Below are 137,195 nucleotides of genomic sequence, written 5' to 3' on the forward strand. Positions count from 1 at the left end.
CTATCTGCTGTTGCAAATCTTTTCTAATGCGTTCTACTTCTGTTACTTCACATTTTAGTCTTCTTACCAGTGCTCCTACTTCCTTACTCTGCTTCTTTAATGTAAACATTATGCAGCCTAGGAGTATTCAAATGTGTGTATTAAATGTGCATGCTTGTCATCACCTGAATCAAAGTCAACTCACCCTCTGTGCTGTATGGCGTGTGGCCGCTGACTCCAAAACTGGGATCCGCTCAACCACGCACCTTGACTGAAACAAACACAGAACTGCCAAAAGTTCAGCAGTAAATGTTAGCATACGTCTGTAGTGTAAGAGAGGTCAACGATCTCTCAAATATGTTGCGCCGTCCGTGTCAAAATTGATTCTTAGGAACTGTGTAAATTAGTAAATGTACCAAAATTAGTCAATACTGGATATGTGAAGGAATCTCGAATCCAAAATTGAAGCTGGAATTCCGAAATCAAACTCAACATCTAAATCAGAATCACAATCACAATCCAGTTCCAAATCAGAATTCGAAAGGTTTAAAATTGGAAGTAAAATGAAATTAAAAAACAATGAATAATTAATCAATTAAATATTAAATTCAACTTTAAAATCAATAACTGTGTTCAAGATATTCAATCAGAAATACCAAGGCAAGTCAAACTGTTGAACTGCACTTACACTCTGGTCTGCACAAGAATGAATCACAATTAAGTTCAAGAATTGAAGAACAACTGAAACCATTAATCTTTGTTAAAATGCTGAATTAAAACCAAAGTCAACAACTAAAGTTATAATGCTTAATTAAAACTAAAGTCAGGATGTAAGCACAAAGGTCATAGACAATGAATTTCTAAGACTGTTTTGTGTAATTTATCTAGGAAGCCACTGGGTGGCATAAAACTATGCTGTGATTGTCTCTCTAAGTCACCAGATGTCAGTCTCTTTTAGTACTAATGTAATGACAGATTCAAAACACTAGGTTTAATATTATTATTATCATTAACTAGCAGTTACTCCTTCTTCTGTTTAATTGTTTTTAAATCTCCTTTTCTTTTGCCTTATGTTTTGATGCTTTTAATGGTTTTATGTGAAGCACTTTGAGCTGTGCTATACAAATAAACTTGCCTTGCCGTCTGCGCCGGACCGGAAGTTGTTCTGCGCCAAACCGGAAGTTGTCATGAAACCGGCTTTTTTACAGATATGCTATCCGCAATGCTAACGAAAAAACGGAGCTTCTGATAAAGCGTACGCACACACAAGTATCACCAAAATCCCACACTTTAATTCCACTCATACGCCTTCTGTCTCCTCTCTCAATCCAGCCGTTATTTTATTTTATAAGCACTTATTTTACATACATCGTACCGCAACGCCGGAGCTACACGTAGCTAGCGTTAGCTCCCCACAGCGCGGTCATGCAATATCAATCATTTTAAACGTATTTCCACGCTGCTAAAACACAGACTAGTCACACGTATTATTGGACTTATTTAGTCATCATTTTAAACGTATTTCCACGCTGCTAAAACACAGACTAGTCACACGTATTATTGTTATTATTAACCCTTAAACCTCCGGTTAACGGGCTTTAGCGCCGCCGGACCTGAGCTCACTGTTACGTATATGAAACGCGAGTTATTCACTTCCAACGCCACAAACCACTCACCCAGTCTGTCTAGTTTCACCAAAGCCCTTATTCTACGCCCTCTGAATCACCACATGATCCACTAATTATATTCACAGCCAAAGCTAGCAAGAGTGTCTTTCCTGAAGCCTGCGGCCTCAGAAGCTAACTCCCGCTAGCCTAGCTCACTAAGCAACTTATGCGACGTGACCCGACATTTGTGGACTAAGCCCACAAAGGTTTGCACACCTAAGCCCCTCAAAGCCCACAACATCTCAGTTCGCCTCGCTACATAACTGCTTTAAACTAGCTATCTGCAGGCCTAACAATACTTATGTTGGGCCGAAGGAGGCTCCCAGCATGAGCAAAGCAGTATCGCCCGTACCACAGCTTGCTTGATTCCAATGTGGTGATTTACTTACTTACACAGCGCTGTCCGTCTTTAATTAATTCTTAGGATCCTTATACTCTTGACTAATCCCTTAAGTTCATCATACTTCAGACAGTAAATCGTACTTACCTCAGTGGACATGGCCTCCCTCTGTTGGAACGTACCCACCGGCAACGGAGCTAGCCGTTAGCAGCGCTTAGCCAAGCAGAGATTCCCCTAAGATCCTAATAGCTAACTCACAGATTTCATGAAACGGCTCTGCCGACCGATATTGTGGGCCCAGGATTGTCTGCTTGACTACCGCCGCCGTCAGCACACACAGCGAGGCCGGCAAGACCGTCCCATCTGGGGTTCGCCAAATTTGTTACGGTAGTATTTTTACCTCATAACAAAGGGGAGGCCGGAGCCAGCCATGTGGCCGGCTTTGTGCCGTCGACACGCTGCATCAATAACGCTACCCAAACTGGTTTACAATTATAAGGAATTTAATTCCACTGATGTAAGCACGATTACAGTTATACATTGGAGTGTACACTCCTATGACATATTAAAACAATAAAACCCCATTTGCAAAAAACCTCAACTCAGCTTCTCAGGTGAAAAACACGTCCGTCCTCCGAGAGCCATGACACGAGAGAGGAAAAAGGCTTAAATTAAACCTCCCACATCTGTTCGATAACACCTCCTCTCCATTTATCTCGATTCCTATTGGCTAACTTCCAGGAGTGTATTCGGCTGTCTGCCCCTGAGTCTAACACATTCAATGACTGTCAGTTACGTTTTAAACCCTTCTATAATAATCCTTCAAAATAAAAGTTATACTTCTGCACTTGGCAGAAGTTTCATGCTTATGTTTATCTTAATTATGCATTCTCAAAACCCTTATGATTATGACTAACTATGAATTATTAATTATGAATTATTAAACACTTTTATTATATCTACTAACTACAGTTTTTTACTCAAATTTCTTACACACGTCCACAGAGCGTCCCCAGCCCCCCAGGAAGTTGGCTGCTCCTCAGGACGGAGTTGAATCTCGCCATCTCCGCCTCCGCTGGGTGACGGGTGGCTCAGGTTCCTCTCCGCTGAGGTACTTCACGCTGCAGGCCAAAGAGCTGCCCGACGGGGACTGGACCACACACATCGCTGACGTCCCGCACAATGTGACCACCTGGACCGTTGACAGGTACTGATGTGCACATATGTGCAGGCACATACCGCACACACACACACATAGTAGTATTTGTCTAATCATTGCGGAGCTACTAACAACTCGTGGCAAGCCTGTCAAGCTTTGTATACTCCATAGATAAAGTGTTTGGAGGGTTGTGTCTTTTTTTGTTTATTTAGCAAAAATCAGGATTCCCACACATCCAAGAAAACCTGCAAAACTGTTGAACAATGTTCCAGTCAAAGTCAAATGTCCCAGAAACTGTTGTGTTGTCCTCTATATACACGTTATATTCAAGATCATATTCATGTGTTACGCGAATCTGGCCCAGATTCGCGTAACACATGTTAACATTTTATGAACAAGAGTGTTTTGAATAGGCTGTTATTGTTGTGAACAAACCCCCACGTCATGTCACATGGTGGCAATCAGGTTACAACTTAAGTGGCCGAAACTCTGATTCATTTAAGTTACATTGTCCTCAAAATGTAAACATCAGTCACTGCTGATTGGTAATTTAAATGATTATATGTATCTATGATCAAAGTATCATAATGTGTGTGTGTGCCCCCCCGTCCCCCCCCCGCCACATGCTGGACTTGAATTAGTTACAGCAGTTGATAAAAAGTCGCGTCATGTTTATGCATCCTTGGGGAGAAGAAGAGTGGCCAGAGGGAGGGATGCTGTGAATACTCGAAGCAAACAACAGATAATTACATCACAGATTGAGAAGTTCCATTTATTTAGCACATGAAGTAGCAAAAAGGTTTGTTGAGCAAAAAAAACAACACAGACCACTAAAGAACACCAGGGAGAGCAATCATAATCACTGCAGAGACGTGGAGGATCTCTGTCACCTCATCACACAGGCACAGCAGAAGGTGCTCTTAGTCTTTCTCTCTTAATACCCCTTTCTTCCCCACTCTGTCTTAATGCTTTCAAGTGTGTGTGTGTGTGTGTGCTGTTTGTCCATAGTTTCTCTCCACAACCGTTTCATCCACCCATCAATAGCTAATGTTTTCAGAAAACCACAAGGCATGTTTTTTTTCTCCCTTCGTTCACATGCAATCATCCCCTGGAAGAAGGCTCCATGTCTTCCTTCCCCACCCTTATCTCTTTATCCCTCCATCCTCTTCTCCCTGGTGAGTCATTATGGCAGCAGGTGACGGTGGTCCGACTCGATGGCTGCTCCCAACTTCCCTGAGAGCCTCAGCAGCAGAATTACGATGAGGCTTTACTTGTGTACCGTGTGTGCTCCCCCCGCATGTTTGTGTGCGCTTTCACGGAGCTATTTGAGATGCTGAAGAGCGTTCTCTCAGTGTGCCTGCATCAGCCTGTCTCAACCGGCCTCCGGGAGGATCTATGTGCCGTGATGATGATGATGATGATGGTGGTGGTGGTGTTTTGATGCCATTTTCGAGCTCATTCCACCACTGAATGCTCTAATTGCAGCGCCGGATGGAGGATTTAGTTTACATCTCCACACGCACACACTGGCTTGGAATCTGAATTGTTGTTTTCCACGGAGACATCTTTAGAGCCAAACCATCGAAGTCCCCCGGCTGCTGCAAACATAGACACACAGTAGAGTACACACACACACACACACTTTCAAACCCTGTCCTCAACGTAGTCCCAGTGCTGTTGGTTCCCCACCCTCATTGAGCTTGTTGCCTTTGATGTCTCATTCCTACGATACCCACAACCCCTTAGGGCCTTTTCTTGCCGCTTATTGGGCCTGGTTGCTCATTATTATACAAGAGGACATTTGATCAGTCCTCCTGTCGCCTGCTGCACGTCTAACTGGTCCTCTGTCGTGCCCGAGGCACTGTGTGAATAAAGTGGACCTTGGATGTGTGAGCAGATACTTCTTGTTACAAACGATGAAATTGCTCCTGTTAACTCTTGTTGATAATTAGGTTCGACGACTAGAAATGACTGTTTTGCCACCGAATGTCCATATTAAATTTGAATCAATTTCCCACGGTGTGCAGGAGCGGGTACATTTAAACTCTTAGCATGCTACAAGGCTCCGTAGACTTGTGCAGCTCGTCCCTAACACTTGGTGCCTGATCCTTCAGCTGATTGTAAGTGGCTCCAGAGTACAGTGTTTTCACAATGACTGATGTAAATTGTTATTCTATACTTAGTAATGCATTCACCTTGCACAGAGGAGAAAGGCAGATAAGATGTTATGTTAATATGGCAGCAGAAATACTTTGGCTGGGGAGACAATTGGGAAAGGTGTAAAATGATTATTATTCCAGACCTTGTCTGCTCTTCAAAGGCCACTGAAAGAGCAAGAACAGGTCTGTGAGGAGGAGGTTGATGAAGAAGATGGCGTTTTAGAGATATTCAGTGGAGGTTTTTGAGGTGTTAAGGTCTTACAGATGCTCGATGCTCTTTGGTGAAAAAACCTTGAGTGAAACCAAAAATCTGTTTGTTTACAATAAGAAGAAAAGGTTACTTTGAGGCTTCAGCGTTGCTGTCATTTCATTGTGATAAATGACCTGCTACATGAACTAATCGCACTGTTTAATCAGTATACAGCCATCTCAATGTCACTCTCACCGTACTGTACGACTTTACCAAGCAAATCAAACTTTATTTGTCTTTTCTGTCCGAAAAATGATTTGACATAAAATGGAAACATCATTTGTTTTTAAATAAATGAATGCAACTTTTCAACTGGTCAAAGAAAAAGAGAGAGGGAGGAGTAAGGCTGAAATCAATAACGTGAATGAATATCATTTCTTTGTGAGCAACTGTACATCTGTGTGCGTTTGTGTCTGCAGGCTGAAGCCCTTTACGTCGTACAAGTTTCGGATGCTGGCCACCAACGATGTAGGAGACAGTGTCCTCAGCAAGGAGACGGAGGCTGTCACCACTCTACAGGATGGTGAGAGGACTGGGAACACTGGGAATGGAAGAAGGAGGAAGACATGGAAATATGTAGATTTAAAAACATGATAGAGTGTAACAGTGTGAAGATTCTGTCTTTTTCCTTTGCTCACTCTCGTTCTCTGTGTTTTCTTTCCAGTGCCTGACGAGCCCCCACTGATCCTCGCAGTGAAACCAACAACCACTACCTCGGTCCTGGTGCAGTGGAAGGTATTTGAAGACAGACACACACGCAGTACATTCGCACAGACCTGCACAACACAACTTTGATTGCAGGTAAATCACCTATCACCTAATCGCAGATACTGTGAATACTTTTAAGAACCAGCTCAAAACCCACCTTTTTAGGCTGGCGTTTGAGTAAAAACCCATGTCCTAGACCTGCTCTTAAAATATGTTTTACTTTTCATCATTTTTTATTTTATTTTTATTTTTATTTTTATTTATTTTTCTCTGTGTATGTCATTTATTGACCCTAGGGTCACATTGTGTTTTTTATGCTTTTAAATGTCTGCTCTGTTCAGCACTTTGTGATGTTATGTCTGTGAAAAGCGCTCTGTAAATAAATTTCATTCATTCATATTTGGAGAATGAGACCCAGACGCAGTGTGTGTGTGTGTGTGTGTGTGTGTGTGTGTGTGTGTGTGTGTGTGTGTGTGTGTGTGTGTGTGTGTGTGTGTGTGTGTGTGTGTGAGTGTGAGTGTGTGTGTGTACGTGTTGTGTGGATGCAATTATCATCATCTTTTGAGCCAGGAACGGTCAGAGCACAGACAGATTGGAGGGACGGACAGGCGTAGGGACAGACCGTCCTGGCTGGGGGAGAGAAATGTTCAAACTCTTAATGAGGATATACCAGCAGGAGAGACGTTTGAGGGCGAGAGAAGCAAACTTCTTCATTGGCCAACAACAAAGGGAAACAGAGACCCTCTTCTGTTTGGAAGTGTCTTCTCTCACTCCTTCTAGCCTCATGTCAAAGCATGAGGAGGCAATGAAAAACAAAGCCACCAGCAATTCCATCATCCTTTACAAGAGGGCCAAAGCCACTGAAGCATCACTTTGTCTGTACGGGTTACAGCCAGTCCAATCCACCAGCCCCTTAAAGTGAACTCTGATCAAACGTTGCTCTCCTGTCAGTCACCTCGCTTCACCAAGAAAATGAAAACGAGCACAGTGCAGAAGTCCTTCTTTTTTGAGATCTGAAGTACTAATACTTCACTCCGTGTGTACTTGTTTGCAATTTTTTTCAGCGTCCTAATGACGACAGTATTAACGGGGTGTTGACCGGATACCGGCTGTATTATAGAGAGCTCCCGGTAAACACCTCCGCTTTAGCTGAAGCAGAAGTCCAGGCAACCAAGAACAACACCACAAGTGCCCTCATTACAAGTGAGTAGTACTGACACTAACGTTAACTCTTCATTAATCCCCACTCCCACTTAGTTACGGTTGCTATGCCTGTCAGACTTTCCTTCTGCAGCACATGAGCAGGGGCGTAAGACAATTAAGCTATTTACTTAATTAGTTTACCGAAAGAATCCTGCAAGCACTTATATCTCAGTCGTTTACTGACATAGGCAAATGTTATTTCCTTTCCTCAGATGACACGAAATGTCATTTGTGATATTGGATGTTAGAGGGAGTGTGATCAATGCAAATGCAGATCCCACGGTCCCGATTGCTTAAAAAGTCAACTTTTTTTCATCTTTGTCTCACTCTTCCAAAGCCAAGAGCACATTCAAGACAGTGAGCAGCGCCTCGCTAACAGAGTTTGAGTTGACACGTAAGTCATTTAAGAAGTAAAGCGCCTGGGATCTTTATCTTTTACAAGTGATAACAATAACTGACATATTGGCTTTGCATGCATGTTGTAAAAAAAAGGTAAATGTAAGTATGTTCATGTCTTTGTAGAACTGAAGAAGTTCAAACGCTACCAGATTGTAATGACCAGCTACAATATCGTCGGAGAGAGCCCGCCCTCCTCCCCAGCTGAGGTGTCTGTCGGAGAAGCAGGTAGGTGGAAACAGAAGGAAGCTGTTAGACTGGTCATCACTACAATGTGTGATCTACACATTTTGTTTACAAAAAAAGCTGTTGAATGTGGAGCTTCTTCTCTCCTCTGTGTTCAACATTTCGTGCGTTGTTAGAAGGTTGCATTTTGGGTACAAAAGTAACATTTGGTTTGCGGGTGATTCTTTTAGATTGTTGCTCTTCTTACAGTGGGATAGATCCTTCATCTTTTACTTACTTCCATCTTTCAAGCATAAAAAGCAGATTCTTGGAACCTTGGATAGCTGTTGAACAGATCAATCCCATCTCAAGGTCCACTTCCTGTGCTTCACAACGTGTTCTATGGAATGAATCAGCAGATGGAGTGCACTCAGTTGTAATGGAGACGGATCTGCAATCATAGAAGCACAGTAGCTGCCATGAGTTCATCCATAGCACACAAGCAGCCTTTCATCTCTGGACGCAGCTGGTCAGAGAACCTTGAGTTTGGATTGTTTTGTCAAATTGTTATTTTTTTTGTCTCCGTCTTGTCTGCTCTCCGTCTCTTGTCTGTTCCTTCGCTCTGTCCTTCTCTTCTCCTTTCTCGCTTTGTCCTGTCCACGCCTCCTGTCCTGCTCTTATAGCCCATCGAGTGCCATTGCCTTTGTGTGTGTGTGTGTGTGTGTGTGTGTGTGTGTGTGTGTGTGTGTGTGTGTGTGTGTGTGTGTGTCTGTGTGTCTGTGAGGACGTGCGTGCGCATACATGTGGACACATCTGAAATTCGTGTAGATCTTCACACAGTCATCTATTTTGTAGTAATGGCCCAACTCCTGTTTAACTTTCACCACAGAGTCAAACCATAGATCCATTACACAGACAGCAGTGCAAATATATTCTCTCACACACACACACGCACACAAACAAACGTTTGTGTGCGCGTGAAGAGATTTGCAGGTTATGCTAGTAACACCCACACGTTATTGCAATTTCCCTCACAATCTCACACTCCCTCCATCTGACAAACATTGCATCGCTATTCAATAGGCGTGTGCAGTGTGTGTATAGTGTGTGCGTGTAGGCCATACGTATCACATGCAGATGAGCGAGCGTTGAGGATAAGCAGGGGGAGGCAGAAAAGGGCTGGGGGGGGGTGATGAAATGGGGCGATATGGTCTTTTCTCTAGCCTCAGGTGCACGCTGAGTGTTCATGCGTATGTGAGGTACGGTGGAGTAACAAGATGCTGCCTTAGGCCCATTCTAATTGCAAGGGTAAAACATATCTTCCCTACTTCCCATTCTTACACCCAGCTGCACACACACACACACACACACTCGGTAGCTGTCTAACCAGGCACCTTTTCATCCTGCAGCTCCCTCGGTGGCCCCTCAGTCTATCAGAGTGTCAGCTGTGTCTCCCTCCATCCTGGAGGTGACCTGGGACACACCCCCCCTCGAGACCCAGAATGGACTCATCCAAGGATACAAGGTGACAAAGCTTCCCTTGTGGCAGAGACACACACAGGACTGACAAAGGCCACACAAAGGAGTACTGCTATGAGCGTCCATGTGATAGAAAGGCTGTTTGGCTCTGCACTTTAAATGTCTCTCCACTTGTCTTGGAGGGGTTTTGCTCTGCTGCACATGCAAGTGTCTTATAGAGAAAGAGGGAGTGCTAAGTTGGAGGAAGAATCTGAATATCCTTTAATGGTTTCAATATCACTCCTCGGCCTATCTCTCCCCCTCGACTCCCCTGTCACACCCCCCCCCCCCGCTCTTCCTACTTCAAACACAAGGTTATCTGTTCTGCTTTAGACACATTGATTTCTGCTGGAGAAGAGGGGGGAAATGGAGAGAGAGAGAAAGAAAGACGGGAATGTAATATTTGCAGAGTGAAGAAATGAGATGAGCAGGTTATCCCTGTAGAATCCTGATTAGAGGGAATACGTTCAAACCACCAGAGGCGGCTGGACACGGCGAGGCAAAGGGGGTTAACGAGATTAAGACCAGAGGAATAGAGCAAAGAAAGAATGTTTAATGAATTTATAGGTTCTGACTTATGTTAACACTCGTACTGTGTTCGGTGACCAGCACAGACGCCAGGTAGGACTGACGGTAAACTCCATTGCCGGTGTATTTATCGACGGTTGAGGTTCACTGAGGGCTCGTTAAACACACTGAGCATGATGGGTAACAGGTAATACAAACGTAAAGGGTTGCGCAACATCAAATGTGTCGGCAGATTTGTACAAATGAGTCACTACTACTTTGAGTGACACATTCTAAAACCGCAGCTTTTCATTGCAGTATCAACTTTTAAGATTTGTAATTCTTTTTACTTCATCGGCATAATCCTGTCATGCTGTTCCTGTCAAAATGGGTCAGTCATTTCTCATAGAGGTTCTACAGACCTGAAACCAGAAAGATACCGCTCCTTTGCAGAGCAAACATCCTGTTTTTCATCAAGACTTAATATCCAACTCTTTCCCGAAAGAGATGGTTTGATAATCCATTTAAGGTTCTTGATCAAATCACATCTTCATTCAGGACAGCTTCAAATCGGCTTTTTGGACTAATCCGAATGGTCTCGCACTCTTACCAAACACTAAAATAGATCCACGACACATTAGAGTGGATTACAAAATGTTCTGGACTCTCTCCTACACCATTAGAATGATGGATCACAAAGAATGGTGCCTCAAAAGGAAGTACCCTATTCATGCAGAAGGTAATACATTTTGATTTTAAATTGAGTATATGGATGAGTTATTCAGTGTCTCATTATTGTAAGAGCTTGTGGAAAGACAGAGATGGTATAATGCTGCCATCAAGTGCTACTCATACGCTGCTGCTTCCAAGTTTGGAAGGTGTAAATATAGCGTATGGTGCTTTGTAGTGCCTTCTGTTAAGAATAATAACAAAATGAACTGAAAGCAGCGCTTGTCTTTTGTTTTACTTTATAAAGAAAACTACACAGAGATGGTTTTTGAACATGTGAAACTGTTGAATATAAGTAGCAGCTAAGATAATACAGTGAACTCCCAGTAAACCAAAAATCCAGTCCGTGTGCAATTACAACAGCAACAATTTCATGATGTGATTGCAGTTTGAATGAGCTGAGGAGCCATGCGCGGTATGATTAGGGACCTGGGTGGCTGATTGTCCTTGAATGCTTGTCATGGAAACGTTCAAAGCAAGTACAAACTCTGGCACACGTGTTTATTTGTTCCTCGTTGTTCAGCTCACAGGCTGCAACAAAAATGGGAGACCAGACGAATAAAAAGAAAGTAATGAACAAGCACATTTATTTACAAGTTAATAATAAATAACAAAAGAAAATCAGTAGTCAGTAATGTAACGTGTGAAAATGTCTCAAGCAAAGAAAACCAAAATGACAGCCGTGTTGTCAGCGGAGGAAGAGAGAGGACTCCCCACAATGTGTTACAGCCCGGCTCAAAGGCTGCAACAATTTGCATGTAAAGCTAAAAAAAAATAAAGCCCAAAATAAGTTAACCGTCAATGGAGCTGAGATGGATCAAGTGAACCGGTTGAGGTTCCTGGGAATCAGCATCACAAACAACCTGTCATCATGAGCATCATTCAACTCCATCCTGTTGAAAAAGTATCTTTAACGGCTAAAGTTAAGAAGACAAAAGTCCCGTGCCAAGACCTTGTTGACTTTTACAGAGGAGCAATAGAAAGCATCCTGACTGGAAACATCACAAACCGGCATGGGATGAGAGGAGGGCTCTACGGCAGGTCATTAACACTGCCCAGATCATTGAGACCCATCGACCGAGCATCATCAGTGAAATTGGTGACAAGAGGTGCCTGCAAAGAGCTCAAGGGATATTAAAAGGAAATACCCGCCACAGCCTGTTCACCCTTCTGCCGTCTGGCAAGCGATACAGAAGCATCGGCTGCCGTACTATAGACCTCAGAGCAGCTCCTTTCTTTCCTCTTTGAGAACCTGATCCTCCACACTCCAACTGTAACTGTAACTAGCAAAACTGTTGTACAATGACAATAAGTTAACCTTGAATCATGGATGAGAATAAGCGCTGTTCCAGCTGCTGTGGTTATTTGCTCACCTTAAAGGCTCTTGTGCATCCAAGATACTTTTTCCTGGTTCATCTCTAATGCATGAGGCTCAACCACCTCTGTAACCTTGCTGTTAGTTGTTTGTGTGGGCAAAGTCAAGGCAGTTTCCATGTTCAACTTAAGCCTTTTTTGCGGGACTCTCAGCTGTTCTGTACAACATTTAAAATATGAACATTTATCCTCAACATTCATCTGAGATTAAACAACAAGCAGTGATTTGTGAAAGCACACATTTAAGGCAAGTACACGCCCTGAAGAATATTAGAGTGGATATTCACCAGTCCGGTGGCGTTATGAGCAGGAGGCAAGCTGCTTTAAAGCATCAAACGGATTCTGCTACTGGATATGCATTTATATCGGCTGTTTACTGGCAGTAACATATCAAATATAGTGCTTGTTTTTTTTTTCTCCTGCTCATTATACACAACCTGTTTCATTAAAAGTATGTGACGATAGAGAATATGTAAAAGTCAAACGTGTTTATTGGTGCCACATGAGCATGGACAGTGACAAATGGACGACATTTTTTTAATTGCCTGATCGCTTGAATCGGTTCAAATGGGCAAATCTCATGTTGTATGATTGCAGAGTTGGTTGTGTGAGGTTTAGAAATATTGTGAACTACATACACTAAAATCAGGTTTAAGACTATGGCTGATGTCAGACATACATGTTGGTTTGGTAATCAGGTACCAAGATCACTTGTTTATGGTCCTTTTATACGTTCATCTTGACGAAACCAGTGGTATCGGTATCTGCAACAGGACATGACAACAACTTGAACCTTCTCTTAAACTGTCAATGCCAGAACGACAAATCTCGCCATAACCATCTTCTCCTCCTTGTAAAACCGCACATGAGCACTTGTTTCTATGGATCGATCAGGAAACCTCAGGAGCAACGGACAGAAAGTAAATAAGATATATAGTTGGCAGAAATGAAGTGGGGGAGAGGAGAAAACAGGATGTGGGGGGGGGATGTGTTATTGACAGTGGTTTTGCTGTGTTGCAGATCCACTACTGGGAGAGGGACAGGCAGAACCAGAGTGAGACGGTCAAGGTGATTTTTGTCCCGGACACCCGTGTGCACCTCACCAACCTGACCAGCTACACACCTTACCTGGTCACTCTGACTGCCTTCAACACGGCTGGAGACGGCCCACCCAGTGACCCCCGCGGGGCCCGCACCCTGCAGTCTGGTAGGGAGCGGTGACAGTTCGGCTCGCGAAAACCAAATCATCTTTCTGCTTTATGGCTTCCTTTATTTCACTTGTCATCCTGCATGCGTCCCGCAGCTCCCAGCCAGCCCAGCTACCTGTCCTTCTCAGAGGTGACAGGAGGAAGTGTCAACGTGTCCTGGGGAGCTCCACTCACTCCTAATGGACAGCTGGAGGGCTACAGGGTCATCTACCAGCCCACTGCTCCTGTACAAGGTATGCACACACACACACACACACACACACACACATGCATGACAAGGAGGACACTGGCATTTATTTGTAATTGTGTGTGTGAGAGCAGGAGTGAGTAAAGTGGTGACAGTGGACGTGAGGGGCAGCTGGCAGAGATGGCTGAAGGTTCGAGACCTCGTCAAAGGAGCGACGTACGCGTTCAGTGCTCAGGCTCTCACCGTCAGCTATGGACCGCCGATACAAGCAAACATCAGTGCTCAGCCTGTACAAGGTAGGCATGGCTCTGTGTGTGTGTGTGGGTGTTGGTGTCGTGGAGACAAACATCTGTTAATACAGTCCCACACAGTTATGGGGACTCTAGTAGGACTAGGTCAACTAGGACTGCAACGAACGGTTCATTTATTACAGTATTCTTCCGATTGTGTTTGAACGAATTCATTGTTAAATCTATGAAATGTCAAAAAATAGTGAAACATTCAGCTGTCTTGCCAACCAACAGCCCAAAACCCAAAGATATTCAGATTACGACGATAGAAAACGTACATTTCAGTGGAAATGAGTGCACTGTGATCCATGTATACTTGAGCATAACTCGAATACTTCAGTCAATGAAGTCTTGGTTGAATTCCATGCTTGGTGAAAAATGAGCGTATTGTCATTTTATTTATGTGCTGATAAAACTATGTTGTACTTTCATGTATAAACTGTATTTATTCTTTTTTTTTTTGATAGTTTCAAGTCATTTTAGAAGTTTATTTTGTTACATTTTTGCCAACACACCAACAACAAACTCACCAGTGATTATAGTGAAGGTTGAAGGAAACGCTTTCAGAAGATGAGGTGTGTGTGTGTGTGTGTAATGTGCATGTGTGTCCCTCTCTGACACCGCAGGCTCCCCTGGGTCCCCGATGGACATGTCCATCACCAAGACGTCCTCTGCGCTCACTGTCCACTGGTCGGAGGGAGAAAAGGGTGCAGCGCCTCTCACTGGATACGTTATTGAGGCGCGTCCATCGGGTAAGCCAACGCACCTCTTCATCATGCGCACCAATTATTTCCATTGATTAAGAGGGAGGTTAAGCACTACACTAAAGCTCACTTAGCGCGGCTGTCTCCAGATTCATTTACGCCTGCTGTGCAAATCATGTCAGCGGCAATTTTTCTAATAACTATTACCGGAGGTATAAAATACAGAAAGGGGTCGTCTGTGGCAAACAGTTTGAACACTCTGCCGGAGAGAGAGACTCTGGTGTTATTCTACCACAGACAGCAACGCTAACACCCCTTTCATGAACAGTAATAACAGTGATCATCACCATCATTTTAAACCGGACTGACAATTTAAGATATTCTGTATTCACAATCTGACATTCTCTCTCTCTCTCTCTCTCTCTCTCTCCCTCTCTCTTCCTCCATCTCTTTCTTTCTCTCCCTCGCTCTCTCTCTCTCTCTCTCTCTCTCTCTCTCTCTTCCTCCATCTCTTTCTTTCTTTCTCTCTCTCTCTCTCTCCCTCTCTCTTCCTCCATCTCTTTCTTTCTTTCTCTCCCTCGCTCTCTCTTTCTCCCGCTCTCCCCCTTTCACCCTCCCTCTCTTTTTCTGTCTCCCTCTACCCCGACTCTCTTTTTCACCCTCCTCTCCCCTCCCCCCCCCCCCCCCCCCTGCCTCCCCCTCGCTCTGCAGATGAAGGAGTGTGGGACTCCTTCATCAGACTCCTCCCTCCCAGCAGCAGGTCTGTTTTAGTCCCACTGGAGCGCCTGAGGTCTGGGATCAGCTACGAGTTCAGAGTCATCGCTGTTAATCGCTATGGCTACGGACAGCCGAGCGCACCCTCTGCTGCTCTCGCTGGTAAACACACACACACACACTCACACTGGTGGAGCTCAGGCTAATGAACATATCCAGGGTGATCCAACTTGTTTAACTGGGGTTGGACTGAATTTCTAGCCAGTTGGAAACAATGGAGGACGCTGCTGTGATTGTGTGTTTGTCTGCTGCCATCAAGAGGCAGAGCCGTGGAACTACAACTGCGCTTCTTGCGCAAAGGGAAAGTTTGTCTGCTACCTTCTACACTGATCTGAGAAAAGAGACACGACAATCAACTTTTCTCATCAGGTTGTTTCAAGAATCCGCAGGATGAGTTTGATGACACGAGGAGGAGACAAACCATAACTTTAATTTGGAGTGAAGCAAAAGAAAAGTCGATACCTTCCTCATGTGTGCTCCTCTCCTCCTCCCTGTCTGCAGCGCTGTCGGAGCGCCCCTTCTACGAGGAGTGGTGGTTCCTGCTGGTCATGGCTCTGGTGGGACTCATCCTCATTCTGGTCCTGGTCTTCACACTGCTGCTGCATGGACACAGCAGCAAGTACAAGGCCTGTGGCACAGGTTTGTGGCTGACACGGACACGCTCTAATGTCATGCTTTATGAGGTGACAAAGTGGTGGTATTCAAGGTGGGGGTTTTTTTTGGCAAAAGAGGCATTTTCCTCTCCTCAATGACACTCGCATCGATCCACTCACCGTCAAGAGACTCACCACATCTACCCTCCCCTGTTTTATTACAATGAACTCAATTTGTTGTGATTCTGAAAAGCTGAGACGTGCTTCAGAGGAGAGGAAACCAAGGCCAGGTCCTTCAGGGCCTTAACGTTATCTCCCTGAAGATGTCATTCCTGTAGGTTTTTGAAAATGGCTTTCGATTAATGCTGAAATGAAGTCTTTTCATTAACACAAGTTTGAGTATTAAGCCTGGCTAATTTACTTAAATAAGACTGGATTGGCCAATCCAAAGTGAGATGTCTCTTAACTAGAGAGAGACTGTTTTATGGCTGGAACATGTTAGAACAGACTTGTTTGAGTTTCATTTGCAAGACTTATATTATCCATTTATCAGGAACTTTCTGTATTACGGACACAGTTCTCATTTCAGGTGTTTCATCTAAAGCCCTGTCCGGATCAGATTCACTCCTCTATTGAGAGATCCCACTGGGAAAAGAAGCCAGTTTTTCATCCTTAAATTTGGACTGCTCTATTATATTGTAGCTCGCACCACCTCCACAGGGTCAGTCAGGGAGCGCAGCAGCCTGGAGCTGCAGGGACCAGAGTCTCACTCACGGATGCTTATTGACGTGGATTGAGGGGACAAGCTTGTTCCTCGCTTTGTCAAAAAAAAAGTGTCAGTTTGTTTGATGTGTTGCCCGGTTACCCCTCCAAAGCTTCAGTTCTTCCTGTTTTCATGCGAGTTTCTTCTCCTCTCGGGCTTCCTGTGATGTTCTCAGATGTGAGCTTTCACAGTCACGTTGTGTGTTGGTGGGTGTGTGTGTGTGTGTGTGCGTGCATGCCAACATCTGCAATTCAAAGTTGTCCTTGACAAGCACGGGTTACATCAGGACAGCTGCTAATGTGAGTTGCCACGGAAACCTTGGCACAACCTCTGGGGCAGTGGAGCGATGAGACGGAGCGAGGGAGGAGAGAGAGTGCACAAACAAGAATCAATGGCTGTCAATTCACTTCAATTTCATTTCATTCATACAGCACCAAATAATAACAGGCGTTATCTCATATGGAGAAAGTCTAGACCGTACTTTTTATAATGGGTCGTGTCGGTGGGCAACAGCAAATTCAATTTCTGTTCCGATGACCATAAATCATCGAGAGCACATTGTCGTGTTTCAAACAGCATCATATTTCTCCCAATTCAAAACGTGACATTGTTTCCGTTATTGTTCCATTCGTTATGGTTATTGGTGAATAAATTAAGAAGCTATTCGGTGTGGTTACTGCCTGAGTGACAAATTATGCATGCCAGTTTAATTATTCCTCAGCCGCTGTCACATACGAGTGACTGAACGTCCGTATATTTACCTGAACCTTTTCCAATCCTTTCATTTTTCCTCCAGGGAAGCACGCGTCCACGGCGGAGGAGTCGGTAACGCTGGACAACGGAGGTTTCACTGCTTTGGAGCTCAACAGTCGAACGCTCAACACCAAGAACGCCTTCCTGAAAAAGAACGGCACCAGGTGTGCACTCACTCACACACTCACACACACACATTTTGAACAGGATTTGTTCAAGTGATTTGATTTTTTGACTGAATTATTGTTCATGTGTTTGTGCATCCAGGTCTCCCCCCAGGCCGAGTCCAGGTGGTCTTCACTACTCCGACGAGGACATCTGTAACAACTATAACGGAGCCGTGCTCACTGAGAGCACCACGCTCACAGAGAAACCCACTGAGGTGTCTGAGTCAGAGGTATCTCTCTCCATCTGACGCTCTCTCTCTCAAATTCAAAGGCTTTTATAGAGTGTTGCAGGATTGAGTCCTAAAACCCTGAAATTAGTTTCAACACTTCCTCGTCTCGAAGTTAATGGCTTTCTTGAATGGGTTTTTGGTTAGACGCCTGAAATGAGGTTCGCGGTTAACACAAGCTTAAGAGATTCCAACGTTTTGTCAGTTAGCGGCTGCTAACAAGCGGCTGAATGAGACGACTAAATGTCATCACCAGTGCCATCTCAGGAGAACTATCCCATGTTGTCTCAGCGTCTTCAACTCCAACCTTTCCCTAAGTTCTGTCTCCTGTCAGATAAAGGCAAAACTGACAACAACAGATCTCTCAGGGATGATCAGCCACAGACGTGCAGCCGCCTTACACCTCCATGTCGACTCTGAAGTTCCTTCCCCTGATGTGTGTCTCTCTCTCTCTCTGATGACGTTTAACCCACCCCCTGCTGTGTGTTTGTGTTTGTACGTAGTTAACAGACAGCGACTACGAGGACGAGCAGCCCAAGCACTCCTTCGTCAACCACTACATGAGCGACCCGACCTACTATAACTCCTGGAAGCGGCAGCCCAAAAGCCTTAAACCGATCAGCGCTCCCTTCGGCTACGAGGAGTGCGCCACTGCAGACACGGAGCCCTACTACCAGACCGTGGTCACCCAGCACAGCACAGGCGGCGCCTACACGCCCACGGGGCAGCCGGCGCACACGCACGTCAACCCCAACACCAACCCTCCTCCGGGGTCACGCACCCCTGTGACGGGATTCTCCTCATTCGTTTGACTCTAGAGACAAAATCTGCACAAAATGATACACACACATGTACACAAAATGAAGGTGGGGGTGGGGGGGGGGGGCTGTGTGTTTGGACTAAAGGAGACAGAGCCGGAGGAGAGAGAGAGAGAGAGAGAGAGAGGGGAGGATGAGCTGAGGAGGTGTGGGACGGACTGGTGACTAAAACAGCCCCTCATGCCCCAAAGAACTAAACCCACCACTTCTCACTCGCCTTCTCCCCTCGTTCACAAAGATCCTCACCGCGTCGCCGAGTGTGTGTGTGTTGCCCTCCTATTCTTTTACGCCTCCGTGTCACTGCTCACACACACACACAGTTCTCGTTTCCACACACACACACACACACATTCACAGCGGCGTATGCCACCAGATATCCATGGCTATCTCCAACGAGAGCTGCGAGCGACTATGTGAGTCCGTCCGGGCTCATTTCGAGGAGAGAAGTGGACGTTCAAACCGGTGGAACGTGGAATTTCTGCACAACGCTTGGTCTCTGTTTTCTGTATTTACACTGAAGTGCACAAATCCACACGCATGCACTCCCTGATGCGCCATTTCAGCTGAGAGAGAAGAACTTTAAGGTTGAGGTGAATCGTGAAAAGACGGCACAGACGGGAGCGGCTTTTGTTGACAGACTTGTTCATGTACACAAACACGGAGCTGTCGGCTTTAAAATACCACCACACGCAGGAAAAGAAGAAGAAAAAAATAAAACAATCGATAATCACCTTTTTTGAACTTGCCGGAGGACGGAGAGCGAGCGGGGGCTTCTTCACATCTCCAGGCATTCTCAGTGAGAGTGTTGTGTGGTTCCTGAGAGCGCTGTGTGATGTTTGGGGTTTGGTTCGGAATATATGAAAACCATGTTTTTTGACCGTCTACTGCCTGTTGTCAGCGCTCCTTATACCACAGCCTCCCAAGCCATAATGCTTGCACTGAGCCGGGCCCCACACATTTCGTCTTTCTTCTGTTGAAGTTGCATTTTTTTTACAAGTCTGGGTGTGTTTGAGTGGGACACGTGTGCGTAGAAGCATGCCGTGTATAAATGGCCCCGTGTTCAGTTAGGAAGCCCGTTCACCCGTCTCTGTTGTTCACTGCTCAGCAAAGCGTGCCATTGTGTGTATGTTTGTGTTTTTCAGATGGATTTTGTACAGGGAAACCCGTTTTACTAGTGTGCTGTTGTATGTAGTTTCGGCCACGTTTGTGTGATTCAAAGCAAATAGTGAAACGGCACCGGAGCGAGTCCTCAGCTACACCGACAGACGGGAGGGAGAAGGAGGAGGTCGTTCAACAAGAATCATGAAAAATAGATCAGCCGGGTGAGTGTGGAACACGTTTACAGGATATTTGAGAGAAGCGTTCTTGTTCAAACTGAGTGCGATTGAACTTTGACTCATCATGCATAAGGCCCCACTATCTGTACCCTGGCCTCACCTCCAGCAGCCAGGCTGCCACGCATCGACTTTGTACCAAACAAAAAAATCATCTGTAAGTTTTCGCTCATGTATAATTTAAAAGATTTCTCCTCCGTCCCAGCCAGCCAGCAGCCTCCCTCACTCTGTCACGCTTGTTTTGAGTCCCACTACAGTGTGTGAATAAATGGTCATTGTTTAACAGCGCGTCTTTGTGGTCTGTTGTAGTACTGAGACAGTGAACGCGTCTCTTTTGGAGCGTCCTCCACACATTACACTTACTGAATTAAAGATGTGCCTTAACATTCTGTAACTGCCTCAGTCTCACTGAACTCTCTCAACCAGGCCTGTCAGCATTGTTTGTGTCTTGTATTTAAGTAGTACAAGGAGCATAGACTGTATACAAGAAGGATCACAGCTTCATCAGTCAATAATTATTATCTATCAGTGTTTCAGTGTTCTGCTCAGTGTGTGGTCTTTTCTCTGAATAAAGTTGTGCATTAGCTGACACTGCCGGCAGCAGGTAGTTGAATTATTAAACCGTTATGTAAGAGATCATTCAGCAGAAGCAAAGTGCATTCACTACAATCACCAGTTCACCTTGCAAACTATCAGTTTTTCTAATAGAATGTAAAGAAGTTACATTCTAATACAATGTAACTTCTTTACATTCTAATACAATGTAACTTCTTTACATTCTAATACAATGTAACTTCTTTACATTCTAATATAATGTAACTTATTTACATTCTAATACAATGGAACTTCTTTACATTCTAATAGAATGTAAAGAAGTTACATTCTAATAGAATGTAACTTCTTCACATTATATTAGAATGTAAAGAAGTTACATTCTAATACAATGGAACTTCTTTACATTCTAATACAATGTAACTTCTTTACATTGTAATAGAATGTAAAGAAGTTACATTCTAATACAATGGAACTTCTTTACATTCTAATAGAATGTAAAGAAGTTACATTCTAATACAATGGAACTTATTTACAAAATAGAATTGTCTTTTGAAGATGAACAGGACATTTTTCAGTTTCAAGTAATGACTGGGTTGTTACTTTCGGTGCTGCTTTAGCATTGATCATGTTTTGATATCTGAGTCATGTTGTGGATGATCAGATGGAGTTATGATGGTAGCAGTCGCCCAATTGCAGATTCAGCTTGAGCAAAACCTTTATTTATATTGATGTCCACTGTCATGCGCCATGCGGCTCCGGGCCAGCAGGGGGCGCTGTGGGCGGTGAAACAGCCCCCCGGGGAACTGTTGTGGTGTCCGGAAGAAGGACTCAGCATGGCGGATATTTTTACCACTTCATCCTTTGCTTTACAGTGTTAATATAAATATCGTAAAATGAATCCCAAATGTAAAACCGTGGCGCTGCGGTGAGCTGTATCTTCAGACACCAACGGCTGTTTTGCACACTGCGCAGGTCTGAGCTGGAGCAGCTGTTTACACCGCTGTCTGTCTTCTCTGCACACGTCCTGACTTGTGACCCACATTGGTTCGGTGAGTTTTCGTCTCTTCCTCCATTATTGCTCAGTACTCATCACAATGCCCTTTATTTCTGCGGTGGCGGTGTGCTGCACCCAAACACCTCCAGGCACCGTCCGTGTGACATGGTGAAGCGTGCAGGGGTGTGTGCAGCTTGTAACGTCAGTCAGGGGAGTTTACCGTGATCGCACTGCAGTTTATGTTCGCTTTTATTTGTTTTAGTTGGTAAACACAGGACACCCGCTGTGAAATAAACATCTGTACTCCCCGAGTAGCCCCGGGGCCTCCTGAAGCCCCCACAAACCCCTTGAAAGGGTCCAGCCTCACCAGTTGAAAATGAGTAGTGACGTCTGTTCAGTGTTTCTCCTCAGTGACACTGTGGCTTCATGGAGTGAGCTCCTAATCTCTGACAAACACTAAACGTTAACTTTCCAAAAGTCTGTCAGGTCAGTGAATGCAGCTGTTGCCAGTTCGATGTTTAATGCAGGTTTGGATGCTGTGATATAGACAGTAATTATTCATTTAATTTACAATACCACAGTAAACAAATATGCCATGACATAAAAAAGCCCTGCATGCAAAAGTAAAAGTACAGAAGTATTAGCAGCAAAATGTACTTTAAAGATCAAAGGTAAAAGTACTTGATACTCCCAGTGTTATATTATTGTATTACTGGATCATAATCATTGATGTGTTCATATGTGGTGCTTCAATGTTGCCGTTGTTCAAGATGAAGCCAATTTTAACTGCTTTATATACTTTGGTCGTTTAGTCTGCCAGATCTGTAACAATGGATCATATTTTATATTCTGTTGTTTATATGCTTTGTGTGCAAAATCTTAATTTGGAAGGTAATACAATTCTTAAGATATGTGTGAGTGAGGTATAATATTTCTCTGTAGTGGTGTAGAGGTATAAAGTCGTATAATATTCATATTCAATTCATATAATTCAATGTAGTTTTCCCAGTCAGAAGACTGTCCCATCGTGTACTTTACGTGTCACTTTGCTTTCTAAATAAATCGCACAAACTACAATCTGGACAATTTTTTAGCTGAGAGCTGCGGCCGGTAGCTCCCGTGAAGCTTTGCTACTTTTTTGAGAGCCGAGATGGAAGCTAAGCTAACCCAGCTATAGGACCTAAAGCTACTCCACTACCCAGCCTACTGCTGGCTGTCTTATGCCAAAATAACAGACAAAATAAGACGGATGAAAGCAACAGGTCGGTGACTGACACATCGGTACACAGACCTGGTTCCAGCACTCATCCTGGATCAAGCTGCACTCTGTGTTTACATCATGACGCTTGTTGCTCACACACAGTCAAAGTTGATGGACAATATTTTCCTCATGTTGAATTTGTAACGAAATAGTATCTGCCAAGATAATTGTTAATATGTAAATTGAGAAACTCCACTACAGGAACGTACTACTGTGTTTGTTGTGTTAACAATAGGCTACAACTGAATTTCATTGTGCCTCCCTGTGTTGCATAATGACAACAAAAGATCCATGAAACCTTAAACACTTGAATTTGTGTCTCAGCCTCATGGAATATTAGACTGTTTACCATTTATTAACCCAAATGAAAGAAACTAAGGAGGAATTCCCATATTTCAATATGAATGGAGTGGACAAATTAATAGAAACGCCATAACCTTCATGAATGTGGATCTACAGACGCACCGGTGTGTTAGACTGCATTGGTTTTAGCGAACCTGAACCGAACCTGAAACTAACTTGTTTGTTTCTTTCACAGGTCTCCTGGGTGGGATGAAACATCAGGAGCCTGAACACAGAACAAAGAGGGTTTCATCTTAATTCAAAGAAGAACTGACCTCAGTGAAAACAAACCCAACACTAACAATGGGTGAAGTGACTGTCGAGGTCGATGCGGAGGTGACAAAACAGGACTTCTCCTCGGAGCATCTGCCAGAGCCGCTGCTGATAATCCTCTCCCCACCGCCACCTTTCTTACCTGTCCCCGGTGAGCCGACGATGTTTTGGCACAAGTGGCGTAAAGCGTTCGAACACTACGTCGAGGCGCTCGGTGAGAACAAGCTCGTGGACTCCAGTAGGCGTGTGCTCTTACAGAACTGCCTTGGCCTAGAGGGCCAGCGTATCTTCACAACACTCATCCCGAGGGAAACCACCTACGCGGCAGCCATCTCCTCGCTGACGGTTTACTTCTGCGCCGATCACGGCTCTCGGACGCGCCGCCTTCAGTTCCATCAGAGGGCTCAGATGCCCGGAGAGACCGTCGATCTTTTTGTGTCCGCGCTGGAAGAACTGCTGCGGCCTTGCAGCTATGGAGACTTACAAGACGAGCTTATTCTGGATCAGCTGATTGAGAAAACAAACTGCCCGCAACTCCGAGAGAGGCTGCTGTTGGAGAGGGAAACTCTGACTTTGGGCAAGGCATTGGTCATTGGTAAAGAGGTTGAATCTGCTTTAAATGAACCCGAACTGTTTGGTTTTCACGAGGTCAGTGTGGACATCGGAGACGATTTAGACCCTCCTGTTCAAATAAAACGCAAAAGAGGTCGGCCTCGGCGCGGGGAGGAAAGGCCGAAAACCCCCGCAAAACCACGCTGGACTAAAACCCCGACAAGATCATCGAGATACAAAGACAGTTACAGCAACAATAAGCGACATTATTGTGAAGATGATGACGTGTCTAAGAGTGACAATGAAGCCTGCGATAAAGCAGGTACTGATAATAATGGAGCCTTGTCGTCGTCATCACAGAGGATGGAGGAGGAAGCCTGCGACAATGCTAGTGAATGTGATGATGATGAAGAAGAAGATGATGAAGATGAGGACTTTTACCCGTCCAAACTCAAAGGCCCCTACTGTCCTATCTGTATTGGCACGCGCTTCCGGGACGCAAACAAGCTCGCCAGACACATGAGGACGCACACGAAGGAGAAACCGTTCCGCTGCCCCGTGTGCGTCATGACATTCAGCCAGTCCTACCACATGACCCGGCACATGAGGAAGAAGCACGGCGCGGGCCAGTACGTCTGCCCCACATGTGGGAAAAGTCTGGAGAGCTTTGCGGGGCTGCAAAGTCACAAGAGGGCGCACGCGTCGCGAGTTCTATCCCGTGCCGACTGTCACGAAGAATTCACTGGCAACGATGCGTTCTGCAGTCACGTCGTGTCACACGGCGAAGACCGCTCGACCCAGGCAGAGGGGCCGAGTTCTCAGCAAAGTGACCGAGCGAAAAGCAGAGGAACAGTCCAATCACGTCACACGGATAATGACGACGATAGCGGGGATGATAATGGGGATTCTCAAGATAAAGAGTCTAAAGTTGATGTTAAGATGGAAGAGAAGGACACTGACGGAGGTAAATCTCAAGATGAAGACAGTCTGAAAGAAAAAGTTGCCAAAACAAAAGGCCATTTCTGTCCCATCTGCGTCGGCAGGCGCTTCAGAGGGCCGAACAAACTCGCCCGACACATGAGGACGCACACGAAGGAGAAACCGTTCAGCTGCCCGGTGTGCGCTACGGCCTTCAGCCAGTCCTACCACATGACCCGGCACCTGAGGAAGCAGCACGGCTTGGGCCAGTACATCTGCGAGAAATGCGGGAAAAGTTTAGGGAGCTGGCTGGAGCTGAAAGCGCACAAGAAGACTCATGCGGTTGAAGGTCTGACGTGTCTCGCGTGCGACAAACAGTTCAAGGAGAAGGCTGCACTTGTGAGTCATCTCAAATTACACAACAAAGTCCGGTCCAGCCCTCGGAGCCTCGTCTGCAGCGACTGCGGCAAAGTATTCGGTCGAATGTATCACCTGAAAAGGCACATAGTGACCCATCGCAAAGCCACAAACGGGGAGGCTTACACGTGCCCCGATTGTCAGAAGGATTTCGCCTTCCCAGAAGACCTCAACAAACACCTGGAGATCCATGTAAAAGAAAACAACGGGACTTGCCCGAAGTGTAACGAAACCTTCAGTAGTCCAGAAGGTCTGGAGACGCACATGGGGGTTCATGAGAAGTCTTACGCCTGCAACACCTGTGGGAAGAAGTTTAAGGTGGAGTACGCTCTGAAGAAGCACGAGCAAGGCCACCAAGGGCAGCAGTATTACTGTTCCTTGTGCCGCAAACGCTTCGTCAAGCTGTCCCACTACAAGAGGCACGTGATGGTCCACGACAGACGGGAATCGAGGTGTCCGCACTGTGACGCCGTCTTTCTGCAGTTAACGGCTTTGAAGTATCACCTGCGGACTCATACGGAGGAAAGGCCGCACCAGTGCACCTGTTGTATCGAGACCTTTGAGGAGAAGGAGGAGCTCGAGCAGCACCGCTTCAAACACAGGAAGTTCAAGAAGGAGAGGCCGTACTCGTGCACTCGGTGCGACGCCGCTTTCTCAACACTGATTGAGCTGACGGACCACATGAGCTCACACGACGGAGAGCAGCCGATGAACTGCCCCGTCTGCGGCAGGACTTTCCTCAACAAGAACAAGATGGAGAAGCACCTGAGCATCCACTCGGGGGAGAGACCTCACCTCTGCTCCATCTGCGGCAACGGCTTCCCGTCGGCCGCCAGCCTCAAGTTGCACGTCCACATCCACACGGGCGAGAAGCCCTTCCAGTGTCTGCAGTGCAGCAAGAGCTTCAGGTCGTCCAGCGGGCTGCGGCTGCACAGCAGGCAGCACATGGAGGTGCGGCCCAGCTACGAGTGTCCCGAGTGCGGCAGGACTTACGGTCGCATGACGGAGCTGAAGATGCACCAGCGCTATCACACGGGCGATAAACCGTACGCGTGCACCTGCTGCAACAAGCGCTTTATCAGCAAAGACAAACTCAACGTTCACATGAGGATACACACGGGGGAGAGGCCGTACTCCTGCCCCCGCTGTGGACAGACCTTTACACAGACCGGAGACAGAAACAGACACATCACTAAATACCACTAGTTCCATGCTGTCGAGACCGTGGACTCCGAGGAACTTGTTGCATTTGAATGATGGCGGCGGTGGTTTTGCATGTTTGTCGGTATAGACTCGGACTCTGATTATTCACATTTGATCAAGAGTAAGAAACCAAAATAAGCTATAGTAGGCAGATTTAGGCTGCCACGAACACTAAAATGTCAAATGATTAGGTTGTGTGGTTTTTTTTTTGGTAAATTAAAGAAGAACATCGATGTTATCCGTTGTCGAATAGAATAGAATTCAAAACACGGCTTTAAATTATCGACCAGTGGTCAATCAACAACAATAATCCTTATTTATATTGCACATTTCATACAGACTATGTAGCTCAAAGTGCTCTACATTTAAAAATAAATAAACAGAAAACCTTCCTTTTACAGAAAGCATGCATTTCTGTGAAGTCAACACCTCACTGTATCAACAAAGACGAAGCATTACAAGTGCTTCAAGGTCTATTTACTCATTACTTTTCACTTCTAAGGAATATTAACTCGTATTTCTACAAAAGCCTTTGTTCAGCGAGTCGTAAAATGTTAAATTTCTTTAAATAATTGAATTAAATGGATTCAAGGATCGTTTATTGTCATTATGCAACACGGTTTGCAGCTATTATTCAACAGCATGTTTTACTGCTTTTTGCAAAAAATACATTTAGATTTGGATCATGGATCGTGCTTTTAAGGGTGGTCTGATATCTAAGACTCCACACTCGCTGTATAACAGCCACCTCAGTGCAGCAAGCAAAACGTGCAAAACCACAGATTTTTTTTTTCATGCTACTACAAGCCTTTACTTTTGTTTTGCCATCCCAACAATTTGTAGCTTCTGTGCTGTTTTCTGCCAGCTTCACACCTGGACTTTATTCTACATCACTACATTAGCACTTCATACAAAAGCTCTGCATGAGGGTTTAGTCCTTGTAGCTCCTCCCTCTTTGTTTTGGTTCATTTTTTTGAATTTTTTTTATTTAGCCATGTCTGTAACCAGGCGTTTTGTAACTGTTTAGAAAAGTGCCATAAGAATAAAACAATTATTCACCCTGCTGGCACATGTAAGGAGGTTTATGAACGGTGTTTGTAAAAGGTAAACATGTAAGCTGCATCATTTTATTTACTTTCAGTCAAAAGAGAATAGATAAATAAAGGAGTGGTCTCGCAGGTTTTCCCCTCGGTTCCAACATGCAGATAAATATTTTGCTGATCTGTTTTAAGTTATCTCTCCCGAAATGTCAGAATATTTTTTTCCCCTCATTGAACAATTTCTGGGCATTTAATTGATCTAAAACTAGAAATACTAAAAGCAAAACATAAAGTATATATACAGTATATTATAATCTTTGGAAAGAACAAGATGGTAGATGATCTGAAAATGAATCAATTAAGGAGCAGGAACACAGGCCGTCAACATGAGTGTTGTGGGGAAATAAAACTTTGAGGGAGACAAAAATGTATGCTGCTCTCGCATATATACATCACACCAGGGGTCTTCAATGTTTTTCAGGCCGAGGACCCCCAAACTGATAGAGAGATGGAGCAGGGACCCCCGACTGTATATATTGTATACAAATTGTGTTTTATATTAAACTGGGCCTCGTGCCACATATAAACATACCTCTTTATTGTGCATTCAATAGCTATTCAAGCAATACACAGGTTAATTTATTCATGTTTTTATTTAAACAGTGAGTAGGGAGGCCGTGCCACAAACCTACCTTGTCAACTGATACAAATGCCAATATCAACACTGTCTGTCAATTGCGTGATAATCATGCTAAGCTATTCAAATTGACGTTTTCATTTTAAACATAAATGTGGAAATGAAAATGAGTGATGGCATATTAGTGCCTAATAGCCTTATTAGTGCCTAAGTGCCTTAAAAGTCACGTGGTACAGCCGGGCAGCGAGGCTTCGGACGTCATCATTCTTGGCTCCTCCCCTAAATGAAGCAAGCCTCGATACGCGCTTCGAGGAAACGCCCCCTCCATTACTCGACACACGCTTCGAAGCGTCGGCGCATCTCGTAACATCAATAGAAATTAGTCAGTTCTGTTACTATTGACATGAACTGGATAACGATTTTAAAGCGACCTAATGTTGGGTAATGTTACTGAATAAAGAGCCCTCGCGCATCTTGAATTAGCATGTTTGTATGTGTCTTAAAGCGAATGCTAATGCTAGGCTTAAGCTCGCTAACCATGTTAGCTCACACGTATGCTAGCTAACGTTAACTTCTTTTTTACGGCTACAAAGGTAACTAGCTAGATGTTAACCGTTGTAGTATTCTGAGAGATCCATTGACTCACTGCAAACTGTATTTGGCTCAATTTAAAGTATGGAAGGATGTTTACAATAAGCAAACTAGCTACTAGCTAACTCACGTTACATAGTTTACTGTAATAACGTTATTGTCAGTTGGACAGTTTGCTACCATAGCTAGAGCATTGCAGCTAGAGACTACTATTCTGACTGACTTTCATTGAAGTAACAGTGAACTGGTTAAGCTTCCAACTTGCTGAAGCTACACCACTCTTCATGGCTGCTTTAGGCTTTACTCCTGCCAGCGGGCAGGATATTTTCAGCTTCGAAACAACCGAACTATCGAGCTCTAACACGAGCAGTGCACTTAATGGGGAAGAAGTCAGGCAGTTCTATGAGAATTTAATTAAAGATGGTAAAGGGCAAGATGTATCAAGGAGAAGTGCAATCGGCAGGAATGATTGTGGCAGAGAGCATCAGCCTAAACAGAGGATCAGAGAGTCCAGTAGAAGAGCGAGGAGGAGAGTCAGTGCTGCAGAGCTGCAGCAGGGTCAAACAGAACATGTCGGTCAAAGTGGGATTAGTGGTGAAAGGGTCCCAAGAAGACAGGCAAGCATCTCAGAAAGCACCATGGAGCTCCTGGGGCTCAGGTTGCTGCGTTGTGCCCACGAAGGGGACATCTCCGCCCTCAAAGACCTTCTCTCAAAAGGGGTTGACATCAACGTCCAGGTACAATACTTACAGCTCAATGTGTTTTCATTTTTTGAAATATTTTTATTTGTCTCAAGTCCTGATAGTTTCTCTTCCTCTTCCAGGATACTTACTTCTGGACGGCGGTGATGTGTGCAAGCTGGTCCGGACAGAGAGCTGCAGTGAGGCTGCTGCTGCGACGCGGAGCGGCCTGGGTCGGAGTGGTGGATACACGGGGCAGGGATGCCAAAGACCTGGCGCTGGAAGGTATGCAAAACTCAAAATGTCTTTTTGTTTGTTTGTACGTGGAAGTTGAACTCATTCATATCTTTCTCTTTTTACCCCCAGCGGGACACAATGAGGTTTTGGAGGAGTTGGAGAGCTTTGGGAGAAGTACACAGAGAGACACACACTCTGATTACAGGTTAGCACACTCTCAGTTGTATACGGTTCAAACCACATTGACCAAATCCCACTTTGTGTGTTAAAACTTGCCAAACCCCGTCTCATCTATTCATTTGAAACCAGCAGGCCCCTCTGTCCACCACAGCAATACACTAAATGTTAAACCAACATAGAAGAGCCAGATTTCTGCTGAAACATCGATATTTGAGTTCGAAAGAAATGGGTAAAATACATCGGCTGATATAACAGTTTTGATAATGTTCAGCTAAATTAGGTTATTCGAGAAATGTGACTACAATTTTACAGTTGACTGGAAGCGTGAGTAACAAGGAAACTGGTTTCACAAAACAGTTCATTTGATAGAATGAATCACCGGTGAAAGAACATTAAAGACACAGGTATTGCAGTTATTTCACCTCTGCTCAGGTTGACTGAGGTGGGCGGAGCTATGAGGAGAACAACAACGTGGCCACAGGACTTCATGTAGCAATAAGAATGATAGAGTTGTAATTAGTCACACCCGGCAACAAAATTAAGAGTGAGAGCGACGTCAGTCACAAGCTGTTTCCCAAAAGCATACTGCATACAAATTCTACACAGTATACACTACATACTAATCTTCATAGTATTCATAGTATTTCAGACGAAAGACTCAAACTGCTGAAGCCTCATAGTAGCTTAACTTCAGTATAACTGTTTAGACAGAACATCATCACTGACATCTTGCAGCAAACAAATACTGTGTTAACTTCTGCACATGTGGGCACCTCACTGTTGTTTCCAGACGGACTTTAAATCTGTGAATCTGTTCCTTTAATATTTCTCCTCTCACTGACGTCGTCTCTTCTTCTGGTTGTCCCCAGTGCCCCCCCGGCTCAGTGGTGTGCTGTGTGTCGTAACGAGTACAGCAGCAGCCTGTCATCACATGTGTCCTCCACTCTCCATCAGTTCAGTCTGCGGCGGGCTCCGCCCACCCCCTACTACTGCCTCCCCCCCTCCAGCAACAGCTACAAGATGATGGTTCGTTGTGGCTGGAAACCGGGTTCAGGACTGGGGCCAGAGGGAGAGGGGCCTCAACAGCCAGTGCCAACTGTGCTGAAGAGAGACCAGACAGGCCTGGGCTTTGGACACGTGAAGAGAGCCAAAGTGACTCACTTCCAACCCAGGGATCGTGATGCAGTGAAAGCACCATCTAAGAGGAGAGAGGAGAGAGGAGGGAAAGGACAGAGGAAAGAAGAAAGTAGGAGAAAGGAGCAAATAGATAAGAGCTGGGAAAGAGATTTCCGTGCCTCGTTTTATCTTTGACACCTGCTCACAGGGACTTCTCCTCAAGCCTCTCTCTCAACACTTCTCTGAAGCATTAAACGGATCTATTATGAAGACAATTTGTACCTGCTTTTTGTTTACTTTTCACTTGGCAGGTTTTTGTAAAGCTGCTGGGATCAATTTGAATGCCATGACTATCTCAAAGCCGATACTGGGTCCATATATGGAATCAGATTGTGCAATGACCAAATGTGGCATTGGTTTGATTAAACATACTGTGAACCCTGGTCATGGTTCAGATCTATGAAAATAAAACATGTTTGTCAAAGAGCCATGTTGATGTGTTTTATAATACAATAGAAAACATTACTGAGACATAACAACCCTTTGAGTCCTAATGTAAGGAAAAATATATTTAATTCAAATATATTTGTTGTCTTGTTTCTCCTGAGTGACTGCAGTAATGCTGTGAAAGTTTCTTTGAGTCACATGCTTGTGCATATCTGCCATATGAGTATCACTCTGCTGTGTTATCGCTTCCTCACATTTGGCCTAGTGAAACATGCCTTACCTACTCTTGACAGGTGGCCATTTCAAGACTCTTGGACAACTCCCCCAATGAGCTTTGTCTACCAACGTCTATTAACTTTTAATCACAACTTCAATCTTTTTTTATATGTTTTGTACTCTAATCCAAAAGTCCGGTAATAAATACTGTTGAACAGTGTTTTCATTGTTCCACGGAGGTGTTGTGCTCCTCCATGGACAATGAAATCATGGAGAAAACATTATGTAACGCAGTCAATTTTATTCAAGGGGTTTTACAGTGTGTACAAGATTCATCAGCCATTGTCCTTTTCAACCCTCGCTGCAGAGAATAAACCCCCCCAGGAAAAACAACCCTCTAATGAGGAAAGGATGAAAGAAACAAAGTTCAACTTCATACACCTTGAGTCATCACATAGACAACTGAAGTCGTGGTAAACTGATCATTTATCAAAGTATTTATAGATGCCGTTGCATCGCATGATTAGGCAAGGCAAGTTTATTTGTATAGCACATTTCAACAAGGCAATTCAAAGCGCGTCACATAAAACCATTAAAAACATCAAAACATAAGGCAAAAGAAAAGGAGCGTTGTAAGCAGTGTAAAATAAAATATAGCAGTAGTAAAATCCAGAAATGGATTCATATCCTTGAATCTGATTCAATTAAAGGCAGCAGCAAACAAAAAAGTCTTCAATCTTGATTTAAAGGAGCTGAGGGTCTTTCTGGTCATCAAGCATATACAAAGGTGTGCTCTGGATTCTGTTCTGTTACTCTGTAACTCGTGTTGTTACCCTCTCTGTGTCAAGTGGCTCAGTAATGAGCAGGATCACTTAACAGCTCGACCGGCCTCGGGGTTGGTTGGCAGGTCTCTACTTGTTTCCATGTACTCATGGGGTGTCCTTTATGGGATTGTTTTTAAATGTCACAGTTTACTGACTATGCTCCACATAACTATGATACAATCACTTTGATCATTTAGATATAACACAAAACATATTCATTCATGTCCTCGTGTCGTCTTGACATCTGCAATTTCCTGCAATTTTGACAGTTTATACAAATCTTTTTCATCTAATCTCATCATCGTTTCTTATAATCTCCACCAAATTTGGAAGGCAACATATTTGGATCATTACCCAAAGCGTTACTCATTGGTGTTTTGATTTTCAAAACCGTCCGATGCACTTATAAATCCCCGTCGTGTTCTTGTTCAAAACTCAACATGATTGACTATCACTGTGTCTGTTTGGATTCAGGTCAGATTACAAACTTCTGCTACAGATTGAAAAGTTATAGGAATAAACTTTAACGAGCATTTTCAGTGACTAAAATTGTACATTTTGAGGATAATCCAGCCTTGAGAGACATCTCTCTCCGGGTACATCCTAGTTGGACATGTCCTCATTTCCTGAGGGGATTGAACGTGTCCCCACCTTTAGTTTGATTGGATTTAGGGGTCCAACGAGGCTTTTAGGATCCATCGTCAAAGGGATCTGTGGAATGGACAAATTCACTAAATCAAAACTTGTGATCTCTCTTATGACAAATCTAGCTTGTCAAGTGTCTTGTGTAAAAACAACCATGGAGCCGATGTCTACCTAAGAGTGCATTTAAATATAATCACCTCTGTCTCCCCGCAGACGGAGAAGCTGTAGTTCTGCAAAACTTCCACCAAGGCCAGTTTAACCATCACCAGAGCAAATCGCATCCCCAAACAGTTCCTTGGCCCGTGCCCAAATGGCAGGTAAGTGTACGGGTTGATGCTCTGCTTGTTCTGCTTACTAAACCTGAAAAACACCAATGCAGCAACAAGGAAAATAAGATGTCATTTTATTCATTTATTTTATTTACACACATTTTATTTCATGGACTCTACAAAAGATTAACAAAATTATGAAATTCATTTTAGTAATGCATGCACCACTTTTTAAAATAATAAATCATTCCCATATGTATTGTAGCTCACTGACACGAGTGATTCAGTCATTGTGAAACGTTCAAAGCTGTTTGGGTGACCAAAGAAATATCATTTGTACTCGTAAATTTGTGCGTTGTTACAAACTTAATCCTTGAGTAAAGTTTGACAGTACACACATATCCACACATTTACAGTACACACAGTGCACACATACACTGTGGTAGTAACCTGTCAGGTGTGAAGTCCTCTGGCTCTGGCCACAGCTCAGGGTCGCGGTGAAGAGCGTAGACTGGAATCACGACCATCATGTCCTTTGGGATTGTGATTCCACTGATCTTGACCGTTTCTTTTGCAACTCGGTCAATACGTCCAGCTGGAGGGTAGAGCCTATCGACAAAACAAGACTATTTTAAAATAGCGGAGTAAATATTCAATACTTCAACTTGTTGTGTATTCTTGAAACACTGTTTTCATTGCCCTAGTATTTGTGTTGCTATAGTTTCAATGACTGGTCTTGAGCCCTTGTTGTTGGTTTTTGCAACTCTGACTGGCATGATTCTCGGGATGGCAATGTTCTGGTCCAGACTAAAATACCGTGACAAATATCAGATGGATTGTCATGGAATTTGGTGAAGACATGTATGTCGCCCCGAGGATGAATTCTAATAATTTTGGTGATCCCATGACTTTTCTTTTAAAGCTATTATCAGGTCAAATGTTTTGTTTTGTTCATGACTTTGGTTTTTTGATCAAACATCTGCTAAACTCATGGCATTCCCATCGACCTCAGCTGTTCTTAAACTTTAGTGCTAATTAGCAAATATATAATTAGCATGCTAACACGCTAAAATATGTGGTGAACATTGCCTGCTAAACATTAGCATGTACATGTCTTCATTGTTAGCATGTTAGCACCAACTAGCACAAGAAAATGCTCATTACCTCAGACTCTCATTGACAACACTGTCTAGGTACTCCATCTGCATCAGATCTTCATATTGGACTGCACCCTAGTATAGAGTTACAAATCACGGTTTGATTAAACACAGATCAGATTTTAAATACTGTAGTTTCATCAATGAAATGAAATGCAGAGAATGACTTCCGTACCACAAACGTCTGGTTTACCTTATTAGGGAAAGTAGAGTCGATCTCCTCTTGCAGGCGTTTCATGACTTCCGGATTTCTTGCCAAATTATAGGCCAAGAAAACGAGAGTGGTGGCACTCGTCTCGTAACCAGCAATCACAAACATTGTGGCTTGGGATAAGATCTCATGGTCAGTAAGACCTGTCAGGACAGGCGAGATGTATATGAACAGGGAGGGAAATGAAAGGAAGTGTCAAAACCTTTGGTGTGAACACATGTGAGTGTACATTTGTGCTTCTGTACGAGTGTGACGCCACTGAGTAATTACCCTTATTCTGCTTTTCTTTACTGGATGCATTAGCAGTCTGAGAGTTGATCATATGTTGAAGGATATCTGCAGAATTCTGGAAAAGGGTCAGATAAGTAGTGTGCATGTTGTCATCATGTGGATTTGTGAGTACGGGTGTGCAGTGGGACAGTTGACAGAGATTTGACTCCATGTTGCAAATGTATGAGCATTGGACTTTTGGGAATATTTGGATTCACAGGATTTTTCTGTTTGTTACACTGGAATATTAAACCGAAATCATGCCCATCTTGTTATTCTTATGTTATTTATTATGGTTAAAAGCTCCACAACCGCTATAAAATGGATCTTGAGATGAGTTTTGTCATCTGTTACTGAACTTCTGGAAAAGGTTCAATTATTGTGATATTCAATAGAACTCTATCGTGACATGAGATTAGACATAGAAGATTTGATCCATATTGCCCACCCCTAGTCACCCATGTATGTTGTGCAGACCTGGTCTGAGCTCCCATTGCGCTCGGCTCTGATCTTCTCCAGAAGCGTTTTAAAGAAAGCAGTAGAGGTCTTGGAGAACAAGGACACACCCAGCAGCTCCAAGAGAGGAAGGAGTACAGGGAAAAACCCTGAGAAGAAAGCAGGCGTCAACAATTGTGATTTTAGTCACTAAACAAAGCTGTTTTACATCAATGTAAAGAAAAGAAAGGCGTCATGGAAAAGCGGTGATGTACCTTGGAGAAGGATGACAGATATGGAGACTCTCAACAACTTGGAAGCATGGATGATGAGGGGACTTGAGGGATTGTTGATTGAGTCCACATCCACGCTGAATGCACAGCTCGTCATCACATCCATACTGTAAGCTCCAAAGAAGCTGCAATACAAACATTCCATGAACCATCGATCAGTTTCAACCAGATTCTATCCAGTTTGCGTAGTTACAGACAATGCAGTGACATCATGTTTGCAACAATAATTTCTTAATCAAAGGATAGGAAATGGTACCGCGCCAAGGAAACACTTCAAATAGTATTGTTTATACAATATCAGACTTAGAGCATATTTGCCTCGAGAGTGGGGACTCGATGATCAGGGTCTGGCTCAGAATAGTCGACCTTTAATCACACGTTATTATTTTAAAACAGAACTTTTAATCTTAACATCTCTTTCCAGACTCTACACGTTTCATATTATAGGGCAATGAAGGTTTGTCACTAATCTTACTGCTAGTCTGCCACTAATAGAAAGCTGAAATAACAGCATACACTGGAATATACACAAATATGATGAAAGGCATTAAAATAATGAACTTCTTGGTTTTCTCAACTGTGATCTAACTTCGCTTCGGACAGGGACGTTTTGAAACGACAGTTGGCACGATAGATCTTCAGTCAAATATTTCAAATTAGATGACAAATGCTTCTTTGTGTTTTAATTTGTTAAAGGAATAGTTCAACATTTTTGGAAACCAACATTTTCGCTTTCTGGCAGAGAAGGTTGATACCACTCATTTATGTCTGTATTGTAAATATGAAGCTACAGTTGTCTACAAATACTGAAAACAAAGGGATACAGCTAGCCTGGCTCCATCCAAAGGTAACGAAATCCGCCTCCCAATACCTCTGAAAGTAATTTACACATGGTTTTCATGTGGCCATGTTGGGTAGTGTTCTGTCATTAAAAAGCTGCAGGTTGCAAAAAAAACAACGATCAGTTATTAACAACTCATATTGTATTACTCACTCTTTTACAGTAATAACTTCATTATTGTGCGCCTTGGACTGCAGGCTGGCTGTCAGTTTGCTGGAATGATGTTTCATGATGCTAAACATCTTAGACAAAGGAAATGCAAAATTTGCAGAATAAAAGGTGAAGATTTAACCAAGAATTTACCCAAATATGAGTTGAAGTTAAGAAAATTGTCAACTTTTACCTCTTTTATACGGCCAGAGGTGAAGGAGGGTGTGAGGACGTTACGAATCCGTCTCCATTGATCATCCTCGGCTACAGACACGGTGTCATATAGTTCCCCATTCAGACGTAGATTCTAAAGGGGCAAAGTGGTCAGTACACATGTTTTTGTAGGTTTAAAATTGTACTTATATGTGGAAAAGCTGTTCATAGCAGTACCCTTGAAAAAACTCAGTATTGTCTGTGTATAGCCACAGCCTCATATATCGTTCATTCCTCTGTGTCACAGTGCTTAATCGTTGTGCAAAGACTGTTCAAAATGCTTAAAAGAGCCACACTATTGCACAAAGTGATGTTCCTTTATTTATTGCTGCTTTGGGAAATCAACCCTTTTTCACACAAATGTCTAATAGGATAAGATGATTAAGTGATGACATTTTGGACAGACATGGATTGGTTGATGGAGGCGGTAATGGTAGTTTTGAAGATTTTTAGGAATGAATTGGCAGTTATTGGCACTGAAGGCCACAGACCGGGTACGGGAGTCGGACAGTATTGAGAGAATAATACTATTCTTATTCAGGAAAAAATAATTGAAATGCTTGTACTACTTTGAAGAGTCTTTTGTTACTATTCATTGTTAATCCTGTGAGTTCTGCTCACCCTCCGGTTGGTAAAGTAAGTGAAGCACTCCTTCACCAGGATGGTTTTCAGCATGTCAGGGTCCATCACAACCAGCATGGGCCTCCTGAACTCATACAGTCTGGACAAGTACACAAACACACATTTACATATTGGAATTCAGTGTACAACTCTTGTCATTGCAGCAGGAGATAGTATTTGCTGCCATTAATAACAGTGCTTACGTAAGCAACCAAGTGAGAGGTTCAACGGTCAAAAGCTGTTGGTAGCTCTTGGCTCAGTTCTTATATCTAGGCCGCGGTGGAAATGTCCAAAACATGACCTCCTAACGTCTATTCCTAACCACTTTTCTTTGACCTCTATGGAAAAGAGGCGGTCAAGGAAAGATGTGAAGGAGAATTCATGAGGAGTTAGGAAAAGACAACGTTGTGTTTGGAGAATCCGACTACACTTTCACTAAGCTACGTAATTATGATGCGACGTAATTATGAAGACGTAGGTCTGTCATGGCGAAACTACAACGAAGGAGGACTACAAAAAGAGCAACTAAAACATGATATGAAATATGACATGAAATCTGTTAGTCAATTACATGCAGGCTTTATAAAGAGAGGCTGCTTCACTCGTGGTATGAAGGAGACAAACCGGAGCGCCTTTCCTTCCTTCTGCTGTCACACTTAACGATCAACACTGCTTCAGTAGAAACAGACAATTCACTCGTGCAACATTAATGAAACTGTTCAACATCAATATTTCCTTTGTGCAATAATGTAGATTCAACGGTTTGGTTATATTTTGCTTTTTAACAGTTTATAATCTATCATGGGCCTAGCTTGGTTTGTTTTCACTGATGCTTCTTGTTATTGACAATTTGTTCATTGACATTTTGCTATACGGTTCATTTTATTTCATATTCTTTTTTTTAAACGTATTTGGCACATGTTCGAAGTAAATAAATACATATGAAATAATAAGTAAGCTCTACACTGTTAAAAGCTTTATAGACTCACCCCCATACTCTCCCATACTTCTTTGCACTTAGGTTGTCATCCTCGTAGTAAACCTTGTAACAGAGAATACATAATCATCATCACTAATCATTCACTCATTGAAATATAAAAAAAAAAGGATTTATAAAGATTTACATACTAGGTGGTTCCTGCCAATTGTGCCCCAGTAAATGTACGGCTTGGGACCTGGGATCCCCAACTTCTCAAATATTCCATGAGTCCAGTTGCCATATCTGTGAAGAACAGCAAAGCAGAAGATCATGTTTTTAAAGTCACATAGTGTCAGTCAAACACTTTACATTCAAGCATAAACTTGGGTGATTTGGTGCAGTAATGTCACCTTAAGTACAAATTATTATTATTTTTTTTTTAAATCAACCTTACATGACAAAAAGGCAGACAAATGTGATCAGTAGAATCCATGTTTCAACTGAGAAGAAAGGAAGATGGTCCATTGCTCTCTCTTGCTCGGCCAAGTTGGACTGACCTCAGTTTTGCACTGAGCTCTGACTGAATGTCCAGGAGGTGTGGCTTCTTTTCACTGTGTGGCAAAGCACTTGAGCCACTTCCACTCTTGTGCATGGTGCTTGAGTTTCTGACGTCTACATGTGCCTGGACGTGCCTGGACATGTCTTTGTGTGAGCACACATTGTGAATAAATATATTTAAATAAAAAAATGTGACAATAACACACCTGAGTACATGTATCTACATTCATTTAGGAAAACGTGTGTTTATTGAGTGGTGTTTTATTTTGTTCACTTATAGCAGAAAATATAGGGGGAGCCAAGAAGAAATTAAAATGACTTTTAAATTAAGTAAAATTAAATTAAGTAAATTAAGAATATATTACATATTACTTTAAGGTGCTATCATGGACTTTGCGTGAGTCCTATCTTTCTTAACACAAGCAATATAATAAGTTAGGTTCCAAAATTGCAGAGTCAGACAATGATGAATGCTGCTTGGTCTCTTTCTGTCAATGATTCACATGACACTCCCGACTTCCTATTGGCTCAACTCTCACACACTTCCCTTACTCGCACGCAATGGAAGTGCTGCAGATAAAAACTGATGGTTCGTGATTTGAGGTGTTAGTGGAGCTTGTGCGACCATTGAAAGAAGAGAACACCTGCAGAGATGGGCTTCTCCCTCTTTTTCTCCGCTGAGACCTGGACCCTTCTGGTGGCTCTCATCACATTGGTCTTTGTGTAAGTGTTTAAGTATACTTGTAACAGGTATTTGTACCGTGTTTATTTGTCTGTGTGATAAAAAATCTCTTCTCTTCTTTCTGTTTTTTTTGTTTTGTTTTGTTTTACAGGTATTCCTGCTGGACATTTGGAACATTTAAGAAAATGGGCGTTCCTGGTCCCAAACCAGTCCCTTTTTTTGGCACCATGCTGGCATATAGAAAGGTTGGTAAACATGTTTTTTAGAAGTAGTACATAATAGATCTACAGGCTTAGCAAGGTGAGTAATGCAAGCTAACAACGTGGGGAAAAAGGTGAGGCATTATGTTGAGCAAGACCTGACTCTTTTTGAAACTCGTATTGTGAGAATGGAATGACCCTGTAGTTATTTATGACCACGTGAAGAAATCTGCCTTGAAGTTTTAACAGTGTACACGTATCATCAGAGTTGTTGTTGTAGAGTTTGGATCTCTTGACAGATATGTTAATGTGTCGCACTCACAAAAGTTTACATCATTGTTTCAACAGTTTCTTGAAAAGCCGCTTTTCAGAAACAATGTGCTGTTTACTCAGGATAATCCACTGACCTCTCTTTAATAACAAAATACAACAAAATATTTAACAGAAAAATAATTCCCATGGAATGAATTTCACAGGTTTAAGCTAGGAAAGAACTGTAGCTTTTTCAGAATCCAATTTCTTTATGTATAAAAGAGAAAGTATGACAATTTTGTCATTACATTTTGACAATGAATCGTCACATTTTCCCTTTTTCCATTCTGTGATCTGTCTGTGTTCAATGATATTTAATTGTATTGTTATTTAATAAAAGGATAACAGCTTTGAAGTGAAGATGTTGGGATAATTGAGTAAACATTTGACCATTAATATGCATCGTAGCGACTCCAGTCCTACATATTGACATATTTAATTAGAAAATGTCCATACTACAAATATTTCATGATCTGTATATTATTTTTCTTGTACACAGGGATTCATGAACTTTGACACAGATTGCTTCAATAAATATGGAAAGGTATGGGGGTAAGTCTGCATGTTGTAGTGTGTTTCTGCATATAAAGTCTCTCTGTATATAGTGGTACCTGTTTTACAAGGTCGATTGATATGTCTGCATAACAAGCTCACCTGGTGTTTCGTTATTTTTCTGTTCAATTCTTATCTTATTTAGCATTTTTGATGGCCGTCAGCCCGTGCTGTGCATCACAGATCCTGCTATGATAAAAGCTGTGCTGATAAAGGAGTGTTACTCTCTCTTCACCAACCGCAGAGTAAGCAAACTAACTTCATAACACATTCAGACACTCGTGATTGCTTGAACTCTCCTCATCAGTATGTGATTCTCTGTTACAGAACTTCCGCCTGAACGGACAACTGTACGATGCTGTGTCTATCGCTGAGGATGACCAGTGGAGGAGGATCCGCAGCGTCCTCTCGCCCTCCTTCACCTCAGGAAGACTGAAGGAGGTACAGCCCCCTCCTGCTCTGTGCCTCCTCTGCCTTTTATTGCATGTTGAACAGAATTCTTTTTCTTTTTGCGATCAAATGTTTATTAAGATTAATACACAGAATGTACAATCAAAAGCACGACTTGTTTTTTAATTTGACAACAATAACAAAAAGTACATGCTTCGAAAAAATGCAGTCAGTCAGATTGCTGAGTTTTTTAAAATTGTCTTTCATGCTTCTAGGTTGGAAAAAGTCCTCTTTACAAATTGTGTATGAAGGTTTTGCAAAAAAAAGTCATGTTTTGTACATGGAGGACAAAACGCTGTTCAACGGTTCAACCACACTGACAAGCGAAAGAGCGGAAAGTGACAAAGATCTCTCGGAGCGACAGAAGTTAAGAACAGAAGAAATCATCAGTCAAATCAATTGGAAGTTTAGCATCAAAGTGTCTGCAGATTTCGATAGGAACAGGTTCCTGCTTCAGTGTCAAGTGCACAATAATGCAGCCTATAACAAGCTGGAATATTAACAGGCGTGTTGCTTCAGCAAAGTAATTATTAAAACCTCAACGATAGTAATAAAAAGTTAGTGTCGTGTTAGTTCTATTTGAATTGGATTACAGAATATCAGTTTAAACCTCCTCAATCGAGCCAGTGAGTGGACTGCAGAGGGCACAGAGCAAAACGGCCTCCGAGCTTATTTAGAGCCCAAATCCTTATGATGTGTTGTGTGTGTACACAGATGTTTAGCATAATGAAGCACCACTCTGCTAACCTGACCAGCAGCATGAAAAAGAAGGCAGCCAAAGATGAACCCTTAGAGCTGAAAGAGTAAGGACACATAACACCAATCATTTCAACTTATTCCAGAGACTGTATGAAGTGAACGCTTCTTGTTGTCCCTTTAGGTTCTTTGGACCCTACAGTATGGATGTAGTAGCCAGCACAGCCTTCAGTGTCGACATAGACTCGCTCAACAACCCCTCGGACCCTTTTGTCACTAACATCAAGAAGATGCTGAAGTTTGACCTTTTTAGCCCTCTCTTCCTTATTGTTGGTACATACATCATTTTATGAAATGCAACTATTTATAATGTTGTCCATCTAGCTGGTAATCCAAAAATATCTGTGTTGTGAATGTTTACAGTCACGGTCTGCCCTGTGTCCTTGATAAGTGTGTTGCTTTCTGCTTGATTCCAGCTTGCTTTCCCTTTATGGGTCCAATTCTTGACAAGATGGAGTTTTCCCTTTTCCCTACGTCTGTGACAGACTTCTTTTACGCCGCGCTGGAGAAGATCAAGTCTAACCGAGAGTGCAGCCAGCAAAAGGTATGACTGTCTGTGCCTGTGCGTCCACATCTCTTTGCATCAGCAGATGCAGAACTACAATCACAGTTATTCTCATACTGCTTTTAGAGTCGAGTGGATTTCCTTCAGTTGATGATTGACTCCCAGAAAAACAATGACCTCAGTAATAACGACCCAAATAAAGGTGACACACACACACATACACAGCAATGTACGTTACGGTATCTACACACACATAAAAGCCCAACTAAAAGCTATTCTAAATCTATCCTTGCTATCTCCCCAGGTTTAAGCGATCATGAGATCCTTTCTCAAGCAATGATTTTCCTCTTTGCTGGCTACGAAACAACCAGCAGCTCTCTCACCTTCTTGGCCTACAATCTGGCGAAGAACCCTCATGTCATGAAACAGCTGCAGGAGGAGGTCGACTCCACCTTCCCGGACAAGGTGCGTTGGGAGTGGGAATCAGTCTTCTGATCTAAACCTATAAAGGACGGTAACAGTGTTTTTTTAACCTCAGTACCTCCATCCACCATCAATGTATTCCCTCTGGGATTCTGGTAACTCATAACTTTGCCCAATTGAACAGAGTGTCTCTGTGTTAGGGTCCCGTTGAGTACCAGGCTCTCATGCAGATGGAGTATCTAGACAGCGCCATCAACGAGTCTCTCCGATTGTACCCCATTGCCCCACGTCTGGAGCGTGTGGCCAAGGCGACTGTGGAGATAAATGGTCTTGTGATTCAAAAAGATATGGTTGTCATGGTACCAACATGGTCGCTGCACCGGGATGCTAGTCTGTGGCCCGAGCCCGAGGAGTTCAAACCTGAGAGGTATAGAAAGGATTCATATGATGAGGTTCACCAAAAGTGCAGCAGTAAGGACCTTAACGCTGCAGGCAATTTCTTAATTTCTGTTATTGTTACATGGTGCGTGTGTGTGTGTGTGTGTGCATGCATCCTCAGGTTCAGCAAGGAAAACAAGGAGACTATTGATCCCTACACGTACATGCCTTTTGGGGCAGGACCAAGGAACTGCATCGGGATGCGATTTGCTCTGGTGATGATGAAACTAGCAATGGTGGAGATCCTGCAGAGGTTCAGCTTCTCTGTGTGTAAGGAGACTGAGGTGAGACCACACTGATTGTTGTTGCCTTTTTCATGGTGAATGAATAATCATCTTTTATGGCGTATGTGTATTGCTGTCCAAATTGTATTTATTGCTAGTTTTATTGAGATATTGAGGCTTATATAATGCCAAAGATAGCCAATCAGGGTGTTGCAAAGGCCTTGAAGCCTTTTTTACCCTTTGTGATACAGCCAGCTGTTTGTATGTTTCATACATTGTTGACTTTGTTCACAACTCTTTTCTCTTCACATGTAATTTCCTGTCAGATCCCCTTAGAGATGGACATCCAGGGCCTGCTGATGCCAAAACGACCAATCAAACTTAAGCTGGTGTCACGTTCTGAATCCTCAAACTAAAAAGAATGAATGAGATGCAGGTTTATGAACATTTACATTTTTGTAATAGTAGCCTAATAGTACAGTTGTGTGTGCATCTGTATCAGTTAGTTCTCTTTTTTGTTCCCATTAAAGCTTGCACCAATATGCATCCTAAACTAAGTGACAAATGGATAATTTGTCACGCCTGTGTTAATAAAGGATAGTTTGGGTCTTCCTCATGGGCACTGTCATTCTTATATGTGATTTGATCACTGGAACAGCAACATGAAACTTACGAGGCTACAAATGATCAAAATGTGGCTGTACAACAGAGGCTTGAAAATATAAAATACAACATATAAAAATACGAGGGAAATTTATTTCCCTGTAAGTCACACGTGGTCATAAGAGATGAGGTCAGGTGACAAAAAACATCTTGCAATACACCATAACACAACAGCACCACCCACTATTGTCTCGTTGCCTAATCATGCAGTTAAATCAACACTTCTCTGATAACAAAAGCTCTAACAAAGGAAGTACTAATATGTATTGCAGGCTGACTACACATGCTTTCATTATATCATGCAAGTGTTTGCATATGTCTTTCCACCCTCTGTAACTATAGGACCGAAATTGAAAAAATATGTTTTCTTCAAGTATCAGCGCAGGCAGTGAGTTAATGTTTTACAAGATATTTCAGTAACAGAGTGCATTAAATGGCCTACTGTGACTGTGTTAGAATTACTGTGTGTGCCGGTCTCTCTGGATGTTTAATATCACAACAGTGCCCTCGTGTGGAGGATCTGTTTTCATTAATTTGTTGCCCGTGTGTTCCTGCTATTTCACAGATCCATTATCCGTGTTTTTCAACCATCTTGTTCTTTCCATGTTTATAAACAGAGGGTAGAGATAAAATAAAAAAATGAAAAGAAAAAAATCTGAGGTGGGCAAACCAACTACATTGCAGACACCACATGTTTTGGGGGATTGAGGAACATTTCACAGGTTATATCTGCTGACATCTGTGATCTGTCAATTAAATGCACCATTTTGAGGTACCTTGGTTAGGCGTCCACACTTTAGGTTGAAATAACAACATAATGAACCGTAATCCCCTTGGGTATGTTTCAGTGTCTTTTTGTAATTTGTGTAATTTATCCATTGATTTTAATTTTTGTTTAATTCACGGAACCATTTGCACCGATTTAGATTCATTCAGACATGCAATCCAGGAAGGACACGACAGTAAAAGACTGTATTGAATGAGCAGTTCTGAATAATAACACAGCAGATACATCTTGAGATACTACTGAACACAACCTGCAGTTTCCTGGTGTGACGACAATACCTGCAGCCTATCGGCAGAGGTGCCCAGATGTGGTGTTCAGGAAAGAGAACCTGCATTCACTTTTTAAATGTTTGTTTGTGATTCCGTGTCAGTGAGCGGAAATGTAAGTTTATACTTCTGATGTAAACATAATTAGTCCAACAGGTTTTTTTAAATACCATTGCCTGACATGGATTTCCTCCAATTGTAAAATTACATGAGTTTAAGGCAACATACCGCTGCACTGTACCAGTCCGTTTTGGTATCTCTTATATTTGTCTATTTTGTTTTTTTCTCGGTTTATTCCATCTTATTTTCTTCTTCATTGTGTTTTTAAATATTGCTCTTATATTTATTTGCCTCAGATAAAGCAATTTATTACGTCAGTGTTTAAAATATGCTATGCAAATAATAATTATCCCCTAAATCTACTTCATGGACAGCCTTAAAAATCTGTTCATCTGGGGATTAAGCAGACGGATTTTAGTTTAAATGTTTTACGAAGAGGTCCTGAACGCAGCACCAGTCCCGTTCCTGCGGTGGCTCCAGTCCCGTTCTTGCACCCCATGTTGTTCCGACAGCCACGGAGCGAACAAGTGCCCTGGCCGAAAACTCTCACGTTGCAACTTTGTGTGTGCGAGAGAAGTAAAGTGTGTGTGTGCGTGTGTTGACCCTCCTGAAAGAAGATGGCAGACTACCGGGAAGACACCGGAGCGCGAGCCCTGCTTGCTTTACAGTCGGCACCATGCAGTCCCGTGCGCGTCGCGGTGACCTCGCACTCCTATCACCAGCCCTCGCTCTCCCTTTTGGGTCCTCCGATGATGGAAGCCCGCACCGACGCCGGGATGTTCCCCATGCGCCTCGCTTGTCCTCCTCAGGCCCTGGCCAGACTCGAGGGCCGGGACTTTGAGTTTGTGATGCGCCAGAGGACGGTCACCATAGGCCGGAACTCGTCTCATGGCTCCGTGGACATCAACATGGGTCACTCGAGCTTCATTTCCAGGCGACACCTGCAGATCACATACGACGAGGCGAACTGTTTCTCCCTCCGGTGCTTGGGCAAGAATGGCGTGTTCGTTGACGGGGTGTTCCAGCGGAGAGGGGCGCCGCCGCTGTCGCTACCCAGAGAGTGAGTGTTAGCATAGCCGCTACCAACAGGCTAATTATGGTAACACGGAGTGTGGTTGTTTGCTGGGCTACCCAAACTTTACTGTTCAACGTAAGCATTGACCTAGCTACTGTTGGACAAACAGCCTCAGAGACAGTCTTGACATATTTGGTGTCCCCTTTAAAGTCCCCCCCCCCCCCCTTTAGTGGACACCGGGCGGCTGATTAAACATTTATTAAAAACAAAATCTATAGAATTGTATGTGGGCTTTGTGAACACATAGTTAACTGAATAATTCTTAATTGTTTTTGCCGATATACGTAGCTTTACAAATGTATCATGTTCTCCTTATTAAAACTGACAAACCGGAGACTCATTCGGACACGGGTACAAAGTTAGTCATGACACCCCTAATGAGAGCGGTTTGATTTGGTCCGATCCGGTGTAGCTTCAGTTTAAGTGTACTTTGTTTGGTCAGGGAAGCTGTAACGTAACACGCTAATATGTGTCCACCTGGCTGTTAAATTATTTTATTTTTGTATCCGTCTGTGGGACCCCCTCCAGGAAACCTTTTACTCCACTTTGTAAACCAGTGAATTAACCTAGCTAGCTTGTCTTAGCCGTTAGCAAACTTAGCTTCATTTGGCCTACCGATAAGCAAAACCTAACAGTTAGTTAACAAATGTTAAAAAAACACAAGGTTCCTATGATTTGTTGCAGGTAGTTGTGTTGTCATATTGTGGTAGATCTGGACTTTCTAAAGTAGCCGAACGTTTAGTCTCACGAGTCTGTAGGTATAAGTCGTAACAGTTTCAGGGTGATTATGTGAGCTTCAATGTTGGCTAGTTGTGAAGCTGCTAGCCAACCGATCGCCGTCACGTTAACCTCTATGTAAACAAACGCACCCCTCCGTTCACGAGTCGTGTAAGCAATAGTCTGTTTGTTTTGTATTGAAACTTGAAATGTTTTTTTTTTTTTTAAATATTGTTTTACTCTCAACTGCACCACTGTCGAGACAAAATATTTTGCCTTCGCTGGTTCGTTTAATTCGGTGGCAATCTCAAACTGAAAGCTTTGACTTTGTGTGTGTGTCAATCACGGAAGGGGGGGGGGGGGGTGTTATCCTCTCTGATTGGTTGTCAGGGCTGTTTGGGGGCGTGTCTAGCATTGGACAGGAAGTATAAACTGAAATGACATCCTCTTTGCAGGAGCACATGGAGTAAACACAGGACTCAAAAACCAAGGCCATATCCAACACGGCCATATCCAACACAGCCATGTTCACAGGATTACAAAGCTAGCTGGGAAACTGTGTTGAGCTAAGTCTGAACCCTCTTCAAATGGAGAAGAGTGCAATGAATTTGTCATTTTAGTTATCCTGGTACATTCACAGGAGTTATAAATTATATTATTTTACAGCTTTGAAACACAATGGATTAATTAGCACACTGATATATGTTAATATCAGCTAATGTCTTCAGATTGTTGGGAGTGAAACTTGATCACAACACAAAACAGTTGCTTGTATTCGCCCCCTTCAAGTCATCTGGAGACTGCCAATTATTAGTTTTCTTTACAGAACTTCTCAAGCTCTGTCCAGTGTCACCAGGACCCTGTGTCTCCTGTCTCAAATTTCAGATTGGGCTGATGTCTGAAGACATTAACATTGTTATTATTTATGTATAGGTTTTCCCTATTGTTTGGGGTCATTGCCTTGCTGTACAATTGTTCTCCTAAGTCATAGTACTCCTTTAGGCTGACGCAGATTTTCTTTGTCTCTGTTTTTGCATTTTGTTCCATTTTACCAACCCTCTTACCTTTCAAGCCTTCAATAGCTTGCAGTGGTGAAGTATTCACACAGCTGGCTATGATGTAGGGCATGATGTGTTTCGAGGGCCAGTATGATTGCAAAAATTGTGGTCCCATTAAAAGGTTCTCTGTGTGACATTCAGAATATGTCTCATTCCCTCTGTGTGTGTGTTGTACTCCGAGCTTCTCTGTGCTTTGTTTATGTAGTTGTCCGTTTATAGTGCATTTTAGTTACCACTGATAACGCCGTCCTGACTGATGGCCTTGCGGAAGTCTAACGCCAACTCGCCAGCCCCCAGTTCAACACTGTTGGCTCTCAGCCCTGTTGTCATTGTTTGCACTGTTTGTTCTCTTAGCTTCGTTTGCTTTTAGCAGCTGTCTTAGCCATCGCCATGTTGAGAACCGTGTGGATACAATCTCTCAATCATAGATTTGCTCTGAATTCCGTAAAGACCTCCTTTTAAACTTTTTTTCCACTTTGTCTCAGTCCCTCACACAGAACACTATTCAAATTGTCATGTGAGTTCTTTGAACAGTGGTTTTCTCTTAGCTACCCTGGCATACAGCTGGGACTGTTGAAGGAATTAAGCAAAACAATGTTGTATGCAAAATCTCTTCAGTCTCATCTGTGGGACCCTGAAGCTCCTTAAGAGTTGCCACAAGTCTTTGTCCTCTCTCACTAGAGCCCTTCTTGCATGGACAGCCACTTGTTGAGGAGGGCCTGTTCTCGGCAGAGACAGCTGTGAGCAAACTGTACATGGGTCCAGTATTGGACAAGCAGCTGCAAAAGTCAAATTATAGAGAAACGATGGAACACAGACTGGTTTAACTGTCTGAAACTGGTTTAACTGTCTGAAACTGGTTTAACTGTCTGAAACTGCTTACAAAATCTTTGTGGTCCTGTGTTGATGTTTGTTTTTTTGTCATTTGTTTGTCTCTGCAGGGAGGTCTTAGCCTGAGCTCAGCTCCCCTAGAATTAGTAGGGATTCAGTTTATTGCTTAAAGACACAAATGATAGGACTGTTGCAGTCACAAAGACTTAACTTCAGTGATAATGCAACCTTGCTGCCTAAACCTGCTAGGAAACATTAAAACTACTTGCATTAGTTACTACGGTTCTAGAGTCAATCCCTCACACATATAGTTATTTTAACCTTTTTTTTGGTTTAGGGTTGAACTAACTTGGTCCTGACTGATCCTTGCTTTTATTGAGAGAGTTGTCCAGACCTCAATAAGTTTGAGTCTTGAGACAATGAAATCGGTAAAGTGCTCAGAAAAATGGAAATTTTAACGTACAACTGGGCAAATTCCATCTGCTGAGTTAAGTCATGTGATATGATTCAAAGCTTCAGATTATAATGAAATATGTTAAATTGTATAGGAGTCAATGCACTAATCTGTCTTTGTGTCTGTCTGTCGTGTCTCCCACCATCTCTCCCTCCGGCCGTCCTGCTCTCTAGGTGTGTGTTTCGTTTTCCCAGTACAGTCATCAAGATCCAGTTCATGTCACTCCTGCAGCCGGAGGAGCACAGAGAGAGGGATCAGGCCTCTCTTCCCCCCCGCCAGCTCCTGCCCCACATTTCACCCCTCAAAATCAGCATTCCCACAATGCAGCAGCATGAAGAGCACATCAGGGCTTTTGGCTCGCCGCTGCCCTCGCCCACAGGCACCCTCAGGTAAGAAGAGACCCGCAGACACACACGATCATATGAACAACACCAGGTTTACACTGATGAATGCAAACACAGCATGTTATCTGATGTACACATTTCATAAATATAGACCAGATTTGGCAGGAGGGGTCAGTGTTTCTTACTTATAAACTATTTGGAAGCTGTTCCTTGTAAACAACTGTTCAGTTTAAGAAAAACACCAAACACTCTCTGATTACCGCTCCTTCATTTTGAGGATTAGCTGATTTCCTTTTCATTATGATGGTAAACTGACAATCTGATGACATCATGCTGGAAATTATAATCAGCAATCTACTAATACTGTTGCAGCCATAATACCAATTCAATCATCCTGCTTAGATTTTCTCTATCAAGCAAACATCAGTATATTCTATTTTGACACCTTGACTGAAAATCTATTTAAAAAGCAGCATTTTATGACTCGGTTGTGTCTTTGCATGTGGTGTGATAGATCATACAATAAGTGTTTTAGGTCTATCGCAGTACACAAGAGGTTTACTTTCTTCCCTCGTCTCGGGGTCCGTACATGTTTATTCATGCGTAAGCAACTGCAAACACGTGAGGCTTTGTTTCCTTTGGTTATTTGTCCAATTGTGACCCACAGGCCTGCACTGTTTTCACCAACCACAAACCACATCAGCCCACTTTCACTGATAATATCCTGTCTGGTTGAAGGAGTATTCATCAGCTGCTGCAGTGTTTCCGTGGTGGTGGAAACCTGCACTCTAAAAAGCCGTGATGGCACATGTTTGAAAATCACTGCTCTATAAATGTACACAGCATGTGCTACTGGCAAAGCATGCTGGTGCTGATTGTGCCCTCTGGTGGCCTTTAATGGTCTCTGCATCACACGTCCCCACCAATGTCAGCTTGTGTGTGCCTGCCTTATATGGAATGGCTGCAGCTTCGAGGCGTGTGATTGGCTGTCGGGCAGATTGTTTTGGCTGTAGGCCATTTTTTCCGTCCATTCGCGGTTTCCTTTTCAGAGCCCCCACTCAGCCCTCAGCTCCTGTTCTCTCGCACATGGACAAACACAACGCACTCGCAGTGTAGAGTGGAGACGCTCGCTCAGACAGCTCTCCACCACTCTCACTGTGGCCTTTTTTCGGGCGTGTTGTTGTGCCACCTTCCTTGACAGTATCCACATACAGTACATACAACAGAAGACGAGGATTGTGTAAAAGCACATGCCTCCACTTAAACACCAACGGTGTCTCTTCACAGGGTGGTAAGAGTCACCTTTCCTGTTTGGCAACTGAAATGAACTGTATACAGTAACATTCATCTGCCCCGGTCATGTACACATGCAGAGCTGTTGTTTTAACAGCGTCAGAGGAAAGCAAAGACAAACCTTTTCTCAGTCGTGGTGGCACACATGGCTTTTAATTAAATTTATGGATATAGATTCAGAGACACAATCCTGTTTTGATATTAGGGCTGAACAATGATTCAACAATGTGTCAACGTCGCAATATGGCCTGCAATTTCCAAATCGCAGGAGGCAAAATGTGTCAAAATACAACATGAAATAACTATTAATAACTATATAATAACTATTGTTGTGCTGCAGAGAAGTTCCGCCTACACATCATATTCTACAGCCTTAAGAAAACTTGAGCAACATTAGAAGTTTCTTGTTGCCGTCATTCCTTTTTCAAAGCTGAGCTTACAAAGTGACTTGCAAAACAGAGTCTGCAGCCTAGTTTCCCCAGCCAAAAAACACAAACATATCGTGTGTGTGTGTGTGTGTGTGTTACTATCTCTGTATCTTCGGCTCTCTGTTGCTAAAGGCAAATCAAAGCACACAGACTCTCCGAGAAACCAGTGTTTACTTCACTAACAGAAGCAGGTGTGTGTTGTATAAGTCACTGGGTTTTCCTTGTGTTGTGTCTCTCAACAGCACCAGATAAAACCTAGTTACCGTAATCATTAACGTACTTTTGAGTATTTTTCTCAATGCTGTGTGTTTTATGATGTGTTAAGAACGCCCCGGATCTGAGCTGTTATCATTTTTTCCAAATGTAGCTTCTGTGTGTGTGTGTGTGTGTCTGTCTGTCATCATATGCTGAAAGGATTATATTCAAAATACCAATTTTCATTCTATTTTAGTTTAAAACGGCACTTCATCTTTCAAATTACAGTACAATTATTATAAGACAATTAGAAAGACAGAATGTCTTTGTGGATTTTTATTTGTCTATTTATTTTTTGCATCCGATTTAAGATTTACAGAAAATACCGATAAGTGTTTTTATTTTCTTTATTTGACATGAGTGCAGTATTAGCCAGATTTCATAACAAGTTTGTAGTTTTCTGTATGTTTGTGTAACGGTTTATTCTAGGAGTTTCTATCACTAATTTGGGCTTTGTGTCGGGGTGACAAAGGGACGTTTCAGAATGTGATTTGTATTGAATTGGAGGCTTCAGGATGACAATTATAAAACACGTCTGCTGGACGTTCCAAAGGTCTACCCGGGTGAGACTCTGTTGACAGACTCCTTCCTCTCATCTCCAGTGTTCCTAACTCCTGTCCGGTTAGTCCACGAGGGGCCGGGTCATCAGGGTATCGCTCGTATGGACGTAACGTGACCTCCGACCTCCAGTTAGCGGCTGAATACGCTGCCAAGGCTGTTTCTGAGCAGAGGCGAAGCATTGTCGAGCAGAGAGGTGGGGGAAGTGAGCAGCGGGGGGAGTCGGCCGGTGGAGACAGCCCCAAGGTGAAGACCCAGTAACATCAAAATAAGTTAACGGAGTACATCATTGAGAATTGTAACTTTCAAAGGGGTTTCTTGTACAATATGGGCTTGATGGTGTCTGGATATTAATACCTTTGCCTTTTTTTTTTTGTTTAGGACGAGTCCAAGCCACCTTATTCCTACGCACAGCTGATCGTCCAGGCCATCTCTTCTGCCCCGGACAAACAGCTGACTCTCAGTGGCATCTACGCCCATATCACCAAACACTACCCCTACTACCGCACTGCAGACAAGGGCTGGCAGGTAGAAATTGTGTCCTAAAATATTCGTCATGTTTAAGCTGTCGTTATACTCGCGCGTGGCACTGAAGCACAAGCGCCGAGCACGCATGCGTTTGTGCTCAACGTGCGGTTCGTTGTATTATTCTCCAGAACGCGAGAGGGCTTACAAACAAAATGTACTGTGAAGACGCAAGCCGATAATGGGAGTCAAGAGAGAAAGAAGTATGAAATGCATTACAGTTAGAAAGAAACAAAGGTTGAGTATCCTGTACACAATCTGATTTGGCTGGCAAAATATTTACTCAAATGTCAATATTTTTAAGATCTCCGGTTTCTAAAGAATTTAAAAACAAACTCGCCTTCTCTGTGAAATCCCTAGACGGTATTCATTTCATCTGTGAATGTTTGCGCACGCGTAGTTCCAAAAATTCCTAGTGCCGGCTGCACTACAGCGAGGATAAACCTCAGCTTTAGGCTTCTGTGAGAAATTCTTTCAAATTGATATTGATCTGTGTGACAAAACAATGTGCTTTGCCTGCTCCTGCAGAACTCAATAAGACACAACCTGTCTCTCAACCGCTACTTTCTCAAAGTGGCCCGTTCTCAGGATGAGCCCGGGAAGGGCAGTTTTTGGCGGGTAGATTCTGCTTCTGAGAGCAAGTTAGTGGAGCAAGCCTTCAGGAAAAGACGGCAAAGAGGGGTGGCTTGCTTCAGGACGCCGTTCGGACCGCTCTCTTCGAGGTACGTTGATCACCTGAGGCCTTCAGCTGCATGGGTACACACACACACACACACACACAGGCTCAGTCGCTTCTGATTAGACTGTTAACCCCTTCTCCATTCTCTCTGCTCCTTGCTATCATTTGATTGGATAGAACAAAGTAAGTCTGACTTCTAGGTCAATACATTCAGCAGCAGGCACTGGCAGTCAGGGAGCTCTGTGTTATAAGAAGTTCTTGATGTATTCATTGATTTCTTTGGTCTTTCTCCTTTTGCTTCTGTCTCTCTTCCCCCTCTTCCTTCTTTTTTTCAGGAGTGCTCCTGCATCCCCAACCCACCAGGGACTTCTTTCTCCTCCATCTAGCGGGCTGCAGACTCCTGAATGTATGAGTAGAGAGGGCTCTCCTATCTCCCACGAACACCACGAACTGCTGGCTAACAAACTGGCATCTGTACCCGAGTATAGGTATTCTCAGAGTGCCCCAGGTAAGCTTTCACAAAACGCACACATGAAGGCTTTCACATCCCCTACTGAACAGGTGAAATGGTTGTTTGTGTCTCTGCGTAGGATCTCCAGTCAGTGGTCAGCATGTCATCATGGCTGCACCCGCTCACCTGACAGGCCAGGGGAAAGCCCTCGCTTTCGTTCCAGGTGGTGGCGGCGGCCAAATCCAGCCCCTCCACATCCTCCAGAACCCCACTCAGTCCTCTAGCACCATGGTGCGGGTGGTCACCAGCGCCCCTCCATCTTCCAACCCTCCTAATGGGTACAGCGCCCCCTCTGTTGGAGGAGCAGAGGGCAACATTGAGCTCAGAGGTACAGCCACCGGAATCTCTCTAGGAAGTGCACTCGCACCTTTGGGTCCAGTGCTGCTTTTCTTTACATGGTGGTTGTGCGTTTGTGTTTCCATCAGAAGCCCAGCTGACCAGAGAGCGAGTGATCCAGACCGTGGACAGTGTAGTGCAGGGTGGGGATGGGCGAAACCTGGTCCTCGGTTTACATCAGCTTCCTGTTCGTCCTGTTACTCAGAATGGCAAACACACCGCTGTTGCCACAGCAACCAGTCTTGGCAATGCATCTGGTAAGATTTTTCAGCAATCATTGACAACTCAGGATGATAAATATAAAAAGTCACAGTAAAGTATGTCATCAAAATATAATAAAAAGTCATAGTATTCCAGAAATAATGTCATGATATAGTATGTCTTGAAAATGGCGTTAAAAGTAATGGTGTTGTCAAAAAAGGTCTAAAAAAGTCATAATATATAAGAAGTTGTAGTACAGTATGTGACAAAAAGTCACAGTATAATATGCCATAAAAAGGTCATGTATAGACTGTCAGTCATAAAATCTTGAGTATAGTATGACTAAAAACGTCATAAAAGAAGTCACCGTGTACTTGTTACAAACGTTTAAAAAAAGTAATAAAAACATAATAGTATAATGTTGAAAAAAAGGCACAGTGCAGAGTATAAAATGTCAAATTTACGACATAATGTAGTTTGGAAAACAGAAAAAGAAAATCATAAAACGTCAGCGAAGCATGTCACAAAATGTTAAAGGCATTATATAGTATGACTTAATAAATCTCATAGTATATTGTGTCATAATATACTATTTAACAAAAATATATAAAAAGTCTGTGTCGTATTTTACAAGATGTAAAAAACAAACATCGAGTAGTGTGTGTGTGTGTGTGTATATATGCTATAACACTTTCATAAAAAATGATTTGCATTGGACTTATCTGTAAAACTAAAAACCAATAAATTAAAATAGAAAAATGAAAGATGGGGATTCAGGCATCCAGATAGTTACTTCACCTTACTTTGTTTATTCTCTTTATTCTCTTCCAGGCCTGAGCAGTCCTCTCCAGATCCTGGCTGCCCAGGCCTCCAGCTCCCCTCCAGTGCTGGTGAGTAGACAGCCCAGTGCAGAAACTTTAGCTGAGCCCCGGGCCAAGCGGCCGAAGATGGAGGACGAGGGCGGGACCGAACCTGCTCGGCATCAAGTCACGCCTGCTCAGCAGCCCGTCATCGTGGCCATGACGTCACAAACCCACGACCCAAGGAAGTAAAAGCCCGGGGCCTCTAACCAGGTACCCAACGGACAGCCTCCCGACGGTCCCCTAACTGCTTTGCCTTTTATACTCATTTGATATGACTGCAGCCGCCACGGCCCAAACAAATGTACAGGCAGCCTCTCTCGACAGAAGGGAATTCAATTCTAAGGAACACATTTTTTTGGTCGGAAATAGATTCAAAACTTTCAATTACATTCTGAATTTAAAAAGCAAGTAAATCTTTCAGGACTTTTTCAGCTTTACAGTCTTTTTTAATGTAATCCATCGCTCACTGACCACACAAGTACGGATATTAAGCTTATAAGAGCATTATGCATTTTACAATCATTTCAGCACTACTTTTACAATGTGAATGTTGGATAATATCTCAGATACAACCTTTCCTCTCGTCGACGGAGGAGATGCATCACTTACTGTCACTCTCAGGCCAAAGAACTCCTGCACTTCTGAATAGTCATTGCCTGATTAAAAAAACCAGGGAATGTGTGTTCAGAGATTTGAAATGGCCGGCATTTCTAGAAGAAACTGTGACGATCGGAGTCGATATATTGTGTATCTTGACACAATAGTGGACAGGGAGGACTTAGCTGCGTATACCCAGACCACTAATAGGGCTTGGGAGACTGTTAAGAATATGATTGTACTCTTCATGAGGCTATTCTTACTGAAAAAGATTCTCTTAATAAAAGAAAATATATTAATAAGGCCCAGAATGTGAGGTGTCTATCCTTCTTTGCCTTCTCTGTACAGCACAAACGGAGAGGAATGGGTTTTGTTTTTTGGGAGGAAAACCAGGAACAACAAACACGGACTTTGCAGTTTTTTTTCATCGGTGTGAATGTCCTCGGATTCAAGAGGATCCGGGTGATCGGACAGCAGAGAAGGGCAAAAAAAAAAAAAGCGGCAACTATTTGGAGTTTATTGAAGTGGAGCTAACCTAATGTAGACAAACTGATTGTTTTAATTTGTTTCTCGTTTCAGTAGTGGTAAAAGGAGAAATGGAACAGCCTGTGCGTACAGTTTTGTTTGTGTTAGCACAGGAAAGCATTGTAATAATCCTTAAAGCCTTAAATATTTCTACATTTTGTCATTTTATTTTAACCTTTAGAAAGCTTTACCTTTTTTTTTTAGATCGTTAACACAGCACTTCATTAACAGAACGTGATCGGCGACACTACAACGGTGACAGTTTTGTTGCATCAGTTTTATGAGGGGAAGGGGCGGGACCAACCCATGACCACAGATTTCAACAGCTCTCGTCTTGTTTTCGTTCTCTCTGTACGGTACTTCTCACATATTTTCTACTCGACTCTTTTGCTTTCAATTCCCCTGAAATACACTAACCTTTCTCCCAATCTACCTCTCCTCAGTGAGCAGTTTGTCTTTGCAGTCTCTACAGAGGCATCAAGCTTTTAGCAATTCCTGTAACAGACATCGCCCTCCTTAGACATTTTTCAGCACTTTCTCCCTCCCCCACCCCACCCCAAATCTCATTCTCACTCTGCCTCTAGCTTTTCTGAATGTCCTCGCTCAGGCCTCATTTTTAGCCCACTTTGCAAAAGATTTCAGTGATTGTTGTTGCACATTTAGGAAAATAAAAAACAAAAAAAAGATGCGTAATGATTGTATGCTGCTCTATCTGCTAAATGACAGCAATTTAGAAGGCATTTTTTCGGATTTTGGAGAAAAGAAAAAATATTTTGCTATATGTAAAAATAGCTACCGTCAATACGTAAACATTCTGGAAATAGAGAAGTATATGTATTTTTAAATGTTTTTGTGATTTGTTCAAATGTGTAGCACAAATTAAAATTCCTCATTGACTTAAGGATTACGTCGTCTTCTCTTGTGTGACCAGGTGTCGGCCATGTTGGGTCTCTCCCGTCGCTTTCACATTGTTGTTCCATCTGGTGACAAATGCAGGTATCCAACCATCTTTATTCTTAGGTTCCATCATTGTCACAACAGTATAAATAATGACCAGGAAGAACAGACATGCATGAGATCATTTGCATACAAATTTTAAAACTCACAAAAATTAAATCTTGTTGCTGCAAAAAAACTAAAAGTGGAGAGTAGAACAAAGCTGATGGGGCGAAACAATGTTCAGACTGATTCACAAGAAATACAAATCAAACCAAACAGTGTAAGAATACTGCTGAAACGATTAGTCAATTAGTTTTGATCATTCAGATAAAGATATTGGCTTGTTTAACTTCTAAATACTTGTAAATGTAATCTTTTGGACCTTTGGACGGAGAAGCTGGGCATTTTTCTAAATTATTTAGACTTAATGATTAACTGTAGTGGCCCTTATTAAATGGTATTGAGTCAGCGCAGCCAAATGACATGAACACATGTTCGTCTGCTTATACTTTTGGTTTTGCTTGCCCAGCTGTTTTTGATATGCCGCCACCTCAATACACACTTGTGGTGAAATAAATCCAGTTTGTTTTTTCTCACAGCAAAGAAAAGTTACTTAAAAAAAACGTCCCCGTTACTCCCGATAATCCAGACCTCACAGGTGAATAGTCTCCCTCGGGACTACTTTATATCAAAGAAAGTCCTTTTAAAAACCACAGTGAGGTCAATAGATTATCCAGAGACACTGTCTCAGTCCCCCCCTCCAAAAACAATGCAGCTAACATCCTGTGTGAGCAGTAACAGCTTGATTCCTGTTCATAGTACTTAAATAAATTAATAACATTTAGAAAAAGAATCCATAACTATATTTGTCATTCCAGAAAATACGAGTTATTTTTCTTTTCATCAGTAGGTTTCAATGTTTAATTACCAATATATTGACCAAAAATGATTAATTTCCTAAATGGAGTTTCTCCTTTAAATGTCCAAACAATATGTGACCAAGTGTTTATATATATATACATGTATATATGTATATATGTATATACATATATATACGTATATATATATATATACATATATATACATATACATATATATGTATATATACATATATATACATATATATATATACATATACATATATATACATATACATATATATGTATATATACATATATATACATATATATATATACATATACATATATATACATATATATATATACATATACATATATATACATATATACATATATATACATATATGTATATATACATATATATACATATATACATATATATACATATATGTATATATACATATATATACATATACATATATATATATATATACATATATATACATATATATACATATATATACATATATACATACATACATATATATACATATACATACATACATACACATACATACATATATACATACATACATACATACATATATACATATATACATACATATATACATATATACATACATATATACATATATACATACATATATACATCTATACATACATACATACATCTATACATATATACATACATATATACATATATACATATATACATACATACATACATATATACATACATATATACATATATACACATATATACATACATACATACATACATATATATATACATATATATATATATATATATATATACATATATATATATATATATACATATACATATATACATATATATATACATATACATATACATATACATATATACATATATATATACATATATACATATATACATATATACATATATATATACATATATACATATATACATATATATATATACATATATATATATATATATATATACATATACATATATACATATATATATACATATACATATACATATACATATATATACACATACACACACACACACACACACACTTGTTTACACCTCATAACCAGATATGTAGAGCATATATTCACAACAAAAGGGCAGTTCGTACACAAGGGTTGTGCATCAGAAACTCTGGAGTAAAGCACGTGGTCTTGATGATCCAGTAATTAATAAACAATGTTCCTACAACAGCGGCACGTGTGTGTATGTGAAGCCTCGAGAGCGCATCTCTTATTCCAGTAGAGGTATAAAGTCCGGTGATGAAGTGAAACGCGAGAGCTGGGGTCGTCGGCCTCGAGTTGCCTTCCTCCGTCACCCCACTCTCCAGTACAAAAGTCAACATTCAGACAATGGTTTAGTCTGAGCGGACAGTGATGATGCTTCGTGAGTTGCTGTCAAACAGAATTATAAAACACACAACACTCTAAAAGCACCGTGTAAAACATCGGACGTTCCTCTGGTTTGTCTGCAAAATGCTTTTTTTGGAATCGTTAAGTACATCTTCAGCTTGAGTCCCTTTGTCTGAGAGCTGGCTAGCTAGTTCACCATGCTACTTAATGACGAAATGACTAATACATTTTCTAAAATACAGGTGGGAAAAAAAAGGTCCAATGTGCACACATGCTCCGAGCGCTGACTGAAGAGAAATTCGAAGCCTACATTCTACGGTGCTTTAAACCCCATCAGTCCGCATACTGGCTGGTTAGACCTCGCCTGCCTCAAACGCTGATTAATTAGGCAACGTTTCCTCGCAGCGTATTCCTTTGATGCCGCGGTTGGTTTCAGATTCTATCTGTCACACAAACCCAGTGGGAGTCAGCATGAGGGAAGCAGGTCTGGCAGCTGTGGAGTCACGGAGCGTTATCTCCAGTTTGATTGCTTGGCTTTGTGCTGCGCTGACGCTAGGTTTCACATTCATAATTCATGCTGCGTGCGTACGTACGTGCACACGTTTGTCTCCCCCAGTCCTGTGTGTTTGTGCGCGTCTTAGTGGATCAGCAGGAGGAGGCGCTGATCTTCTCCGAGACGTCGGGGTCGGACTTGGCCACCAGGAAGCGCAGGCGACCTCCTCCCAGACGAATCAGATCCACCGCACTGCAAGGAGCATACAGGAGGAAGTAGAGAGAGAGAGTCCAGTTACGTGAAGCTCAGCAGAGACAGAGTAAGGATGACCGTCTGGGCACCAATCAATCAAAGTAATCAATTGGCTTAAGCACCACTGAAGCGTCCTCTGTACCTCTGGTAGTCTGCTCCGATCAGACTGGTCCCATTCACAGCCAGGATGCGATCTCCGATCCTCAGTCTGCCGTCGGAGGCAGCGGGTCCGTCGGGGATCAGAGTCCGGATGTAAATGCCTGGAGCGTTGAGGGGAGTGTGCTGCAGAGGGCAGAAGTGTTTTAAGCGCGTCCATTATTTAGGTGAGCATCTGATGGACAGATCGATAGAGCCGATTGATGAATTAAAGTACGTGGCCACTATTTTCCGTCCTCAGTATATGGGCGTTAAAACTTCTACATGACACGAAAGAATCGTTACAATCAGCGGTTTAAATGTGAGTTTGATTACATTGTGATTGCCTCGCAACATAACTTTGACTCGTTTATGGTCACTGTGACTTTATCAACACACTTTACAATTCATTTTTTCACTTACTATACTATGAATTTTTAAAAACCTTTTTCAACATATGAATTTTCTTTCTACATAATATTTTATAATCTTTTTTGGGGGAATGTTATATTATGACTTTTTTGGAAATGTTACATGTAACAGCCCCAGGCGGTTACTTTCCTGTCGTATCTTTTAGTGTACCTGGTTGGTTGGAGCTGGATTCAGTGAAGCATGTGGAGGCAGCTGGCTAATGTTTCCAGTCTATAAGACTCGCCCCATCCTGGGATTTGTGGGCTTTTCCCCCCCCCCCTGGCACCACTTTGTGCTATGTTGGACTTTTAATGTGCTGTATACTTTGTCTTTATATGCCTCCCTTACTTTGGTGGGATGTTTCCCCGTCAGTCCCATTTATTCGAATTTGTTACTTTTGGTAAAATGAATAAACCTTTGTTGAAGAAAAATCCTTTCTTGTAAATAAAAAATATTGCATATGCTTCCCTTATTTGTCCATGTCCTAGAGTCGGACCATGACATGACTTTTTAATAACTTTTTTGACATACTATGACTTCTTTTTAACATACATTATTATGACATACTTTCCTGTGATGTTTCTTCGAAAAAGTAAACTTTTTTTTGACGTACTGTGCCATCTATGACTATTTTCAACAAACTGCAAATACTTTGTCTTAACTATACTAGTACTTTTTTATGACATTTTTACACACCTTTTTGGCTTACTATACTATTAACTATGACTTTTGTTTGACAAATATACTCTGATTTATTTTGTTGATATTTTAATGGCTTACTATCCTTTAACTTCTTTTGATTTTCTTATGCTTTACTATGACTATTATGTATATGGCATACTATTCGCACACTTTTTTATCTAATGCTAAAACATATACCAGTACATTTGTGTTTTTAACTTATTCTTCAAAAGTAATAATAGCAAAAGTACTAAACAAACTGTTTCACAAAGACAAAAACACACTGCTGAAACCTTGAGTAGCGGGTAAGATAAAGTGTCAAACATCCATCTACTCACCAGGCCGTCTATGAGTCCCATGCCCAGTCCGTAGGGTCCCTTGTCCAGCTCCACTACAAACACCACACACAAGTCATCAGGAAGGGGAGGGGCGCCAAGGGAGGACACAGGGAAAGGAAACTCACACCCACTAATACACCCTGCAGAGGACACGGACACCCAAATACACAAATACACACACACACAAACACACACAGGGTCTTGCTATGGGGTTGGACAAACATAAAAGGTATTTCTGTGCAAAAGACATGCACACACACAGATACTGACACACATGCTACATGCTACAAAGCTAACCCGACACACAGACATGTGCTTCTGACTAGAACCTGCAGATGTCACACTCACTACACTGTAAAAACTGCACAGAGAAGATACTGCTGTCAAGTGAGGCACAGCGCTGACCGATGCGTTTCAGCAATTCAACTAAAGTAGTGCACATTTAATGCTACATTCATCAATTGTTGGTCTCTTGGGGACAGAAGAACCACAAAACAATCATCGGCATGCAAAGCCAAAAAAAAAAAATCTGAACATTTTTGCAGCAGATAACGGCATCTGAAAATGAGAGCTTATGAATCAAACACTAAATGTGTTGTTAAACCAAATGTATGAGCTAAAAGACACTGAAAGTCTTTGTTTGTGCAGCATCTGTGATAATTCTTTGTGGGTTCATTGCTCCAAGTGACCGCTCACCATTTATTGTCGTCATTTAATCCATAAATATAAACAGTATTGATGAATGCAGCTTTAAGTGAATTTAGAATGGCACTCATTTTGTGCAGGTGTTGTCAAAATAGGTCACCGTGTCCTGTTATCTCAGAAATGAACTGAGTGAAGCAAGCGAGGGAGGGAGGGAGGAACAGAGCCACATGACAGACAACGTCTTACAGTAGGGTGAAGGACTTTATCTTCACCATCACGTGAAACAGTTTGTTATGCAGTGTGTGTATTGTGTACGGATAAGGTGTGGCGTAGGGATGCACCGATCCAAAACCCTGCAATGACGTAACCAATCAACATGAAATACAGTTTGTTATGACTTACATTCATTCAGTCAGTTTTTACTGCCGAAGCAAATTCTGTCCTTGTTATCTTACATAACAACGAGTCCAATGAGTTCCCTGTAGGGAGATATACAGAGCTCAAATTTGGGGAAAAGATAGCACTGGTACCATGTCGGCCATACCGTAAGATCGGTGAATCCCTAATAATGTGTATGAATGAACTTTGGAGTGGCAAAAATAACAATGACACCATACAATATGTGATTTTTGATCTTATGTGAAGCTTACCGTGTTGTTGATTACACAGTGGTCATTTTTAAGACCATTAATTGTCGTGTTTCTATTCTGCATTCCACTACGCTGCTCATGTGTTGCTGTTATTTTTGCCCATCTCCTGTATAGTGCACAGCCTACCGTCCAGTCCGTTGGCGATGAGTCCGTTGGTCTTTTTACACTCTGCCAAAGTTCTGCTGGTGCAGCCGTTAGTCTGAGTGTTGGGGCCTGTGATATGCCCCCCTCCTCCTCCTCCTCCTCCTCCCGGGTAGAGCGGGGTGTTGGGAGGGGTCAAAAGGCAGGACGGGTCTGGATTTGCTGTCCGAGTGTGGTGGATGGTGCCGTTCCTTCTGAGGCTGTGTGTGTGTGATTGGCCTGGAGGCCTGTCCCGTCCTCTCTCCTCTCCCGTCTCTGCCGTCACCTCGTCCCCAGGACCCCCAGAGCGGGGACTGCTGTGGGCCGGAGGCAACAACTCCCTCTGTGTCGGCATTGGACACGAAGACTTTAGAGACAATATGAGGTCTAACATGAGGGCGCAATTATTAGAAAACAGAATGGAAATAAATCTTCCTGTTATCTTTATCCCTTTAGTCATCTTTAATTGGAATAATTCACCATTTAACATATTTTAGAATGTATGCATTTCTGTGTGCGTGTATATGTGTACATATGAGGGCGCAGTAACACTAGGGATTATGGTCTAGTCAGCCGTTCCCACTAATTAGACAGCCTAAAGACTAATCAGATTAACCATGATTTAACCACGTCTAGGTTTCTGTGAGTGTGTATGTGTGTGCGGGTTGGCTGGAGTAGAGGGTTTTTGTCTTTCATTTATGGGATTATGAGGAACTCCTCAACGGCCACAGCTGCTGAGGCACATGGCCTGGATTACTGGCAGGTGTGTGCATTTCACAGTGTATGCAGTGTGTGTTTTCTGACCTGAATGTCGGGCCAGTCAGCTGTGTTGGTTCCATTGGAGTGCGTGTGCACACTGGGAGTGCTGGTGTGCGTCTGCGTCTTGGTGCGTAGCCCCCACAGGTAGTGGCGGATGTAGAGCAGCTGTCTGTAGATGCTGTCTTCCACACACTCGCTGTCCAGGTTCACTCTGAAGCCGGCGCTGGGCAGCACTATGGGAGGGTGGTTCTCAAAGCTCTCCAGGAGGTCCACTGAACAGACACACAAACTGATGTTAACCCACCTACAGACACACACACACGTCACAAAAGACCTGATCCAGGATTGCTGTAAAGCTCCCCCACAGTTGTGAGTTACTTGTACTTCATTTGAGCATTTCCATTTTACGTTAATTTATATTTCTTATACAATGAGGCAAATATTTAACTCTTTTACTCAACTACATTTGACTGACAGCAAGAGTTACTAGTTACTCTGCAAACTTAGGTTAATCAAAAAATGACAATAAACTAAGATATATGTAGGATGTACACATAAAATAGTTCTTAATGTGTCAATAATTACAATCCATTCATATAATATTGTATTTACATTTGGTACTTTCAGTATATTTTCATGCTGATGCTAATGTATATTAATAAAGTAAGAATGTGCATGCAGGACTGGAGTCTGAGCTGAAGGACTTCATGGTGAACCAGCATGATTTCCTCTGATTTCGCCGACCCAGTGGCAACGATGACAAGCATTCAGAATAACTATAAAGAAATAGCCAATCTTCTTGCTAATAGTCTTGTTTACTGATGCAGTTCATATTATGGAGGCATCAGTATTAAATTGAGACTTTTTCAGAACCAGTTACAAGTAAAAGATCTGAGGAATTCTACGATCTCTGATGTGGTTTTTCCACAAAGTTTGTTTACTTTGTTAAAAAACGTCTTCTCCCCCATTCAAAAATCCGAAATTGTTTAACTGCTGGACACATGATTCATTTCACAGTAAAGTCAATTCTCGCGCCCACAAATTGACACAGTCACCTGTTCTGTATATATACGCTTCGTCCTCGCTGCTGGGTTGCCATGTTGGGACGGGGCCTATCGCCGCTGTGAGCTGGTACTGGGTGAGAATCCTGTGCAGCTGGACAGGCTTCAGAGCCGGGTGCTCACTGGACAAAGCTCGCCAACTCATCTGCACACAGAGAAGAAATGAAAGGAAAAGAAAGAGAGGAGAAATGAATCGGAAGTTCTTTTTTTTTTAATACAACCAAGCAATCAGGAGGTAAGACAATGAGCAGGCAGTGACCGGTTGATCCTGGCGAAACCTTCCTAGCAATCCTGTATAATATTGTGTGTGTGCGTGTGCATGTGGTACCTGTGTGAGCTGCTGCGGGGGAGTGGCCAGTATGGACACAGTGCTGATGAGTTTGGTGAAGAATTTGTCAGCCAGATGTCCCAGACCGGACCTGCTTGCCCACTCCATGACCATCCGCAAACACGCCTGAATCTGCAACACCTTCGAGCGCTGGAACCAACCCCGAGATGGACCTGCACACACGCGCACAAACACACACACGCACGCACACACACACACACACACCACAGTGAGTGTCTGGATATTTTCATCAGAGGCACTGCAGAAGATTTCTATTCTTGGGTCCGAGCATGTCTGAGAGAAAAGCAGACAATAGAGACTGTGTTTCTCTGCATGCCTTTGTCTTGTACGACAATACATATATTATACACTACAGACGTGCATTTTTAAGTAAGTTGATATCAAAGTTAATGAAACAACAGCAACAGCCACCTGCTCATCGCAGAATACAAATCGACTGCTGCAGAGCGGCTCAGCTGACAACAAACCAGCACACAGCTCGCATTCTTCACTCTGTAATCCTCTCTTTCTCTGGTGCACATCAAAGAACGGAAAGGACGTTTTGTGTAAAGTTAAGCAGGCGATAAGTTGAAATCTGGCATTTGTCGAGATGGTATCCCATAGTTTGTCAATCTGTCGTTCCTTTACCTCACTGCAGCTAGAATTCATATTTAAGCTTTCTGAAATAGGCTAACCCGCCCAACGTGAGCTCAGGCCTCTGCTGGAGTTTGCTACAAACGATGACAAACAACTGGACTTATGCTGACGATACCCGAGTGTCTGTGCAGAAGCCAAAACAATGTGTTTTGAAATCCTTTTTTTTTAATAATCAGGGACTACAAAAGAACTCATCTGCTCCTCAGAGATGTACCAGATTTAGCTACTTGCTACTTTCCATCTGCACTCAGCGAGTAGACACAAACATTATGAAATAGAACGAATACAAGTACCCGCTCCAAAAACACTGACTACAAACTGCAACTAATGATTATTCCATTATCAATTCATCTGCTAATTATATTCTCAATTAATGAATTAATTGGTTGGTCCTTAAAATGTCAGAAAATAGTAAAGCATCAGAGTCGCCCTTCATGGAAAGATGAAGGTGAGATCAGGAACTGTCTGGCATCGTAAGTCAACAATATTATGAATTCAATCTGACAATCAATGCCAGTTTTTGGCACTCGACAGTATTCGATAACACAGAATTTCTCCCTTTGCAAGTTAGACATGACAGGGAGCTTCAGGCAGATGATAAACTGTCAGCATTATGTGCAGACACACACACACACACACACACACACACACACACGCGTTTTGGGTGCACTCACAGATATTCACACACTCCCCTCTGTAATAGGCTTATGTCTAGGCATAAAGTAATCTGTGTGAGAGGCCTCGTAAACGGACGATTTACAAACACACACTAACGTTTAAACACAGATAAGTCATTGTACACTCCCAAACACACTCACACACACAATCATACAAATACAGGGGCTTCTGCAGCACGTCACATGTCCTTCTGAGTTGCCATAGAATCGAGGCAACAGAGCGAGCGTTGCAGAGCGAGCGTTGCAAGCGTCAGCGTTACCTGCCACAAACTCACGTCACTGTTACCATGGACACCAGCGGAGGAGAAATGTCAATGAGCGACAGAAAGGGGAGCGAGGGAGAGAAAGAGAAAGCCAGACGGATGGAGAGAGGGAGGTGGAGATGAGGAGGAGGAGGGAGCCTCTGCATGAATATGAAGGTATTTCTCCTTCTCCTTCTCCCAGACATGTGATCTCTCCCGTCTCCTTTGGCTGATGAAGACACATGGCGTGTGCGTGAATGTGTATCTGTGTGGCAGGAGACACAGAGGGAGGCTGTGGAGAGGTTGGACGTAATAGGTGGTCGGACACATGGAAAAAGCTGGGGGGTAAATGACTTCTTGATTTCTTCTGTATTTAGACAAGGTACTAGACTATTAGCAAGGTTATCACAACAACTAAGTGGCCCGCCAGCCTTTTACCATTTTACCCTTCACTCTGACCTTTCCCCATCTCTCCCCCGTCTCCTCTCTCTCTCCCTCATCCAATCCAACCTCTACTCTTCTTTGTCTCACCCCCTGATGGCCAGATGGAACGAAGGAAAGCAAGAAGGAGGAGGAGAGAGGGGGGGGGGGAGACAGAATGCAGATATGGGAAGGGCATTGAGGACAAATCTGTTAGTCTGTCAAAATGCTGACAAGGACACAAGGACACTCACTTTCTCTCTCTCTCTCTCTCTCACGCACCAACAACTGTACAAATCCTGCGGGAGGTCTAATGGAGGGCGAGTGTGCATGCGTATACCTTTGTCCATTAGCTGGTTAAACAGCGACACGTTGGAGAAGAAGAAGAGGTAAGCGAACATCTGAGCCTGAATTTCCGGATGGACCTGGTAGCTCTGCAAAAGCTCCTGGCCATTCTGAAACACCTGCACACAGATGTGTTAACACACAGGTGAGCACAGCAATACTGTTGCTGTCAAAACACATGCAACCATTGTTGCTTATGTCTTATATCTATGTCATATATACTGTACGTATATGTCATAAAGACTCTGCATCTTCAGTTTCCATCTCTTCATTGAAGCTATACGATGTTTACACCAAGTAAAAAGACTTATGGCTGCACTCTTCCTTTAAATGGAAATATTCCTGTGTCCAGTGAATCATTTTAAGTTTACAAGTTCAAAGGTCAATCGAACGTCCAAAAGGTCCCAACTAATTCTGTCAGAATGAGACACAAGAATCTAAATTAGAAATAAAATGTGGAAAAGGAAGCCAGAGTTTTGCAGTGTCGACCGTGACTTCTTGCTGCATGAAGCAAAACAAAGAAAGATGTCGCCGATCCCCTCTGACCTGGACTGTGTCTCATGCTCCCCTTCAGGTGCAGTTGACATTATTTTACACACATGCTGTTGATAATTTGCCGATTCATTTTTAATATGTTATAAACCACTTTGGAAACATAAGATGTGTCATTTTATATTTATCTCTATCATTTATTCAACAATTACTATACTATAAAAGTCTGTCGTTTTGAGATTTCTGTGCATCGCTTCTGCAGAGAAAAGATTTGCTAATTCATCAAAACGAGATCATTTTTGCATCGCTCTTAGTGCATACTCAACACAACATGTTCTCTCCCACAGGGACACGACAAAATATAATTTAACAATTTATTTTTTTTTAAAGTCGAAATTCTTTAATTTCTTGTCAGAGTTCTGATGATTCTGAGACTAATGTAAGAACATTTTTCCCTTCTGAATATTGTCCCTAATACTCTTCTATCATTCGATAAGATGTTTGGTTTCTCCATATTCATGAAGTATATTGATAATTCTTTCATTACATTTCAGTCCCCCTCCACTTAAAAATGTGTTTTGCATATTGTTACTTCACTTGGCTGTTGTGTTGTGGGAAAAAGTGTTTGACCTGGAGAGGCATTATGGAGAACTTGTATTTTTCAGTGGAGTCCTTGTTTTTTTTGCCTCACACATGTCTCACGCAAATCTGCCAAAAGTTTCATACTATTCCACTGATCGACAGTTGGCAGTGAAGAAGAAGAAAAGCTCGTAAACGTGGACGGAAACAATGCAAGATTTTGAAATACTTAAAAATTGGAAAATATTTTATGAGGAAAGACATTCATTCATCACATTTGTTAGACTTCAAGGAGCCAATCACAGTCCAGTAAGAAGCTCTGAGAGGTTTGATGTGGAACCGTACGCACAGACACTGAGAATGGACTTTTCAGTGACGTCTGTTCAGCAGTTTAACTTTTTAAATGAACATATTTGTATATTCATAGATTCTGGATTTTTCAATGAGGGACAAGGATTGTAAGATTTTTTCAAGCAGTACATTTTACTAATTTTATATTTCGGGGAAGAACCATATTTGTATTTTTCATCTTTAAACATATCTGGTGGGGATCTTTAAATTATGATTTAAAAACGAATCTATACAGGCCATTTAAAAATGTTAAATTAATTAATTAATAAATAACTATTTCTGACACATTATGACGATTAATAATCAACTGCATTTTCATGATCCTAACAACCCTAACTGTACTGCGATACAATACAATACAACACATGTGCTTACCTGCAGGACCCTGCGTATAGGTTCAGGAAACCCTACACCTCCTTTCCAGCAGGGCTCAGAGCTGTCGACTGGGAATGGATTACAGTCCAACAAACCTGGCAACACTACATAAAGAGCCTGGGGGGGGGGGGGAGACAGACAGACAGACAGACAGACACACACAGACAGACAGACAGTCATTGTGATGAAAGTGATCTGAAGTGTCTAACTTATTCATATTCAGACCTCATCTAGTCGTTCATTGTGTGTGAGCTCTTCTGTGTTAAGAGGGTCCGTTATCGTTCATCCAGCCCGTTTAAAGAATAAAAAAGAGATTTAAAAAAAAATGTGCCGCAGTGACGGGTTACCTTGGTGATATAGTAGACACATTGCTGGAAAGTGTACATGATCACTTCCTCCAAGATGGTCATTGCCTCCTCATTGGCTGATATGGTCGCAGAGAGCAGCGACTCCTTTGAGCCTAAACACAGATGACAGAGACAGAGGCGTACTTAAGAGGCAGAGGGAGGGAGAGCTGGAGCTGCATCAGTGTCTTCTGTATGTCAGTGTGAGTAATGACTCTTCAGCAAAGTTGTTTCCAAACTCATCATTCACACCCCTCGAGTGTGTGCGAGTGTGTGTGTACCTTGCAGTGTCTCTATGCTGTGCGTGTACGCTGGTGCTCTTTGCTGTATAAAGTAGAGGATCTCGATGGAGTTGGACATCCAGAAGAAGATGGTCTGCAGGTCTGGGATCAAGTCTGAGATACTGAGCAGAGACAGGGTGCCCGGGTCCTGGCTACATGGACAAACACACACACACACACACACACACACAAAGAGTGAAGGGTTAAACACATTAGGTAGACATACTGAACACACCGAAATACATACGGTACATGAGCACATATGCTCTCTTTCTGTTGGAAAGCGATACTCACTGCTGAGCTTGCTTCTGAGCCAGATCCTTTGTCTTCTCCTGCAAGACACACACACACACACACACACACACACACACAGCAATTAAGAGCTCATTAAACTTTTAGGATGTGCGTAGGAGAACCAAACTTCATGACGCTATCACTAACCTGCAGAAAGAAATATCACTATTACAAAGCCCAACACACTCACACTGACGCGTGTTGATAATTACTTTGTGACTCACTGGACTGGATAAATGCTTAACTCTATTTATAAGATGACCCTCCCCCTTTTCTCCCCCCCCCCCCCAACACCCATTTTAGGATAAAAAGTAGATAACCCTGAGAATAAAACACGGTGGGATGTAAAATATTCTGGGTTTCCAGCAGGGATTTAAAACCGAGGCAGACCACCTCATCCTAATATCAAAAGTTTATACATTCTTCTAAAAAGAAAACATAAACCTTCAGGGCGAAAAAGAAGAGAAGCACACAGCGAATCCCATACATATAAAGTGTATCTATTATTTAGGCTGTTATCTCATGGCTAAACTAAATGTCTATGCAATTCATTGTATTGACAGAATATTGTGTGTGTAATACAGTACAAAACATGTGATGTGCAACCCTGTTTAACTATTCACCTGACCTGGCATGGCTGACCAGTTTCTCTCCACATGAGGTCATCTTAAGCAGAGACCAAAGCACCACAGACAGGTAGACAGAGAGAGAGAGACAGGTAAACAGAGACAGACACAGAGAGAGAGAGAGAGAGAGAGAGAGAGAGACAGGTAGACAGAGACAGACACAGAGAGAGAGAGCGAGACAGGTAGACAGACACAGAGAGACAGGTAGACAGAGAGAGAGGCAGACAGATACAGAGAGAGACAGTTGAAGAGACAGGCTGGATAAACAGACAGACAGGCACTGACCCATGCGATGGTCTGGATTCGTCGGACAATCTTGAGCAGCAGTTTTCCAAAACTCCCAGGTGGGAAGGTTGACGCCGAGTGTTGAATGCACAGACACAGCAGGTAGGCAGGTGTCAGCTTATGGTCGTCTCCTGGGAAGGAGTTTAAAGGTTCATCTCACCCAAGTCATAAAAGCATACATTTTCTCACATACCTCTCGTGGTTTCTTACTATTTATGCAGCTCACAGATTAAAAAACTTGAAAGTGAGGTCTGTGGATTTTCTGGGGCAACAAGGACACTGATTCTGACGTTGCTTTTCATGGACACTTCTTAGTATAAATACCTTTAGACGACAGAAACACAAGGGTGAAACATACTGAATGGCATGGGACGGTTTCTCTCATGTTTAACCATGTGTCCTTATTTTTGTTTCAACACTGCGCCCAAATCTCTGTGTACTGAACTGGACCTGTGTATTTGTCTGTTTATTAAAGAACTCATTCTAGCCTCCCTATTGTTGTGAATCTAAAAAACACATCGTTCAATGCTTTGAACACCACAAATGAAATGCCATTCATTGGGGTGACAGCTGAATGTCGACAGACACATATTTCTCAAAACCTGGACATATAAACCATCGACATGCTCTACATGCTAGATGCCACTAGAGGAGTGTGAGATTGCTTTTTGTAATTTTGGTGAACTAACATTTTAACTGCAACACAATACATCCACTGAGATAAAAACATTGCATAAGTGAGCATCGTATATTGTCTGTCATAACATAAATCAGAGCACAGACCTCCAGGTTCGATGAGAGACACAATCCTGTTCAACAGCTGGTCTTCATGAGTCTGGTCAAAGTCCAGCTGCAGCCTTCTCTTCTGACCCCCTCCTCCTCTTCCTCCTTCCCCTCCTCCCCCTCCTCCTCCTCCTCTTCCTCCTCCTTCCCCTCCGGACAAACTATGGGGCCCTCCCGCTGCCGTCCCCCCGCTGCGGGGTTTCACTAGGTGAGGTTTGAAGCTGCGTCTGACTGCAGGAACACTGGACACCTGCGCTGCTCTGTCCTTGAGCACAGAACCGCACATCTTGCAGGTCTGAGCGCCGCCCTCTCCCTCCTCCACCCCTACATCGTACAGCTGCCCCAGGGAGCGAAGGCGTGCCAAGGTCTGCGCAGGCAAGGGCTTAGCGCCCGTGGGGTCCTTGTACAGGAAGATGTAATGCGCTCCGAAGGAGAGCAGGTCGCCGTGTCGCAGCGTGGTGGAGCGCTCGCAGCGAGAAAAGTTGACCAGAACTGTGGCGTGGAGCACTGGCTCGACAGCAACACAGGACCGCTGGCTCTCCCCCGGCTCCTCCCCCTTGTTGTTGGTGTTGCTGGCATGACGACGGGGCGCGGCAACTCGGCGCAGGCGGCAGTGGAGTGGCAGGATGTCAGGAGAGAAGAGGCAGATGTTGGGGCGAGCTGATGGAGTCTCCAGACCGACTGTGTGCTGCTCTCGGTTCAGCAGGTACACCAAACAGTCCTGCCACACACGGCACAAAGAACATCACATCATCTGACATTTTGGACGTCTCTTAACACGACGCATGAACCTCTTCCCTTTCCTCACCTGCTGATTGTATCCCTGGAGCAGCAGGAGGTGCGGGGACTGGTAAAGCGAGTGCTTCACCCCTCCCTGACTCCCGTCCTCTTTCTTCCGGCCGCCGGAGGCCGCCTCACGTTCCCGACCCCTTAAGGGCCCTGGCAGGGTGGAGTAATAACGCTTGGGCTCATCTTCCACTCCCAGCTGCAGACCCACGCACGGAAACACACATGCATCCAGGAGTTCATTGCCAACAGTTACATGAATTATGACACTCAATTACCCTGACTGGGCTCCAGTGTGAGGGCCCCACCTGGTTGAGGCTGGTCTCGCTGAGGCTTCGGCTGAAGGACGAGTTGCTGGATCGGGGCAGGGTCAGCGTCCCCTTCGCCCTGTTCCTCTGGAGCTTACGAGCCTGAGCATTAATATCTGCAGGGAAGCAGAGAGGAGGAGTAAGGGAGAGAAACAAGGAGGGAGAGAGAATAGCTAAAGGGAGAACAGGAGTAGAATAATAAAAGAAAGGATCAAAAGGGAGAGGCAGAGCAGGGAGAAGGGGAGGTTGAGGACACGGAGGGAAAGTGGAGAACAAGAAGAAAGTGCTGAAACGTGACATGTGCATCGTCAGCATGCATGTGTGACTCATGAGTGAAGTCTGGGTAAAGTACAGCACAACAGTGATGGGTGAGCTGAGTGGAAACGTCATGAAACAAACCGGTCAGATGAAGTAAATGGTGCTGGATGAAGCAGCACACCTGATGGGAGATGAACTGAGCAGCTCCTCATGACTTTAACTTGTGGCCATGCAATGGCTCTGCGCGCACACACACACACACACACACACACACACACACACAGGTTCAATCACTGGCAATGGGGGTGGCGCTGGTGACAACGCAGGTAGAGGTGGACTCCATGGCAATGACTGACAGCCACCCGACCTGAGGCCAGTCCCCACCTTTAGAGCTGGACTGTACCACTCGACCAGACCGCAGGGGGGAGCTCCTGTGTTTGCCCAGCCCGGACCGACCCATTAGAGCCGCCAGGAATTGGGAGGTTTTGGGCCCTACAGCAGGGTGGGAGGAGTTAGGGAGAGGAGGCTGAGAAAACACCCCCCTCACCAAAACACCAAGCACAGAATAACCCCCACACACACACACACACACATCATCCGCACACCACAAGACGCACATGCACTGTGGAGCAAGAGTATGTGGTGCCTCTAGTGAGTAACATCAGCAGTTAGTAAGGAGAGATACAGTTAAAGGTATGAGGTACAGGATTTCCCCCTCCAACATATCACTGTCAAATTATTAAGATATCACAGTCCATGTCAAGCAACAGCTGCATTGTTTTTGGTGTTTTCATATTGGTCGATTTGGGTGTTTTTGTCTTTGATTTAATAATAATTAAAACCAGCAGAGTCGGGAATGTAGATTGCATGACTGAGGATTGGTATTACAATTAATTTGGCTGTGATATGTTCATGTAATTAATGCAATTAATTAATCCTACAGTACCTTTAAAGTGCTATCTCGAAGTCATAAAGTTCACACATGTGCATGCACGCTCGCACATACACCAGGGGAGGAAAAAAACAGGTGAAAGACAGAGAAGTGAAGAGAAAGAGAATCCAGGGTGTGCGTGAGTTTTCTCAACACTATAAACACAAAAGAGAAAAGGTTAGAGTGAAAATGAAAATATTTGTGTTAATAAAGCAGTTCTATCTCCAAAGGCATTCTTTGATGTGATTATATTGTCGTTGTGCAACTGGAACTGAAGTGTCTCGAAGCACAGTGAGGAATGCTTTTGCATAAAGAAGGCTGGTGATAATCGTTATTTTTCTGTTCCTTTATCACAAGAACCGCTGCGGTTTATTTTGAGTCAATCCACTACACATGGTCCTGCTGTAAATACCCACAGGCACACAAAATGCATTAATCCCTGGTTGAAAACAGTCCCCACCAAATGCACTATTTAGTTTTTGAGTAATGTAAAATCTACAGTGAGCAGCTGCTGTAGGAAATAACCAACTTAAACCGTGGATAGGGGCTTCCCAGTGATAACACACACAAAGATAGGAGGGACCCATCGTATGCAGCAAAGTGAGCAGATTTAAGGTGCTAATTATATGCACAAACACAGGCCCTCAATGGCCAAAACTGTACGAGATGTGATACAGAGAAGGTCAGACAGCCTTGAGAGATGGTCTAACACACCAAGGGTTGTGGTCTTTTCATGGGAATTGTTGACCATTAGAAAACAATAGAATAGCACCAACCGTATCCCTTTTCATGGCTTTTACAGGGTTGGTTACTATTGTCTTGTGTCCTCTGTCCAAAAAGTGCACAACTGCTGTACCAATTTAAAAAAAGAAAAGAAAAAAAAAGATTGTTGACTGACTTCCTGGCTGCCACACAAGTTGACATAGCAACCAGTAAACCCTAGCATGCTTCGTGAGAAACGCAAAGTGAAGGCTGGAAATACTCTTAACACTGTAGTACACGAACTGTTTCTAAATGTCTTCAACGGGATGCACAGCGGGGAGTGTATGCATGAGTGTGTGCGTGGCAAACTTTTCATCCATTATCAGTAAACCAATCTCCATGAAGGTCACTTCATGGTTCACACAGACATAGATTTATAATACTGCATTGCAGGTGTGAAGTCATTACAGTGGTTTCACAACAGAGTTTGTGCGAATTCGTTTACACTTTATCGATTGAAGTCTATCTACAGAACAGAGTGAATCTCTGCCGCAAACTTCAGCATCAGGCGAGTGTACACGGTTCAGGTGTGACGGTACTTGATATCGTGTCTGTAGTAGGAAATGTGTCATTCAGAAAAACACGAGGGCGCTCACACACCCATCCACACCTCCGGCCGCAGAGGACTCGGCTTTCACTCAATCAATCGACCAGCATTTCCTCTGCACCGTTTTGTGTGCGTGTGTTTTCTATAAGTGCTCAATCGCACATGCATTTCAAATAAAAACTTAAATAAAACATCTTTACAGAACTGCACTACCACATGACACAAAAAACACTGGTTATCATCCGAGAACAACGTCTTCTCTGCATGATAATAACTGTGACGAAAGATCTTATTCTGCATCTCCACACATACACACACACACACACACACACACTGCAGAGGAGGTAACGAGCTGTGCTTTTCTGCTGAGTTTGACATGTCAAGAAAGGAAGGGAATTAGACCAGCTGCTGTGTGTGTGTGTACCCGTCTATCTTTATGCGAGTATGCGTGTGTCCTCACCAGCAGTGATGGTGTCCTTCTCCTTGGCGTTGAATTCCTCCACCTCTGCTCTCCTGCGCAGCTCAAATCTGCGAGCGTGTCCTTCTCTGGGTTTCCAAAGCTCTTGCAGCAACAGAGGCTTTTCATTGTCCCCCAGCGCACGCAAGCATTCAGTTCGCCACCCCCCTCCTCCTATCCCGCCTCCCCCCTCCAAGCGGCCGATCACGTCGCACAGGACGTAAGAGTGGGCCGCGTTCTTGTTCAGGGAGTAGCGCTCGAGTGCCTCTTTGACCAGCTCCTGCGCACTGGAGCGCGGGGTGGCCAGGACGCTCTTGTAGTTGGCGCCGGCACAAATTTCATCTCCAAAAATCTTCAGCACCCCGGGGGCCGAGCTCTGCGTGGAGAGTTCGGCTGGGTCGTCCGTCGGTCGCTCTGGGGGTTCAGTCGTCGAGCGGCGGTCCCCGCGAGTGTTTGTTCCGGTTTCGACTGGGACACGGTCTCTGTAACTGAGAGTACGGTACAGGACCTGGTGACAGACAAACAATACTGAATGCATATTAGGCCCACTTTATCACAGACAGGATGCGTTTCTTTCATTGTTTATTGAAGGATCAGTTCAACAAAACATATTTTGAGGCATCAAAGCGTTGGAAAATTTTACATTTAAACAAAGTGAAGAGTCTTCAGCAAAGCTACCAACTATGTGAGGCTGTACCCGATCACAGCTTTGAGCTAAATGTGCTAAATGCTAACGTCAGCATGCTCAAAGTGACAATGTTAACATGCTAAATTTGCAGGAATATTTAGCTTGGGATAGTTTCTATCGGAGTGAAATGACCCAAAGGTGAAGAAAGAAAAGGACACAATGCCGTCCCACAATTCCTTGCAGCAGTACCACCGATACCACCCGCATCAACAGCATCCGATATTACACAATTATGTGACCTAATTTAAGTGCAGTTCCATTAGCATTGTTATTGTCCTGATGAATTCTCCTTCACATCTTTTCTTGACCCTCAGGACGTTGGGTTCGGACTATTCAACCACAGCCAACGTTAAACATGCTCGCCAAAAGGTTTTTGGACAAATTACAATTTTGACTTGATGACCAAAGTTATGACAGTTCATCCTGAGGAAGATATTTCAGCCAGGACTATAGTGTGGCTTCAGACTGACCAACATTGCCATGTCCTAGAGTCCTGCTTCTTTCTAGCGGCTAAAAATGTAACAGCAACCCAAAACCGAATCACGTTTACACCGAACAATCGATTTTAGATAACGCAACCTCAGCAAACAAAGCCAAAATGTTCTACACGGCTGGATACCAACAGAGACGAGTGAGGATATATGTCTGTTTGTTTTTTGTGAGTGGCCCTTTAAGGTAACGGTATTATCAGATATAGTGCAGAGCCAAGCACTTCACCAAAAACTGGATGAACATTTGCTGGAGTGCGTTTGTTTCCATCATTTAATTTGACCTTTTTAAAATGTAGATGGATGTCTAGAGATTGAAAGACTGAAATTGCTGTGTGTGTGTGTGTGTGTGTGTACCTGTGTGAAGGTCCTGCTCTGGCGTTTCAGGCGGCTCTTGGACGGTAGGGACATACTGGCCCCAGAGGAAGAACCGTAGAACATGGTGCTGCTGTTGGCTTCACAAACTCCACAACTGGTGAGCGAGGAAAAAACATTTGAAATATTCTACTCGAGCCCATCGTGAAGGATTCAAACATTCACACACACACACACTCAAAAGCTCACAGGCAAAAAAAAAGGTCCATGCATTAAAAGGTGACGATGGACTCACAGCTACATCTGACACTTACTTGTGAAACATTTGTAGATCTGGAAGGCAAAGAAAATCTCCCCTAAATCTACGTCAAATGTATTCACCATAAACAGACAATGACAAACAGGAAACGCCGCGTGTGTGTTGGTGCATGTGGCCGTTACCGTGACGCTGTTACGTATCGTCACTGCGGTGTGCAGCAGCAGCAGGTAGAATGATATAGTTGAGGGTCTGATGCTTTTCATTTCACCGTCACCTTTCACACTGGAGAAGCAAAAATAAAAACGGAGATATAAATACTGAAGAGTTCCTGCGGGGTTCTGGATCCTTGAGGTTAACTTTTAGATAATATCGCTGTGGCTTTGAGCTTTTTAATGATTTCTTTCATAGAGCTCAGCTTTTTCACACCAGAGTCAAATAAACATATGAGTTCTGGGCAAAACCTGCAGATAAAGAGTAGATTTTTGGAGAGAAACACACTTTTTTAAATTCCAGTTGTGTCTGTAGAATAAAAGAATATATTTTAGAAACCACCACTAAATCTTAAAATCAAAAGGAGGTTTGACAATTACCGATAATTGAAACGATGGCATTGAAATCCAGTGTTTAATATACCACTAAAAAATCTTAAGAAAATGGAAAGCTAATTTGCTCTTTTTAAATGCACAAATTTATTTTTCCAACTTTTCTTTACCAATTATTTTTTTGATAAATTAATTTAATAATTTGTTTCCAAAACTACAGAAACTAGTTTAAAATGCCCATCAAGGGTTCCCAGAGCCCAGGGTGATTGCTTTCTTCAGATTGCTTGTTTTGTCTGATCAAACCTATTTTATATATTGTTGTTGTATTTGTTTGTTGTTTTCTTTCGTTTTTTTGATACTATATGGACTCATGAGTCTGAAATAAAAGTTGATTATTAAACCACATTTTGTTGTACAACCATCAAATTTGAAAAGCTGCAACCAAAAAATGTTTGCTGTTGTTGCATATTAACCTTCTGTCCATCCACTCATTTAAGCTCTAATATTACACATTTTATGCATTTTCCAGTTTCTGATTGTGTTGCATTGTTTCTCTTAAGTGTCCTGGCTGTGTTTTTCCTCCCAACAGTCTCGTGAATAATCTCAAACTTGATGCGACTGATCGAATCAACCTTAAAACTATGAATTGTGCATGCAGGTCATGCATTTCTATCTCACAGAAACAGGTGCGTTTCCAGTCCGCGTCCCCGCGGAAGGCCAGTCACGCGTCACTCTTTGCTTTGCATGACCTCTTTTGACCGATGAAGATCTTTCTTGCAGGTTATCAGGAAGCCACTGGGCATTTTACAGCCGGTGTAGCAGCAGAAATGTCACCAGATGAAAGCAGCGCCTCATGAACGTAATCCACTTATACTGTATATGTCATTTCCTTTCAGCAAATATTTGGCAGGAAGCCTAAAAGGTGTTGTTGTAGCTGACTCTGCAGGCACTGGTGGGATAACGTGACTATTTGAAATGCCTGCTAATCCACAGTAATCTGGCTACTTGGCCGCAGTTAACTCAATCCTGGGACCAACAGACCCGTCCTGTGTCCACACCACAAACTGGGACAGACGGAGGCCTACATTTTTTGCATTGGTGGGTTGCGTTTTGTGGCCCCAGGATGTAGTGTTACGTTTAATAATCATGTCACACACGCTTCAACTTCTCCACCTTTTTCATTCGCAGTCTGTCCTTGTCTAGACTGCCAGAAGGTCAGAAATAAGGACTGCGTTGAGGAACACACTTGGCATTTAAACAGGCTACATACACATATATACGGGACTTGCGACTACATGGGTCTGCTGTGTGTTTGGTGTCCGTCCGTCTGTTTACGATTTTGGGCTCAGTGGTCGTCAGTAGCAACCGCGGGAGCAATAAAAGGCAGGAGAAAATCCTCCGAAATTAATCCGCAGATGAGTCCTCAGGCGCGGCGATAAAAGCGAACGAGCCGGTCTCACGCGGTCCGCAGGTGTGTCTAATGATTGGAGTCGAGCTTATCTCACGCGCAATTAATAATCAATTAGCGGGAAGGCTGTGTCGACACGTGAACAACACTAAACAACAATGAAATGTTTAACTGCGAGGGTGGTACAAAAGAAGAAAGAAAAGACAGAAACCGGTGGCGCGTCTGTGCGTAATATGGCGAAATAAAATAGATCCTGGAAAAGTTGTGTGATTCCAGCATTGACTAGCCCAGTCCCCTGAGGGCTCTCCTGGGTGTCTGTTGCGTTAATACTCACGCTGCCTGCATTGCGTGGCTCCATAGTGCTGGGGAATCCTTCTTGGCTTCTCTTTCATTCCGTCTCTCCTACAAAATAGAAAATCCCCGGAAAAATAAGGGAGGAGGGGTGGGAAAAAAAAAAAAACAGCAAGCGACACCCAGCCGTCCGTGGCTGGCACACACTTAACCCCCCAAAAAGCAGCCCGTTAACTTGGACGACAGCCAACCGCTGAGGGCTCCTGTTTCTGTGCGCACATCTCCGCCGAGTGTCCGGCAATGCCTGCTGCCTCCGGCAACCGCATTCCCCCATCCAACAGCGGTTCACTGCCGGGCCGCGACGGAAACAGCCGAGCTCTCCGCGCCGCCTCACCTCGGCGCACCTGCTCTGGCACCCGAGTGTGCGGGCACACCGCCGCCTGGCGGACAGCCGCGGTACAGGCACGACATGGAGGTCATGGGGATCCACATAGTTAATATTAAATAAATGTTATTTAAATAAACACAATATACGTAGCATAACCATGCAAATGTGAAGCAATAAAATTATATCATTATTATAAAATATAAACGTTTTTATTTTAAAATGTTGAAGAATCATAACAACAACCTAAGTTTTAAAACCTTTCTTTTCTCAGAATGTTATGGCTGTAGGCCTATATTTTGTCTGCATTTATTCATATGATTACTCATTTCATAATGTAGAAGGAAATGTAATTAATCATACTATTTAAAAACAATAGTTAATAGTTAACACACATGTGTACAGATTCACAGGTAGAGCTAATCACTCTTTATCTTTAATTATAACCTACTTTTATTTATTTTTGGTTATTTATATAATGTTCAATACTACCATATATGAAACATATATATAACGTATATTACAGATATGGAAGTCACATTTCACTGTTTCATTCATTAACTGGAAAATGGGGGAATGTTCAAGAATGAATACCTTCAATTATAGATTTCCTTCTCTCCACATTCTTGTGGTTTTATATCAATAACTTGAATGTGTTTTAACACCAATCAATTCCTTTTTTCAAATAAGAGGAATGTGATTCTAAATCTTATCAAATGCAGCTCGTCTGTCTGATTTAATCCACATTCTTTGACATGAAAGTTTGGTTAATTCAAAATAGGATAAAAAAAGGGTTACAACTTTATAAATAGCTGTTTTTTTCATCGGTTTATATTTCATTTCATGTTTTTCCAAAGAGGTGGAATGTTACAAAATGTTGAGTACAGGAATATACTGCATGAAAAGGCTTTTTTTATTGCAAGAGAAATAGAAAAGATAAAAGCATAGTTGGCATCATACAGGCTTATCACAGCACAAAAGCACCAAAGACACACACACACAAAAAACAATATGAAAAGAGAGAGAAAGAATATGAGATAATACAATCAGTCTCGTACGACCATAAAGAAAACACCAGCAGCACTGAGAACAGAGTCAGCAGCTCCACAATCACAGAGCGTCTATAAACAATGTACAGAGGGTCCATGAAGGCTTCACGGAGAGTTTAAAAAACTCTCTACAAAGTCAGGTGGGCGTTGTATGTCTGAATGAGATAGATATTAAAATCAAGACAAGACAGACAGACGTCAAATCCTCAAATACTTCATCTCAGCGTCACCAAACTTGCCTGTAGAGCAAGTCAAAATACTGCCTGTAGGCTCAAGGCTCAATCATTTGGTGTTTCTCAGAGGCTCAAGTAAACACAAATACCAAAATGTATTCAATTTGAGAATATATCTGGCAAATTTAATTCCAAACTAAGATATCCACAGTGTGACAAATATAATTCCCAGTCCATTGTGACAATACATTTGCTCTGACATTAAATTATCACTCCCTAATGACTACAAAAACTAAGGGTTAAACAATGACAGACGGTCAGGTGTCTCAAAAAGTTATTAATAGGTTTCTTTGAATTGTAATTGTTTTTTGTCACTAGATATTGTTTTTTTGGACTCTACAGGTCGATGATGCATTCATATGCTGGTTGGTGAGTTGGAACACTTTTAGTAATATTGAGGAATGAACATTATGATGTTTTTAAAAATGAAAGTGAACATTTGAGACGACCTGTTCAGGGGCAGTTAGCCTGCTCCTTAAGCTGCTCCTTTGTTAAAATGTGCAGATTTGTTCTGTAATTCTTAGATAATATTAGTAAAGTTTGGCAATTCAAAGAATAAGTGATCCAAAGCAAATGTTGTGGATTTTTTAAGTAAATTAAGAGGGTTGGTCAGCTTTGGTGAACGAGTGATTTCTAGTTCTTTATTTGAAACGAATCCCGCTGCAGTAATATCCTCAGTGTCTATATGACAATTTCTATCTGCATTGAAGCTTTGTCCTGTTTGGTTGCTTCATGTGCAGCTTGCAGAAAACATTTCTGCCCTACGTGGGCATTTTTGTTGCTGCACACAGTGCCCGAACAACCGGAGCAGCTTTAGTGGACCTTGAATGTGACGTCACAGGCGTTTCAGCCCAAATGATCCAAATCCTGAGAGACAAACAGCAGCGAAAAGATGTTGAACAGGAGCAGAGAGGTTTTTGAAAAGTACTTTTACACCTATGACTACCAGACGCCATGACCTTTTGGTCCTCCGGCCACACTGATCATACGATACAAGCTCGTCCAATACACAGTGTGCAAGCACATACAGCTTAACACTAAGAATACATACATGTTTCAAATATACTTGTTATGTGTTCAAGGTACATGCGCGCACGTGTAAACATAGACTCAGCCGATTACAGGCTTTGGATCCATGGGAGTCTGATAGTATAGGGTACATACAAACACACAGGCATACACACACACCACACACACACACACCTGAGATGCCTTCATATTGGGCCAGATTGTTCAGCAATACTATAGCTTCAGTTTCCTTTCAAGTGTGAGAAGTATATGGTAGTAGTGTGCTATCAGGTACGGCAGTAAGTCAGTCTTCTGGCAGTGCTAAATTCGACAGTGGTTTCCCCTTCTTAGGTTCAACCATGTAGCGTTTACAGACTATCAAATGGTCCCATTCAGTAAGTACATGAGAAGAAAACCAAGATGAAGTCAGCATATACTGTACGTCATTAATAAATATATTCTGTATGAATCGTACTGATGACATCTTCACTTACTAAACCTATAAGCAACAACAGTAAACTATTAGAAGTCAGTAATTATGCTTGATAATCTACCGTGTAGAGCCTGGTAAATGTGAAAGCACACAGGTAAAGTCCATGAAGATCTGTATGTTCAACATAAAAAAAAAACATTCTACAGTCATGCTTGATTTAGAAATTACAGTAAATCACTGATTGAAGCAACTGCTGTTAAACCATATCGTGTACTACAGTGCAGATAGCACAACTAGTAACAAAAGCAGCAATCGTACTATCTAGTAGTACATTACTAAATATAACCAAACCAAAACCTTCTGTTCGTGATGCTAATAGTACCTTAAATAATGTCCTGAAACTAATTATGATAGTCGAGTCAGCTCATTGTGAACATTGTCCTCCTCTTGACAAAAAGACAATGTCTCAATTCAGCTTCGAAACACTGAATATAGATTTGCACCACATAGAGAGAACTCTGCATAAATAGCAATTCAACCCCTGATCTTTGGAATGAAACCAAAGTTCCTGCGTAAATGAACTTAAGATTTAACTAAACCGGGCCGTTCAAAATAAAAACAAAAGGTGTGTCCCGATCCACAGGCTGCCTCATTTGAAGTCCAGAGTTTTCACAGGCTGAAAACAACTGGCAAACTATTTCCAGTCTCCACCACAGTGTCCAACCATCCAATGGTGTCCTACAATGGTGCCTTCAGGCGTCCTCATCAACTCGGCAATGATATAAATAGTACAGAATCAATATGGCTACATTTACCAATACTGTAGTCCATTGTTTGGAGTTATGTTAAGGTGAACCATCACACCAGGTACTTTATACTCAGACACCGTTAAACCTGCCCGAGTTTGACGACTAGTTCTTTATCCGTGCTAGCAGCATAGACAACAACAATTGGATGGATTGCTATGAAATTAGTTTCAGGATAGACTTCATTTCTCCCTCATGATGAATTGAATTCAAAAGACATGGCTGTAGACTCTTTGACTTGTTGCAACTTTGCTGATGAACATGTTTTTGTTGTTCTTTTGCTTTACAAGTTGACAAGGATCACCTAAATGCACCGTTAGTGTTTGTCACCGTGATGCTTCACTGTTTATTCGGGGGAGGAGGTTCAGCCAAAGGAAGCCGCCCATGAATTTGGACACAGCTCGGATCATCCCCTTAAAGTTGCTCAAACACAGGAGTCACTTCCTGTGAGCTCAGCCCTGATGTCATCTGGATGTCTGGACCTGATTGGGTGGCTGGGCATAAAGGTACTTCCAGATGGCGTAGTAGTGTACGGAGGCTCCCATAGCTACAAACAGGTGCCAAATGGCATGAGCGAATGGGACGATGCCATCACTTTTAAAAAAGACCATCCCCAGACAGTAGCAGGCTCCGCCCACCAGAAGCTCACACAATCCCGACTGCTCCGGCTGTAAAGAAGCAGACATCTCATTACGTTTAACTTTTAAACACATGCCAATGAGGAAATGAATCAGAAAACTCAAAGACTGCAGGTAAGACGAAATGCTCACCATTGAGAGGATGACCAGGGCAGGAAAAACTCCCATCACCGTATAGCAGATCAACTCCGTGATCTTATACCTGACACAAAGAGGAATAATTCAGCATGTCTGAACTCTTAAGTCTCAACTCAATGTCCCACTTCGTGGCTATGTCTGAGTATTCAACTGTGTCTCACAAGACCTAAACATAGAATTTCTGTCAAGTGATAACAAAGAGGTCTCTGTACAAGAATGCTGTTGATTCTTCACTGCGTATCCACTGACTCTATCACCTTTGACTTCTTCCTGAATGTGAGACTGGAAGTGTCGACAATGACTTTTGCAGTCAGCTAACAAAAATGAACTCAATATTTTGTAGTTAAAAAATTAAGTTTTAAAGCTTTGTATTATGAAGAAAACATGGACTAAAAAGACTACGTCTAAATAATTAACTCACACAGAATTTAAAGATTTCAGATTTTGGGGGAAAAGTGATGCTCTAATCGCTGATGAAATCATGGGATGCAGTTGTAAGCTCAAATAAAACTAATAAGGACCTTTGAGTTGAGATTGATATGTCACACGGGAGACACGTTGATGCGATTAATAAATAGAGAGACAGTCCAACGTTGATAAAAGTAAACAAACGAACATATGAACTGACCTCTCGTGGAAGAAGAAGACGTAGGTGGTTCCAAAAGAGGCCATGACCCAAACCAGCCAGCGCATGTGACACCCCCAGGGACCCAGCTCCCGCAGGTTCAGCCTGTTGAGGCATGGAACAGGAACACATGACTACAAACACGGCATATAAAACAGACAAACGCGCATATATACATGAAGCAGGCTAGTTTGTTTACCATGGGGCGTAGGAGGCAGCAATGAAGAAATAGATCACCATCCTGTCACACATGTGGAAACAGTGCTCCACAGACCTGAAGAGAGAGACCAAACAGCCTCATGACAACTGAGTGACACTGTTTATACATGTAGCATCAGTGTGTTTTAATTATCAAAAACAAATCTGGAGTGCGGGGATATGCATATTTGTTCTGGTGTGTCTCTGAAGTGAAAGGGGCCATGCAGGAAGCTTTTCAGTGTCCTCTTACATCTTTCAACCATAAATATCAGCAGCAGTGTTACAATTCAGTCCAAGTGTTGTGTGTGTGCGTATCTGTGTGTGTGTGTTTTTGTACCGCAGATGGCTCTTCTTCCAGGCCACAGTGTGGAAGAGGGTGGAGATGATGAAGAGCGAGCTGAGCCCCGCCCCGTACACCCAGGCCGACAGCCGCTCCCATTGGTCCACCGACTGGAAGTGCAACACGGAGCTGCCCAGCAGGCTGGGGATTATCCATAACTAGATGAATTAATCACACAAATAAAACATGAGTTACAGACAGACAAGCAGATAAACATGCAGGATACAAGTGAAATCTTGAGCATAGGTGTGGTTTTAAAAAAATAACCTGGCATTGTCTCTCATTTTTTTCTGTTATGTCACAGTGCTGGATTATTCTCCTGTTTTCACTGAGTGTGTATTGTTAATGATCACCGTCTGTGTGGTTGTGTGTGTGTGTGTGTGCATTCACCGCATGCGTGGCACAGTTGGCAGCATGCTCATATTCTGTGGGCTGGTATCTCTTGTTGGGAGGAACACGGTTGTTCATAAACCTGGAATCATCAGAAAATCACCAGGTTTAAGTTGATGCATCGCCATGAAATGTTTAATATCTGAACTGAAATCTAAAATTGAACACAAGCACGTACACCAGCAGGGAAACAAGCAAACTGGAAAGCAACAAAATCACATTAGGAGGAGGTTCACGTTGTAATTCTGCTCTTTAAAAACAAAAACAAAACAAATACATACAGAAGATAACACCTTCCAATACTTGTATCCATTTCATAAAAATCTCACCCCATCCTGTCCCTCTTGCTTAGCAACACGAGATCACGCTTCAACTTGTTGCCATGACTGCAGTTGCCTGGCAACAGTGGGTAACCACGGACCGACTGAACGGACGATCTCGTTCATAAACAATTTACATGTACAGATATTCCTGCATATTCATATCCACACACACACACAAACAAACACACACAGACACACATATATGTATATATATACTCCCTTTGAACAGATGCCCACGCAAACATAGAGCAGCTCAGGAGGTAGCAACCCCGTCAGTGATGTCACTGTTGTCATGGAAACCACCGAGGAGGGATTGTCTTTTTTTTCCTTCTTTTTTTCTTCCCACACCAGAAAACTCCTCGTTTCTTTCTTCGCTCATCTCTCGCATCTTCCTCTCCTGCTCCCCGACCATGTGTCCTCTCTGCTTCCCGACAATTAAATTAACATGCAGGAAGGCAAATGGACAAAGACAAAGACACCACACACACACACACACACACACACACACACACACACACACACACACACACACACACACACACACACACACACACACACACACACACACACACACACACACACACACACACACACACACACACACATTCACTCACAAACCACAACCCATCCCTACTTTTATAGACCTATAGCAATGTCTCCATCTCTTTCTAACACACACACACACACACACACACACACAGTTCTAAGATTGGTGGGACTCAAAATAAGAAACAGGGAGCCATCAAAGGGAATACCACTCAAATTAAAAATTCATATATATATTTTGAATTTTTGAGCATAGGACAATGAACTCTTTCTTTCAAACCTGAAGATGTTTCAGCCAAAGATAAAAGATAAAGCTCCTAACAGCATCATCCATACTTATACATATATTACAAACATATCTAACCTACATCCTACTTATTTATGTGCCATCTTCTCAGGGAAAAAGACAACATTCTGCCTAAACTATTCCAAGCGTTTCAGTCCAAGTGGAGGGATATCACCCTTAGATCTGTCCACTCTATATTTCTGTGCTATTGTGCAACAGTGTGAAACGGTAGAACAGGATGTTCTCCTCCTATACGCGTCACCTGTTTAAACCTTTTTAAATCACTGATCAGCAGGTAAAACTGAAGGAGGATGTAAACATATATAAAGACAACGGTTAAAACATGTCTGAACAAACATGTTTCTTTTTGCATTTTGCTCCTGTTCCTTAAGCAGCTGGTTTTAGAGTGACACTCTTTCAGAGTTATTAATACGAACTGACCCAGCCCAGAAAGAAAACACCGTCCTGTCCCAAATAAAAGGCTTCCTCGCTTTGCATCCAAGACTGGCCTCACAAGACTAACTCTCTCTCTCTTTTTTTGTGTGGAATGTGTGTGTGTGTGTGTGTGTGTTTGTCAGTGCCAGGCCCAGCAGGCTTGGCTGGGTCATTAATGACTTTATCAAGCTGGCTGATAATTACCAGGCCAGAGGCCGGGCAGAGAGACACACTAAGTGGACAGAGAGGCGCAGAGCTGCGGCAGCATCAGGACAGCGCTTCTCATACGACAGCAGGACGGACAGACGGAACGCTCTCATTGTCTTATTGACCCGTGAAGACCAAAACCTCCGTCCACTTAACGCTGAACATGAATTCACCTTACAGCCTGTTTCATGGTCCAGCTAGTCCGGCTCTTTGTGTGTCAGTATATCAAGTATAAAAAAAAAGGAAACCGGTGAGAAAAAAGAAGAACTTTACAGTAGAGCTGAAACAATTAGTTAAATAATTGATGAGTCCACGGATAGAAAATTAGTCAGCAACCACTTTAATAATAAATTGATCGTTTAAGTCACAGGGAAAAATGTCTGGTTCAAGCTTCTCAAATGTAAGGATTTGCTACTTTTATAACTGCTGCATATCATTATTTATGAAATATGTTTGGGTTCACCTGTGAAAGTCATGTTTCATGATCTGATGTTTTAAAGGCTACAATTCATTTATTGAACTAAAGAAAGTGGAAATATCCATTAGTTGTGATTGTATATTCTAGTGGACTTCATTGCGTGTTTCGGTGTAAAAATAATGTAAAATAGATTATTTTTATTGTTGATTAATCTGTGAGTAATGTTTTTGATTAATTTTAAACTATACAAAACACAGAAAAGCAGCACATTTTCACATTTGAAAAGCGTGATCAACACAGAATATTTTGAACGTTTCCTTAAACAACTGTAACAATTAACCAACTTTGAGAAATAGTTTTTAGTCATTTGTTGATTTTTCTTATTTTATATCAGTGTAAACTGAATATCTTTAGGCTTTGGACTGTTGGTCAGAAAAAACAAGACATTTGAAGATGCCACCCTAAGCTCTGGGAATGTGTGATGGACATTCTGGACTATTTTCTGATATTTTACACACCAAACAATCGATTAATCGAGGAAGCAATGAGCACATTAAGTGGTTGTGAATATAATTGTCAGCTGCAGCCCTGGTCTGCTCTGTTTGACCTCTTCCTATTGTGAAGCACATCCATGACAACCTGGAGCCAGACTCTGTTTTCTTTCATGTGTAAGTTCAATTATAAGAGAGGATGAGCGTTCGTGTGGCCCATTGTGTGTTGCAAGAAAGACTGTGCAGGCAGAAAGGAAAAAATACAGGAGACCGCGACATGATGAGGAGGAGGAGGAGGAGGAGGAGGAGGAGGAGGAGGAGGAGGAGGAGGAGGGACTTGGCAGGTGTGTGTGTGTCTAAGAATGATGCTTGTCAGGCAGATAAACCCTGAGCTGCACAATCATCACATCATCAGTTACAAGATATGTTGAAATGTAAACGTTGACTTTTTCATTTTTTTTAAACAGCTCGTTCCCAAACCCTTCATCCTCTGCATCCTCATCCTCCATCAGGTACCAATATGATTAATTTTTCTAATCATACTTTGTATTATCAGCGGGATATAAAAAATGATCTCACCTACCTTATAAGATTCATTTACAGTGGAAATAAGCAACAGTTGACAGCAGGCAGACAGTATTGGCTAAAGCCCGAATCCCCTCGTGAGTGTGCAGCGAATAACGCGCCGATCACTTCTGATCCGGTCGTAACGGGCAGGTCTAATGTAACGTAACGAGCATCGTCGTTTCACCGGAGAGGACGTCGTCCTGAATCCTCATCTCAAGCGGCACCGGGAGACGGATGCATCCCGACCCAGCAGCCTCCAGAGGCTCCAGTCCGGAAGTGTGGGCGTCGGGGATGATCTCTCTGAGGGGACGGCCGCTTTCCCCGCACAGTGGTGATGTTGGTGGTCTCTCTCCCCCCCCTCTCGCGCTCTCTCTCCCCCCCCCCCCCCTCCTCTTTCTCTGCTGGAGCTCCAGCCGCCGGTTCACCTCATCACGACTCGGTGAGGTTTTTCATCACTGAAGGATGCCACATCATTTTCTCAGGGACCGATTCGTGGCCGAGGAGATTTACCGATTTGTTGTTGTACGTGCAGTTCCCGGTTCTACCTCCAGGTGGCGATGAAGGCACGGAGTTGGAGCCCGGGTGATGATATATGATGATTGTTTTGCGTTTTATTATTTGTTCTCAGCTAAAGAGACACTACTTGGGGCACGCGGGTCAATTCATTAGTCCTGGTTAGTGAAACAGTCTATATAATGTTGGTCAACACGGAAAAAACTAACCCCCGATGATGTCATAGCGATGTCATCTATTGACGATTGGGCTAAACAAACTGGAGAAGGGCTTGGCTTTTGGTTTACCTTAGAAATACTGGATTTCAGAATTTTACACAAAATATATCCTCCTAATTTTGTTATTGCTCATTTACAGCTGTTGATATTTCTGTTAGGCCCACGACCCTTTATTCCTCTTTTGTACATTTATTGTATTTCTCACTTATTTTAACCTCCATATTCCCCGAAACAATAAGCGATGTGACACACCTGTAATGAACCACGCATTTGTTGAGCACTGTAACAGCAATTGTTTATTAAATGCATATTATGACCAGCATAAGCTTTAAACACATACTGTAGCCTTTCATCATGATTAATATAAAATTCCTGCTTTAAGCATTGAGCTCAGACGGAGCTGTCTGTGATTATAGTTACCGAACTCATAAAGCAGCGTTTGCAGACCTGTGGCCAGTCCCTCTGTACACAGTGTTGAGTTTAACAAGCTCAGCAAAGCGCTTCAGAGGGATTACAAACACTGTCTGACTCGAGTCGGGTCGTTTCATTTGTATAGAAAATACCTGATTAAAATAAGGCCAAGAAGCTTTGCGTAATAAGGCGGCAGTTTTCCTTCATATCGCCAGAAGCTAATACACGTCCGGTGGAGTGATGTAAACTTCGGTTCAGACTATCTTTAAATCCTTCATTGCAGACTCCAGACTCTGGAAAAAAAAGAATGAGATATATTATTATATTATCTAGGAAAACTTTAACTTTAACTCATTTAAAAATAATGACGCCAGTACCCTTAAAGGGATACCGATACCAATAGTGTGCTTCATTTGATACCTTTTTGTATTTTATTCCATACCCATCATGTGATTTGAAGCATTCAGTTGCATAAAATGCCATCACCATCAGATTTGTTTTTATCAGACGCCACAGGCGTGTGGGTACAGACATACTTTCAAACATTTAGTGGCATCTCAGCACGCTTCACTGCCAACTACATGAAATACGCTGTAAATATTTATTTGACTGGAAAAGCTTTGATGCTAGATATTACTGAATTATCACGGTCAACAACTTAAAAGGTATCGAGTTCCAATACCCAGGCCCGAGATAAGACACGTACACATTTGACCACATCAGTGTATTCTTGTGTAATCTGTGCAATGTGTGTGTGTTACCTTAACATCCCAGATGCCCATTCCTCCATCCATGCCGGTGGTGCAGAACATGGTGCACTGGTTTCGTCCTCCTTCCAGCACTGAGATTTGGCTGCAATATAGTTTGAGTCAAGTCAAACTCTGTGCATATATGATGTCACAAAAAAAGCTTGCTTGTTTAACAGAGGATGAGGATGATGATGATGAAGAAGCGGCCTTTAAATAAGAACGTTTGTTTATTTTTCTACTCCTCACTTGATGCTGTTCTTGTGCAGGGTGTTCAGGTCCTTCTCGGTGCTCTGGGTCTCGGAGGCCCGACGGTCCAGGTTCTGGAAACGTTCCCTGGCACTGATGCCCTTCTGGGCCGCCTGCTTAGGGACGTCCAGCTTGCCACCAAATGTCAGGCTGGTTTTGGCCCCGTTGTACACAAACAGCACCGGGTAACAGTCGTGGCCCTGGAGGAGCAGAAACACATGAGGAAGAGCTGAAAGATGTTCTGTGTGGATAACATCAGTACGGTAATATGAGACTAGATATCGCTTTTTTACATCCATATAGCCATTTTGAGTCTTTTAAGTATTTTGGTGATGTGTCCCCGTCTGTAACAATGTATTTTCTTTTTAATACCATCACTGTGAGGTGCCAGAGTGAAGCTGTACACACAGTGGCTTTAAAGCTATGTAACTTCTGAAAGAAGAAGAAATAACACATTCTTCACAATGCACTGTTATACAACACCCTCAGGAGCGATTTCACAAAAGGACTGCACGGCTTCTGCAGCCACAAACTGTGTAATTCTCAAAGCACCCGCAGAGGGTGAAATGCACCGACAACTGTGCTGCCAAGCAAAGACGGCGTCAGTGCTCCTGTGATATTTGAACGTATTTAAATGAAGTCGAACATCTTGAGAAAAATCGTCTCAAGCCTCATTGCAAATACGGTCCAATTCACAAAGATCAGCACTCATATTTAAAAATAAAACTATTCTGAGTCTTCAGAGAGTTGGTGGTAACTGGAGCATATTCATACCGACAGACTGGGATATACAATTAAATAAATAACAATTAAGGGTTCTCTCTGTCACATTTAAATTCCTCACCTGAACTTTTGAGTTCTTTACCTAAACTTCATTCAGCAGCTCTCATTCTTTCCAGCTCGGCGAGGTGAGAGTTCCACAAATGTGAACCTTATTTACTGCAATAAAACTCAGGGGGAAAAAGCTCTCTGTGAATTCATCCTATATTCTATTCAGAGGGGAGTTTCCACCAACAACAGCAAAGTCGCCATATTGTGACATTGGTTGATTAACTCTGGGTTGATTTGAAGCCTCACGGCTGAAACGTGTTGGCTGTTTTAATGTGTTAATGCGTTGAATACTCACAGCTGCTACCAAGCTGTTCTCAGTGATGAAGGTGACACACAGCAACGGAAGAGACTCAGAGCTCAGACTGTTCACCCTGCGGAGTCATGACAAAAGGTCAGAGTGCATACAAACACCCACACAGAAACACAAGTATGCAGCCCCGCCCTCTCTTACGTGCCGGTCTTGCCTCCCTCTGCGACAGACACCGTGGAGTCGTGGGAGGTCCAGGCCAGGCGGTTGCCGGAGTGTGAGAAGCAGACGCTGTGCACCCAACCTCCAGCTGTGGTCTCACCTGTAGCTCCAGAGCCGCCAGATTCAAACAGCATCTCCCCGAACGGCATCTTGCTGCCCCAGGAGGTGGGACCGGGCTTCTCCTCCACCTCCTTTATGTAGGCGGAAAACACCCTGTGGGCGAGAGGGGTCGAGATGTGAACAAGACAGAAGGAAGACAGGAGGAGGCAAAGAGGACAAAAACAATGGCTGATCAACACAGCGAGGCCCAGACAAATTAGATGTTTTCATGAAAAAAGGCATCTTTATGTCGTACTTGTGTGCTATAAAAATCAGCTGAATACATACGAAGTGATGACATACTTTTGGGATATACTTGGAATGATTAGGAATACGGTTGGCCTTTAGATTAGGCTGAGCTAAGCCTAGTTTTTCTGATGGGTCTAAGTCAATTTAAGTTTGTTTATTCAACTGAAAATCAACCTTTTCTCAGAGGGTTTTACAATCTCCACAGCACAGGATACAATCCATTCTTAGAGCCTCGATTCAAACAAGGAAAATCAGGACAAAATTGAAAGGCAATATGTTCCAGATGTACAGAGTAGACAGAAGTATTAAACGTAGTCCCTAAAATGTCCTCACAAGTGTAATTACACATTTGCACACCCCTTGTGATTCACTCATACCTGCATTTGAAGTCACAGCATCCAGCAGCCAGCAGGACGTTGTTGGGATGCCAGTCCAGACCCAGGATGGTGGAGCGGATCGGCTTCTTGATGTGCTTGCACACCCACCTTTAAATAACATAAATGAAATGAAATATGCCAGACGCGTGTTGGTTCATAATAATCAAATGCACCCTTTCACGCACGACTCTGTCCTCCGAGAACTCTCACCAGTCGTTTTCCTGCTCGAAGTAGCAGATGGAGATGAGGCGTGAGCCGCTGCCTACAGCGAACTTGTTCTCTTGCGGCGACCACTTGACGCAGCGAGCGGCGCGGTTGATCCTGAGGATGACCAGCGTGGGCTTCCATGAGCCATCTTTTAGGGTCCACACATAGGCGTTACGGTCCGCTCCGCAAGTAACTATGCGGTTACTGTCTGTAGCCCAGTCGATGCCTGCAGGAGAAAGAAACTCTGATCTAATCTATGTGCATGCATCATAGTATATATTTAAAGGAATAGTTCGACATTTTTGGAAATTCGCTTTCCGACCACGGGGCACATGAGATATTTTTAACTAATTAGTTCAAGAACTAAAAAATTGGGAAGAGCAACTCTCCCACATAAACAGCTACATGTAAATGTGTTGAAGAGACACATTGCAAGGGCTTTTTTTTTACTTTTTAAGACGTGAGATGGAAGATGAAAAAAAAAAGAATGGGTCTTTGAAGGTCCACTTTAATGTCCGTATGCTAATATGATTAGCTTATATTAAAACAAAGACTGGAAACGGGGGAAACAGTGAGAAATAGGACGGCCCATTCACCAACAATGTGTCATTTTTATGAGATCTAACCTGTTCGTTGGAGAGTTTCAGAAATATCTGGTTCCCTTTGGACACAGTCAGGCTAACTGTTTCCCTCTGTTTTCAGTCTTTGTGCTAAGCTACGCTAACCAGGCTCCGGCTTCATACCTACTGTACAGTGGGAAAGTGGTTTTGATCCTCTCGTCTAACTCTCGACAAGAGGGAAAATGAGTGCATTACCCAAAATTAAGTATTTCTTTAATTAGGTACCACTGGAGAGGAGAGTTGAAATTTTGAAACACATGTTTAGGAAATGCAAGACAGTCACTGGAACTCAAATAGTCACAGTCGACATGCTCAAGTAGCATAGGATTTTACCTGAACGTCTCTTAACTTTGTGGAAAACAAATAAAAATGTTCTGAAAGTAATTACTGAGTGTGTGACTGCGTCTCACCTGTCACCTGCCCATTGTGCTCCTTCAGCTCGTGGATCCTGTCCCACTTGATCCCATCCTTCTTGTAGATGTGGACCTCATGGTTGTTGGGGCACAGGGCGATCTCTGAGGAAACACATTAAAGGACTGCAAGTCAGTGAAACATGTAAACAGGAAATTCATCAGCGCGAGGACAAAGTACAGAGTGAAGGAAGGGAGACGTTTGTGGGGCTGATCAGTGGAGTGGAACACCGAACAGCCGACAGAGGAAACTAGAGAAATACAGCATGCATCTGCCCGCAGGCAGCACACAGACACATGGTGTCTTTAAATAGACAATGTGCAAGAACTGCAACCTTCCTTCCCATGATGTGGTAGCAAACCCTGCACATGTTTTAGTCAGCAGATGAGTCAGATGCAGTGTTTGTCTAAAAACAGCAGTGTGGGCGCTTCAGTGTGCATTTCTGTTTTCTTTGCCGAGTGTTCAGCCTGCAAGCTGAGAAAACTTGAAGTGTTCCGCTTGCAAGTTGAGTGAAACTACAACTGTATGACTCGACCACACGTCCGCTTTGCCCAGAAACCAAAGCGCTGATCAAAACAGCCAAATATGGCATTAGTTTCCTGCAGCTAACGGAGCACAAGAGCCTCTCAGAAAGGGCCCAGACACCACCCTTACTGTTACAGGAAACAGGAAATACCTTCGCCCACCTGGGAGCCAATCACAAGCCTCTGACTGTTACACTATTTGTTCTTTGGCACAGACGCTAGTTGAAGCAAGATGTTCCATGATGTCTGTGAATAAAACGACAGTTTAGAGAGGAGACGACTCAGAGCCACTGAAATACAAGCCCCGGGTGACCAATCACAGGCGGCGAGCAGACTTACGGGTACGATCTTTGTTCCAGGCATGGCAGCTAATTGGTTCCAGCAGGAAACTGTGGTACGCCATGGCCAATCAGATGTTAGAAACAGACCAGGAAGGGCTGTGAGGAACCAGTGTCGGGTGAGCTGGGAGATAACGGTCAAGTCTAGAAAAACAGAAGTTAAAAGATTCTTGTTGTAAGGAAGGAAAGAAAACACGCAACAAAGTTATGAACTACAATTAAATGTACAAAACTATTCATCACGATACATTCAGCAAGAGTTTCTGAACTATTTGAGGTAAAAGAGAAATGAAAAGAACACAAAAGCAGCTGCTTTCAACCCTCGGTGCACAGAAAGACACACTGAACTTATCTCGATCAGGTTGTGTTAATGAAATCCAGACTTTCAGTGGCATGAGAGGAATGATGCAGATCACGGGTAACACATCCACAAACAAACTTTACAGCTAGAGCACACACCCAGGAAACAGAGAGAAGCATCTGCATCACAGGCAGTCATTTTACAAGCACTACTTCAAAAAGACATTTGACATAACGGCCACGTTTCTGTGCTCAAGTAAGTGCGTGTGGGTTTGAGTGCCTGTTGAATATTTTTAGCTTTTTCCCTGAAAATACAGTACACGTACAAAGTGTGCGCGTGGGTGTGTGAGTTAGTGTTACTGACATGTCGAAACATACTCAGTCAACTGTTAGATATTTTCTAGGCTACTTACCCTGAGGGTTGGACAGAGATGAATGGGTGAATAGCTGCAGAGATGGAGTGAGGGAGAAGAGAGGCAGAGGAAGGCGGCGGATCAAATAAAGATGAGGGTGTGTAGCTCGCGGACTCTGGCCAGTCAACGCGAACGCCAACGACAGAGTGAGCTCAGGAAGAGAGAAGCTGAGCTGAGGGAGGAGAGGTCAGAGGGGAAAGTGGAGGAGGGTACAGTGAAGCTCAGGAGGAGAGACATACAGGAAGTTTATGCAGGCTCACGCCTGAGGCAGAAAATGGGTGTAACAGCTCAAAAAATGGCAGCGAATGTGAGCAAACTTTTCATTTTAGAAGAGAAACAAAAGGGAAAAGGGGAGAATAGAGGGAGGGGCATGAACACAATACAATGTTCTACAAAAAGCAGGAAGTAGAAACTGAGGGGGAAGCGAAAAGAAGCATGAAAGACACGGAAAAGAAGGGGGAGGGCCGTATGGTCACTTCTGCATAAAGAAAGAGGAACAAGGAGTAGGGGAGGGATTAAACTGCGGAAGGGGGGAGGAAAGCGTCAGCAGCAAAAAGTTGACTGTAGAAAAGATTTGCTCCTGCTTTTTCAATGTATTTTGAGTTATATTACCATAATCTAAGCAGTTCAGATGTCCCATCTCCAAGTTTACATGCTTTAACCGAAAGATCCCCTCACTTTTCTCTTAAAACCAGGCTTGGATGTTGTCTTAGGTTAGACACTTTCACTCTGTGCAAGCGTTTCCTCACATAAAACTGAACTCTATATTGATCGTCATCATGGGCGTGTAACAAGCCGGTGTTCAAACAGGGCTAATTATGTCTTACTATAGACACTATAGTCAGCTGACTTTTCTCCATAGAATGTCACCCTGGGAATTTATATTATAAACACCACTAAAGTTTTGATTGCATAAGGTGGCAGAGGCCTAGAGGACGACATGAATATGGCACTTCTGAGACATTAACCCTTAAACGCACACTTGTTACTGTAAATATGAACTTATGTACTGGTGACAATGTCTGCTCTGGAACTTTATACAATGATTTTGCTGTTTCAGCCTCGAGGAAGAATGGCAGTGTCGGGTCTGTCAGTCGACCACTTTGGTCCAAACTGAAATATCTCAACAATTAGGTGGATTGTCATAAAATGTTGTTCACATTTAAATCACACACATCCATCTACTAGCGCCACCATATTGACACTGCATTCCAAAAAAACCCCTCTGTTTTAACATTGCACCTTGAACCCTCTTGCTCAGATATCCGCTGCGCAGAGGATTGTGGGTAAGATAAAGCCAGAAAAGCATGCAAAATGTGACCCAATGCAGTAGGACATCCTGCTATTTTTTGCATACTGCATATTTTCTAGAATACTAAATAGAATAGTGGTGCGGGTGTTGGAACACCAGCGTGATAGCATTGCCATTGTGAGCTTGCTAGCATGCTAACGTTAGCATTCAGAGCACAGCTGTACCGTAGTACAGCCTCACAGAGCCACCAGAATGACTGTGACCACCTACACTTGTTCAACATGCTTTAAAAGTACAGTAACAAAAGAACTCCATGGCTGCTTTGAAGAGTAATGATATGAACCTGACGCTCGGCTGACGTTTCAAGGGTTTCTTCTACAGCTACCTCCTTATGTCAATTATGGTAAGTCTCTGTAATAAATGCACCATGAGATCAATGAAGAAACACAGAATTGTTACAACACAAGAACAAATATGGAATGCACATTAAAAAAATTAAATATACTACTACTGCAAATCCACTAAATGTATCTAGTCTGGCAAAGATAAAGGAAGAGAACAGGCGAGTCGTGTACTTTAAATGTACTTCATCTTTATTTCATGTCGACCTCATGATCGGTTACATAGAAATCCTCCATCTTGTGTGGTTTTAGTGTAGTAGCTACAGAGCCTAGTGCTGGCCAGCCGTGACTCCGCCCAGCTGCTTTCTCTCTCCACCATCAGAACCTGTACAGCCCTCCACAGCCAACCAGCAACATGACCTCAGAATATCAATGACCCGGGTCCTAATCTAAACAGTGACTTCACCTGCTGGAGAAGATCTACTGTACGCCAGCAAGTAAAGCATCACGTGCTCCGTTCTACCGGACATTGGCATTCAGAGATCATGTTGCGGTTGATCTACAGGTGAAATACAGTCCGACTTTTGGATAAAACGCACCTTTTAGTGTTCAACTTTTGGAACAGGAGGTTAGAGAACATAAAAACACACATTTCACGTCACGTTTTAATACGTGTCAGAGGACCTTTCCCACTTTGACACCTGGTTAACCTTCATTTAAAAACAAAACAAAAAAAATCAACAGTGATGTCACACGTCAGCTCAGTGTGTGTGTAGTGTATGCGTGTTTGTGTACTTTAGTGTGTGCGTGCGTGAGAGTGTTTGCACACACCCATAAGAGTGCGTTATGGTCTGATCAGTGCTTCAGCAGACACTCCATTAGGTGGTCAGTTGTGTGTGTGTTTACTGGCTGCGTCGCAGGAGCGAAGGGGGTGAGGTGGAGGAAGGGAGGGGGAGAAGTGAGGCCTGCTGCGTTTCTTCAGTTTTCTTCATTAGTTTACAGGATTTCTTCACATGATGCGGAGACCCTGGATAGCAGCTTCTAGACTCTGAGGAGGTAGACACAGAAACACACAAGAGAGAGTTAGAGCTGAGAGATCTGGGAAAAAAAATGTATCTCTGAAGAGGATTGCTGATTTTACGTGTTTGTACCTTGAAGTCCCAAATGGTCATCGCGCCATCGATGCCTGTGGTGCAGAACTTGCGACAATCCCGTTTGTCTCCTTCATAGATAGACACTTGGCTGAGAGCGAGACATGAAGATACATAAAGACCGTTTTAAAAAGGGTGAAGGAGTTGTAATATAGAAAATCACGATGGATTTCACCATGTTGTGTACTTAAAAAGCGACGTTAACACAAAGAGAAACCGAACACTGTTCATTTGCACATAGCAATTGCATTGCAACGACACAAAGCCAGTTCAAAATCAGCAAAGTCCCACTTCACATTATGGGAAATTCACCCAACCAACACAAAACATACACGTGGAGTCGTTTTTACACCCCAGTTTTTGTAGGGATATAAAAACAGAGAAAACAAGGTGTTAATCAGTGAGCTGTAGATGTGCTGGTATGTGGATTTGATTACCTTTGGACAGAGGCATGATTGCAGTTCGCCCCCACGAATTACAGACTTTATGCTAAGCTAAGCAGCTTCATATTTACGGTGCAGATATGAAAGTGAAATTTAGCTTCTCACCCAAACTGGTTCCCCAAAATCTCTAACTAAGCCTTAAAGAAAACTACATCATACAGTCAATGAAATAAACAAAAAGAAAACAGGATGAAATAAAAAACCACCATGAACAAAACCTCCGATGAAGCATTCAGTAAAGAAAATTGTTCCCCGTTTGGAAACACAGGAAGCTGAACGGATCGGATTATCATCATCAGTGCTTGAATTCGAATGGGCTCCAGCAGTAAACTATGGCTGCACAGTGTAATCATCAGCTCAAGCTAAGTTAAGAGAACCAAACAGTTGTCTAGGGATCAGACAAAGAACACAACGTCACGTTTAAATAGACACGTTCAGGCTATTCACTGAGGTTTTGGACCCCCTGTGATTGCAGAGCCTGTTTTTCAATTTAAGAAGACGGGTAATAATAATACAATTAATATATTATGTGATGCAGAGCTCCACTGTGCTTCCTGTCTACCGAAATAAATCCCAACATGCATCTTTTGAGCTAATTTTATGGCAAAAAATAAAGTCAGAACAAGTCTGTCTGTGTAGCTGCGGGAACAGGTACACCATAAGACGTCGACCCGGCGAATAACATAACTGCACATGTTCTTCTTACAGTTCAGTTATCGCCATAGAACATTGATGTCCCGTCCCACAGAGTGTACACAGATACAACACAGCTGAATTATGCACCGAATGCATCAATCTTTCCAGTGTTACGTGGACGGGAAGAAGCTTTCTATTCCAGCCAACACACTATTAAAGAGGTTAAAATATCTGAAGATAAACTCCACGTCCTGCCCTTCATAGATTCCCATTGGTGTGACTTACGTGATGCTGTTCTGGTGCAGTGTGTCCAGGGCAGTGTTGCGGTCCTCGGTGGTGGCCCTCTTGTCCATGTTCCTGAAGCGCTCCATGGCGGAGATGTTCCTCTGGATACTCTGCTTGGGCAGGTCGAGCTTTGACACAAATGTCAGCGCTCCACCATCGTCGCACCGGAACAGCATGGGGCAACAGTCGTGGCCCTGAAGACGCACACAACAGATTTACATTCCTTACCGTATACTTGGACATAGAAATATGAGGTAACTGTTGTATTCTTACCGCAGCTACTAGACTGTTCTCTGAAACAAAAATGACACTGAGGAGAGGAAGGAAGTCCGTCTTCAGCTGTGAAGGACTAAACACACAAAGCAATTAGCAGCTTGAGAATCAGATGGTTTTACTGTACTTTAAAGAGATTACACAGTCAGCATAACTACAAACTATTTCAAAATTGGCAAGTTGTCACAGAAATAACTGGGCTGCGTACGCTGCAGTGCATGCAGGTTTCCGGGGAAACCGTGTTGAGTTCTTTGGCACAGTCTCAATCCCCGCCCTGTCTATTCATGTCACCGGCTATTTGTCGACACCAGCATGTCATAATGTTCGTGTGGAAGAAATAAAAGCATATATTGTAGTATAGTAACTAATACTTGACTAATCTTGCCATCTTATATCATGTAGTCACGGTTTTGTTTCCCTCACACACACTGCGCTATCAAAGGCAGTGTAATGCCAGTAAGCATTGAATATACCTGGCAGTCTTAGAGCTGTCCACCACAGTGACAGTGCTGTCATGGCTGACCCAGGCCAGGCGGTTACCAGATGCTGAGAAAGAGACAGAGTGGACCCAACCCCCTCCACCTAACACACACAAAGAGGAAGATCTAGTTTACTTCCAGTCGTATGAAAAGGCTTTTTTTAAATTTTTTTATTATCACATATAAAAAGGCACAGATACAGACCAGCTCCTCCAAATTCTGCGAGCACAGCTCCAAATGGCATCTTGCTGCCCCAGGGTGTGGGGCCTGGTTTCTCTTCCACCTCCTTAATGTAGGCTGAGAACACCCTGGAGGCCAGAGAGGGAGGAGGGGAGGGGAGGAGGGGAGGGGGGGAGAGAAAGCAATAAAAAAAAAGACCAGAAAGCAAAAGAGTGAGTGAGGACGTTGGCAGGCTTCTCATCATTTAAGCGTCGTCTCTTGTCCCACAACTCGTTTCACTGTTAACGACATTCACCTGCATTTGAAGTCACAGGATCCAGCAGCCAGCAGGATGTTGTTGGGATGCCAGTCCAGACTGAGGACAGTGGAGCGTACCGGCTTCTTGATGTGCTTGCTCACCCACCTGGAGCATGAGAAAAAGCAGATATCTTAAAATATGAATGAACACAGCACTTCTATCTAATAATTATGTATAAATTCAATGATTCAATCAATTAATCTGATTTACTAATGTTATTTTTTCATATGTGAACAATTTGAGAGTGTAGTTCAGCAAAACTAAGCTGTTTGTTTTATTCTCGGCTGTCAATTTAACACAACACATCCAGCTGTGCAAAAAATGAAGATTAAGAATCAGGCAGCCCTGGTTTGAGAGACTTTGTACGCCTGGAAAAACTGACTCAATGAGCAGAGTGTAACAGAAGAGACTGGAGCAGTGCTGAGAATAAGAGAACCTTTCAAGCCTGGGACTGGTCTTTTGGAAATACAGAGCTTTGGTTTTAAACCAGGTGACAACAAACAGGTATGCATTTAGTTTAAATCAGGCGTTGTGACGAGAACACTAATCCTCCCATTCATGTGAATGTGGGTAGTGCTTTAGGCTGCGACGGTGGGGACCACAGAGGATGCAGAAGAAAAAACTAAAAAGCTGTGGCAAATCACATAACTGACAAGCCTGCAGTGAGGGAGTACAGCGACATTAATCATCACACAGCCATTAAATGGGCCATACAAGCAACACTCACACGCCACAGCACAACCCTGCGCTAATAGTGCAACAGTGAATGCATTTATTTTTACATAATAAATAAACAACACAATCTAACTGCCATACTGCCCTCAGAAAAGTGACAACACACTACACATTGGAGTGAAAAAAATAACAGCAGTAATCTTGTCCCAAAAAATGGAATGGTTGTACAAATAGTCTCACCAGTCATTCTCAGACTCAAAGTAGCAGACGGAGATGAGTCGAGCACCACTTCCAACTGCAAACTTGTTCTCCAGTGGAGACCACTTGACGAAGGTGGCGGCTCGGTTGATCCTGAGGATGACCAGCGTGGGCTTCCATACCCCTTCCTTCTGGGACCACACATAGGCGTTACGGTCTGCTCCACATGTCACTATACGGTCACTTTTGGGGGCCCAGTCAATACCTACAACACAACGCAGAGAGATGCAATAGCTGACTGACTGTTGCAACAATCATGAAGTGAATTACGACGGCACATTCTAGAGCTGAATAAGATTTTACACCGATTGAGCAGTCAGAGTCTGTGTCGACATGAGCTGATAACAGTTCCAGTCACATTTGTTCAATTGTTTTAGTCATAGAAATACCTGTTATGTGTCCATTGTGCTCCTTCAATTCATGAGTCTTAACCCACTGGTTGCCACTCTTTTTGTAGATGTGGACTTCATGGTTATTTGGACTGATGGCAATTTCTGCAGAAAAAAACCAAAACAATAAAAACAGCAGGTTAACAGGATGCAAGTACAGATAACAAACATGCTGAACCAGTTTCTGCAGTCTGCCAAATACCAAACTGGACTAACTACTTCACAAATCCTGAAAACAAACAGTGGAACAATAATGTTTTGGTGGCAGACTCCTGGTCACTTAAACATGCCATTGTCGTTTTCAAACGCATAACCTGTAACTTGATGTCTTAACTGGTATGTAGTGTACAAGCTGGTGATGGTATTCTCAGATAAATGAGGGCACTGTTGAGCCTTACGTGTCCTATCCCGGTTCCACGCGTGGCAGGTGATAGGTTCCAACAGAAACTGATGAAGGGACATCTTGTCTGGGTGTGGTCCTCAAGTAGAACTCTGCGAAGTCACACAGCGAAACTTAGTTTAGAAACAAGCGACACACACACACACACACCAGCAAACAGCTGAGCTGAACTCTCCCTCCACCAGCTTTAAAGCACCACAGACAGCATATATAACTGTTAACTTCATTGCAACGTTACTCGACTAACATTAGTTAACTTGGGTACATTAACTAAACCCAATCAGTCAAAACATTGAAAGGCTCATTCAACTAACGTTAGCTAATAGTGACGTTAGCTTAAAATATATAACCAAGCTAACAGCTGATATTCACCATAGTCTCACATTTTAGTACCATGACATGCCAAGTTCAACACTTTTACGAGCTGAAGTTGACTTTCTTTGCTAGCTACTAGTGTCATATTATTGACTGAGTTTGTTGCCTCGCTCGGTTAATCGTTAACAGTAAAACATTGATAGCAAGTTATTCAAATTGCTAGCCTAGTGCCCACCAGTGTTAGATAGGCCTAGCAGCCAGATTGGCCATTTCTGGAAATATATCGACGTTTTGCTACCCAAACGCTTACCGGAGAGGCCTCCCTTTTCTATGTCAGACTTCGGGTTTTCCTTGGAGGAGATGCATTTACTTCCGATGACAGCTAACACCATTAGCCATACATTCCGCTAGCGGCGCATGCTAACTTACCTCGTCAGTCCGGTTCTGCACTCTCGTTAGCCGGGCAAGCTACGTTACGCTAGCGGGGAAAAATGTGAGATTAGGAATGGACCCGAATTCGCGGACTCTGGTCAGTCGACACGAATTCGTCCAGGAATGTTGAGGAAATGTCAAGACGGCCAGTAGGATACGACCGGGGAGCATCCGGCAGTTAAACTTGGCAGCAAAACCCGTTGGATGCTTGGCTGGTAGCTAGCTTAGCCTCATCACGCTAGCTGTTACATTCAACTGAAGATCCTCGTTCACACCGACGTCTCACACTCACACACTACGACGAGTGCGATAGAGCGCCTCTAGTGGTTGAAATAGAAACATCCAAAGTGTCCGAACCAGTTACAAAACACCACCATCTAGTGTACGATGCGGATAAATACCCTACAATTCACAACTAGTATGCACTGAGATAAGGGAAATAATTCCTTGATTCTCAGGGGGCCTGAAAGCCACATATTTGCCAATAAAAGTAAACAATATCAGATACGGGCATTACGATTGGGCTTAAATGGTGCATTGTGTCTAAATTAATATAAATCTGGAATTAAGTACTATTTCATCATGGAATACTGTACAAAATGCACAGAGGATGGGAGTAACAGGTGGTAAATATGAGCTCAGAATCGAATTTTTGCTCCAGGGCCCCCCGAGAAAGATAAGCCATGTTCTTAACCTTTACATCCTGTGCTGGCGCCGGCTCAGTTCACAGCAGAAATGGAATCCACAAGTATTGTGACCGGGATGTGCAGTTATGCGTGTCCTGCTAATGAGAGTATGATCACTGCTTTATTATGGCAATATACTTATGGGTTGCTAGAGAGTTAGTTATGATGAACTTTAGGCCACTCCAAAACACACACATGAAATCCTATTTTTATTAATTTGGCAACATGTAAACCTTTTAAAATCAAAGGAATTACAGGCGCGCAATCTCCATTTGATGTGCAGTAAACGTAAGTTAAGGTAGGAATGTAGTGCAACTTTTCAAACAATTACCTCTAATTCACTTCTGCCTCATTTTAAAATCATGCTGCTGTTGCCTTGTGGGTAATAGGTTCTCAAACCAATCAGAAGAGACTTCAATTAGTACCACTCCATTGCACCTGGTATACCTATAAATGAACTGCTGCTGGCTGCTAACAAATTCAGGTTCTCACTCTTTTTTTATGTTGTATACATCATCAAATTCTTAAATGTCGTCATTAGCAACAGAGGATGAGCTTTTTCCTACACCTCCACCGTACTTCTTACCAGGTAAAATACTTTCTTAATTTACTTGATTTGAAATGTTTGAAATTATCAGTTTTTAAAGTTAAAAACAAAACGTCTGACTTTGTTTTTACAGGTGAAAGTCACAGTGGGCCAAGCGTGAGGTTCTACCATATTCACTCACCTTCCACGCCTCCACCACCTTCCTCCACCTTTTCTCCTGGAGTTGGCTGCACCACTGAAACTCACGCACCTCTAACAGGTTCGTGCTCACTTCTCGTGCCTTCATTTTGAATATATAGAGTAGGCCGGAAGGTCACTTTTTTTTTTGATGATGTACCACAAATTTAAGAAGATATTATTATTATTATTATTATTATTATTATTATTATTATTATTAAATAACATTTTGAGCACACTTTCTTTACACAAACTTTGCAAATCCAACTTCTCAAACAGCACTGATCAGATAATGTTAAGGACCTCTAGTGTGGCGAAAAGTTAAGTTGAGAGAAAATGGTAAAGTGCAATCTTGAAGATTTTCATTCATATAAACGTCTGTTGGGTAACATTGGCGAAAGAAGTAACACAATGGTGATTGAGCCTAAGGCCCACTGATGAAAGTATTTCAATATTTACAGACTGGGTCTCTGAGGCTACATTCCAAAAATGCTGTACAGTTTTTCTCCATTGAATACTACCGGTACCATTGTATAAAAAAAATGCATGTTTGTATGGAATTTCAGATGCAGCCAAAGACTCCAGACTGCTGAACTGTAAGCTAAAATCCTTTGTTTACTCTCATATAAAAATCAACCAGGACTGAAATTATAAGGATTGCTGCTTTGCCCCCCCCCCTCCCTCCCTGTCTTCTATAGTGTCTGCTTCCCCTCAATCGCCTGTCAGGCGGACGTGTGTGAGCTATGAAATGGAGCTGTTTTGCTATCCAGCGCTGACGACATGCCCTTCCTGTCAGACTCGGGTCACCACGCAGGTCACCTACAAAATCGGGAGGTTCGCGTGGCTGATGTGTCTTGTGTTTGTGTTCTGCGGGTGAGAAAAGACTACTTCAAATGCCTAAATCTGGTCTGACTGTAATTACCCAGGATCAATCAAAACACATATTCAAAAGACGTAGACTGATGTTTCATTTCTGTCTCGCAGGTTGGTGTTTGGATGCTGCCTGATTCCGTTTTTTGTGAACTATTTCAAGGACACCAGTCACACTTGTCCTCGCTGCAAACTCTTCCTCCATATGCACAGGAGGACATGCTGTGAATGAACACACACACGATCAACAAGCAACAGGTTAATGTGTGTGTAAATCAGGAGAACTTCAAATGTATAGATGTATGTTTAATAAATAGGGAGAAGATATGTTGGTTCCTATAATGTTGAAATTAGAAATATAAAACTCTATTTTACGTGTTTCGTAACAAAATACTATCAAATAAAGGTTTTCTGTGGCAGTTTTTTCTCATATTTTCTGTCTCATAAAGAAGAGCACACAACAGAAAACAATGCTGAGCTTTGACACAAGCAGGTTGTGTATGTTTTGCTCCAAACAAATAATACCTGCAAAAAATTTTTTTTTTGATAAAACAATTGAGAACCTAAAGATTTACTCACTAGATTTATCCATCTGCTGATAAAGACGAGGCGATGCAGTTGAATACTGGAAAAAGCTAGTAAGTAGACCTTGAGTTTATTTATTCAATCATTTGTCAAACTACTTTATTCAAGGACAATAATGCTTTCACAATTAAGACTTTGTTTCTATGGATTTAACCATTGCCCACTTAGTGCTCAGCGAATAGAGCCCCACCTTACGGTCACTTAAGTTGTCGTTACATCCTGTGTGGATTAAGCCTGCATGTGTACTTGCGCAGTATGTAGTAAACATGCCCTCACTGACATGACACCAGAGGATTAGAAGTGTGTGTTTATTTTAAAACTGAACTGAAAACTGAACTCTCCTATTTGATCGTGTGTTGCCAAAATGCCATTCATCCCACCTGTGTCGATGGCACGCTCTGTGTCAGGACTGACTGCTAAGGAGAGACCCATCGGCAACATTTCATCTGCAACTACTTTGACGAAGGTCCAAAGAGAAGACAAAGGCAGCTCGGTGAAGGAGCAACTGGCTTCAAACCTCAAGCAGCTGGGCAAGAAGAGCCAACCCAGGAGTCACCTGCCAAGTGTTTGTAAAGGTGACATGAGAAGGGTTGCTAACTGAGGTTGTCCTCTTTGTTTCTGTGCTGGCTAGTTGCTTTTTGAAGGAGTTGCAATAATTTAATGCAGTCATGGACTCTTTGGTTTGAATATTTTACTCAGTGTAAACATAAAATAGCTCCAATGAATACAACATGATACAGAATATATATGTCAGAGTCATGAAGAGTGGCACATGATGAATTTCCAACCTTAAAGCTATCGGGAAATTGAGGGTTTGTTTTTGAAAGCTTTTCTATCATTTGTGAATCTTTTTCTAAGCCGTGATCGGTTTTATGTTTAGTTATCAGTATATTTGTAACAAAAACAATGTTTTTTTAAAAACCGACTTTCTTCACTGTTTCTGTAAGGCACTAATAAAAAGAGAGCTTTATGCATTAACTATACTTTTTAACCTGGAGAAATGTGACTATTTTAAAACTAAAAGGTTCCCAATGAAATCTAGAATCTGCACATGTTTTCTTCACTGTGGCTCACGTTGCCTCACTGCCTGTAAGAAGCTTTGTCAGGACTTAGATGTTTGCTTGGCTGTTGCTGTACATTCCCTCGTGCACAGACTGCAGCGGCTTATCCACCTGGGAGTCAAATGTTACAACACGCGTGTTTGTTTGTGTGAGAGCGTGTGAGAGAGGTGATTATAAATTATAATTAATGAAGGATTTCAAAAACAACTTTTTTGTGTCATTTGAGGCATGTTAAATAAATAAGATAAAGAGGCATGATTGATGGATACATAAACAGATGGAAATCATTTCCAGCGGTTTATTCGTCGCAGCTGTACGTAGGCCAGGATCATGGAGACCAATATGATTCCCAGCAGAGCCACCTGGTTCTGCCAGAAGCCCCACGCAGAGTAGTCAATGCCCTGGCTTTTCAGAAACGCCTCCCCTGGGATACTGCAGCAACAGACGAGAGAGGCTCAGTCAGTGTGTGTGTGTGTGTGTGGGTTATTGTGGGTAAAGGAGTGGCTGTGTTATCGCTCAACACTCACATGGTGGTGTTGCTGTAGAACAACTGTCCTGACATCTCGTTGATGAATGCAGCCTGAGAGAGACAGAAAAGAGATTGGGCTGAACATTCAACCCCGCTGATCTCACTCTCACAACCACACCCTTCTGCTCTTGATCTGCCTATTTTCCATCGCTTACATTCAGTCCATATCTGAAGATACTGAACCATTGCACCCAGGAGAGCCAGCTCAGCATGGAATTGAGGTTGACAAGAAAACCTCCAAAAACCTAAAAATAGGAAAATGAAGACGGAAAAGAGAGAATATTACACTCGTGAAAAATAACTCTTTTTACACGTTATGATCTCGGCCATGCATATTTTGTGTGTGCGCCTCAACATCTCACCATCATGAAGACGAAGGGCAGAGCAATGAGGATGTTAGCCATGGCAAATGAAGAGACACTTGCTGAGACGAGGAAGGCCAGACCGACTCCTGCCAGACTGACCAGAGACATGGTCAGGGAGAAACACATGAAGGCCTCAAAGGCAGGCTTCAATCCTGAAAGGGTGGTGGACAAATGTAAACGGGAAGACAGAAATGAGTACGAGTAAGGACATGTTATTAAAATCCAGAGTATTGCTTAAAGCAGGTTCCCCGTTGTGAGTCTTTAGACATGGCTGAAAGGTCAAATGAAAGGTTCCAGATTCAAAGAGATCAATAACGGGAGCATAAATTAGGAAGACATGCAAAACTAGAACAGGCAGCTCCCTGTTGTCCAGATTTTATTTCTCAAAACTTGAACCTCATTGGAGTGAAGCCAAAGCCCGTGCGGAAAGAATTTTGGATTGTTTCTTTATTTACGACAGAATTTGACGCTTTCACTCACTACGTCACCTGGGGGGAAATGACAAAGTCCTAAAGTTCAGGTACAACAGTCATCTCAAGGACATGAACATAAGAGCACCTGCACGACACAATATGGTGTGTATTCTCCGTGTGTACGGTATGTGTGATGAAATACCCATCATATAGTAGGCGATGGCCGAAAACACAAAGATGGGGATGATGCGGTTGGGGATGAGATCAGCAAAGACCTTGGACAGGAAGTAGACAGACGTGCGGTAATAGCCGCTGGAGTTCTCGTGACTGCAACAAATATTGACAAAGAAACACGTACAAACATTGTGGCACAGTTAAAAACAATGTGATTGTAAAGTATTCACAGTGTTCACTGACAATCTTTGAATTCATGACACAATGTTGAGCCATCAATGTATATCATATGGCTCGTGCAAGTCTTTAAAACAGCTTCTTTCCTCTGGCTGTGAGACTCCTTAACTCATCCTCCACCCTCCTTTTGTGTGTTTTTCTTATGTAGTAAAATGGAACTACAATTTTTGATCCGCATAAACCTATCGAGACATTGAACATCTTCGTAGTCATGCGCCTTCTGCATAAGTCTGCAGTTCAACACGTAACGTTCATCTTTCACTCACATGAATATCGCTCTTTCGTTGATAAAGAGTTCAACAGCAGAGAGATTCCCAAACACCATGTTGATGATAAGGAAAAAGAACGCTCCACTCCTGTCGTCCAGAGAGAGAGAGAGAGAGAGAGAGAGAGAGGGAGAGAGAGAGAGAGAGAGAGAGAGGGAGAGAGAGGGAGAGAGAAGAGAAAGAGAGATATCTGATTGTCAATTAATCTGTTCTGACCTGGGTTTATCCCCTTAAACTTAAGGGTGGAATGGCATCATAAAACCTTCCTCATCTTGACATCATGGCGACTTATCTCACTCATTCACTGTATTTCAAATTGCATACTTTTGAAAAGTAAATCTTTTCTTTTTGTACTTTGACAGCCCAAGTCATTGTTCTCGCAGCCTCTTCTGATATAGAAGTATGCAAATGTGTTGTGTCACCACATTTTACTGTCTCTGTCATGTCATAATGTCCAATGAAGGAAACACCTTTGACATTATCTTCTATTTCCAATAAGTAGTTACGTTGTATTTTGGCCTTGAGAAAGGGGGCACATGTACAGTCGGGCGAGTTTTCAGAAGTAAATTTAAACTAGCATTGCTGTTATGCTGCAGGTTATGCTACTGTACCTGTTCTGTAAGGCCTCGGGCAGCGTCAAGGGCATTTGGTAATAAATGAGTCCCACCAGAATAGCAAAGAAGATGTTGAGAGCCAACTGGGCATACGAGGTCTGAGGGTTCCTCAGAGAGTTCAGAACTGTCCTACCACACACCACGCGCAACTGTCACACACACACACACACACACACACACGAATTGTTTTTCATGAACATGATGCGAGTCATAAACAGGGTTCATTCAGCGGGCACACTGACTTTATCTGGCTGGCACAGTCATTAAACTCTGTGACGTAACATCATAAACTCATTTCAATTTCAGGTTCATCAAAAATATGAAAAGTAACTGAGATTTGAATTCCCTCAAATGGATATTCATTTTGAATCGTTTTTTCATGTAAGAAGAGAGTGTTTTATCCAACGTTTGAATGTGTTTCTGAATTGCGGCGTTGGCTGACCTGGTAGAGGAAAGAGGTAGCGTAGTCAGCTACCTCGTCTTGACCTTTGGCCCCGTCAGCGATGCTCTGGTTCACTTGGTCCAACTCATCGAGCACATTCCGGCACAGCAGGGACTCCCGGTACTTGTTTGCCAATGGATTTTTACACTCTACTGTGGAAAGAGGACATTATGCATCGACATTTTGTAGATACGGACAACAGAATAAACTTCTATCTTTATATAGCAGTCTTTGAGTCTCCTCAGGGTGTCTAGGGTCTAGACTAAAATCTAAATATGGTTAAAGGAGTAGTTTGACATTTTGAGAAAATTGCAAATGCTGTAATCACTTTTTGAGGACATCATCTGTGACTTCCTGTCAGTATCTTCATTATCTTGGGTTTGCTAAATGTATCGCCTCCCGACCCTAACTTATGTGTGGTTTTTTTTATCCGTCATCTCATTGTCTATATTTTAAACTTTAACATTACAACCAATTTAAGCCCAATATGACTTGGACACATGGATGTATTCATACCAACAAATCACAAAAAAACAGGCCTAAAGCCTCTGTTGGTGCTATATACCTAAACTGTGTGTGTGTGTGTGTGTGTGTGTGTGTTTTGTGTAGGTGTACCTGAAGTAAGTGACACTAATGTTGATTTTGCCTCTCCATTTGTGACGTCCATGAAGAAATCAGCAGGGTTGTTGAAGGCCTCAATTTGGTAGCCTGAACGAAAACACACAGACACACACACACACATGACAATACATCAAATACAGACACATGCAACACTGTAATAAGTGAAAGAGACTAAGTAGAACAGTAGTAGTTTGTTGTTCATTTCATATTTAGGAGGCTGATTATTGTGAAAACAGAAGCTAAATAGAAGTAGCTGGCTGTCCAGCATGATAACTTCATATGGCAATACAATTTCTCTTTTTTTTAACAAGGATTCATCACATTATATCACAACACACTCCTCGTCAAGGTACTACACCTTTCATAGAAAACATACATACCGAGGTTTGTGAAGTATTCCAGTGCCTGGGCTGCTGCGCCTGCGTACACCACCTCCCCTTTATGCATCAGAGTCAGATGGTCAAACTGTCTGAAGATGGAGTAGCGCGGCTGGTGGATGGAGAAGATCACAGTCTTACCACTTCTGGCCAGCCTGGACATACATAAGGAATTTGATTGCATTCATATTGTTACAGAAAATACAAAGACAGCAGTAGATGATGAACGTGGTGCTGATTCACTCGCCATCTTCAGCAGCATTGTACGCTTCAGTTGACATTTTTATCTTATGCGTGTACGCAGTATGTGTTTTCTAATGTAGAAGTAATTGTGTTGTACCTGTTTAGTAGGTTGATGATACAGTTTGCAGTGTTAGAATCCAGTCCGGTGGTCGGTTCATCCAGAAACAGCAAAGTGATGAGCTCCATCCCGATGCTGCACCTCTTCCTTTCACCTCCAGACACGCCACGCAGAAACTCTGTCCCTATCTGCACATGCATACAAAACACACACACACACCAAATCCTTGAGCGATAAGCTGAACAGCAAGCGTGAAAAATACGAAATGTATGAATTAATGTAACTAAGGAACATGTTTTGGACTTTTTGGGCTGTCAAAATCTGTTTTTTTTCTTTGCTACAGTTGAAATACATGACATCATTAAAGAGAACAAATAAATGTCTGCCACTCATACATTTGGGACATTCGACAGCCACAGAGTCGTTTCTTTCCTTTTGTGCACCTTATAATTGGAACACTATTCTCTCATTTGGGTCGGGCTACGGAAGCTATTAAGATCAATTGTCCTTTTAACAATCTTTAAATAAGTGCTTCTGCTTATTCCTGAGGAAGATATTTGTAAACTAACAGTCTTTTGCTATTAGCTGTTAGCTTGTGTGTGTAGCGCTGTACCTTGGTGCCTGCACAGTCTGTTAGGCCAAGGTCTTGTATGATGGCATCCACTCTGTTGTTTTTATCCGTGGAGGAGTAATGCTGAGGGTTGAGACGCAGGTTGGCACTGAACAGAAGGTTCTCCCTCACAGACAGAGTGCCCATCATGATATCATCCTGGAAGCACATGAATGATGAAGGCCTCAGAGGAATCCAAAATATGATAAAAGTAAAGAATGTGTGTGTATGTTTGTGTGTATTTGTGTACCTGGACCACATAAGCAGAGCTGAGCCTGAGGTCAGCCGAGACGGCTTTGCCATCCACCATGATTTTTCCTTGCTTCAGTCCAGCAGGGTCTTTTCTCCCTGCGATTACATCCAGGAGTCTGACAAAAAGAGAAAGGAACTAATATGCATTTGGTTGGGGTTGTACATGTGTGTGAGACCGTGCCTGTGTGTGTGCATGTACTCGGGGTGTAACGGTTCACAAAATCCACGGTTGGGTTCGGTACGATACAGTGGAGCCACGGTTCGGTACGGTTCGGTACAGTAGAAAACTATAAATGCCAGAGAAATGTACTTGATTTTAAAATATATTTATTCATTACAACTAACATCATAAAGTTATTCTTTGACTTTGAACAATGATGGAACTATACCTGAGTGACCCATCTTCTGGGGTGTCTTCTTAGCGACACATAAGCATAAAAAACAAAAACTGCTCCTTAATGTTATGTAGTATTGTTACTTACATCTTGCTTACATCTTGTATTGTTACTTACATCTTGCAAAAGAGATTTTTAATCTCAATGGGACTACCTGGTTATAATAAAGGTTTTAAAAAAAAATTTATTTTTATTTTTCCAAACGTATTCGGTTCGTCATGCGTACCGAACCGTGAACCTCGTACCGAACGGTTCAATACGAATATGCGTATTGTTACACCCCTAGCATGTACATAAACGTGTTTCTTACGATGTTTTACCACTTCCTGTGGCGCCCATGATGGCATTCATCCCAGGCCTCATGATGCCACTGCAACAGCCAACCAGAAAATCAAGTCAAGTCATTTTATTTACAGAGAACACTTTAAAATAACAACATTATCTAGAATCAGTTATGTTTAATTACCATGATATATTGTAGCTTTAAAAGCCAAAATACCCGTGTATTTTTTAAATGGATTCCCTCTGGCTTAGGATCTGATGGTTTGTTTCCGTTTCTCCTATTTTTGTCTTAGTTTGCCTCACTAAAACAATACACAAATAAATAGATTGATCAAATTCCCTGTAAAATGTATATAATGATACACAGGTTCGATGAAATGAGCCAAAATCGACAACACTTCTCATAACTTACTTATTGTCAGATGTACAGCAACCATAGTGCACAGGGTAATTGTATGAAAACAGGAAAAAGTGGCGTAGAAACACCTGGAGTGTTTTACGTTATACAGGTAGCCCTGGCATGCGAACGTAGAGTCACCGCCAAGGGATCATTTCTCAAAGGAAAGTATCATGTCCTACCTTACATCGTTGAGGATGTATTTTTTAGGACCACTCTTGCAGCACAACCTCGTCTCATGAACACAGTACTGCAAGTTGCTGAATGTGACAGTAGGCCCTCGTTCCTCATCAACACTGCAAACAGTCTGCTCCCCCTTAGACATCTTCCAAAATAGCAGCGCTACCAGCAGAGAATAAAAGGGGTCAGAAACTGGGATTTACTGAAAGAGAAAGAAAGAAAGAGAGAGCGAGGTACAGTCTGACACACAGACATGTGCAGTCGGACAGAGGGAGAGACAGAGAGACAGGTGAGCGAGCATGTAACCAGTATATTCCCGGTTATGATCTTTGGACTCTCTCAATCCTTATCCCATAGACTTGTGGCTGTTTTCAAAAAGATAGTGTGACATTGAACTTTCAACCAAAAATCTCAACACAGCTGTAACTGCACCCAAGAAGCACCACAAGTTGTGAGATAACAGTTCATGGTGATTGACAGGTGACAATATTTATAAGGTGAATAGTGCTGCTTATTGCTTTATCCACCCATCCATTGTCAAAACATGTTTATCTGTATTCAGGGTCCTGGGGGAGCATTTGGCGATTTTAATATTTTATACGCTATGTCTCTTGACTTTTCAACTGTACTTATCCTTATGCAACAAGACACCAAGCCAAAATCCTTGTATGTGCAAACTTAAGTTTCCGATTTTTCTGATTTCTGGGGTTACAGTGGCCATTTAGCATGACCCCATAATTGTCACTTGGAAAAATATGTATGCTCGTATATATATATAATATACAGGGCTGTCTTTATACTTTTGATCACATATAGTTATGGCCCACATTTCCATGGCCGGGCTGCCCCCTGCTGTACAGAATGCTGTATGGCAGGCTAGAGAGAATATCCTGAGTGGGATCAACTGTTTTTCTCTGACCTTTTCGCTTTTTTTACCGTTGTCCAATCAGGCATCGTGTTCAGCACCTAGAACCGCCCACAAAAATGTCTGCAGCCAATCGCTTTTCAGTACAGCGATAAAATAGGCGTGGCCAGCACCAGAAATTCTAAGGTGTTGTCATCGTGTTTCTTAGTTTGGTGTGTGTTACACAGGGTGTGCGGGCGGAATTTAAGACGTTCACAATGCGCCCTTAACAGCAACTGGGTTTCTTCTTCTTTTCTATAGCTTGTTAGGGTTGTGAAACGTATTTCTCCAATAGAGTACAAAATAAAGACGGTTAAGTATCTCCGCAAACCAAACGATCCTGTATTTCATACGAAGGCTAGCTTATAAGCTAACGCCTACTGTTAGCTATGGAGGAGAAGAAGGAGGAGGGAGAAGCGGAGATCCAAGAGCACGGCCCCGAGCACTGGTTCTCTAAATGGGAACGGCAGTGTTTAGCAGAGGCCGAGCGGGCCGACCCAAACGAGGAGGAGACGGAACAAAGCCAGCAGAAACTGTGGCACCTCTTTCAGAACTCGGCCACCGCGGTAGCACAGCTCTACAAAGGTCTGTACCAAATACACCGAAGTTCAAGTCAAGCTAGCTATCTATCAGAGCGAATGGAAGCTAATCTTGCTAGCGGAGAGAGAGACACAAAGGGCACTGGCGAGGCTAAACGTTAGCCGTTTGCAGCTTGTTCCACAGCATAACTAGCGGCGTTTGTTTTCCATGGTGTGTTGGCTGACATTAAATTGTGTTCTAAATATGTGTTTCTGCGGTTCTCTTTGTCGATATCGATGACGTTAACCTGCAGCTGACGCTGTAGCTGCCGCTAATAGCCGGTCAGTTTGTCAGAGTGTGGGACAACCGGGCTGAATGTGACACTGTGAAGCTGTCAGAGGTCCTCCAGAGCCAAACGCGTTGATAAAGCACGCGTTTATCAATGTATGATCCGAGTGGCTCAGCGGTGTGTGTCTTTACTGTTTTTAATCACATCTATTCGTCCTGTCTCGACACACATTGCTCACGTTAAAATGTTTTTGTCCACCCCGTTAACAGTTACCCAGTTCGTCAAAATGGCGATAAACAGGGAGGTGTTGGCCGACAGAAAACAACTCGTTTGTTGATGGTCTATCGCAGAGACAGCTAATTGTCGCAGTGGTGTTTGTGGATTTTTATCACAACGTCCCAAAGACATTTTATTCCTGACGCACAACTTAATGTACTTTTTGCTGATGACTGCATTTTTTAATATCCAGAACAAAATGGCGTTATGATTAAAGTAAACATGGTCTTGGTTAAGTCCACTCTGCTTTACTGCGTGTTTTGAACATTACACTGACACTGTGGTTCTTGAAGTATGACACATACTGAAACGGAAAATAAACGTGAGCCTCCGTTTAAAACGTCTATGTTTCAAATGGTGACATCATGGTTGGTTAGGTTTGGTCAGTGGGTTGTTTGCTGGGAGTACAATTAGTGTTTAAGATGACTTTGTTGACCACTTGTCAAGTGCAGTCATGTCCCCCGAATCCCACTTCGTCTAAAAATCCTGCTTCCGAGCTCCCCATATGTATGCTCATCTTAATAAAATGTAATACAACCCATAACCATACTGTCCATAGGGTTTCTCCTGCAGATCAGATGCCAGGATTTGCAGTCGAGATTTAAATCATGAAAGGATGATTTGTAGTTGAAAACGACACAGGCCCTGAGCTTTTGTCTGTGTATTTTTGTGATAAACCCAATACTCTGTTCTGTATCAATACTCTTCATACAATAAGACCATAGCGGTGTTACAGGTAGCCATTCGATTAAATCCCAATTTGCGATTGTGCTCCTCCAAATACATCATTGCCGGTTAGTTTCTGAGTGGAATTGTATTTTAATGACCCATTTCTGATCGCTAAGACTTGAATTTCTCTGACGACGCAATTTGAGCTTGAGAAGCAGTGTGAAAACAACACCATTGGAAAGTTATCATAACAATCTGACTAACTTTTTGAATTTAATTTACAGATAGAGTATGTCAGCAGCAAGGCCTCTCTCTCTGGGTGCCCTTCCAGAATGCAGCCACAGCAGTCACAAACCTTTACAAAGGCAAGTACCAGAAACTAACATCTGTACATTAGATGTGGCGATGACCTTTGTTTGTGGTGTCCAGATTTTAAAGACATTTGTCCCTGTGTGTCGTCAGAGAGTATGGAGGCCCGCCAGCGGAGCTATGACCTGGGCATCCACTTAGGCCATCAGCGCAGGAATAAGGATGTGATCGCATGGGTTAAGAAACGCAGAAGAACTATAAGGCGCGAGGACCTCATCAGCTTCCTGTGTGGCAAAGTTCCACCTCCACGGACAGCCCGCGCCCCGCCAAGAGTTTCCATGGTGTCTGCAAGCAGACCATCACCCCCAGAGACGGGCAGCTCTGTGGAGACGGACCTGCAGCCTTTCAGAGAGGCCATAGCACTGCATGGTACGTAGAAACGCCACGTTCGGCAGGAAGCCGTTGCATTATAAGAATGAGACCCCAGAGGTCATGCAGTGTACTGTGGCTTCATATTCATTTTCTGTTCATTCCAGGCCTTAGTGGCGCCATGGCGAGCATTTCTGTGCGTTCCGGTCCTCCTGGTTCCCCAACCCACCCTGCCCAGCCCCTTAGTCGTCGCAGGAATGGTCTTCATGACGTGGACCTCAACACCTTCATCGCCGAGGAGATGGCGCTCCATTTGGAATCCACAGCCAATCGTAAACGAGGCCCCGCCCCCTGTAGTGATGTCATCACGGACTCACCTACCCATAAACGTAACAGGATGCTCTGAACTTTTCCTACACCACTAATCCCTCCTCTGTCTCCTTGGTGGCCGACTGGACAGCTGATGAGGACTGATGCCTTGGCCAACCATTTGAAATCTTCCTCCTTTTCATCTTAGTTGCAATGCTACAAATAAAGAACCTTAACTTTTACCAACCCACACATCTATTCCCTTTTTCTTTCTTTACCTTCTCTCTTGTCTCACACATCCTCTCCATAGTAGTGTTCTGTTCTTTTGTTTTTCCAGAAGATATTCGTTCCCTAGTAGATCTGATTATAGAAGCGAGCACACATCGCACTTAACATCCTTAAATTGCGGAATGTTGCGTTTAGACACCGTTTATTTGGCCGGGCTCCTTTTGTTCTTCACATCCAGTATGAACCAGGCTGGTGCCTACTGTTTGCAGTTCTCCTCCCCTCATTCCTCAAGCATACCTCCTCTGCCGTCTCCTCTATGGCTTGCTGGCCAAACCAGACTGGACTGAAACCCGGGCTCCTCTGCAGGCTGAACCACCTCCTCGCTGTGTGGCTCGACTCAAACTGCTTGTCAGCGTGTGTATCTCATTCTGCTGCTGCTCTGTGGTTTTGCGTATCTGACAGCAGAACTGCCACTTGGTGTGTTGTACTTGTCTTTGCCTTTTGAGAAAGCTGCTACAGTTGTGTTTGTGTTTGTGTGTGTGTGTGTGTGTGTGTGTGTGTGTGTGTGTGTGTGTGTGTGTGTGTGTGTGTGTGTGTGTGTGTGTGTGTGTGTGTGTGTGTGTGTGTGTGTGTGTGTGTGTGTGTGTGTGTGTGTGTGTGTGTGTGTGTGCCTGCGCGGATGTGTGTGTGTGTGCGCCTGCGCGGATGCAGGGTTCTGGCAAATCCAGCAACCACTTAGCCAAATTATTTCCTGTTTTACTTAAATTCATCCTATTCTTTTTTTCCTTTCAGTTGCTCCTTCCAGCCCAAACCAGGGTTTTATCACAAAGCAGGTCACCCCAATTTACACACATAATGGTGACTATCATTACAGTTATAGTCTGCTGACACTTTCAGTAGTGTGTGGGGGGGGCCAGGGCCAAGAGACGAAGCTTCACTTCGTGTCCTGCATTCTTATTTGCAAGTTTCCACTAACGCTGTTTGTTATTGGTGACGTTATGTTTGCAAACAATCCAAATATGTTTTTCCTGTCTGCGTCAAAATACACCCGACAGATTACTGGTTCTTGCAGTAAGTGTTTCAAAGCTTGTATTTTACCTTTGTTTACATTTGGCCCTTTGATAAGAACAAACTGGTGCGTTGTCAGCATTTCTCCCTTTTATTTAAGAGAGTTGCAACACTTTCACTCTTGTGATTTCAGCTTCAAACCTCTAAAATTACAGAGGACATTTGCCAGTGAACTGATTGGGGATGACAGCTGTGGCATTTTAATTTGCTCAGCCAGCTCATGGACTATTGGGTGTGTGGTGGTTCAGCACTTGTTTGGCTAATTTCACACACTGCTTTGTGATACAATCTTGTGTAATGTGTGTAAATAACATGTCGGTACTGTTATATGTGGTACATATTGTAAAAAGAAGTGCAAATCCATTGGGATGTCCATGTACAAAAACAATTCTGACATTAAAGAAAATACAACCGTTTGCCGAAGTTGTCTTTGAGTTTCCTACGGGTTGGATTGGGCGTGTCTACTCTTTGACTCTTTACACCATCTCCTTGGCAAAGGTCTTATTTCAGTGCAGGATGATCTTTACTTTCAAAAATTATATTTCTATGAATAACTGGCCTAGTCTTAAAAAAAAGGTGCAATTAAGTGGAAAAACTTGAGTTTCAGCTATTTATTGCATTGCTTGGTTAACAAATGTTCATTATTGGTTCCTTAATCTTACCTTTCGTTGCTTGAAAGAACTATATTCAGTCACCAAGAGCAGAAGAATAAAGGATCTGCTGAAATGAGTAGTGGTTGTGTACCGGTTTGTTATTGTTACTGCTGTATTATAGAGCTCTGTGAGAGCAGGTTGTCAAACTTCAAACTCATTGTGCAGTTCAACATGGCGAACACACGGGGGCGACACAGACTAGTTTGTTCTCCAGAACATCAACAGGGACATCCAATACCGCATGCTTATAGAAGGATAATAAAATACTAAACATAGGAACAAGATTGTTTCATTGAAACAGTTGCAAACTAGGAAACAGTGATATAAATAGTCAGAGAGAAATAGGAAAAGTTGCAACAGATGAGCAACACTAAGAAACACAAACACCATTATAACACAATTATAGAAGTGTGTCCTTTGAGGTTTCTCAAAGCATTAGTGTGCAGTTGTTGTCACCCTGATGAGGAACGGTAATCACCTGCAGTGGCATCTTTTAATGCTGAACTAATGGCAATGATACAGAGCTGGAGCGACATGGACACCATGTGCCCTCTGCTAAGAGGGTTGTGCTTTCAGTCCTGTTAGTGAGGATGTGTTAACAGAGCCCAGGAGAGACTTACTGTTGTATAAGGTTTGCACCAAAACCATCCTAACCACAACAGGCCTTCATTTCCCCACACCTATCTGGATGTATGAGCCGTCTGAGTGCTTTCTAGCTTTGGGACTGTACGGAAATTGTTGGGGTGAGAAAAGGGGGGGGGGGGGGGGGGGGCTCACACGGCCCTTTTCAATATGTTTAAACAGCATTTACTAAAAGAGGCAAAGCATAAATTCCCAGACTCAATTTTAAACCTCAATATCGTAACGGAAAATAAAAAATATGGGAATTTGCCATATGAACGGAGCACCGGGCGTAGCAAATGAAATATACTTTATATATCCAGGGTGATAAACAATATGACTCTGTCCCGCTGAGACTTTCCTCCTTCAGCTAAATATCATCATACCCTCCCCCCTTTTCTGACCCTTGCTCACCCTCAATTAACTTTCATACAGTTCCTAAAATAAGTCTTTGCAGGCGCACACACACACACACACACACACACACACACACACACACAGCACTGCTATCTATATGTTCACTGAATCACAGCCAAAGAACCGTTGACCTTCGAGAGGAAAGTTAGCAGGTCAACAGCACTTTTGGGTGAACTTTTTGGGCTCCTCCAAGTAAACACCGCTATCTGATCTCCAGACTCTTCCAGTCCATCGCTGCAGAGGAAGGTGAAGATCTGCACCGTCCATCTGACAAACCCAGCGAGGATATCTGTTCTTGCTTTCCTCTGCTAACACCGCACGGTTGTTTCTGTTTCATCATGTATCTGAAGGCTCTAATGGCTGCTATTTGATTTAACCATGGAAGAGGAGCAGAGCTGACCGCAAGCTGTTTCACACTTCAAAAGAAGCACTGTGCATGTGTGTGTGTGCGCGTGTGAGAGAGAGAGAAAGAGAGAGAGAGAGAGACATGACGAGAAGCAACAAGTGTCTGAATGTTCCAGAAAACCCCTCGAAGATGGCCATCTGGGCTGCGCTGGTATCAGCTCACACACGCACTCATAAACACACACACACATTTAGGTGTCTCCGAGGACGCCGTCTGGTCTGAAAGAGGGAGTTTGTGGTGTGTCTTGTGAACCATTACGGACAAACACCCACGCACACACACACAAACGTCCGTTCTGTCATAGCAATTGTGTGTCTGTGTGGGCTTGACCATTAGGGAGTCTTCAGTGGCAGACAGCTTGCGATCAATGATGCACTAGCTATCCCTCGTGTGCACGTGCGGATGTGCGACGACGCACACAGCACAAAAACAATGGGCGATGTTAATTGCTGCACCAGCTTGCGCTAATTGATGGAGGACAGCATGCTCATACACTCACACACACACACACACACACACACACACACAAACACATTAGCACATGCACATAAACAGAAGCCAATCAGGCAGACTGAGAATGTGTCCCCAGAGCGATAGAGCAGCCGGAGAGCAGGGGTGGTGATGGGAGATGGAGAGGTGGTGGAGGAGACGGGGGAGGAGGAAGAGGAGGAAGAGAGGTTAAACACTCCCCAGCGACGGCTGCTCGTCGGGGCTCCGGTAGGTGAGCGACGCGTGGCGTGAATGAAAACACAAGGTCTGAGAGATTGTCTCCTATTTTTTGGGGCTGCTGTATTTTTGTGAAAGTTCCTTCTCTTCAAAAGGAGACCCTCCCCTTTCCCTCACACACACACACACACACACACACACACACACACACACACACACACACACACACACACACACACACACACACACACCAGATCTCCAGAGCTCCCTGTGCACCAGCATGTCCCTGTCTTCCACAAATGGCATGAAAAAAAGAAAGAAACCACGAGCTGATCACCATAGCAACACGTTATATATCTTCCAGCAATATTTATCCAACCCGGAGAGGAGGGGGGGGGGGGGTTGTGGTAGTGATGGTGGTGGTAGGGGTGGTGGATGAAGAGGCGAGGTAGAGGTGGTGGTGGTGTGTGTGTGTGTGTGTGTGTGTGTGTGTGTGAGGGAGGGTCGTGATGCACTCCTCTAAAAATCAAACGGTCATTATTAAGAGGGGGGTGCGGTTCAGGCGGGCGGCCACAGGGGGGCAGCAGCGTCCAGCGCAGCGTCGGCGCTTCAAGACCAGCTGCTCTCAGTCATGTGTCACGCAGAGCTTAACGGGGTCTCAGCTCCTTCACCGCAGCCAAATACTACACCAGCTTATTTCAAGAAGGTGTGCCGATGAGTGAAATTGGCTTTTGTGGTTTTGAGCGTCAGGTCTCCGTTCTCCTTCGCAGGCACATGAGTGACAGCTGCACTGGACTTCTTCCAGGGCGTCCTCCAAAGCAACACCTACCGTAGGGATTTTGGGCACGCATTAAAGGACGGAGGAGATGATTGAAGAAGAGAAAAGAAAATGAAATGTTGGGGCAGAACGAGAGCAGGGATGACTGCAAGGTCCCCCCCTCCCCAAGCACAAGGATTAGATGTTGTGCTGCTGGCTGCAGATGGGTTTGGGCTTGATTCTGAATGCGTGTGCATTGTATGTGTTTGCTTGCGTGTGTGTGTGTGTGGGGGTTTATTTTTTGGGCTCAGGAAGCAGGGTAAGCAAGGAGGGGGGGGGGGGGGGAGCGAGAGAAGGAAATGAGGGAGAGGGGAGTAAGGAGGAGGAGGATGAGAGGACGGAACAGGATGAAAGGATGTAGGTGAGTCTAGGAGGAGAGGAGGCCTAAATCCTCACTGAGCTCCAGGGAGGGAGCAAGAAGAGACATGGGGAGACTAATGACAGGAGAAGAGGGGAATGTAGAAAGACAGAGAAAACAGGAATAGACTGACAGTGTGTGTGTGTGTGTGTGAGTGAGCGACATACAGTTAAAAAAAAGTGTAAGTGCAGCACAAGTCTCCTTGCTCACAGGTTTATACAGAGAAACCCAACAGGACCTGACAAGAGTCTGATAGGATCAGCTCCTCTACGCATTCACTCACACACACACACACACACACACACACACACACACACACACACACACACACACACACACACACACACACACACACACAAACACAGTCCCACTTGCCCTCTCTTCAGAATTGCTCCATTTTTCCAATATTCCGTGCGTGAAGTGATATTTTGTCATGGTGCATTTCAAATTTTTCGGCAGGCTTTACCTGGTGTGACTCTGTGGGCCATTAGCCTTCGTCAGAGCCCGTCCCTGGACTCTCCTCACCATTAACTTGGAAAAAGGAAATCCTGCAAAACAGAAGATGTAGTTTTCAGCCCAGCTTGTCTGTAGCACTGAGGCAGCTGCTGCTTTTAGTCACTCAATCAAAATGGACTAAATCGTGAAACGGATTAACAGTTGAAGTCATTTAACAATCACTGAGCCTTGTTCTTATTGTTTAATTGAGTTTTTAATAACTTTGGCTGCTTCTTGCAGTTTTATATAATTATTTTGGCAGTTTTCTTTTTTGCCTAAATTTGGGCAGCTAGGACTGTAACATGACAGGGACTGTGGGCATTGTTGGTCGCTTTGAATCATTGTAGTTTTATTATCTTTGGGGTTTTGTGACTGTTGGTCAAACAGGACATGCTATTTGAAGACATCACTTTCATAGATCATAGACATACCTGCGCTCACCAGGTACAGCGACACGCCGATCTTGGCTTGATTACTGCCTGAAGGTGGGAGGATCATTTGGGAGGGCCGTGCTCGAGGATTGAAAAGGGTCTGAGTCCATCTCCTCTGTGGAGGTCAGTTAGAAAGCTTGTTAGTGGAAAAGGGCATCATTTTCATTTCAGCTCTGGAGGAGACATCTACTGGGAACCGCTCAAGCCACTACAATTATATTCTTCAACGAGGAGAGCGCTATGCTCGTAATGCGCATAATATACTGCACATACTATATTATGTCTGGCATTTAAAAGGACACACTGCCCTGAACCGTGAACTGAGAAGAGGGAGGAGCGTTTCAACGGTGAGGAGGGTGTAGCTTTCCTGCAATCTCTATGCCGGATTCATTTTAACAGCTAAATGACAGTGGTTATTTAGATATTCTATTGAAGTAAAAGTAGCAATACTTGTACAAGTAAAACTCTTGCATTCAAAATGATATTTGAGTAAAAGTATTCACATCATAACATTGCCTTATTGTTGCAGGTGGCAAAAGTAGAGCGAATCTTAATCATTGTATGCACTGCCAGGTAGCATAACCTATAATAACAAATCATAATATTTGAATTGCTATATATTTTATATCAAAAACGTAAATTTGCAAAGTAACTGTAGCTGTCAAATAGAAATATGGTGCACTAAAAAATTCAACAATACCTCCAAAATGTTGTTAAATAGAAGTAAATAGAAATACTCAAGTACAAGTAAATCAAAATTGTTAATTGCAGTACAGATGAGTTCATAGTTAGTAATTAGTTACTTTCCACCACTGCAGGTTGTACATAGCAAACATTTTGAGGCAGTTGTACTTGTATTTCCATATGATGCTAATACTTCTACTCCACTACATTTTGGAAGTGAATGTTGTACTTTTCCCCGCTATTTATCGATTTGACAATACTAGTTACTTTGCATATTCAGAGTGTGTATATATATATATGCTTTTATGTATATTGAATGATTTATAGGTCGCTGTAATCATTTCTCCTCTCAATGCAAGGCAAGGCAAGTTTATTTGTATAGCACATTTCAACAACAAGGTAATTCAAAGTGCTTCACATGAAACCATTAAAAGCATAAAGGCAAAAGTAAAGGAGATTTAAAACATACATTGAAACAATAATCGATGTCTCCCTGAGACATTACGCTGCACGCAATCAACCATACACTGCCGCAATTCTGCAATTACTCGCACACAAACCACGTCTGGAAAAGATCTCTGCCAATCTGCGTTTTATAGTGTACGCCTTGCACGAACTCGGTCCCGGAGGAAATGGCGACATATTGTGCAGTCCTTTTAAAACCATTAAAAGCATCAAAACATAAGGCAAAAGAAAAGGAGATTTAACAGCAATTAAGAACAGTGTAAGAAATAAAATACAGTCGTAAAATGCAGAAATGCAGGAAATTGATTAATATATTAATTGAATGTGGTTCAATTAAAGGCAGCAGCAAACAGAAAAGTCTTCAATCTTGCTTTAAATGAGCTGATGGTCTCAGCAGACCTGCAGCTTTCTGGGACTTTGTTCCAGATATGTGGAGCAGAAAAACTGAACGCTGCTTCTCCATGTCAAGAGACCGGGACTCCAAGTTAAGAAAAAAAGAATCCACATGTCCAAATGTACTGAGAAATGTATCCAAAGCTAAAATGAGGCTTTGGCAGTTTGTTAGCCAAATCAAATGCATATTTCCTAAATTGTCTTTGTTTTCTTGCTGAGTTGTAATGGAGAGGTCTTCATTTTCCAAGATGGCTGAAGTTTACACTGCATTTAATAACTAAAATAATTCCCTTAAATTACTGTCACATTTGGTTGCCATCCGTTTTTTTGGGTGAGTATAGCCAAGAGGAATCATTGCAGTGAGCCATAACTCTTTCATAATATAGGCAGCCGTTGTACTGAGAAAGATGTTAAACAAACTATTGAGGTTTCACACTGCTGAAAGCTGTCACAGTATATCGTCAAAAACAACAAGGGTTCACAACAAGCCAGCCACCACATGAGAAAAGATAAGCTGTGGCCAACTTTTAGATCAGCAACTTTCCTCGATACATCTTTCTCAGAACCACCAGCTGATTAAAGAGGCAGTTATTCTGCTCCCGCACGATACAGATTTATTTCAAATAGTGTGAACTGAATGTGAATGAATGTGTCTGAAAAGTCTGTCCATCTGTAAAATTGAACAGATTCAGTTACTCATCATCCATTTCTGGAAGCAGGAAGTGTGAGTTTGTGAAGCACTCGGAGCTCTGTTTATTATTATATCTGTGCACAGCTGGATAATCACTGCAGAAAGCAGCCGTGATGCTCACATATGTTTGTTTTGGAAAGGTACAATATTTTGCCCTTGCGCTGAGTCCCGCCCCTCGAAAGCAGACTGGCCAATGATAGCGTAGCATCAGTCAGCGCCAACCAGGGTCTGACAACCAACCAGTTCTGCTCCGTAGACTTTCATGCAATCGTTTCAGATTTTCTTATTTTTCAGGCTGAGTTTGTGGATTTGGAGCAAGTCATGGTTAAGCGTTCGCATTGTAGTGATACTCGTTGGAAGGAGATATACGTTCCTAAAATGTTATGTTTCTTCTATGAAGCTAACATTAGCAGAATACGTTAGCACGTCATTTTCTAACACATGCTGCTTTTGCTTTTTTATGATTGTAACAGTGACTCAAGACCGACCCGGCTTTACAGGAACAGCGATGTTCCTTATGTCTTCTGTCCTGATAGCCAGGCGATCTGGTGGTTCACTCTTACACTGTGATCAGTAATGATCCAAAAGTCAAATAATATTTATTCAGGGCGTGCAGTTAGTGACAGTGTGGGCTCCATGGTAATGAAGCTCTTACAGTTTGACGGAGTAGCACCAGGGGGCGGGGCTTAGTGAAGGGTTCAAATCGCTGAACATCTGAGAAGAGCTTTGCACCTCATTCAAACACTCTTTTTTTCTCGTATTTAAACACACACTAGACCCCCTGCACTTTGCGCACTAGGAAGACACTGGAGTGGACGATGCTAACCTCTACATGCTCCACAGGGCCTACTCTCGCTTGGATGAGCCAAGTGGTTATGTGACGATTATGCTCTTTGATTTTTCAAGTGCATCTACGACCATCCAATGCTCCATGCTTAGAGACAAGCTTGAGGGGATGTGGGTGGATCCCTCGTTTGCTTCCTTAATTACCCAACAGGACGACCACAGTTGGTCAAGATGGGTAACTGTGTCCCTGGGACGGCGGTGAGCAGCACTGGGGCTCCACAGGGCACTGTTTTGGCTCCCTTCTTGTTTACCAAGGACATGGTTTTTGCAGGGGTTTTTTCCACGGAGGCTTTAGTCCTTTGACATCGACAGCAAAATGTTGACTGTTTTATCAGTCTGCTGTGGCAAATGTACTCTTTTATGCTGCGGTCGGCTGGTGAGGCAGCTTGACAGACAAGGACATCGGCGGCTAGACAAGCTGGTGAAAGGGCTGGCTCAGTGGTTGGCTGGAGGCTGGACTCACTGGGGACTGTGGTGAGAAGATGCATATAGAATAAGGTGCTGGCCGTCCTAGACAATGTCAGTCATCCCCTCCACAACATCCTGGCAGGCCAGAGGAAGCAGCGGTTGTGGACGGTTCTCTGTCTCTCCCCCAACACCCACGACCCTAACCCCATGGACTGCATGTGCAATAATCCTTCAAGGACTATGTGGTACTTTTTACATTTAATTCATTGGCAGACTATATATTTATTCATTCATATGACTGTAGATTCAAGAAGACTACAGATTCAACTGTTGACGTCCAGACTGAGGAGGAACTATCTGTTGAATCTGTTCTGAGATAGTGCAGTGGACCAACAGTTTTTCCTCACAGAGATAACAGAGATGCCTGGAGAATTTGATAATCCTTTGTAAATGTGTTTTGTGGATTTAGAAATGGCTTACCCGTGTTGTCCCCGAGGTTTCCTGTCTGAGAGTGTGAGGTGCCAGGGTCAGTGCTATGAGCCGTCCGTCCTTCTACCCTCAGAGGGGGAAAGCTGTGTTCACTCATCTGACATCAAGTCAACCCTAAACCCAAGAATCCCACAGGGGCATCTGAGAGAAGTTGGAGATAGTTTCCAGGGGAAGTTGTTCAGAGCATGGGCGGATTATGAGACATTATTATGTGCTCCTGGGCACAGACATGCAAAAGGCCCCACCACATCTCCTACATAGGACCAAGACACACTGACTTTATAGTTGTTTTGCCTCGTTTTATTGTTGGGGTTTTTGTGGAATCTCTTTGTGGTCAGTTTGTGGCTTTTTGTAATTCATTTTGTCTTTGGTTATTTTGCCCTCATTTGTGATCAATTTAATGTTTGTTTGTTGTTTTGTGTCTCTTTTAAGTCATTCTGAGTATCTTTGTCGTTGCTTTGTGTCCCTTTGTAGTAATTTTGTTTCTTTTTGTAGTTGCTTTGTATCTCTTTGTAGTCATGAGTATATTTGTAGTTGCTTTGTGTCCGTCTGTAGTCATTATGAATATCTGTGTGGTAAATTTTATCACCACAAAATTAGGTATTCTCAATTATTTAACTCTCAGCTATACTCAGCTAAGTCTGACTTCTTGGATTTGCAGTTATTCAAAATACAATACTGTTTATTAACTCTTTACACATAGTAAAATACCTTGTATAGATATAAAACACTTGTCTTGAAACAGTAACTTCTTGGCTGAAAACCTTAAGATCAGCTCTAAAACTGTCTGAACTCGTGTTCCGTGTGCTGTTGGTGGGAGTCCACCTCAGCGGGGTTCGTCTTTAATGGCTAAACAAGAGGCTGATGTGCTGCGCTGCTGTTTGAATTATGAATGCAGAATACATAAGTGGGTATCACAATGTGGTATTATAGTTATTATCGCCTTATTTTTAGCTGACTTCAAAACCCGTCCACCTTTCAAAGTCAGACCTCACTGAAGAAGGACAGCTGCTCATTGACTTTCATGCTCTAGAGAACGACCCATAAAGTAATGTCGCACTTTAATATATGTGTGTACGTGACTGCAATTCATACATTCATATTAGTGCAAGACTCAGCATGAATTAATGCATGAATAAATGCATGACGTATGAACTCACGAGGGTCCAAGCTATTGAAAGTCGACTTTATGGTTTGCACATAAAAATCTGAGTTAAGATCATTCCCGAACATAAAGTAAGTGATAGATTAATTATCCTGTTGGGTCAAATGAGCCCTAAGATTTACTTCATGATGGCTCGAGTCCAGGTGAAGACACAAGGACCTTATTTTGAGTTTGTCTCAAGTCTTATTTAACGCTGACTTAACTACATGGAGTGATTGATACAGACATGTAGATCAATTACAGCGGCCTGAATCTCTTCCTCATCTCATTCATCATCCACGACACACTCGCATGCTCTTCTGTCCAACATCTATCTGTCTAAAATAGTTCTTAAAATTAAATTTGTGTTTGGAACATTTCTCCCTTTTTGTTAATGTACCGACCAAGTGAAACTATGTAGTGGGGGAAAAGGTGTGTCAAAAACTGCAGTTGAATTTGGTGAGTTTTTTTTTTTTTTAAAGATTTCATGAATTTTAAAACATCTGTTCACAGAACAATTTATGTGTCAAATCAAAAATATGTCACACTTCAAACTATTTAGACTGGGCTTACTGTGGTGCTAAAAGGGAAGTCAGTGTTTGGAAACAAAAGCTTTAATTCATGGAGAGTCATGCATTTATAAATGCCTTAATTACTGATGACAAGTAATATGTTTCAAAAATTGTTTTAGTTACGCCTTTTTCTAGTTTTCTCTCCCTCGTCAGGTTCCTTCTTGACAAAGATCTGCTTTCATGACAAAATGTTAAAACATGTGTGTGTGTGTGTTTTCCCAGTGATATCACCGAATGTTACTTTCAGAGTGTGACAAGTGTGTGTCCTGACTGTCAGCTTAAGTTAAAGCCTGAACTTCAGGCCAGTCTGCTGGTATGCATGTGTGTGTGTGTGTGTGTGTGTGTGTGGAGGCGCTAGGGTGCTGAGTCCACTGAGGTACAAACTCTATCAGGCTTTTTTAAGAGCTGTCATATGCACACATATACACACAGGTACACACAGAGTGAGTCGACTTTCTGCAGGTACAGAGCACTCTTATACAGTGTCTCCCTCCCTGTAGATCCCTAAGAATGTGGCCATCACTGTCAATGACGTCAGCACAGCGCCGGTGGGCTGGCGACAGTGTCTCTGCTGCTGTTACAGGTATGTGAGTGACTCCAATGTGATGAGATGAGACCTGACAGCTAGAGAACCAACGGGGCACTAATATCTTGTAGAAGTCAAATCTTTGTCCTCGCCGTCACACCTCTTATAATTCAAATTTGAAGGCCGCCGCCATTCGCTATCCCTCTTATTACGTCCTTTTTTCTCTCTCTGTTCAGCAGCTTCTCTATCCCTTTCTTCTGTTCTCTATATCTCTTTTTTCTCTCTCTCCTCCTCCTACACGTGCCCCCTCACCTCTCCTCTCTCACCGTTTGATCAGCGGAGCAGCATCTCAGCAGGAGTATTGAAGGAAAGACACGGCGCCCCTGCTTTTATTCTCTCTGTGTCTTTCCCCTCCGTCTTACATCTCTCTGTGCTCTCGTTTGCGCCTCTCCCCAGTTTTACTCTCACTTTAATAATCCTATTTCACTTCTCTTCCACACACATTTTCTTCACAATGTGGGTTTCAACACAGAAACCGCAATGTATGTCTGTGTGTATGTCTGTGTGTGTGTGTGTGTGTGTGTGGTAGTTATGTTCAATTACACAGCAGGAGAGTTGCCTCTGAGTCACTCAAACTAATCTGGCCTGAAGGTGCAGCTCCAGAGACCTGCAATGTGTGTGTGTGTGTGTGTGTGTGTGACTTTTGCAGTGAGTAAATTTGTGTGTCCACTTGAAGGGGGAGCTAAAAGTAAATCTATAGCTATTATTCGTTATTGTTATGTTCATTTCATGGTATTCAACGAATTAAAAAACAAAACAAACAAACAGGAAATGTTACTCACAGAATTGGAACAGTAGCTTCATATTCAAAGGGTACAGCTGGCCTATTCTTTGTTTTTCTCTGTGTCAACTAATCCCATTAAAAGACCAAAACCGACAGACTTGATTTCTCAATGCAAGCCTGTTTATATTCTATTCCTCTGTGATATATACCTTAGTTTCTGTCCAAAAAACGACATCAAAACAACCAAAATTAGCCAAAATGTCGCACTGGATGACGTGTTATCTGTGAATAGTTGTTTATTTTGAGTCAGTTCCTCATATACCATCCTGCTGCAGCAAATACTGGAACTCACGAGAGCACCAGATGTGTATTCATCCGCCTGAGAAAATGTACTATTTACTCCTGTTTGATTAATGTTGGTTAAAAACTACAGTGCCAAGCTGGTCCAGGAAATTCAACTGTGAATCTCTTCAGGATTCATTTCAGTAGGAATCAATGGGTTTGGAGCTGAGAATCCCTGTCTGGGTACTGGAGCTGGAGTGGTAAGTACCCAGAGACTAAAGGTTCCAGTATACACTGTCAGAGCTGATGTTGGACCCTCTTCCACCTCACTTTTCCAATCCATTTCTGTAACTTTCTGAAACCGCTAATCTGACATTCACACCAAATTCTGGCTGTAAGAAAGCAATTCTTTGTCGTTCTACAGGGTGCAGATAAACATGAATGGATTATCGTGACCATGGGTCCTAACTCGCCACATACCCCCACCTACACACGCAAACAGTACAAGAGCACTGCGTGTGCTTCCCCCAAGCAGCTAGAGTTTTGGTCACAGAACATCACAAGGCCACCACAAAGCAGCGTGTATTTTACTTTGAAATTATAGTTGCTATTTCTACACTTTAAATTACTGTCATTTGTGCCCTGTTGTTCTTTACGCGTCCTTTATTTCCACGAAACCAAACCAAAACAATACAATTGTTAAAGAATTCATGAATGAACATCAAATTCAGCACAGAGCTGCAGCTACGAACACAAAATATCGCAAAGAAATATATTCTCCGACCGAAACATGTTAGCATGCTGACATAAGCATTTACCTCAAAGCTTAAAGCCTCAGATAGCCACTAACATGGGTGTAGACTCTAAGTCGTGTTTCTCACACTCATACGTCAACAACTATTTGGATTTCAGTTTCTTACTCAAAGATTTCTTTGAGATGTAGACAGGAGGATCACGACCCTCTGACTAACAGTCAACCTGACATACAGCCTCGCTGGCAATGTCAAAAATAATAAACTTGACCAGGGAATCACTGAAGCAGTGGCACAAAACAACACACTACTACTTTTGCTAAAAGTAAGATGTCAGGGAACCATGTTCTAAGTCTCAGCAAAGAACAAAGCTCCCATAGCTTCTATGTCCCGGCAGACAGGCATGGATAATGTCTCAGTGATCAAGTAAAAGAGATCTGACACAGACAGAGTGCCTCCCACCGGCAGCAGACATCACAGTCAGCATGAAGCTCTTCAAACACCTTGGACAGCTCCTGCACCGCTGACAGATCCACAATCAGCACCGCGGACAGAGGCACTTGTGTCACGCTGCAGAGTGAAGAAAAGTCAAAGATCTGCTGACTTTGTGTCTCATCAGCAACATTCATCTGAACAACACTTGGATCTTTTTCACGTGTTAACAGCAGAAAACACTCAGGAAATAATGGGTGAAAAAAGTGAATTGATGGATATTGTTGTAGTTGCCACAGTTGTAGGAATTAAAGTGTAAATGAATATTTCGTGCATGGAGCTAGTGGGGAACATGCATCAGGCCCAGTGGTACGTTTCAGTCTAACAAAGAGTAATGCATTGTGCTCTTTGCCTCCTGTCGAGTCTCCGGTTTGGCTTTTACTCCTGGCGAGAACACAATTCAATACAAACTCATACAAGGATTCCTCTTGTATTTTGTGGACTTACAAGCTTTTTTTTCCCCCTGTCCATGTGATGAAGTAAGTGAATGGAGTTTGAAAGCAGCAGGGTTCACCTCGACTGCATAGATGACTTCATTTTTAAACATCTATGCGGTTACAAGCACATCATTTATGGCCTCAGCCAACGGCGCTGAAAGGGCGGCTTACTCCACTGAAAGACATGTTTGACATTGACAAGTACTTTAACAAATTGCTTACTTAATGTTTCTAACTTTAGAAAAACACACAGTGAGGTTCAGTGTGAGTTTCACTACAAGTCCATCAAAACTAAGAATTATTTTCCAATATACCATGCGTCATTTCCAAAGGGGTCTGGTTACTGTGTCTTGCCTTCAACAAGGTGGTATCTGAGGTTATTTATATAAAGTTTGTTCTGTGACTTAAAAATCATCATAAATACCAGTTATCCAAAACAACAAACAGGCTCGAGGAACGTGTCCTTCAGTAGCTGTTTCCGAAGCTTTGATCACGTTTCAGCAGATGTTTGCTCAGCTGTCATGAAATTGCAGATGTTCAAATTTGAATTTTCTGAGCATGTTAAGGACTTCTTGTTCATGCTGGTTTAAAAGTTGACTCCATCTGTTTAGGAAGATCATGGCATACAATAGAAAGCTCCAGAACAGCTGAGATTCTTTTGTCAGCTGTTGTTTCTTAAGGTCAAAAGAAGTTCCTCCAGAATGCAATATTTACACTGTATAGATAAGTAACAAACACAATTTTAAAAGGTCTTTGATCCTTTGATTAAAAAAAAATCATTTTTATTCATTTGTACTGTTCCAGTTTTTTTATGTTTGATTTCATTGATGATGATATAGTATGTGTTGGTTTGTGTTATATTTACATAAGACACAACAAAGACAAAATGTCTCGTACTTGCTGTGTCATCCTCGACACTTGTCTGTGATTTACTGTCAAATAAACTGAGCTAAGCTGAAACTTTGCTCGCTCAACTCACAAACGTAAATTGACAGAAAGATGTATGTTCTCTGAGCTGCATATTATTCCTCCAACTTTTTGTTTTTTCTACTCCCCCGGCAGATGACAAGAACACGAAACATTGTTGTTGATGGTCACGCTCACCCACAAGGTCAGTAATGCTGTAAACAGGAGTCTCTGAAGAGATGAAGCTGCTGGTAATTTATAGGCACAGCTCTGACAAATGACTGTTTCTCAGTAATGAGTCAAACAACAAAATTAATGCTTTCATTATAGTGAGTAATTACGAAGATATTACCTTTTTATGGATGCCAAACTTAATACTGTCGATGATAATGCAGTGACGCTCTGCACATTGGAACATGGTTTCATATGATTGTTAATTTAGTCACACACATGCACAAGCTGTCCTCGTTCATCCGTCATAGGGCGTGGTGGTTGTGGGGAGGTGGGTGAAGCTGAGGGGACGATGCCCCGCGGCGAGCACTCCCCCCCCCCCCCCGGGGAGGGCTGAGTGCCTCTCCCTCTCTCCCGCCTGGAGCTTCATGATTTATCGACGAGACAAAATAAAACAAACACAACAAAACGGCGTGAAGTCTGAGAGCTGCGGCTCTCACATTTACAAGCTGTCACACATGGAGAGGGGTAGCTGGAGATGCACACGGAGCAGAGTTTGTCCAACTCCTTGTTCCTGCCTCTCAGCATCCCTCAGCAAGCAGCAGTCAGGTGGAAACCCGCTAACAGACAATGCTGTACACTGTGCATGCGTGCGTCGGGCTGGATGTAACATTAATGGTGCGATTAGCCAGTTTATTAAAGCTAAATTTACTCTGAATGTTCTGTGTCTATTTCTGCACCTGGAAGTACCCTAATTAGCATGGAGCTATTAACATAAGCATAGCCTGGCAGCACTATGTATGTGTGTGTGTGTGTGTGTGTGTGTGTGAGAGAGAGAGATGGAGAGAAAAGTGAGGCAGCAACTAGGTGTCATCAGTCACGCATGATGTCTCTCCACTGTTTGAGATTTATAGCTTTTTACCAGGGACTCAATGAACCAGCAGCCGAAAAAGAGAAAAAATTCATTTTAAACAGCCATAACCTCAAATCATGTGTTACTTTTGCTGTTTTGTGATCAAAAGTTGAGTTTGAGGGCATGCTAATGGCTACTCCAATGCCTCTGAATCTTTTTTAGGGTATTCTAGCCATCTGTATTCATTTGCATGAAGGAGCATTGCACACTGCCCTCCTCCAGCAACAGCCTTTCATTTGATAACAGTATATGTATATAGTATATGTTTCCATCTGCTGGATGAATTGTGGTACTGCACTCATCCTAATGGCATTGACTGGTATGACGCAAATAGACCAATGGGTTATTTTCTTTGAATGGCAACAAGTATGGTCTGATGATTGATTTTTTTTAAACAAAGCCATGAACAGTTATATTTAGATGAATTAAATATGTATGTGAGGAGTATAGTCGTTAATCTAAAGCCCAATGTGGCTCCAGAGGGAAGTCAGATAATTTGCCTCAAATAACTTACTCACAGTAAGTAAGTAAGTAAGACTAAAAGTGTGAAAATGAATAAGCTGCGGAGTTAGAAAGAAGTGAGTTTACCGAACCAGACCTCTGTAGCCCGTTCCTCATCTCGGCTCAAAGCCACGCTAGACGCTAGGCACAACAAACTTGAATTTTCAGCCGGACTGTCGGCTGTGGGGTTGCATTTGGCCGTAATGTAGTAATGTAGGTTTTAACGAAAAAAAGAAGATATTTCTTCTTCTGTTGCATTGATTTTGATCGTTTCTTTTTTTTCCTAAACTGTCCACAATGGGTCTAACAATGTTGTAGGAGTGTAGCTAAACGGAATCACTCTTTTAAATATGGCATTGATGTATTTACACAGTTGAGTTGGATAGATGGATGGATGGATGGATAGATGGATGGCTGGATAGATGGATAGATAGCTTTAAAAATCCTAAACTGAAAACACTTGGTATGAGTCTGGGCTGTCAATCAAGCATCATCTGTCAGCATTTACTAAAGCCTGCAGAAAGTCCACCATCAGAGCTGTGAAAGGAGCCGCTTCCTCCCGATTCAGACGCCCAGAACAAAACGTCTGTACACTGTGACTATGCATAACAGCACTGAAGGCAAAATCCCAATCAAAACTGACCGTCCCGCCCACCTTCCTTCCCCTGCTGGATGGATGACTTTGACAGTAAAATGCTGTCGTTTGCCATCAAATCAGTGTGAACATGGACTTCTGCAACACGGAGAGGCTTGAACGCCAACAAGCTGAGAAGAATGTAAACTGTTTATATTT

The 137,195-nt window shown here is 42.8% G+C and overlaps 11 protein-coding genes and 1 pseudogene across 13 annotated transcripts in view; 6 read left to right on the top strand and 6 right to left on the bottom strand.

The window, feature by feature from the left end:
* The window catches only part of LOC306784047 (protein sidekick-1-like), a gene marked incomplete at its 5' end in the record, with an annotated part of 201,815 nt that extends 183,154 nt beyond the window's left edge, over positions 1 to 18,661 (top strand). Inside the window, 16 exons of the mRNA XM_079277863.1 lie at positions 2,992 to 3,193; positions 5,974 to 6,077; positions 6,219 to 6,289; positions 7,327 to 7,465; positions 7,803 to 7,859; positions 7,988 to 8,089; positions 9,436 to 9,551; positions 13,175 to 13,361; positions 13,458 to 13,595; positions 13,684 to 13,845; positions 14,466 to 14,591; positions 15,255 to 15,419; positions 15,819 to 15,956; positions 17,470 to 17,590; positions 17,694 to 17,823; positions 18,324 to 18,661. Coding sequence (XP_079133989.1) covers positions 2,992 to 3,193; positions 5,974 to 6,077; positions 6,219 to 6,289; positions 7,327 to 7,465; positions 7,803 to 7,859; positions 7,988 to 8,089; positions 9,436 to 9,551; positions 13,175 to 13,361; positions 13,458 to 13,595; positions 13,684 to 13,845; positions 14,466 to 14,591; positions 15,255 to 15,419; positions 15,819 to 15,956; positions 17,470 to 17,590; positions 17,694 to 17,823; positions 18,324 to 18,632 — 2,267 coding nt within the window. The 3' untranslated portion in view covers positions 18,633 to 18,661. The remainder of the gene's footprint in view (positions 1 to 2,991; positions 3,194 to 5,973; positions 6,078 to 6,218; positions 6,290 to 7,326; positions 7,466 to 7,802; positions 7,860 to 7,987; positions 8,090 to 9,435; positions 9,552 to 13,174; positions 13,362 to 13,457; positions 13,596 to 13,683; positions 13,846 to 14,465; positions 14,592 to 15,254; positions 15,420 to 15,818; positions 15,957 to 17,469; positions 17,591 to 17,693; positions 17,824 to 18,323) is intronic.
* Positions 18,662 to 23,424: 4,763 nt separating this feature from the next.
* Positions 23,425 to 28,047, top strand: LOC306784983 (uncharacterized protein). Its single transcript, XM_079279197.1, has one exon. The coding sequence runs from the start codon at positions 23,428 to 23,430 to the stop codon at positions 26,488 to 26,490; it is 3,063 nt and encodes a 1,020-aa protein (XP_079135323.1). The 5' UTR covers positions 23,425 to 23,427; the 3' UTR covers positions 26,491 to 28,047.
* Positions 28,048 to 28,509: 462 nt separating this feature from the next.
* On the top strand, positions 28,510 to 31,502 carry gpank1 (G patch domain and ankyrin repeats 1). Its single transcript, XM_079278533.1, has 4 exons — positions 28,510 to 29,492; positions 29,579 to 29,720; positions 29,802 to 29,877; positions 30,722 to 31,502. The coding sequence occupies exons 1-4, from the start codon at positions 29,040 to 29,042 to the stop codon at positions 31,161 to 31,163; spliced, it is 1,113 nt and encodes a 370-aa protein (XP_079134659.1). The 5' UTR covers positions 28,510 to 29,039; the 3' UTR covers positions 31,164 to 31,502.
* Positions 31,503 to 33,058: 1,556 nt separating this feature from the next.
* On the bottom strand, positions 33,059 to 39,035 carry LOC306785054 (cytochrome P450 3A30-like; annotated as a pseudogene). Its single transcript has 14 exons — positions 38,934 to 39,035; positions 38,689 to 38,782; positions 38,550 to 38,602; positions 37,529 to 37,660; positions 36,920 to 37,033; positions 36,730 to 36,818; positions 35,718 to 35,860; positions 35,485 to 35,612; positions 35,008 to 35,083; positions 34,720 to 34,880; positions 34,534 to 34,601; positions 33,820 to 33,978; positions 33,298 to 33,460; positions 33,059 to 33,166 (listed from the first exon to the last, which is right to left on the bottom strand). The product of its transcript is annotated as a cytochrome P450 3A30-like (transcript).
* Positions 39,036 to 39,689: 654 nt separating this feature from the next.
* On the top strand, positions 39,690 to 43,995 carry LOC306785055 (cytochrome P450 3A40-like; the record flags this gene model as incomplete). The annotated part of the gene is made up of 13 exons (XM_079279279.1): positions 39,690 to 39,760; positions 39,871 to 39,964; positions 40,731 to 40,783; positions 40,929 to 41,028; positions 41,111 to 41,224; positions 41,948 to 42,036; positions 42,114 to 42,262; positions 42,406 to 42,533; positions 42,621 to 42,696; positions 42,799 to 42,959; positions 43,118 to 43,344; positions 43,477 to 43,639; positions 43,906 to 43,995. 13 exons carry the CDS (start codon positions 39,690 to 39,692, stop codon positions 43,993 to 43,995), a joined length of 1,515 nt encoding a protein of 504 aa, XP_079135405.1.
* A 1,879-nt stretch (positions 43,996 to 45,874) lies between these two features.
* foxk1 (forkhead box K1) lies at positions 45,875 to 57,475 on the top strand. 2 transcript variants are annotated; one of them, XM_079279529.1, is made up of 10 exons: positions 45,875 to 46,415; positions 49,664 to 49,879; positions 52,413 to 52,614; positions 52,750 to 52,896; positions 53,422 to 53,615; positions 53,908 to 54,080; positions 54,163 to 54,411; positions 54,509 to 54,676; positions 55,452 to 55,693; positions 56,429 to 57,475. In XM_079279529.1, exons 1-9 carry the CDS (start codon positions 45,973 to 45,975, stop codon positions 55,670 to 55,672), a joined length of 2,013 nt encoding a protein of 670 aa, XP_079135655.1. In that variant the 5' UTR covers positions 45,875 to 45,972; the 3' UTR covers positions 55,673 to 55,693; positions 56,429 to 57,475. The 2 variants fall into 2 exon arrangements, with proteins under 2 accessions (XP_079135655.1, XP_079135654.1); XM_079279528.1 differs by having other exon boundaries at positions 55,452 to 57,475.
* A 2,325-nt stretch (positions 57,476 to 59,800) lies between these two features.
* Positions 59,801 to 78,089, bottom strand: radil (Ras association and DIL domains; the record flags this gene model as incomplete). Its single annotated transcript, XM_079278990.1, has 19 exons — positions 59,801 to 60,544; positions 60,687 to 60,826; positions 62,110 to 62,249; positions 63,531 to 63,867; positions 64,329 to 64,555; positions 65,339 to 65,489; positions 65,673 to 65,845; positions 68,009 to 68,132; positions 69,811 to 69,927; positions 70,158 to 70,270; positions 70,436 to 70,587; positions 70,730 to 70,767; positions 71,641 to 71,771; positions 72,424 to 73,144; positions 73,232 to 73,408; positions 73,518 to 73,633; positions 74,160 to 74,267; positions 76,476 to 76,980; positions 78,006 to 78,089. The coding sequence occupies 19 exons, from the start codon at positions 78,087 to 78,089 to the stop codon at positions 60,445 to 60,447; spliced, it is 3,654 nt and encodes a 1,217-aa protein (XP_079135116.1). The 3' UTR covers positions 59,801 to 60,444.
* Positions 78,090 to 84,841: 6,752 nt separating this feature from the next.
* LOC306784853 (monocyte to macrophage differentiation factor 2-like) lies at positions 84,842 to 86,784 on the bottom strand (the record flags this gene model as incomplete). Its single annotated transcript, XM_079278996.1, has 6 exons — positions 84,842 to 85,045; positions 85,148 to 85,217; positions 85,782 to 85,883; positions 85,978 to 86,052; positions 86,314 to 86,474; positions 86,707 to 86,784. 6 exons carry the CDS (start codon positions 86,782 to 86,784, stop codon positions 84,842 to 84,844), a joined length of 690 nt encoding a protein of 229 aa, XP_079135122.1.
* Positions 86,785 to 90,985: 4,201 nt separating this feature from the next.
* Positions 90,986 to 97,250, bottom strand: arpc1b (actin related protein 2/3 complex, subunit 1B). The gene is made up of 10 exons (XM_079278992.1): positions 96,955 to 97,250; positions 96,243 to 96,385; positions 95,379 to 95,483; positions 94,352 to 94,574; positions 94,142 to 94,249; positions 93,399 to 93,629; positions 93,243 to 93,318; positions 92,117 to 92,316; positions 91,883 to 91,973; positions 90,986 to 91,414 (listed from the first exon to the last, which is right to left on the bottom strand). Exons 2-10 carry the CDS (start codon positions 96,304 to 96,306, stop codon positions 91,376 to 91,378), a joined length of 1,137 nt encoding a protein of 378 aa, XP_079135118.1. The 5' UTR covers positions 96,307 to 96,385; positions 96,955 to 97,250; the 3' UTR covers positions 90,986 to 91,375.
* Positions 97,251 to 98,778: 1,528 nt separating this feature from the next.
* arpc1a (actin related protein 2/3 complex, subunit 1A) lies at positions 98,779 to 105,034 on the bottom strand. The gene is made up of 11 exons (XM_079278993.1): positions 104,759 to 105,034; positions 104,013 to 104,106; positions 103,615 to 103,719; positions 103,208 to 103,430; positions 102,290 to 102,397; positions 102,019 to 102,122; positions 101,809 to 101,917; positions 101,336 to 101,411; positions 101,063 to 101,256; positions 99,699 to 99,789; positions 98,779 to 99,595 (listed from the first exon to the last, which is right to left on the bottom strand). The coding sequence occupies exons 2-11, from the start codon at positions 104,074 to 104,076 to the stop codon at positions 99,557 to 99,559; spliced, it is 1,113 nt and encodes a 370-aa protein (XP_079135119.1). The 5' UTR covers positions 104,077 to 104,106; positions 104,759 to 105,034; the 3' UTR covers positions 98,779 to 99,556.
* Positions 105,035 to 108,971: 3,937 nt separating this feature from the next.
* Positions 108,972 to 115,287, bottom strand: abcg2b (ATP-binding cassette, sub-family G (WHITE), member 2b; the record flags this gene model as incomplete). The annotated part of the gene is made up of 15 exons (XM_079278991.1): positions 108,972 to 109,119; positions 109,215 to 109,267; positions 109,372 to 109,461; positions 109,579 to 109,733; positions 110,197 to 110,321; positions 110,672 to 110,761; positions 111,283 to 111,434; positions 111,728 to 111,879; positions 112,343 to 112,435; positions 112,729 to 112,880; positions 113,066 to 113,214; positions 113,640 to 113,795; positions 113,887 to 114,004; positions 114,594 to 114,653; positions 115,145 to 115,287. The coding sequence occupies 15 exons, from the start codon at positions 115,285 to 115,287 to the stop codon at positions 108,972 to 108,974; spliced, it is 1,836 nt and encodes a 611-aa protein (XP_079135117.1).
* A 940-nt stretch (positions 115,288 to 116,227) lies between these two features.
* Positions 116,228 to 120,498, top strand: hapstr1b (HUWE1 associated protein modifying stress responses b). Its single transcript, XM_079278995.1, has 4 exons — positions 116,228 to 116,631; positions 118,084 to 118,168; positions 118,266 to 118,537; positions 118,645 to 120,498. The coding sequence occupies exons 1-4, from the start codon at positions 116,436 to 116,438 to the stop codon at positions 118,881 to 118,883; spliced, it is 792 nt and encodes a 263-aa protein (XP_079135121.1). The 5' UTR covers positions 116,228 to 116,435; the 3' UTR covers positions 118,884 to 120,498.
* Positions 120,499 to 137,195: the final 16,697 nt, after the last annotated feature.

Source organism: Melanostigma gelatinosum (assembly GCF_949748355.1).
Source record: "Melanostigma gelatinosum genome assembly, chromosome: 11".
NCBI lineage: Eukaryota > Metazoa > Chordata > Actinopteri > Perciformes > Zoarcidae > Melanostigma > Melanostigma gelatinosum.

Excerpts from the sequence above, each read along its gene's own strand:
- hapstr1b (XM_079278995.1), top strand. The coding sequence starts at position 116,436 with ATGGAGGAGAAGAAGGAGGAGGGAGAAGCGGAGATCCAAGAGCACGGC. Across the intron at positions 116,632-118,083 it reads GGTAGCACAGCTCTACAAAG|ATAGAGTATGTCAGCAGCAA; the intron begins GTCTGTACCAAA and ends TTTAATTTACAG. Across the intron at positions 118,169-118,265 it reads ACAAACCTTTACAAAGGCAA|TATGGAGGCCCGCCAGCGGA; the intron begins GTACCAGAAACT and ends GTCGTCAGAGAG.
- gpank1 (XM_079278533.1), top strand. The coding sequence starts at position 29,040 with ATGGCTGCTTTAGGCTTTACTCCTGCCAGCGGGCAGGATATTTTCAGC. Across the intron at positions 29,493-29,578 it reads GGGTTGACATCAACGTCCAG|GATACTTACTTCTGGACGGC; the intron begins GTACAATACTTA and ends TTCCTCTTCCAG. Across the intron at positions 29,721-29,801 it reads CAAAGACCTGGCGCTGGAAG|CGGGACACAATGAGGTTTTG; the intron begins GTATGCAAAACT and ends TTTTACCCCCAG.
- arpc1a (XM_079278993.1), bottom strand. The coding sequence starts at position 104,076 with ATGTCCCTTCATCAGTTTCTGTTGGAACCTATCACCTGCCACGCGTGG. Across the intron at positions 102,398-103,207 it reads TTTGAGTCTGAGAATGACTG|GTGGGTGAGCAAGCACATCA; the intron begins GTGAGACTATTT and ends CTCATGCTCCAG. Across the intron at positions 101,412-101,808 it reads GACAGCTCTAAGACTGCCAG|TCCTTCACAGCTGAAGACGG; the intron begins GTATATTCAATG and ends TTGTGTGTTTAG.
- arpc1b (XM_079278992.1), bottom strand. The coding sequence starts at position 96,306 with ATGGCGTACCACAGTTTCCTGCTGGAACCAATTAGCTGCCATGCCTGG. Across the intron at positions 93,630-94,141 it reads TGCTGTGACTTCAAATGCAG|GGTGTTTTCCGCCTACATAA; the intron begins GTATGAGTGAAT and ends TCTCGCCCACAG. Across the intron at positions 93,319-93,398 it reads GAGGGAGGCAAGACCGGCAC|GGTGAACAGTCTGAGCTCTG; the intron begins GTAAGAGAGGGC and ends ATGACTCCGCAG.
- foxk1 (XM_079279528.1), top strand. The coding sequence starts at position 45,973 with ATGGCAGACTACCGGGAAGACACCGGAGCGCGAGCCCTGCTTGCTTTA. Across the intron at positions 52,615-52,749 it reads CCGGTGGAGACAGCCCCAAG|GACGAGTCCAAGCCACCTTA; the intron begins GTGAAGACCCAG and ends TTTTTTGTTTAG. Across the intron at positions 54,081-54,162 it reads GTATTCTCAGAGTGCCCCAG|GATCTCCAGTCAGTGGTCAG; the intron begins GTAAGCTTTCAC and ends GTCTCTGCGTAG.
- LOC306784983 (XM_079279197.1), top strand. The coding sequence starts at position 23,428 with ATGGGTGAAGTGACTGTCGAGGTCGATGCGGAGGTGACAAAACAGGAC.